This window comes from Larimichthys crocea, chromosome XXI (genome assembly GCF_000972845.2).
Source record: "Larimichthys crocea isolate SSNF chromosome XXI, L_crocea_2.0, whole genome shotgun sequence".
NCBI classification, from domain to species: domain Eukaryota; kingdom Metazoa; phylum Chordata; class Actinopteri; family Sciaenidae; genus Larimichthys; species Larimichthys crocea.
In genome coordinates this window covers 13822092-13939738 of record NC_040031.1, presented here as the reverse complement: position 1 = coordinate 13939738, position 117647 = coordinate 13822092, and the positions used below count along the sequence as shown (strand labels likewise).

General features: G+C 40.0%; 3 protein-coding genes across 7 annotated transcripts; 2 read left to right on the top strand and 1 right to left on the bottom strand.

The window, feature by feature from the left end:
- The first annotated feature begins 22324 nt into the window (after positions 1-22324).
- On the top strand, positions 22325-92173 carry LOC104940679 (cGMP-inhibited 3',5'-cyclic phosphodiesterase A). 4 transcript variants are annotated; one of them, XM_019275519.2, is made up of 15 exons: positions 22325-22870; positions 23341-23939; positions 59189-59239; positions 68741-69001; positions 71128-71285; positions 78778-78851; positions 79627-79778; positions 79903-80040; positions 80370-80481; positions 80750-80863; positions 81438-81637; positions 82138-82341; positions 83328-83489; positions 87036-87309; positions 87846-92173. In XM_019275519.2, exons 1-15 carry the CDS (start codon positions 22849-22851, stop codon positions 88157-88159), a joined length of 2835 nt encoding a protein of 944 aa, XP_019131064.2. In that variant the 5' UTR covers positions 22325-22848; the 3' UTR covers positions 88160-92173. The 4 variants fall into 4 exon arrangements, with proteins under 4 accessions (XP_019131064.2, XP_019131062.2, XP_010755632.3 ...); XM_019275517.2 differs by having other exon boundaries at positions 22325-23939; positions 79630-79778; XM_010757330.3 differs by having other exon boundaries at positions 22325-23939.
- A 3627-nt stretch (positions 92174-95800) lies between these two features.
- On the top strand, positions 95801-111147 carry LOC104940680 (solute carrier organic anion transporter family member 1C1). Of its 2 annotated transcripts, XM_019275514.2 has the most exons (15): positions 95801-96048; positions 99476-99645; positions 101742-101883; positions 102811-102943; positions 103126-103247; positions 103422-103568; positions 103993-104091; positions 104790-105038; positions 105764-105928; positions 107604-107799; positions 108055-108220; positions 108490-108674; positions 109216-109280; positions 109495-109612; positions 110677-111147. In XM_019275514.2, the coding sequence occupies exons 2-15, from the start codon at positions 99550-99552 to the stop codon at positions 110900-110902; spliced, it is 2109 nt and encodes a 702-aa protein (XP_019131059.1). In that variant the 5' UTR covers positions 95801-96048; positions 99476-99549; the 3' UTR covers positions 110903-111147. The 2 variants fall into 2 exon arrangements, with proteins under 2 accessions (XP_019131059.1, XP_019131060.1); XM_019275515.2 differs by lacking the exons at positions 95801-96048; positions 99476-99645; positions 101742-101883 and having other exon boundaries at positions 102817-102943; positions 103103-103247.
- Positions 111148-112825: 1678 nt separating this feature from the next.
- LOC104940621 (B-cell receptor-associated protein 29) lies at positions 112826-115259 on the bottom strand. Its single transcript, XM_010757271.3, has 8 exons — positions 115007-115259; positions 114556-114660; positions 114236-114336; positions 113981-114128; positions 113669-113804; positions 113409-113505; positions 113198-113298; positions 112826-113068 (listed from the first exon to the last, which is right to left on the bottom strand). The coding sequence occupies exons 2-8, from the start codon at positions 114645-114647 to the stop codon at positions 113033-113035; spliced, it is 711 nt and encodes a 236-aa protein (XP_010755573.2). The 5' UTR covers positions 114648-114660; positions 115007-115259; the 3' UTR covers positions 112826-113032.
- Positions 115260-117647: the final 2388 nt, after the last annotated feature.

Sequence of the window (117647 nt, the reverse complement as noted above, 5' to 3'; positions counted from 1 at the left end):
AATTATACATGATTACTGCAGTCAATCCATCCAATAAAAGCTGTCCAGTTCACTTCAGAAAACCAAACTATGATGTCCTGACAACAAACCATTATTCTGTGTTGTGTAGCTGGGGAGGATTCACTGGGATGACTGAAGAAAGATGATTATATATGAATTGTTTCAAAGGGTTTGTATGTACTGTAAAAAAAAAGTGCCCGTGCTTACACCTGTTGTTCTATGTCTTGGGAATTATTTGGCCTTTTGAAAAAAAAGTGCTTTTACTTTGTTTATTACTAGATTGACACCGTACAATAGTGATTCAAACTACTGTTTAACTGGTCCATGAACTTCTGATGAGCTAAGGATTCAGTACACTGACTTAAATGTTTAGATCACAGTTAAGTGTTTGTATCTCTTCCAATTGGCAACACAGGCATGGAGAAAAGCTTGCCAACATAGAGCGAATTGCAATGAATTGTATGAATTGTACAAATGGGGATAATGGTCTATACTTTTGGACAAACTCGCGTGTGTACGCTCAAACCTCTACAGCTGCATAATTGGGTCTGGCACTGAAATCCGATGTGTGCCTAGTGAAATTTGAAACATCGGTCTGTGGCAATCCTAACAGTTAATGATTGACTGTTGATGACTCGTTGGTCTGTGAAAGCCCCATCCAAATTGTACAATGGCAAAACAAAGATATCACGCACAGCCTTTCACAATTTCTTCTTCAAGAGCAGGCTTTTTTCCTGCACATTGCTGTAGATGTTCATTTGTCAACAGCTCCCACTACAGTGTCAGAGACTGATGATAACACATGAGTAAGTGCATACTAATTGAGGACATTGCACACTCAGCCACCAAGGAAATGGCACACAGATGGCCACATTGGAAATTTGTAAGTAGGAGGTCCCAGATGCTGGTAGACAATCTGACAAGCACTTTGTTTGAAGAATACTGATGCTTTATCAGGCACATCTACTTCATTTAGTTTGGTCGCCAAAACGTCAACTGCTCAAGGCCTGAAAAATGACTTTACTGTGCAGGTGCAAACAAAGGTTAAGTGATCAGTGTAATTCCATTGATCCAAGTTAACAAGTTAACAATTAACATCATTGTCCATTTTCAGTATAACTGTACCATTATCCATTATACAGCATTTGGTTACAGCTTTGGATTATGACCAGAATATAAATCTAATGATATATATAGTGTAGATACCACTGGTCTAGGCATCAACAATTTTAGGTACAAATTGATATACTATTCTATAATCAGAATTAGTTAGTTGTAAGTAGTAGATATGTATCAGTTAAGACTCCCAACAACTTAGTGAACTTCATCCACAGTTGAGAATATTATAACATGTGGTAGAAAGCTTCAGAAAAAGCCAGTAAGTAGACTTTAAGTTAAGCGTTCTTTTTGGTCTGTCTGTCTAATGGAGGTTTGAGTAATTTGAAAACATTGACGTGAAAATCGAGATATCACAGAAAGCTTTATCTTTACCTACATTACTAATTGAAATTGTACACTTTCATGGGCTGCCCCTCAGGTTATCCAATGATCAGGTAGATAATCTCCTCGTGTTGTCAGCACGACAGAGGAAGGCCAAACCCTGAGGTGGCTGTGATAGATTACTGTGGTGCCCTCTGTACTGTTTGTCAGACCTCTTCCTTTTTACTGCCTGCATCTATCAGACTCACAGTAAATACTGAAGATAAAAGCATATAGTGCAGGCCCCACATAAAAACAGCCACTCAGCTGATTTATTAGGTTGTCCTCCACCAAAGATCTGTGATTCTCAAGGCCACAGTGCAATGACTTCCCCGCAACATGTATCCAGCATTGTATCCTCTGAGAGCTCTATCCACTGTGCCTCCTGGCAGTAATTGTCACCTCCTTAATGGCTCTGTTTTTCGGCTTTGATACATTTTGTCATGTTGGTGAAACGTGGAGCCACCTGGACATAGTGTCCTTTAGTCGGCTGACTGATGTCGCACTAAAGGCCAGCCTGTGGCACATGTTGCCTCACATTTTGCCGTGACACAGATGATGGTTATGCTGCTGCTTTTTTATTCATGCTTTGAAATTCAGAGGGTTTTCTCGATTTAATAGGAGACGAGGAAACACATCTCCTATGACCTGCCCGTGGTCAATCTGAAGCCGACACGACGATGGTTGTTTAAAATGTGTTGCCTGCAGTTCTTCTCTCTATTTGATTGACATTTAGTGATAGCAGAGGCTGATGGAAAGGGTCTGTTTGCTTACGGCGGTGCAGAAGGAGGCTGGGGAGCCGGTAGAAAGAGAGGGGAAAAAGATAGACAGAGATATAGAGAGAAAATGTGAGGGCAAAGCATCCTGAACTGCGATAACCTTAAGTCCTCCACTGATGACACATGCTCCCATCTCTGACGGGGTTGATTATGGTGACAGCAGCCTTTGCTCATCTCAGTCTGGCCTCTGCATCACATTCCTACGATGAAGACACTAAAAAAGGAAAAACAGTCTTTGTTGTTTGCTTTGGGAGAAATGTCTCTGTGTATCTCTGCCTTTACTGTCACTCGCTATTTAAGAGATATCAATAATATAATTTAATATTATTTTTTAAAAACAACTTTAAAAGGTTGAATCCTTTGTTTTTCAGGCCTGAATTATACATACACAGAAACAGTGTTGATTTGTTTTTCAAATTATTTTCTGATTGTCATCATTGACCGGAGATAACTTTACCAGGCTGTTGATAGGGAGTCTGAAAAGAAGTGCTCTGTGGACTCGCTGTGAGTTTTACTGCACTGCAGTGAACTACGATGACCTGCTGTCATCACATTTTTACTGACATTTTTCACTTATCTGATTTGATGAATTCCTATCATCTGAATTATTTGGTGTAGTGTTAACTATCCACTGTGACCAGGCATGTACTATTGATCTATTATAGATGTTGACGTGCAAGTTGTCCTTGTCTGGGGCCACATATTTAATACCAAGTTAATGAATGGCTACAAATAGAGATTTTGTTGAATGAAACTGTAGATAAAAAAAAAGATGAAATGTAATATTCTGCCACATGCATCGATAACAAGGGCTCGGACGTCAGTTTTCTGCAAACATCTCAATGTGTTCTCCAGCAATTGCAACAATTGACTCCAATCGCAAAACTTGAACGTTCTGTTTATGCGCTTGTGTTCCCTATTACTGTGAATATTTGTACTGCATGTCTGATGTTTTTTATTCAGCCATTATTCTTACTCAACCAGGATTGTCTCCTGACATTGAAATCCTGGGCCAAAATGGCCGCACAGCGTGTTACACAAACCAACGTACACAGAGAGAAGAAAAGTAAGAAAAGACTGAAAAACAAGACATGGCAAGACTTTAATGGGGTCATGCATATATACTGCATACATTAACGTGTGTGTGTGCATGTGACTGTTTGTGCATGCATGCATGCATGTCTCAGTCTCGAGTGATTCCCCACAGCCACCGGCATTTTTTTTTTTTTACACATTGCATCACGTTGTCTTATTTCATCTCTTACATGAGATCATAAAGGAAACATAGTTAGCCAGGCTTCTACATTTAGTGGAATATCATTCTTGCATGCATTTTTTTTTTTCATCTCGTTGCCGCTCTCCTTCAGGACATTTAACATATATGCTTTCAGCTGCAGCAGACACAGAGCCAGTATATGATTAGAATCTTCCAGCCTGACCACAACCACCACTGCCGTCACCACCGCTGCCACAGTCCCTCTAAGAAATAGATCACCTCCAAATATTGTGTTATGTAACCTTTAAACAACTGCAGATTTCTCCCTCTGCTTCTTTCTTGAGAGACACGGGACCACAAGCGTGCTTGGAGGCCAGATGCAGATGATGGTCTGTCAGTTTGCGGACCCATGGTCAGGCCATCATGATGACATTAACACTCCAAGAATGTCTGTAGCACTCACTCTCAACCATCTTTCCACCCTCAGCCCGAGCAGTGTAGGCTAATTCTCCCCTGCAGAATGTGGATGGTTATGAAGGATTGCTTGTACAGTATGTTTGTTAAACCGCAGTGCTCGCTCTTTAGGTAAGCCCTTCTTTTCTTTGTGGTCTCTGAAACTCCTCAAATTCTTCATATAGTATGATATATGGTATAGATTACATAAACTGGTAAAGTGAGTGATAGAAGCATGAAATTAAAACTTTTTTTTTTTTAATTGAATTCTTTTCAATCAATTTTGTATCCTGGTGTAAACATCCACTGAGTTATGGGTGATGTGGTGGCAACAGCAAACTATCAGCCAGTTTTGGACCGTTCCAGCATTACCATACAGCATCAGGGAGTGTAAGTGAGGACAGATGAAAGGAGATTTTTCATGCATCACAGAAATCCCAGTGGATCTGCTCATGACATGCACAAGAGCTTCAGATATTTTCAGGGGGGTCAAGCTGACTTCCATTGGCTCAGTCACACCACCTGATTCCACTCTCTCCTCCTCCTCCTCCTCTCTTTCTCTCGCTGACCTTTTTTTTTTTGTGATAGCAGCCCTGATACGATGAGGGTTTCATGAAAGAAATATTTAGACAGATCACAAGCTTGAGCCCGTGCTTTGAAGCCCACGATGGTGGTGTTGACAGCAGCTACTGCAGCGCCTAATTAGGCTGCAGAGACTACACCTCTGTGAGGGTTTCTCTGATGCAACTTTGGAAGGAACCTGGCTAATGCCACCACGCAGTAACACTGTACAGATAAAGCCCACAAAAATAACTGATCAGTGTTTTACAATCAGATGTCACTTACATCTCCAGCACAGATTTACATTCAGGATTTTTTATTGCTGAACGCTTTGGAGAATAGCCGGGAGAAGTTGTTAAGTTGTTAGTACACTGATCTGAGATTTGAGGTTAGCAGGGGGGGGTGCAGGAACTGGGCTTGGCGTATCCCTCATGTTTGATGTACAGCCTGCTGAACATAAATCTTGGCTGTGAAGTTCCGTCTTGATAAAATATCTGAGGCAGGAAAGTGGAATGGCTGTTGCCTGTAAAGCCAGCTTCCTGTATGCAGCCTCGCTCTGCTGTGCTTGTATGAATTAAACATGGACAAGGGCCATTATAAATGACAGGGTCAGAACAGCCAAATAGGGATGTTGGAAAAACAATGCGACCAACAGAATCTATCATCGCCGCCAGCTCAGTGAAACTTTGTCAAGTAAGGCCAAGTCAGCAACTATAAGACTACAGCTCCAGTGAACACTCCTAATATTGAAGTGAACAGAGCCTCAGTCAAACGAGGATGACAGCAGAAGAGTGCAGTGATCTCATTTGAATACTGCGGTATTGCTGTTGGTTTGTTGGGAATGATAATCTCATAGACATTTCTTATTACCCTTTTATTAATTCATACATGCACAAAAAATTACCGTAGCACAACATCCCTGACAGGCTATTTGTCATCTGCTGTGAAACTTCTAGGTCACCTACATCTTTGCGGTTAGATATAAACACGAGTGTCAGACTTTAATCTTTCTCATATTTACAGTTAATCTAAATATTTTTAGATTCTGATGATGGTTCGTCACTATTTTCTGATATTTTATAGTCAAAACGATCAATTAATTAATTGACAAAAGAATGAAAGATTAATGGATGACTAATTTCCCAGCACCAAAGGTCACCTCTTCAGATGTATTGTGTTGTCTGACAGTCCACAATATAAATATATTATATTTTCCAACATAGTAACAGAAATATTTACATTGAAGAAGCTAGAACTAGTCATTTAAAAAAAAAAAGTATTTATTTAATTGCATTTTGGCTTTAAAAATTACTGATTACTTTTACTGAGTAATCATTTCAAGCAATGATACGCTTATTTTATTTTATTTAATATAGAGTTGAATTGATCAGTTAATTAATTATTTTACCATGGCATCTAGGACATTGTCATTTTTTGGGAAACACCTAACAAAAGTGTTAAGTATCAATAATGAACCAATTAAAATATGAATTCATTTCTGCCCTAATTTACTTTATCTACACATGGCCTCTTATTGTTTAGGTAAATCCCAGCTTATGTCCACTGTGTTTCTACTATGTTCTGTCGCACACTGAGGCACTCCTCTTTCCATAAAAAATTAATTGCACTCGAGAATTTAATGGATTTTCAAACAAAGCCACACTGGTATTTCCTGACATCACTGACTTGCCACAAGCAAGACATCGCTTAGATCCAGGCACTTTGTTTCTTGTTGTTTGTCTCAGCAGTGGAGGGAAGAAAAATTATGGAAAAGTGTCTTGCATTGTGATCAAAAAGACAAGTTATGATTGTTGAATCCTCTGTATTAATCACCACCGATGAGTCATTGTCAACACTTGTGTCATCGTCACAGCAGCCTTAAATGCACCGTTGCACTTAAATGTACTTTTCTCTCTGGGCATTGCTTTGTCACATTGGTCCAGTCTCTCTGCTGCTGATGGGGATGACACCACGTGCCAAGACTGTGGCAGCTCAATCCAGATCTCTCAAACTTGGACTCCCTGTTTGCGTCATATGCCTGAGCTTTGTTATCTGGACCAGGAACAGACACATTGATGAAGTGGACCTTGAAGAACAGTGGACGATGACCAAAACACATCTGTCTCTCTCGTCGTGAAAATAAACCAAAGAAGTGTATAATTAACACAGAGACCAGGGTGATCCTTACCGAGCGGTAAACACTGTTGGTTTTGTTTAATTCTGAGACATTAACAAATTACAATAAAGAGAAAAAAATCCTTTTATATACCAAATCCCTTACCACTAGTGTTATGTTTTTCATACATGGATAACCAAGTTAAATCGATTTGATGGTTGATAGATGTACATGATCCTGGATTTTTTCAGGTCTCTGAAATTGGCTCAAGCTCTGTCCAAGGATTTTGTTAGCGCAAGAAGACCGTAACCTGCAAAAGTATACACTGATTCAAAGTTAAATGGATCGAGCATTTTCATGTTTACTCCATCTGTGAACTTACCGATGGAGCTTTGCTGCAGTAATTACGGCTTTTAGAGAAGAAAATGTGGACACAGTTGATCCAAGAACAACAAATCGATTCTCCACTTGTGATGAAAGACCAAATTAATCAGGTGATGATTAGCAAGATATTTTAGACCTGTACTGTCATAATAGTCTGGTTGTTACGGAATATACAAAGAATGAGGTCTGATTGTTTTGTTTTGGGACTCGTCATAAAGTAGCTTCACAATAATAAATATTTATTTGGAGAGAGAAGCATAACCCAAATTTTAGAGACTACATCCCATATATGCATACATATAGGCAGTTCTTCGGGGGTCAAAGGTCAGAGTCAGCCATGGTGGAGTTTCTCAGAAGTGGTTACTGGGACAGAGCGGGCAGTATAAAGCTCTGACCGTGTTTAGCTGAGCGGATGTGTGAATATTATCCTTTTTCAAATCATAATCCACTAACAACAAAGATGCTCTTTGGAAACTGCCTTTCATCTCTTGACATTATCTTCTCCACTCTCAACACTGAGCCTTTTCCCAGCCATCACATCCAGTCCCCTTACAAAAATCTCTAAAAACCATCTAATTCTACATTGCTAACCAAACAGATTCCTTTGTTGATTACTGCACAGACACACAGGCCAGCTGGAAAGTTTCCCTTTTATATCTGGCCCTGAAAACAGAGGAGCAGACAGAAGAAACATTGGTGGGGTAACAGGGTGGCAGGGTAGCCTAGTGTTCGGAGATACCCTCCCAAAACTGAACGGTCAGGGATATGTTTTGCACTCCCACCATGCAGGACCACCTACAGCAGTAAAACACTGTAGGCAGATAGAAGAGATTCGAATAGATGATTCAAACCACGATTTTCTGTTTTCTGCTGTTTTACATGTGTATCACAGTGTGGGTGTCCTGCATCGTAGAGACAGACTGTATTTCTCACATTCCTCCATGTCAAATAGACTATCGTCTAGTGTGGTCTGAAAGGTAAACAGGACCCAGGGGGGTCTGGGAGCTCCAGTCTGTATTCACTCCTCAGTGTCAGAGTCAAGTGTTGGCTAATGGAGCCTGTCAAAATCCCTGTAGCCTAAAACCACCTGCCTTGAGAGGCCTTGTGTGTGGATGTCAACTCACTATAGTAATACCCACGATCCCTGCAGCTAGACTCAATACTGCGCTGTCACACTTGATTTATACACTAAGCGGAGAGGAATAAATGCTACAATTAATCTTAATTAAGCCTTGGTAATCCCGACAGAACTCTATTAGCTGTGACTTGTGTGACCTCTAAATTGAAAATGCCTCTGTGTTGACTCGGTCAATACAGGGACGTAATTTAGATTTGAGATTGCAACTATGTGATAGTATTTTCATTATTTTTTTAATATATATTTAATATCCTGTTATTGTTTATCATTATTATTGAGTGCTTAGGTGCCTAGGTAGACGGGTACTAACTAACTATAACTGTAACAGATCAAAATGCATCCCATCTCATCATGTGTACATACAAATAAACACATACACACCATACCCGTGTATAAGGCAAGAAAAGATTGATATAGATTGATCATTGATATCACTTTATAATCACTATAAACTATGTAATGGGCCATGAAGTATTACAATTCAAAATAAACTACAAAACATGTCATTTACATTGAAAGTGGTTTACATCATTAGCATTATAACATTGTTACAATTAATTTTGTTTGGACTAGTCGATTAGTTGATCTAGTCTTTTTTTCAGCAATTCAAAAATGTCAGAAAGGAATTGTTTGTGACTTCTTCTAAATTTAACCGTTTAGTGTTTTCTGTAGTGATTTATCAGAGTAAAGAGAATATCTTTCAATTTTGGACTGTTTGGTAGACAAAACAAGCAATTTGAAGACAGTCAGTCACAGTTAGTCAGTTAGTTGCAGCCATAGTTCTGTTACTGATCAGCAGGATTCACCGTGGCTCACTTATGTCGGGGGGTGAACAAGCAACGTAACTCAACCAAGCACACACAAGCACATTAATCGATTAATCCTTTCGTTGCCTGAGCAAATTCCCCTCGCCGAGTCAAATACTGTCACTGCTACAATATGTGGGTCAGTGAGAGGAATTTGTTGCTACAGTGTGACGGTTAAGATTTAGAAACCCAACAAGTAGGTCACTAACAACAAGAGCTCAGCATATTATTATTATAACATCAACGATTCTGAGGTGTTTGTTATGACGACGTGGTATTCACTGGGGAGTTATCACTCAAAAAAGCATACAAGATAGAATCACGAAACCTACGCACTTATGAAATGTAAGCTTACAAACAATCTGAACAAAACACAGAGGAAAAATGACTGGCGTTGTTTTCCTTTGTGTTCTATTATTTACTAATATTTACAATGTCTACCCAAGATCAAGAATCAATTTTCATGCTCAGAAACTGTTTATTTTAGAAATGTGGATTTATCCAACATTACCCCAGTATATGTCAGTGTCTTTACTTTGTATATATTTTATGACTTTTTCTGTGAGCATTAACCCATAAAGAAAGCCAGCTACTTCCCACCTCAAGATATGTACCCATGGCTCCTTGTGTTCACACATGCAGTGTTCATTCATGCTGCATACACACTGCTGGTCGGTTGACTGAACCTGGCTCTCTCAGCTTGCGTTACCAGCAGCTGTTATGTGAGCTGGAGAATGTCGGCGAGTGCAGCTCAAAAAGTCTTTTATTTGTAGCTGCAGAGTTTGCCGTTCTCTATAAAAGTTAACTATGTTTTTCTTTTATCTATCCTGCATTAAAGGTGTATGGAGTTGCACTTGTTTTTCGGTTACAGAAAAGTATACATGTTTTATTTTCAGTGTGCTTACAGCAAAAGCAGTCTTTCCTACATCTCTTCTTCAGCATCAGCTGATTGTTGCAGCGAGTTAAGTATGGACCACAGTTCCAAAAATGAGATATAAGATGGCAATTTTTTTCCCCGACATGTTCTTTTTAGATAAATAAATACTAGTAGATGTTATGTCTCTCAGTCAACCAACATGATCATATAAAATGCAGTGGTGGTGAGTTGTTATTATCTCCAGTAGTGAACCTGAGAGCGAATAGTATAACGGACCTTATGGCCTAAGTGTGGACACAGCATCATGCTTATAGAATGACGTCTTTGTTATTCCTCTATGAAATTTAAACTTCTCGTCAACCCAGGCTGTATTTTGAGGCCAACTTGATATTTATTTTTTTTGTCTTGGGCTTTTATTACTATATCTCTAATTGTACTGTATACTCCACAGTATATTGTACATACAGTGTGACATTTGGTGGTTTCAGAGGTCAAAGGTGAGAGTTAGCCATATTGTAGTGGCTCTGAAGCAGTAAGAGCGGCAGAGACATATAAGAATGACTGTATTTTATATCTGTGGATGTGGAGAAATGCATGAATGTTGTTTCATTTCCATTAATTGTGCTTTTACGGAGGTTAACAGAAAAGGAGCACAGTATTGATTAGTTATCATCTGTATTAGGATGAGGGTCCTTCTGTAACATCCCTCTTTGAGGAGATATTTCATGCAGGCTTTAAATTTACAAACCGCACACTGTATTGACTAAAACTAGAAAAAGGGAACAGGCACTGTTTGATTTCTACTGTACTTAGTGTGTCTTAATTGCAAACAAATGGGGAATAAACACTGCTTCATTTTCAACATTATCCTAGGACCAGTTGTGATGCAATATTAGCCTTGACCACCTCTTGCACAGAAGCAATCTTACAGTTTTCCAAATAATGCTACAAGTAGTTATGAGTTAGTTAGTTATAGTAGTAAGTTATAGTTATATAATGACGCCATATTTGAGACAGAAGATGCATGCTTTAATGGTACCTTTGAACAGACTACTGATGTTGAGACCTTCCACACAGTTTAATGCACATTGAGCTACATTTGATGTAGTCTTTGAAAATGAAAACAACGCTGCCGACATGATCAGGATAACAGTTGCTGTTACCCACAGGCACATCTTTTGAGCTGACCATCTTCGCAGTGTCTTTGTAGTTTGTAGTGGATAGCATAAATGTTGGCACAAGGCAGCCTAAGCTTTCTAGGGTTGGCCAAGCTTGTCAGAGTGTGTTCTTAGCCGAGACTACTGCAGCACTCTCCAGGTGTGCCTGCATGTGCCGTCTGACCCCTACACCTCATTCAATCTAGTCTTTAATCTGCTCAAGTTCTTTCCACACTACACCGCCCCTCAATGCCCTGCACCGGCTGCTGGTGCTGCCTGGCTGCTCAAATCCAAACGATGCGATGGTACTTGCCTACCGTGCTGCGAATGGCTCAGGCTTACCCTACATCCAGGATGTCAAAGCATACACCCCCAATATGCTCTGCTACTGCCAACCAGCTTCATACTCCCACATCACGAAGAGGGCCCAGCTACTACTACTCAACACATAGCTGTCTGCTGTCCTGGCTCTGCAATGGTGAAACAAGCTCCTTATTGCAGAAACTACACATTTTGCATCATAGGCTGAAAACTCACCGGCTCAGACTTTGGCCCATAAAAAAACAAATCAAAATTAAAAACTACCCTTTTCCCATATTGTTTCTAAATGTAACACTTGAAAACGTCTGATGTACTTAGGTGTTTCTTGCAATTGTGATACACATGTATTGGTAGCTGTCAGTGGTGTATTGAGGGAAAGAGTTGGTGTTTAGGATTGGTAAGCCCTTAGCATGCTGTCAAAGCCATATGGGCGCTTGTCTGTTGAATCCTCATTAATTAAGGCTGCTGTATGTGGTGTTATTAAAAAATCTTGGATGAAAATTTTGGCATTATTGTAAGTCTCATTACTCTAATTTTCATACTGCTCACTGACTTAGTTGTAGTTCTCATGATTGGACAAATCTTTTCTCTCTGTGTTAAATTGAATGTATTGCTGAGTATATTTTCCAATGCACTGCTAAATCAAACATGCACACTGAAGAGCTGGAACATGATTTCTTCAGCTTCAGCTGCGCGTAGAAACAAATATAAAATGCTCTCATACACATCAAGCACACTCAGCCATAGTTACATGTTCATACATCTATCCACGGGCATACGTTATCTTCACAGACTTAATCTTTGGATTCCTGAGTGGTTAGTTAGTCTGTAGACTTATCTGGCCACCGAGGCCAATATCAGAGTGCATGCATATAGCAAGGAGCACTTTCCTCATGCACCAGAGTAATAACAAGCTGTGCAGGATTTTCTTGCCCAGCACAGATTAGATCAGAGCCAGAGCCTGATGGTTTGGTCTGCATGAGAGCTCCAAGGCTTTGGCTTTTACCACTTGGACTACATGGAGGCCCTCTCCCCTAGGGAACAGTCCGGTTAAGGCAAGGCAGAGTAGAGTGCTGCAGGGAAAGTCCAAGTCCAACACACAGAGGTCTGAGCACCAGGAAGTACAGACAGGAAATGACCTGGGTCTTTGGAAGTCATTAAACCTTTAATCTGATACCACAGGGAAGGACACACTTCAGCAGCTCCCATTGCCTCTCCTGTGGAAATTTTGTTCCGTCTTTCCAGAAGTTTTTGGTTTTAAAATGTTTCTCTTTTTTTTTTAGATTGAATTAGTTTGATTTTCTGATGACATCTTACCAGAAATTTAAGCCAACAACAGAGAAATCATAATAAGAATTTAGATGAGGTAGAAATTTTAAAAATAACTCACAGTTAGTCCTATTAAAAACCATATATATATATATTCCATTTCTTTATCTTTTTCTTATTATTATTATTACTATTATTTTAATATCTTGCTTTGTGTGAGAGAAATGTTATGTATACTTTTGAAGACTATGTGACACAACCCCCAAGAACATTGAACTGGTAGGATAGTGAGAGGAACAGTACAGTGCACAAGTCTGGCAAAAGGGGGTGTTTAAATTTTTAAATATATGCCATTTTAGCATTTCAATTATTGAACGCTCCCAGTGAGGCGTGAATAACTTGTCCATGCAGACCCAGAGAAATGCTTCAGTGCCATATATTCTGTGAAATTTTGGTCTGTACTCCATATAGTTACAGTTTTCTATGAGAGGAAAAAGAGACTGTCATAGGTTTGTAGTTTTACAGGAGAGTCAACAAAATGTTTTGTCAACAAGGAAACAAATTCATAGAGAGGATGACCTTGACTTAAAACTTAATGACTTATTCATCAGGCTTCCTGTAGTTGAGTGAACACCATTGTAAATCTATCTGTGCTGATACAAAAGCATGCCAGCACAGATTACAGAAGACAGAGATTCAAACTAAATACCTACCGACTGCGGTGAAGAGTACACCATTTTTAAAGTGCAAAGTTAGAACCTTTCCTTGTTCACGTTTTACTTCAAATTTGCTGCTAACTTTATTACTGTGCTTCAGGTTGAGTGCAACTCAGACCACAACCAAAACATGCGTACCCCTCATTCTCAATCATTATTTCAATAACATGTATCTCTGCTGGCTTTGCCTTTAAAGGGTAACAGGGATCTGTTGGTACAGAGAGTCTGTGTATGCACCAGGCTCTTATAAACACTCCTGACACAGGGTAATGTTTAGTGTATCCTGGGGCACACATGCCTTCTGTAAATTGTACCAAATCACTTTTGCTCTAAACAGTTATCATCCAGGCATATGGAAAGACAAATATTACAGCTTTGATTCAAGAAATTAATTTTTTTTTTTTTGTAATTTTATGCCTAAAATTATAGCAATGAAATCTAGGGTTTTGTGGTAAATTAAACACACGTCTTCTCTGCGTGCCAACTCTGAGTCTCTGTTTAAACAACGTCAATCAGAGAAATCCCTATTACCAACAAAGCACTGCATTTATAGATTAATCCAGTCAAATGCTTTTCCTGAGCTGTTGCTAACTGACAGTATTATATTTGTGTAAATTTCCATGGCGATCTAGTAAACATATTTAGGCTCTGAGCACTGAGAGAAAATGACTCGACATGAACATGAGAACAAATGTAGGGAGACGTAGGGAGGAGAAAGTGCTTCGACAAACAAGAATAGTGCTTGCATTGTCACCGCCATCAGTTTGACATTGTATCCAAAATGTCTTAAATATCTCCCTTTTCCTGGGCAGCACCTTGTGGCTTTTGGGACTAGTAATGCTTAGACTGCAGGAAATATGTATATAGGAGAAGTACATTTTCAAAAGAAGCAAACTTGGCTGTTTTACTCGTGGAGAAAATATGAACTAAAAATACAAGGGTGATTCACAAATTCGGAGAGGTACTGGGTCTATCTCTTTCTACGGCACATCTTTTTTACTGCAGGATTAAGACTTTAACTTATCAATGACATGATAGATATAACTGTTTGGAGACTATAATAGGGTGCTATGGAGTAAGGAGAATTTAATTCCTTTGTCGGGATGTGAATCATTAAAGCCTTTTAAAGTCTGCTGTGTTGAAACCTATAGCATATAGCACAAATTGTACTCAGCTGAGGCTCATGAGCGGCAAGGATCATGTACGATTTTTCCCTGATGTTTACAACCTTCAGGCTTAACCAAATGACAACTGTAAGCTGTTAGAGAGGTTTCTCATTTTTGTCAGTTTACTTAAGACAGCTTTTCCTCCATTAAATGACGTCAAACAGCCACTGGAAGACTAAATAGGGTTTTTTAAAGCCTGTTGCCGTCTACACAACTGTCCTCACACTGTTCTTAATGGGAGATTTTCAGTCCCTCCTCCTCAGCTGATGAAGGGAGAGAGTGAAGGGGCGTGGATGCTTTTTATTCTCAATTTAAGAGGCAAAAATGTTGCCTTAAAAGTCTCTGTTTTGGATATCAACCGTGTAGGTGTTTCCCATAAAATGTTATTGATAGAAGAGAGAGTGGACGAGAGGAGAGAGTGAGAGTTTGTAAATGGAGGCCTCAATCTGCCTGCTTCCTCTTGAGGGGCCACACACTTTATGGATCACTTCCTCCTCTCCTCTGGTCCAAGAACAGTCTGACGTACGTTCGGCGCCATGCTCTGTGATGGCAACCAGGATAAACGGTACAAACAGCGGGGGATACATGGCAGCTTAAAAGCCTCTGTCCCAAATAAAAGTTACAAAAAAACAGAAACAGGCAGAGAGGCTGTCAGAATCTAGAGATGAAGACCAGCCATGTGAGATGCGAGCTGATTGGACAGACTTAGGATGAGGCTGAGTCTGTTGCTGCTGTTTCTCGGGGACAGGAAGTCTGCTGTTGTGCCCTGTCTTCTTTCTGTCTCTACGTCTGTTTGGGTGGCAGTTTGCCCGTCTGCTGTCTTTGCCTGTGTGCTCTTTTGAGAGCCAACCCTTCATAGGTCAGCCAACATTAAGCTGAAATTGAATCTCATTCTCTCCTTTTCATCGCAGAGCTAAATCGTGTTTTACAGTAAATCACCTGACAAGTGATTCAGAAAAACTGACTTTTATGAAGGTCTGCTGAAGTTTGTAGGATTTGGCCTCAGGAGAGGAAAGTTGACTTGCATGCTTCACTGAAAGCCCATAGCTGTTGGCTGATTCTGAGTGGTACCCTAAATTGTTCCGTAGCTTTTCATCCTTGGTGATTGTTTGTGTCTGGCATTTAAAAGACCAATAGCATGTACTTCAGATTCCTCTATGTATGAAGTCCTCCCTAAGAAGCCAGACACATTCTCCAATAGCATATTTACACCCCAGGAGAATAAAGTGGTCTGCCAGCCTGCAATGTCACTAAATTATTACATGCAGCTTGGAATCTGACTTTTTCTCCTCTGATAGAAATTCTGATACCTAAACTCGGGGTCAGTATAGAGTACCGTCTCCAGTAAATCTGTAAAAATCACTGCCCAGAATTCATTGGGCTCATCTGTATGAGGCTTTGATGTCAAAAGAAAACGCTTATCTAGAAATGGAAATGTTTACGACATGCATTTTAACATGAAAGACTTTAACCTTTAATAATTGATGGTTTGGCCAGTTGGGGGCAGCAGAAATAAGCTGTGAACACAACGTTGACATATTGTCAGCTCTTAAAGCCTCATTGTGGAGTTGGTGTTGTGCCAGAACCGGAGCTGGGTAAGCGGGCAATATAATCAGGCTCAATAGCCTCTATGGACATAACAACGGATGTGAAGAGGATGTTGATGGAGGAAGCTAAGAAGAGAAAAGTGTAAATCGAGAGAGAGTAAATCTGGAACTGACTTTTAGCTGCTGGGGAGATTGCATTGATGGCAATTTCACGCTGTTTCGCTATGACACTAACATAACGTTAATTGCAATTTGAGTGTTGTATTGTCTGCAGTGGAAAAATATATCATGAAAAGTACCTGCCACCGAAACAGAGTCAAATCAAGTTTAGCTAAACTGTACCATGCAGTGGAAACACGGCTTATGTTCACAGCTAGTCGCTAACTTTCTCTGGCTGACATTTGGTGCTGAGCAGGTAGTTTACAGTTTTCCCTGAAAACAGCTCCCTGATGAGAACGGTAAGAGTGAACCAAGGCAGTAAAGTTGTCATGTTCACTTTAACAATATTACTCTAGATGGTTTATGAGGTTGTTTTTTTTTGTCCAACCAAATGCCCACCAAAAATTAACCCTCAAAACAAACATAGCTCATCTATTGTTTTTTCCCCACACACTGCTAATTATTTTCTCTAATTTTCCATGCAATGCTTCAAAACAACCTCTTGATCACTAGTGCAGCTATGGCTGAATGAATTAAAGTGATAACAAAAAACTGATTTTTACACAAGAAAAACTGTGGCTCTGTGACATATGCACAATACCCAGCCATCATGACTTTTACTGCTATGTGTCCATCCCAAATGGATTGAGAATATTGGAACAAAAATGGTCTTAGATAATCTACCACTCATACTTTGTTGCTACAAAGCTAAATCCTGGGCCTCCAAAATGTCAAGCGCTCAAACGCTGAAAAAACAAGCTGGCTTTTAGCTTGACAGTCATGCATTTTTGACTTCATCCAGCTGGCTCGGAAAGAGTTTCATCAGCACGAGTGTCATGGGATTTTGTCATCCCATAAAGGTCCTTGTGATCTTTCAGTTGCACACTTTCTCCCAACAGTGATGATTCCTTTAGAGGGTTGTTCCAGGTAATTACTTATTTAAACATACAGAACAAGGCTGAAGTATGTTGCAGTCAATAAGAATCTGTTTGATTGTTGTTTGTGATTATGCTTTTGGAAAAGGTTGTCCATTACCCTCATCCTTTTTCCCGACTGGAAAGTTGCCGTGAAGCACTTTACCCATGACCCCCTGTTTCCTTGACAAGTGAATAGAGCCTAAGGATCTGTTTCTGGGCCTGAGCTCCCAACAGCATTCCTCATGTTTAGGAAAACATGTAAACTGACGTCGAAAAAATAAAAGTGAGCAGTCAGCTCCCTTGGCCTTTCTCGCCTGGCCCAGATGCCCATATGAAAGCTGACTTTTGTGTGCTGGACAACTCTCATACAAGGTGGACGGCCGGTGTTTTTCCTGGCATGTCTTGAACAAACACAGACCAATTACACTAGGCTGCCTGGTGTGTCAAGCCGTGATCTACAGTTTTATTTTGCATTATTTGAGAAGGCTTAGGTAGTAGATCTCTACTTCGCAAAACAAGAGATATATAATAGACGTTCCTGAAGTTTCCCTGGGTTAGCATAAATCCCAGGCTCAAGCAGATATCTAGTGTCTAAGACAAGCAGCACGTCCCTCGCCAGCTAACTGCCACATGGTCTGAGCGAGCTGCGGTGGCAGAGCAGCTTTGAAAACTTTGATCTGAAATATTCAAAACTCATACATGCAACTTTCCTAACTCCCCTGAATATATATGCAATACAATGTGTGGCTCCTTTCCCACTCAAACCTTGGAATTGCATTATTCATCTGAGGCAGTGTTTCAACTTTCTCTCTTTCTCTGCCCGCAGTGCTCCCACACACACCAGTGAATTAAGTACCCGTCTTCTAATTCAATCCCAATATTCATCCCCATCGTTCTCTCAGCCCTACTTATGTGCACATGTAAGTAAGTGCATGGCAGAACCACCCTGCACATCTGTGAGTGTTATGTTATGATAATATTGTAGTATAATTATTAAAGCATTCATGTGTAAGCAGCATTTTACAGTTCTGATCTTGTTAACTGTTGGGTAGTTTAATCTATAATTATGCATCATATTTTATGACATCATGTTTTTTTAAATGTAAAATCTTGACATACAAAATAAAGTAGTTACTATAGGTGTCAAATAAATGTAGATTAATATTTATCTTTGCAATGTACAGGTGTAGAAGTAAGCAGTCAGTTTGACCTTTATGATACTAACTATCAACTGTATGATGAAGATTTCTCCTGAAGCAGTTTTGTGCACATTTTATTGATTTGTTTAGTAGTCCAGTCATGTTTTATATGAATACATTTTTCATGGGGAGTCATGAAAATCTTTCATCGGATCAGTTTACAGATCTAAATCTGCCAAACGTTTCCTACCATTAAAACAAGTCATTAAGAAACTGAATATCAAAACTTAAACAGGAGTAGGTCTTGTACAAACTTTTTTTTTTTTGCTAACTCCCTACCCCCCGTCTGTGTTAGATTGCATGTGCATGTACTGTATATAGACCTTTGTTTTGGTGTGACATTTCATAACCCTTCTTTAAGAAACAGCATGTTACAGTCTGCCATGTCTGGAGAGTCAGCAGTGTTATTTACCAACAAGCAGGGAAGGTGAAGGTGGCAGACAGAGGCAAACTGTTGTGAACTGTAAGCAGCTGATTGTCATTGTTATCGATGAATTAATCTGCAGGTCATTTTCTCTATTAATCAAATGAAATCATCTTAACTTCAGATTTAGGTTGGTCTTGTTTTGACACACAGTCAGTGATGTAAGACAATGAAAAACAAAGCTGAGATCATCAAATGTTTGCAGAGGTTGCTTGAAAATTGACTTATCGACTTGTCAGCCATCAATTAATCGCTTAATCATTGCCGCTCTAGATCTTATTATTTTTATTTTTTTTAAGATTTTTTTTGGCCTTTTCAAGCTTCATTTATTTTCGATAGAGACAGCTGAGGAGTGACAGGAATGTGGGGAGAGAGAGACGGGGAATGACATGCGGGAAAGAGGCACAGAGCTAAACGACACCCTTAGGATCTTATATTTTTGTATTTGTCATTAAGCCAGGTGGAATGACGGCTTGCATTCGCAGTAGTAGCTTTGTCCCATCATCTTTGGCTTAAGTATTTTATGTATATACATAGATACACACATATTTGTATATACAGTGTAAAAATATGTTGTGTGGCCCTTTTTTGTGCTAATGAATCCCTGGGATGTACATGATTTAAATTGGAACACTTTGGCAGATATTGATATTATTATTGACTCGGCTGTTGGCTCTGATTGTGTAACACTAGATAGCACTGACTAATTACAGTTTGGGTGATGACGTCGGGTCAGAGCCTTTTTTCTAAAGAGAAAGGAAGCTCGCCGGTTGTCCTGCCCAGAAGGCCCCTGTTCGCTGAGCACTCGTGTAACAGTATATATACACACACATGCAGATAAATGACTGTTAGAAAGTGTGTGCACGTGCATGTCTGTGTATATGATGGCAGTGTGTGTGTGTCTGTGTTTGTGTGTGTGTGTGTGGAGATGGGTGTCCACAGCACCTCGGTGGAAACTTGGCCCTGAGCCGACCGTTGCCCATGAGGGCTGGTAAACACGCTGTGATGAATCTCACTCTGCACACAAGTGCCAAACACAATGTAAACTTGTTTCCATCACTCCATTCAGCCTCGTGCTCTGCTTTTTTCCTCCTGTTCGACCTTTGAACAACTCCTTTCAACTATGAAACAGGCTGTAGCTTATGTATAATGTATAGAATAAAGTCTATAATGTATAGATGATCTAACATTTAATAGCTCAATCGGCCTTTTTGTGTCTCAAGACAAATCTTTTATGAATAAAAGACAACTGCTCTTGATGTTTAGTTATATTTAAGATTATTGAAAACTATTTACAACTATATTTGCCAGAAGATGTAAATCATGTGTGAGGTAAGTCATCAAAAGTGGTTCATGGGTACACAACTCTGCAGGAAACCAGCCTTTCACACTTCCCGAGTGTGCATCAGATCAATCAGCTGCAGCACCAGAGGCCAGCGTGGGTCTGAGCGGGGTCACATCAGATGACTGCCTTCCCTCCATGCAACATCCAAACCAGATGTCTGATTAATTGCTCCTCATAAAAGGATTCCTCTTTTACAATGGACCGTGGCATTGCCAAATAGGGTAAGACGGTTACGTGTTCAGTCCTTCGGTCGTTAAAATTCTTACGGGTAATTCAGAATGGCCTCTAGACGTTCGTAGAGACATTTGTAGGAAATTTTCACAAAACTTGTCCCGAGATGCTCGGTGTTTGGTGGCTGCTGAGGACAGTCGTAATTCATCTCCATCTGCCACAAACTACGTCTGAACCAGAAGTGATGCTTTTTATTGGGGAAATACGCAGGTTATGATGAGTTTCATTCTTCCTGGCTATTGATGGTTTGCAGGGAAACAAGGACAGCTGTTGGCTTTCATATTCGGTAACAAGGGTGTTGTTCCAGATATTTCACAACTGACATAACTGTAGAAGACTAGTTTTTTTTTTTTCCCCTGGTTTTACAGCCTATAGCAAGATCTGCGTTATTTTATATCACGTTACCACACACAGAAGCATTTATTTTGGACAACCATTTGCCTTTTATTTGATGTATTCGCCTATGAATCATAAAACTGAGCCAACAGCATCACAGTCTGAGTGCACCCATGGTATCCTGCGACTAAGACGAATGGCTGTTATATCCCTGTTTTCTCACTGACTTCAACTTCTCTTTCCTTTGTCTTGCTCTTATCTTCTGTTTATAAAGAGGGAATGTTTCTGTTCCTGTCTCCTATGAAATAAACCAGTCAGATGAAGCAATCAAAGAAAAGTTACTCATGGGCCCTGATGTGGTGAAAAACAAAGATGTTGTCGCAAAGATCTGCTCACACTTGGAGCCAGCAGCTGTCCTGTGTGATACACTGCATTGAAAGGGCTGTCTGGCACTCAGTGAGCATGTGCTGAGAGGTGATGGACAGGACCTGGCCTCCTCCTGCTTCTATCACTCCCTGTTAGTGCTTCTTCTTCTCCCGTACTTCCCACTAATCACAACTGACAAGGGATACACAGGACTCTGTCTACACCAGTGGATAGAAGGAGCTGTGCTGACCTGTCTCAGTCTGGGGGAATGACACGGATAAAGGATTGAGGAGGGAGAAAAAGAACATCAGCATCCCAGTCCAGCCAAATACGCTGCTTCTCTGTTTTGAAGGCTGTAGGATTTCCATAAATTAATGAAGGACCTGTAAAAACAAGACCATGGCATGACAGATCACGCTCTGTCTTCATTTAGATGCTGTGAGAAGGCCAGATGTTGAAAAGCTTCAGGGTTAAATATACAGTATGAAACAGGGAGTGTGTGTGTGTGTGAGAGAGAGAGAGAGAGAGAGAAAAGAGTTACAGAGTCGAGAAAGAGTCAGAGGCTGACGACATACACAGTATGTACGTCAGCTTCTTTGTGCATCAGCAAACATGAGTTAGAGCAAATGTGCTTGCTTGGCTGTAGAGGTCTATATATGCGAGAGGGTGCGATCCCATGAGAGCATTATGGGCATCTGAGGGAACACACGTGTGCCTCCTGAACTGTGAACACAAGTACTTATGCACATGGGAAGATCTGCATGCTGAAACATTGATGGAAACGCAACACATCATCAGTGACACTTAAAGTGTGATGAATATTTCAGTGACCTGGTGGAGCGGGCACATTGGGAGTCAAGCTGGAGGGCAACCACGAAACTATTCTGGGAATTTCACTGCAAAACAGTTTGCATACAGAGCTTCAATTTCTCCTCCATTCGTCAGCATCCAGACACTAAACATGAATTCATGTCAGGGCAGTTTAAAAGCCCCCAGGTTGGTTCTGTAACCTTGCATAAATATTAGACCAAGCCGCAAATCAAACTGCAGCCATTGAGATAAAACATGGCCTGAAATGTTTGCTCTCAAATACACCATATTTATTTCATTCACAGAGGAGCTCAAGAGGAAAATATAGGCCAACCCCATTTTATACAAAAATAGATTTTTGCTGAAGTTTAAATAAAAAATAAAAACATTAGAATAAATATATTTTATATAAAAAAAGGTAAAATTTTAAAAAAGACATGAAATAAATTTCAAGTTAAAGTCAGATCTAGTGAGGACAACGCCTGCTGGGCTGGCTGAGGAAAGATTTGAGGGTTTCTCTGCTGCTGCAATATCTTGTTCCCTGTGTAGAGTCGGAACTCGGGGGTGTGAATGAGCTGAGACTCACGGCTGGTTGGAGAGCTGGTGACAAAACACTCTGGATTTGCCCCTCAAAACGCCGAGCAAGGACCGGACGGACACTCACTCAAACTGCTTAAATTCCTCAGCAGCGTTTATCCTCGAAAGTAACTGGGGAGCCTCTACCATTTCAAGAGAGAGACCTGGAAGTGGCCAAACAATGGACACAGAGAGCGTGTTTTAACCGCTGAATGTTCACGGAACGGGACTGATGTTTTGCAAAGACTACTGCTGCTGCTGCACGGGCCGGGCCGTGGAGCCACAAAGCGAGGAGAAGGACAAGAGAAGTCAAAGAGACAGCGCTCAACAAAGGAGGGCAAAGCAGGACGCGTGTGTGTGTGCAGAGAAGCAGTGCCCTAGATCAGTATAACATCTGAGTTACTCTGTCATTCAGACTCCTTTCATGCTGTCTCAGGCAGCAGTTTCTCAACCCGCACCTGGAAAAACAAAGAGAATGTGTTCAGTGGCAGCACATCTCCATGCGTAAATGGAGACGCATCGGTGCGTATTCGCTGTACTTTTTCATAATGCGTACAATAAATTATGTTTGTTTTGTCACTAACTCATGCCCTGTCCCATGACCACACCGGTATAGATGCATTATAGACTTCCTCATACTTCATATCTGCCATGAGTGATGGCGATGCCTGCAGAATCTGACAGTACCGGTGCGCAAAGCAGCACTCATGAAAAAAGCTACAGCGCACAGGATCGCAATGGTTATGTGAAAACATGTGTCATCCCACTGTGCCGTGACCGAGATTACGAGTCGTGGGTGAGGCTAATGTTCACAAAAATATGGAGTTCCCAGAGACTCCGGAGTGCAGTGTGTGCGGGGTCGCTTTCTGTTTTTCTCGCTCTGTTGGTCAAATGTGCAGACTGGAAAGCTGAAGGCAGCAGCAGCAGCAGCAGCAGCAGCAGCGCTGACAACACACTCTCGCATTCATCGTCTCCCCTTCACTTCGTTTCAGGCTGCGCGGCGGAGCTGTTGCAAACTTGCTGGAGTGTGGTTTCGCCATTGTTCACCCTCGTATGTGCCTTCTTTTGGGTCGGTGTCTACTTGATCCGCTGCGGGGTTCTAATCCAGACCGCCCTCTCCCTCCTAACCTTGTGCCACCTGGGCGAAACAGCGGCGTGGTCTCTCCTAGATGGGACAGATGATCAGCTGTTTTCATTCACGACAGCAGCCGTGGTCGTGCTCATCTGCGTGGCCACCGGCGCACTCATGGTAGCACGGCTGAATCAGGGCATATCTGTGATCCTTTTCATCAGCATTGTCAGGACTATCTCACTCTTCTCGCTGCACAAAGTACGGGCCACTTGGAGACCGTACGTAGCGTACCTGGTTGGAGTGCTGGGCATCCTGCTGGCGAGGTATGCTGACAAGCTCCTTCCCAACGAAGGGAGACACAAGGAGGGCTGCACCCCCGTGACTGGAGCCAGGGAAGAGATCCCTGTATTTAAAAGGCGCAGGAGGTCCAGTTCTGTGATAGCCTCAGACATGGCACACAGTCAGTCCAACAGTAAGTCACATCGCCGGACCTCTCTGCCATGCATCCAGAGGGACCAGGTAAGAAGTTTGTGTCCCTTTCAACTTTATATTTTTGGCTTGTTTTCTTCTCCCAATGACTAGGTTTGTGTTTGAGAGAGAAAGGAGGGAGCAATGATATGGTAATGAAATGAGGAATGATGGCTGTTTATGAATGTGATTTGAATTTTTAGTATTATTTTACTATTATCATGGCTATTAAGAACATCATATAATACTGAGAGAGCTAAAAAAACACAACAAACAAACATGTATGCAGCGTGACACACAACAACAACAAAATAACAACCCAGTCTTGTTAGTATTATTGTTATTATTATTATTATTATTATTATTATTATTATTATTATTATTATTATTAATGATATTATTATTTTATTCTAAATATTATGTAATATCCACATTATTTGCAGTGTGGATACTGCAGTTTGTTTGGGTGTTCTTTGATCTTATTGCTGTGATTGGAGTCTTATATACTGCAGAGACACTTGCATCCAAACATAGACTTATAACTAATTACAATAATTTTCCTCTACTTTACCTTCACAGTAACATATTTATATAATGCCTCTTTTTTTTCAAATAAAAACTAATATGTTAACTTCCACTAAAATCATCGATGAAGCCAAAAGATTTCACATTTTTCTCTGAAAACATTACACCTGTCAACAAAGGCGATGATTTAATTTCTGCAGACATGTACAGTATAGATGCAACTTTTCTGTCATTTGAAGAAAAAGAAACAAAAAGCCAAATTTGGTATTTAGTGTCCCAAAGGGATGCTATTTTAAAAACATCTTTTATGTGCTGGTGAGAAAGGGAAGCTGAGGATACGATATCAGTGATTCATCTCATACGTAATTATTTATGTCAAACATTTTCCTTGGATGCTCTCTGAACCACTGATGCAAAACTGACAAATACATTTTTATCTTTCTGTCCTGGACTTTTAATACCAGACTTCTCATCACTTATCAATGCATGCTGTCCTTAAATCCCAGGAATGTAGCAGCTTTGGCTTTAAAACCTCTTCTGGGGGGGGCAGCAATCATTCAAGCATACTCATATCAGCTCCTCAACCCTCCTTATGGAAAATCAATGAGCATGCTGAGAATGTCAATGGGAAACAAACTTTTGGAGTGATCAAAGCTCTCGTTGTGACCTGTGAGTGCGGTTAGGTTGAGAGATGAGAGGCTGCACTGTTGGCTCCACCACTTGAAAGATGCCCTAAGCTCTCAGGGCTAGTTAGCGTTGTAGTGTGCTTGTTTGTTTTCCTTCGTGGTCATACACACACACACACACATACACCAACACACACTCATACACGTACACAAATCAGATATGAAAGGCTCTTAGATATTTTACAGTTTACACTTTATTCTTATTTAAGCTTGACGCAGCTGAAGCCTATCCAAGTGTCAGTCATTATTAATTTGATAAGCAGAATTTGGTTCGCTGCAGAAATGTGAGTGAGGATGTGTCTTTGTTTTTGAATGAGTGATGAGCTGGAAAATGGCTGGCTCTATAGTTTACATCATAACTAGAAACAAGCATGTGCACAGATGGCAAATTATTTTACACTTTGGTGTATTTTAAAGAGCAATGCTGCAAATTTGGAAAGACAAATGTCTTTTTTCACTCCGAATATTTATGTACATATCCAAGGAAACCTTTAGTATATTTTGTTGTTCATATCTTGGTCTATCATGCTGTTGTTCCATTAGATAATGAAGTGATAATACATTAAAAACAAGAATGAAACTGTTGTAGGTGAAAAAAAAACCCAACACATTAACAACACATAAGAGTGAACAAAGGCGTCCAGCTGCAATAAATGAACTTCTATTCAGAGACACCAAATGTGTAAAAAAAAAACAAAAAAAAAAAACAAACAAAGAGGATGAAAACCATTACATTTCCAATCAGACTCCATTACTTTAAGAGATTCAAGATGGAGTTACTTAGAGAACAATAAAAAACAGCCCCAAAATCAAGACATTAGTCGTAAACAACTCTCACTGATGCAGCTGCAGCAATTAACACGTTTTTGTCTGCTTTAGATTATATTTTTTTCTCTATCTCACAGAAATGTCCCAATAAAAGCTGAGCAGGATGGAACTACCAGACAAAATGCAAGAGATGATCTCTATTACATGTTTTTGTTGTAGGACAGGGGGGAAACAAAAGACATCAGCACTCAGACTGTCTTGATAGTAAAGTGAAAGTTAAGAATATAATAGATTTTCGGACGTTTTTTCTGATTGTTCTACCGTTCACTCTCATCTCTGGCGGTGGTGCTAAGCAGTTGACCAGCCATGGCCTGTCTGTAATTGAGACACACATGGCGTACATATGCTGTCTTAACCGTGTCTTGTCTGTGTGGTCTTTAATGTGTAAACAAGCCCATGCTAGTCATCACCTCACTCACACGGGGCTCTGGCCTCCCTAAGGGGGGTCAGACGCACGTATGGGGGCCACAATGCAACCACCACATGGTGACGGAAACAGTGGAGATGCCAGACAGCGTTAAGTGTCTAACTGACTCTGCCTGGGGGATAAAATGTAGGCTAACTGCGTGGCTGTAATTTTTACAGCTTCTCAGTTAGATGACCCAAAGAGGCTGAATGATGTTTTAGCAGTCCGGCCCCTTTTGTGTGTTCTGTGTTCAGCAGAGTTATGATGTTTTAAAGAACGCCTTGACAAGGAGTAGATCTGCACTTTGTTGACGTGACGATGTTTGCATTAGTGCTGTGCGTCTGAAGTGTTTGAAGGATTGCGTGAGGTTGGATGAAGGGCCACAGATGATACTTAACATTGTTTTTCTCAGGAAGCTTCTCCCACAGACCTTAGAGTCTTATATACTGTAAAGGCCCTTCAGGTTGACGGTCACTGCGCAGAAAGTGTTTATTCATAAAATAAATAGAGCAAAGAGTAATCCCTCTGTCTCTTCTTCCTCACAAACATTAAAAGCTGCCATGTTGCCCTCCGCCACTCTGCCAAAGCCACGCTCCGAGGCAGTGCGTCAGTCTGCGCAACTGTACTTTTAATAAACAGCCATTCTCCCTCCTTTTTGATCACAAACTGGCTGCCAGCATCTATCAGCTCACTAAGTAGGTGCATTCAGCAACGCTGGGGTCGTTCTTCCCATCATCAGGGTAATAAAAGAAAGTCATTATCAGCTGATCTGATAGTGGTTAGCAGGGGCCTCCGCGGGATAGTTCTTCTTCTTGGGGTAATACAAAATGACAGGCCAGTCTCTGGGTTTGAGCCGTGGATATTGAACTGAAGGAAGAGGTGTGGACTTGTGGATGTGGATCGCTTTTCACAGTGTGCAAGGAAATTTGAGTCCAAGGCTATCCTGCTGCAGACATCAGCACTGTCATAGAACTTTCCCTCCTCTCAAAGCACAGGAAAGCAGCCTGTCACGTTGCCAGCACACAGTTGAATGTTTTGCATCTACCTGAGCTGCAGATTTTCAGATTCCCTTCAGGAGGCGTTGGAAGCCACTCCCTTTTCTGTCAGTAACTCCAGCCCTCCTCACAGCGCTCTGCTCTCTGTCCTCTCACTGACACCAACACAAATATTATCCCAACCAGAGGAGGAAATTCTTTCTTAACTTGGATGATAAAGATATTCTTGAAATCTATGGTAATGACTTCCTGTGGAATGGGATCCGAACATAATTACTGTTGCTGTTGTAAATGTTTCCTGATACTCTATTTTTGCTGCACCGTCCATAATTGAATTGTGTTTTGGATGGAGGAGGTTGTTGATAGCCTGTAGGGCAGTGATTTACCACTGAGCCACAGTGCACTCTCATCCCAACAAGCTTGTTTGTATTCTAAACACATAGCCTCGTGAGATGTGATGCTTCTTTACTTTTTTTTTTTTTTTCGCACTGGACCAGCCGCTGCATTGGAAACGCTCTCATTGAAAGCCTCTTCTTGCATTTGGAAAGGAAGCTGATATCAGCATGGGGTTTTGTGTCTTATGATTGGGTGATCCACTTCACACTTTCAATCCCCATTCAGCCTCAGTGTATTAGCTGCACTGTGCATGTGTGAGGAGGCAAGGAGTGGAGGAATTGGGGTAGGAATGAAAGTAGGTCATTCGAGGTTTTGTTTAGTCGCCAGGCAAAACAGCAGGCTTACTCTTACCCCCCTGAACAGTGGAAGAGTCTTGCGTTTGACTGATGCAGTGTAGCAACTTTAAGCGTGTTTGTGCTCCAGATTTGTATGTGTTACCTCTGCCATGTTGGCTACCCAGCGTGAAGCCACATTACACTGGGTTTTGGTCTGTGGCGGCATAAACAAGAGCTTCTTGGCCACATTTTTTTGTCTCACCAAACAGACATGTTCTGGACAAAGTGCTGAGATGGCCAGCTCCCAGCGGAAGGAGAATTTGGGTTCACTACAACCTGGGTTTTATTTTTATAGTTTTGGCAATCATTTTATTTGTTATGATTACATTATACATTAAGATTTGGTGAAATAGTAAGACAGTTATAGAGGTTGTAAACAAACCAACAGTATGTAAACCATGTTAGGTTAGAATTAAAAAGTGAGCACTCCTGAACTGCTGGTAACAATTCCTCATTGCATAGGAAAACCAAGAAGTCATCTGCAAACTGTGATGAATGCTGGCAATGCACATTCACCTTTGTTTTCTCTTCCCAAGTACTTTTTTTATGTATTTTAACCAGCTATTATTACACAAAAGGTCGAAAAGGCGAAAAGTTAGGACGATTCAGACTGACAGGGGCCCTGAAAAAATAATAGTTTATTTTTTTTATTAACATATTATTTATTAAATGTAATAGAATATTTAATTTATACATAAACACATATTTTATATGTATGCAGAATGTTTCCTGCATGTCCACATAGTGTTATATTATCACAGCTCAGTGTCAGTAGATATTGTACAGTTAGTATCGGACTATAAGAGAGTTGAAGCCTTCACAGGTAGAGGTGTGGTTACGGAAACTTCACATGGAAAAGGTTAATAAATCAAAATGTCAGCACTCACAAATATCATGTCTCTTTAACACACAGCAGTGTGTAACGCACACTGTTCTCCTGCTCTTTTCCCTTTCTCTCCTTCACTCTTTACTATCAGTCACTCCTATACTTGTCTTCTCCCTAATCTACAACAGAGCAACATAGAGATAATATTGTCATCTCATGGTAATCTAATATAACAAGTTACACCTTTACTAACAACAGTGACATATAAAACAGTGACTCAGGGCATCAGCTAATCAGATGGTCTGCATTTCTAACAACTAAAGTCATTGGTTACCCACACAGCACTGTCTGGTGCCAACCGGACACACACACACATTAACCATTGACTAATTATTAATTAATTAATTATTTTAACAGGTCCCTATGCCTACAGGAAAATGGAAAGTCTTCCACCTCCCCCTCTTCCAAAACAGACAGATACACACACGATGTCATCACCTGGTAATCTCATGCTAGTGTGAACGTTAAAGCTTCACTAATGACAGATATGAAAACATAATGTTAACGTTCACTGACTTTTAGAACGTTACGTAAGGTCTTCAGTTCAGATAAACAATCGTACTTACTTTAACGTTACATCACTTCACACACACACACAAAATAAACAATTTATCGCGGTCTTCTCTGGAGATGCGTTAAATGGCTACCGTAATAACTGGTGTTTGAGTCTGCACGCATTTTCCCCCCATTCAGTGTCAAAATCAGGGACATTTTCGGGGACAGCTTTGACCGGGAACAGGTCTCCCAAAACGGGGACTGGTCAAACTATGTTATACCCCTAAATCTCAGGCTACAGTTACTTAGCTTAGTCCAGCATACTGCCTAAAAAACAGGGGATAACAGCTAGCTCACCCTTGAATTAAATGCAAAAAGTCTGCCCAATATAACAACATATAATGTGTTAAATAATACGATTTAGAAGTGGGAAGATTTCTTTTTTTCACCTGTGTACAGACCTAAGCTAGCTGTTGCAAACTATTTTGATAATCGATTCATTGTTTTGAGTCATTTTATGGACCAAATAATTAACTGAGAAAATGATCAGCAATAAACAATAATCATTAGTTGCAGCCTTAGCAATTATATCATAAGCAAATTAGAATATTTCCCTAAAAGGAAGCACTGTTTAAACCTGTATTATCTACTCGCTGTATTACATGCTGTGTTCTCAGCATTTAACTGGGTGACAAAAGTGTTATTGTTACAGATAGCAAAGATACTGAAAGAGAAGTTGTAATGACGTGGAGTTAGCCTTTAAACTCTACATTACATGGTCACCCATCTGTGTCCAATTCTTTCATTACCTTCATTCACAGCAACAAGAGTAGCTCATATCCTGGTTCTTGCCCTGTGTCTCTGATCACCTAAGCCAACCAAACCAGAGGTCCAGGACTAAGCTGGGCACCCCTCTTCCATCCACCCGCTGGCATGACCACGATCTGGCTCCTTACTGATTACCATGGAAATTATGGAAGGACGTCTGTGTGAGCGTGTGTGTGTGTATGTGTGTGTGTGTGTGTGTGTTGCCAACAGCTTGATGGCTGCCAGCTGCTGCAGGCTGAGAGGTTGAATCCGCTCAGAGAAACACAGAGGGCCTCAAACCACAGACACAACCCAACGCAGCTGGAACTGCTAGACAGGCGCAGGCCTCCAGTCCTGACACACAACACACATATTAACACCTCAGGATCCTAATAACTGCTTCACATTTGAATAGAATACTAGAATCTGAAGTGAATTATGGACTTTTTTCGTGTGTGTTGAAGGCTAGATTACACACTGTTCTTTCTTCTTCTGCTGTCTGTTCTAGACTAAGGTAATTATGTCACTCAAGTTTTTTGTGTTACCATAAGAGACCGACTATTTCAGTGATGGAGGTGAACAGAATGTTCCTGGCAGAAATGTGTGTATGCGTACGGCACGTGGGGGTGTGTGTGCTTGTGCATGAGTGTGTGAGGCAAAGATAGAGAGAGAGAGGAGAGTGCGTCTTTTGAAGAACTGGATGCACTTGCATATGCGCATATGTTATGTGTATGCGCGAATAGAGCTGGGCTTTGTTTTTTTAATGCTATAACCAGTGTGATACCTGAGTTTCTTTACTGTTACCTTCACATAACGATAACAATCACAGTTTTATCAAATATTACAACATTTAAAAACGAGTATTAGTAATCAGCACGATGGTAGGGATTGCTCAAATGACCCAAACGCACATAGAAAGCTTCAAGTAGAGCTTATTCAAGCTTCAAATATGCTTGTTGTGATTTTTTTTTTTTTTCTGGTGGGGACGTTTCCAAACCGGGACCATCTTCTGGCTGCTGTCTGGCTAACATCACGAAAAATTACTGCCGGGAACTGAGCAGCACCAGAGGATGTACTGTACAATTCATTTCTGGCAAGTTGCTAGTTTACCAAAGTAAACTGAATCGCTGTATACTTAAACAGGTACATCTTGAACTCTCAGGTGATTTCCGCGCTGTGGGAAAAGGCGGTAGAGTAGAGTGTGGGAGAAACAGCCTTCCAAGAACAGCATTTTCAAGGTCAAACATCTGGTAATTTCTGTGCTCAGTTATAACCATCTCACTCCACCGTGGTGTCACCTTTAAGCAGCCACACAAGAGGTTGGTTAAAAATCAAATACAGTCTAAAATGTATAAAATCAGGATTTAAATCAGGAAACGGCTGATCTGTCTGAAAGAAGTTTTCGATACTCTGTTATGGGAATCTACTGAACTCTTTAGTCATAAATTGATAAAAATATATTATTAAAATCAGAAATTTCTGATCAAAGAATTACCAAAAAGAACTGAAGTTCGATCCAGAGCTTTATGTGCAAAACAAGCACTTGTGTGTATGATGCTGAAGCAATGTTTTCGCTCTTTAAAAGATGGGCAGGTTAATAGGTGCCAGCACATATCCGGTACGACATCACTTTGGGGAACTGAACACAACACGTTTGGCTTTCATCTCTATTTATCCTGCTGAAGGGCCTTTTCAATCACACGAGGAGCCCACCTTTAAGACAGTGATCCCTTACATGAGGGGACATTCCTGTGCTTGCCCCAGCACTAAATGAACTGGAATGTGCAGGTTGAGCAGACCCTGAAGGACAGGCCTGTGGGCTCATTCACCAAGCCCTCCCCTTTCCCGGCCCTCCCCTCCCCGCACACCCTGACCTGAGCCAACACCACCATCCTGGGCTGTCACCAGGTGTGCAGCTGGCCTCTACCGAATGAATAGACACTCTCACATCGCCTCGGGAAGTGTGTGCTCGAGTGCGTATGTGTGCATGTTTGTGAGAGGGAGGGGAAAGCTGAGGGAGGGGGAGGCAGAGAGAGGGAGGAGAGTAGTCTTAGACGTAAATAGCTGCAGTCAGTAGAATGTGTGAAAAACAAATGGAAGAAACAACTGTTAATTTCCCCTCTCAGAGTGTGCACAAGCACATTTGAAAAAGTGGTGTCCCAAAAATTGATCTCATGGCCTCTGATTGGTGTCCAGGTTCAGAAGGAAGTGCAGCTAATCCCCCAGGTCCAGTCTGGGCATTGTGTCTCCACTAGAAACAGACCAGGCCACTGTCGCTGCCGCTGCTGCCATGATCCATTTAACAAGCAGGAACATTTTGAACCCCTCTGACTGAGGCCGTCCAATAAATCCAAACATGGTCAGCTATTAATTGATTATATATTTCAGGAGCATGACAAGGCTGTTTTCACTGATGGATAGTTGTATTTAGTAATCAGCTGCTTGGCTACAATTGGACAGGCTGTTGCATATATTTTATTTGATTCAAATTGTTCATGTGGTATACATTTTCTTCTCAACATTATAACCTCTCCATTTCACCACAGGTCTGTTGCACATTATTTCCAAAATACCAGTGGTAGAAGAAGCACTCAGGTCCTAAAAGTAAAAGTATTAAACTTTAAGTTTTATCAAGCTTACATGTTTTATTAGCATATTGTACTTTCTGTGTAAAAAATAACAGTACATATAATATTATATAACCAGGATTTAAATTTTATATATTGTATCTCATTTTTACAACTTATTACATGCTGTAAGGTAATTCATAACATTATATTTTATTAAGTGATCTTATGTTTTGCATAAAATCTTGATCTGAAAAGTAACTAATGGCTATCAACTAAATGTGGTGGAGTAAAAAGTCAAATATTTCCCTCTGTCAGTGGGCTGCATGTCTGTCTAGCTCGATGGCATGGTACAAGGAAATGTGTTATTGTAACCTCTGCCTGGTGAGCCCTCCCCGTCCGTCCAGCCCGCTGCCTCACTGGCTCGCCATGAGCCTGTCTGTCCCTGCAGCCAACAAGGCTTCTGCTGTTCCCTGCTCAATGCTATGTTTTACCTCTCTAAATATGTTAGAGAAAAAAAAAAATCTGTCTGTACATCTGTCTGTCAGTCAGGTTATTTCACCCCTTGCAGGGGCGAGAGTCTTAGGGTTTGGGTTAAGGGCTGTTTTTGCACAGTCACTTTCAATTAGTCAGATATTAAAAGCGCAATGTATAGCTGTAGTGCAGAGCTGAATTTGCATGATGGTATACAGTGTTTGTATGATTAAGATTTTTATGGACACACTGTATACGAACAAATACCGGTGTTGGAATGCTGGTTAAGATGCTCAGTTTAACAGTGTGGAGCCGTTTATGCACCACTTTGGTCACATTTCTGAGTCCACTCTGCAAACAGAAACTGCTAATGGTCAGCTCAAGGAAATGATTTATTTGTATTAATTAAAAATAGCAGTAAATGGGGTAAGATGTCAAAAATTAAAAAGCTGTGATAGGATCTGTGATTCTAGTGTTTCCTCTTTGCCTTCATTTCTTTTCACTATTCCTTGTAGAAAGAGGTGTGTTCGTGCGTGCGTGTGGAAAGTGGAAAGTGTCTGGAAGTTTGTGCATTATCTATTATTAATGTGGGACATGAGAATAAGTTTACAGGAACTTTTTTTTTTTGCTTTCAATGTGCTAAGCGCAATAAATATTTAATTTTATTTTTAAAGCAAATGTCGTCTTAAGTAAGCATTCACTCGTTAGGTACATGGTGAGGACAAGACATCCACAGGGCCCGGAGTTATTCCCACACTTTTAAGAGTTTAACTACACACTATATTATTCAGTTTGAAAGTGTAAGTCTCAGCCCAGTTGTTAGAGAATTGGTGAGACGAAGGCAGGAGCTAAAGCTTTTCCTCAGTCCGTTTTTCCCAAATCCCTGCTCAGGCTCTTAGATCCCCCCCCCCAAGTACATCTTTTCTATATACTGTAACCACATGCTAATAGACACACACACTCATACACACCTACACACAGTGCAGCCGACTGGCTAGGTAAGGTCTTATTGATTTGTTGCTGCTATGCTCCACATTGCCTGGAGACACTAAACGATGTCAGGGCTGACGTGTTCCTGTGTATGTGACATCCATTTATACTCAGCCACAATTGATGGCTATGAACAGCAGGCTCTTCTGTGCATGTGTGTGTGTGTGTGTGTGTGTGTGTGTGTGTGTGTGCGTGCGTGTGGTCAGACAAGTCCTGTGTCGTGGAGATAGTGGGCTGTCGGTTCCATGCACCCCTTCCTGCCTAAGATAGCCAAGCTCACCAGCTAATTGCTTTATGGAGCACAAGCCAACCCGGATCCATGGACTCCATGGTTCAGGTCACGTCTTTGCCTGGAAAACAAGAAGTGAGAAAAGACATGCCATGACAACATGTGAGCCGTGTTGATAAGACGCATGGCATTGTTTCAGAAAACTTCAAATGAATCCGTGGCTACGGGCCTTCGTCCACCCAGATAACATAGCCACATGCTCTGTGTGAAGAGAGGGTGAAAATTGTGATTGAGGTTAAAATAGGCGTACTGAGCCTTTATTTTAATGGTTATGTGCTTTGGCCTGCCTCAGGTTTCTCTCTCCACAAACTCTTTCTCTCCATAATGTTTTCCATTAGCTGCTGTTCCATTCATACTCACTGATCCTGCGTCTCCTGCAGGACTGGACAGCTTAAATGAAATCTCTATACCTACTGTAGCAGATACCTAACCTCTTTCCTTCTCTCTTCTCTCAGTCGGTTTTTTATTTTTCTCTGATCTGTCCTCTCCGTTGACAGTGGAAAGAGTTTAGTCTCAGGTCTTCAGGCTCAAGGCAGTTTAGCAGCCTCACATCCTGGATCGCAATGATTGCTCTGGGAGCACATTGCAGATTTGCTCTTTTATAGAGCAGTGCTACTGACATTGTCCTCTCTGTAATTCTGCACCTTTCTTTTAACTCTCTCTCTGTCTCTGTCTCTCTCTCTCTCTTATGGGTCTTTTTCTCCGAGAAAATGTGAATGAATGTGTGTTGACCTTTTTTTTTATGATCAATAATCAACCCTTCACCTTGTGTCTATAGCTGTCATGGTCAGACCCGCTTCAGTGTTTAAGATTTAAGAATTGTGAGAGGTTTGGCAGGTGATTCATCAAGGCTTTGGAGAGAGTTTCCATTATAAGGACGGGGAATGGCATGTGGTGGTTTTGGCAAAGCTCCACAAACTGGAGAGGCAGAAGGACTTTTGACGTCATCGGGAAACGTGACCCACTTCTCAAGAGGCAAGGAGCCTTGGGCTGGTTGAGCAGATGTTGCACAGATGAGCCTGCAAGCATGCATGCACACACACACACACACACACACACACACACACACGTGCACCCTACCCCTTATGCACACTTTCTACTCTGCCTTTATTTTCCATTAAAATACCCACAGTAAAAGAATGAATGGCATAGGAACTTTAGCCGGGTCTCATTTAGGTTTGCGGTTGTGCACAGGCGTGAACCGATGTGGTCGTCAGATTGTGCGCTTGCAAAAGAGATACAGCATGACAAAAGGGACGGTATATTAGTGGGTCATTTGGGTCATATCTGGTTGTTGTTTTTTTCTAAAAAAGATCTGAGTAGGATAGAAAGGAACCTGAAGAAGCTTCTACAGTATGCCTTTCAGCTGCGTTGTCCCTGTTACATAAGGTGGGAGACAAGGTGATGTTAGGCCTATGACTAGTTTAGTCCTCCGCTGGCTCCATCCAGCCAGGGGCAATCTCCTCGTCTCTGCCGTCACTCCCCTGCTTTCAGACGTTACATAAAGCCTTTCATTCTGGTCTGTGAGTTAGTTAGACATGTTACAGTGCAATAGGCTCTCTTTATCTCTCTGCACCTTTTATTGAAACTGTAAAGTTGCCTGTTGTTGTGCTTGTTCCAAGAGACTGGGTAGATCAGCTCCAGGCTGATTCCTACTGGAGAACCACAATATGCAAACCAAATGATGTTTCTATTGCTACTTTTATTTCCTTCATTTTATAATCAACATTTTTAACTAATAAGGAAACCCATCTAAGTGAGATTAGTCACTTGTAGTTATGAAAACCACATAGAATTATCATTGGATTTGTTGTAGGACGCTTCAGTTCCCCTCACAGAGCATTTTAGCATTGTTGTGTTGGTTTTACGGCTCACTACTTTACTGTTCTGGTTTACTCTCATAGTGTTGTTTTCAGCCATCGCAGGCAGCTGTTTCTCAGCGGAACAGCCTTCAAGAACGCATTGTTTGCTACCTGCTCAGTACCAAACAGCAGACAGACAAATTGATTCACTGATGAACATAAGGGAGCATTAAGCAGCTACAGAGACAATGATTTCCCTTTGAAGAGGTGATGGAGACCAAAACAGAGCTTAAAGGATAGTGAATATATTTAATAAAAGTTTGGCACATCGATTTAAATAGTGAGAACATATCAGGGTTGTATTTTAAGATTGTTTCTGCTGCCTCAAGTGGCCGAAACATCATTTTTTCCGATTTCTTTCCTCCTCTTCTTCTTCTTTTTTTTTTGCCAGTTCATTGGTTTTTCATGTGCCACCATGTGAATCTGAACTCAGTCTCCCGTGGGAGATGATAATGTTTCATCTAATCTGATTTGATCCCCTAAACTTGATACACACATCACGATTTGTGGTGTAACCAATCCTCTACATACAGTAATTTGTGGTAATGAGGGGGAAAAAACTCAGGCATTTCACAAATTTCAGTTGATTAAAGCAAATCATGGATACAGTATGTTCACGATGCTCGCAGCCATCCACTATTGGAGAAAGTCCAGCCTACAACCTGAGAGATCATGTGATTTGTATATAACATTACAGCTCTATGTCTATGTCTATGTAAACAAATTTCATCTCATTGATTTTCATTTTTTTCTTGAATCGTTCTTTGCGATCATTGTGGACACTTTTGATACATGTTTTTGGATTTCATCTGTGTTGCATAGAAGTTTCTTCATAACCATAACAGGGTCAGAGCATTTCTCGATTTCAAAAAATTGCATTGCTGCACTACCTGCCAAGCCGCAGCTGGCAGTCACTTCCAAATTTCAAAGAGAAATCTGCCAAATATCTCAGATCTATGGTAAAGGGAAACATCAGTACCTATTGATTTCAATTATAACCATGGCTGTGTGCTATATTATGTTGATATTGTTCCGTTTTTAATCTAGCTCTTGTTTTGGCAGCCGTGTCCTCTTCATTTGTTATGTTTTTCCCTGGGGACAAGTCAGAGGCTACATCATTTCAGGCAGATGTTTGGTCAGAGATGTTTGTTTCTGTGTTCAGAACAATGTCCAGAAAACAAAATGGTCATCATGCCAGGTGTCTTGAGGATGTATACTTGAGGGACATCGAGCTGAGAGCAGACCCGATAAGATTATTCCTACTTCTTTTCACATGTGCCGATATTGTTGCTTGATGGCAACACACTTCATAAAAACACACTTGTACATGCATGCCCACACCTGTGTAAAGGGGGGGCTAGGTTCCTGTGATGTTGCCATAGATGTAATAAGCACTCATTCATTTCCATGTTGGCAGAATGTTAAGATTGATTCAGGGGCCGGCAGATGAAAAGGTCAGTGGGCTTGTTTTGAGTGAGTGTAAGATTTCCATCATCACTCTGCACGCTCTACCAAGCCCAGTCCAAACTACACAAACAGTGTCTCTGAAGCCCTTGACAAGCCTCGATTCTGCCATTAAGTCAATAATCTGCCCTCACTTCTCTCCTCCTCCTCCTCCTCCCCTCACAACTGACCCGCTGTTAGTTTACGTACTTCCCTTTTTACTTACCCTCAACAACGCTTGTCCAAACAGCAGCATAACTTTCACCCTCATGTGTTTCCCTTTCTCCCGCCACTGCCATTTTCCACAATTCTTCCACTTTTTCTCCCCCTCCCCACTTCTCACCCAGCACCTTTCATTGTTTCCAGACAGTGGTGAAACATATTGTGGGAAATGTGTGGAACGTTAGAGTCTGTTTGCATGGAGAAAGACAGGGACACACACACACACACACACACACCCTCACACCCACACAAGAGGAATTGTTCCAGGAAAGTGGCATCTGTGCAGCCCATTAGACAGGGATTCAGTGGACCTGTGCGGGCCTTTTACATATGGTGGTCAGCTGCTGGAAAGGAACTGGAACCAGGGGTCACATTTGAGAGAAAACATTAGGGGAGATGATGCATGTTGGAGACACACACACACACACACACACTTCAAAGTCCTGTCGTGCCCTTCACCGCTGCCCCAGTAGCGTTGCTCTGGCCAAGTCATTCATATCTGCAGGGCCTGGCTGCAGGTTGCACACAGTTAACGTGAGCTGCCAAAAAAAAAATTTAAAAAAATTTAAATCCTACACGTTCACACATTTGGAGCCTCCAAAAATTCTAACACTCATCTCTTCCTGGGTCTCTCCTTAGATCATAAGCCCTGAAAAAAATTGACATTTGTTCTCAGGAATTCATGAGTAAAAGGAGCTGGGAAAGAAAATGAACTCTGAGAGGCCTCTCATCAGTAGCAACACAGTTATTATTGCAGGAAAAGTCCACTGTACTCTAATGATTGCTAAATGTCTCCCTGGAGGTCTACGTCCTTGACTTTAGTGAGAAAAGAGGAGACAGTAAGGAGGAAAGGAGTGGGAGAGTGAAGTAAAGTAAGGAGAAGTCAGCTGTGATTCATTAGTGTATTTGTGTTGCTAGGTCTGAGTTGACTGGACCACGTATGGACCCAGTCCAGATGGGGCTGGGATACTTCCTACTGGGCCAACTGTTCTACCCTCACATCTTTGAACTTTTCTCAGTCTCAGAGACATTCCTGTTAAATGTGTAATGGCTAAAACATGTTGGTATTGCTCTGAATTTTTTTATCATTCATGTTGATTTTGAATTTTTCAAAGGTTGAGAAACAATAAAAGGAAACTTGAGTAAGTACTTCAAGAATCATTGTAAAAATCAATTTATAAGTACTTATTGTATAGAAATGTTGTACTTTAGCTGCCTAAATTATTTTTAAGGGTTTTCTTAAATGTTTGATCAGGAGGTAGAGTAGGTCGTCCATTAATGATCCATGGATTCTCTTGGCCACATGTCAACTGTTCTTGAGTAAGTAAAGTTTATTATTATTATTAATATGTTATACTTGTTAAAGCATTTAATTTTGTTAAAAATTATAATTAATCTTAATTGTATTGCATTTAATTGAGTTGTATTCTATTCTCCTAACATATAGAGCCCCACAAAAATCAGGCAAGTCCTCGTCTGAGGTTTTATTTTCTGTAAGACATCATATATATTTTATATATATTTTATTTTACATATTAATATGTAATTTTTGATTTACTGCACAAACAGCTGGTGAATATAAGGATGCTTTTTTATCTCTCTGGCTTAGTATTTTCTTAGGCGATCAAGTAAGGAGTTAGCCTTTATATACAGTATTTAGCTGAGCCTATGTTTGGTTCTTCCGTTGGTTAATCATGATCGTAATATTATTACTAAAATATTATTACTAAAACATCATGTACATCATATAAACTCTGTTGAGTGGTAGCTGAGTACAATCTTGGTTGACCTATAGCAAGCAATTATATCACACTTTTTTTAAAACATTTTTTATGGATTATTGTTAAGAAGAAAAAGGACAAACAACATTTGCAACATTAACATTTGACATTTGGTTTATAAAGTTAACTTGGTGGTTGCTCAAGCACCTTAAATGATTTTACTGCGATGGAATTGGAGTAGATTACTCATTTAACTTAATGGGCTATGTTTATAAACGCAGTTTAAGGCAATGTGATTATATGCAATGTGATTACACTTTTCAGAAGTTAGTCAGTAATAAATTACATTTGGAAAGTAACTCAATCACCCTGTTTCTGATCATGTTCGGAGAGCCTCCCACATTTTATAAAGTTGCCCATTGCCAGGTAATGTTGTTAGAGAGAAGTTTTAAACAAAAGTGTTCCTTCTGGGTGGTATGCTGTTAGTCACAGTGATATTACGAGACACACGACCCTCTGCGAAGATCCTGCTCACGTTGTTTGAATATGTGTTGTGTCAGAGCACCTGGTCAGGGCCTCAGGCAGCGGATGTGGCTGCACATGCTGCGTGAATACGGGACTCATTAAGTTCACTGGGCTGCCAGGTGGAGTGTAGCTTGTTTCAGCGCACACACACACACACACACACACACACACACACACACACGGTGCACACGCACACACACTGTGTTGCATGAATGTATACATGTGTGCTTGCTAATAGGTGCACAAATAAGACACGTTCACACACTTTGCAGGGACGGACAGACGGAAGGAGGGAGCTTGTAACCCTCTAATCGGATCAACTAAGATATGGTATCACTGTAACCAAATTAGTGATGGTGCAGAGTATAGTATATCAGGTTTTGGCCAGAGCTCAGTCACATTTGTAGCAGAGAAGTGACATGGAGCACTTGTCCCAAATGCAATAACTGAACTTGCGTCATGCACATTAAGGACAGTTGAAAATACAGATACTGTAGAGGATGATAGACTGACTCAAACATGTAACTTCATGTACGAACAGAGAGAGAGACAGATGCTTCTGACTGGAGCTGCTGAAGTTTCAGTCTTTTGATCAGTGCTAATCTGTCCCACTCACACTTTTCAAGAAAAAGACAATCAAGAGTGTCATTACAAAGAGAGCTATCAGTTTGCAGTGTTTGATGTGTACACTTGTACACAGCTGGAATAGTATTGACGTTTTGGCAAGATGTTTGCACATAATAATAGCTCATTATTTTTATCTCATAGTTAAAAATGAGCACGTTTATCTGTTTACTGTGAATACTGTATCTAAAAAAAAACATTTTTTATTCATTTAGAGGAAATGTGGTGAAGAATTAACAGCTTATTTTATAACAACAAAAGTCTGAGTTGAAGGTTGCCACATTAACATGAGAATAAATAGCAATACATACCAAAAAAAAATCATGTTTATAAACTACAAAACACTATTAATGAGCCAATTGTAGGTTGTTGACCATATTGAATCCCAGGACACAAGGTAAAAATAATACACACATCCACATCCCACGGCATGATGCTCATTCCAGAAGTCTTCAAAAACAAAATAAGTTTTAAATCCCATCCATAAAATCCTCTTCTTCCTTCATATGAATACTTTTGAAGTCACAGCTGTTCTCCAGCAGCTCCAGCCTTTTACATACCAAATATCACACAAGCTCTTTCTGTAACCGTCCCGTCGCATCTGAATGAACCTGTCGCGGAGCATTTACATGAGGAAGACTTATGTCTGCGTGACAAAAACAAAAGTCAGCACAATAACAAAGAGATCAAGTTACTTATTTCATGTCAGGAAAGTTCTTTATGTAGCCTAACATTTATCAAGATGCTGTACATGTGCAGCTGCTTCATTTGTTTTCATTTTGTGCACTGTGTATCAGAAAACAGAATTTTTCTTGACACCAGAGATAAACAGTAGACATTTTGGGTGAAAACACAGTAAATATGATTACAGCTGAAACCACTGGAACTTCTCAGCTTTTTGAGTTCTGGTCACTCTCGCCGTCTGTCTGGGCACACCTAATGGTCTTTTGTGGTGGGAATGCTTACGGCCCCAATAATGGACTCTGGATCACATGTTTGTCTCGGCATACTCTTCTCTGATAGGCTCGTGGTTCTTAATTACCAGAGTGACTGTTTATCCACACTGTTTGCCTGGATCCTTATCAGCCCTAACAGTGTTTTAACTCCCAGCGGAGAATGTGTGGGAGATGGCGAGAGGAAGTGTGCGTGTGTTTGTGTGTGTGTGTGTGTGTGTGTCGTGACGCACAACAGTGTACATGTCAGTGTGCATGTTTGATGTACTTTGTCAGACATGGGTCAGAGTGTGTGGGATGCAGAACACGCAGATTCTGCCAGCGATATTCTGGTTGTGGTTGTGCTGATGAGGTAGTGTTTGCGCTCCTCGTTGCCGGGACGGAGAGTCACACTTGTGGTCTGCAGTCATCGAGGGGACACTTGTGTTGAGGTTTTTGCGCTGACTACTAGTGTTTAGGTTATTGCCTCATTCCTCAGCTCCACGGTTATCAAGCCAACATTGAAATTGCACGTTTCGCATTCCAAATCAGAAGCCCTTGTAAAATTGTAACGTTTTTTTTCCTGCGTCTGGATTGTAAAAATGTCCACACAGTGTATCATCAGTCTGCTTTTATTTAAGGTGGAGCTCCTAGAATGAGTAGGTACTTTTTGTGCGGATACAAGTGTGTTTCTATATGCTTTTGTGTGGACGTGTGTGTGTGTGTGTGTGTTTGAGCGTGCGTGCATATGCAAGCATGTGAGTGTAACATGAGCTCTGGCCATCTCCCTGTGTGTGAGTAATGGTCCCTGTTTTATTGGTCCGCTCCTCAACAGACTCTATGAGTAATCACATAATGCCTGCCCTGACGTCAGAGCTGTTTCCATGGTAACACAGTGCTCCCCACTCTGGGGAGGTGCGTTCATTTTTTTTTTTTTCTTTCCCCCACATCTTGTCCTATGTGCACTCAAAGCTCCGGCTCCGGATGGAGACATTACTTCTCGGGTTAAAATCACCTCCCCCTAATCTATAGTTTCACAACGTGCTCACATTTTTACCTTTTTTTTTTCTTTTATCCCCATCTTTCTGTGTCTCGCTCTGAGCCTCTTCCTCTCTTACTTCACTGTCCCTATTTTAGTCATCCTCCGTCTCTTCTTGCCTCCCAGCTCTGTCTCTTTCATGATTAGCCCCCATTTTACTCGCTGTCCTCTCCCTTCCCCTCTCTCCTTTCTTCTCTTCTCCAAACTCTGTAATGCCCGACAAACCACCTCTCCTATTTCCACGCCAGATGTATTCATTTTTCTCCCTGCCTTTCATGCACTGTTGAATTCCACTGAACGGCCGACCCCTCTCATTTCTACAGGCTCTTCCTCTTTACAGTTTTGCCTTTTCCTTTCTCTTGCCTCGCTCTTGTGTGAGGACAGGCTCAGATGAAAAAGAAACATACTCGCTTGTGTGTCCATGCTGGCGTAAGATTAATACAGCTCCAGCGATCCCAAGGGTGCCAGAGGACAATAAAGCAAGTTCAGGTTTAGGTGTATTGTGAAAAATTATCACTTATCTAATTTTATGGTTGACGGACTGCACAGATACTATTTTTAATTTGCTGATAATGAGTTCTACATTTAGTTAGATACATTTTGGTGGAATGGTACATGTGTACATGTGTACTTCATAATGCAGAAAAAGCTTTGTAATCAGACTACTGTAGAGTCTGACTTTTTCCAAGGCTGAAAACCATCAAAATGTCAATAATGAGGCCAGCCTCAATCTCTAGCTAGTAGGGGCCGGTTTGTCTGGCTAGCCAAACACTCACACAGTGAAGCCGTTAATGGCTCTGTGTTATGTCTGTTGTCATTGCTCAGAGAGTCTGGGGCTGAAAGCTTTACACTGCCCATTTCCAACCCATTTCCTTCCCCTATTGTAAGTGGTGTATAACTGCTGAGGAAAGGGGCATTGCTGTCCCCCAAACCAGCAGTGATCTACAGCTGCCTCTCCGTCATATGGATGCTCGTCACTCATCCCGTCAGGACTGTGATTGGTGACTAACAGTGAGGACTGACTGGTTGTCTGGGTGATGTGTTTGGGTCGGGAGCAGGACCACTGTAATAGACTCTGTGTCTCTTGCTAATCAACAGGGCTCCGTTTGCACAGGCGTCCGTCTTCATTTTCCAATCAATTAGACCCCAGTGGAAAACAGGCTATCCAACACAGGTGCATGTGCACCGTGTGTGTGTGTGTGTGTGTGTGAAGTTTCTCTGTGGATGTGTGGTTGTGTGTGAGAAAGGAAAAAGAGGCAGACAGAGGAAACATGAGGGCTAGTCCATGAGCGTGTGTGATTCTGTGCGGTTTGCCAAAAAGGCAGCCGTACCAGATGACGGCCCGTGAAAAAAATGCCGCCTTACAGCACAATTTTGAGTCACGGCTGGGTTTCTGGATGACTTGGCCTTGACTTGTTTCTGAAGCCCAGGGACAAACAGAACCATGCCCATTAGTGCATTGTTGCATGTGACTGGAGTTTTGACCTGAGCTCCTAGGAGCACTATCGAACCATAACCCAATGAGCCACAGTTGCTCGAGGCCAACACAGGTCCCCTGGTTGCCTGCAGTTTCGCATTGGCACTGCCAACCCAGCAGAGGGATCAAATCCAGTCAAGGATGGATCAGGCATTTTGAAGTGGGGTTGTATGAGCGACTGTTACCTACAGTAGACGGTTGACAGGGATCTTCACACAGGAACAGAGCTTAGTTAATGTTGTCTTAGCGTCAAATAATTGTCTTTTTACAGACAAATATAGTAAGAGGGTGAGATTGATCCTATAGTAAAAATAAAAAATAAAAACTCTCAGCAGGAAAGCAAAAACCTCTCTCCCTAAATACTGAACTATTCCTTTAAGCAAATCCCTCTCATCAACAATGCAGTCAAGTAACAGCCCATCACTGTTAATCTACCAGTTGGTATCATTGTGTATAAAAGATTGGAATGAAATGTGACACATGGAAAATGCACTGTTCTACTAAAACAATCTCCCTTCGACCTGACAGGCGTCATTTAGCCGTTGGTTCCCGACTTCTGACAGCTCATTATTGTTGCCGTGATTAGCTCTGTAATGTTCTAATCATTGACAGTGAATGCTTTGGATGTGGATGCAGGTCTGTCTGCAGTTTCTTCCTCCCTTTCTTGTTTTCGGGGGTTTTCCACAGAGTGACAGTTGTAGTTATGGCCAGATCTGTGAGCTCCCGCTCTCAACCCCTCCTCTTTATCTCCGCTGGTTGTCTGCACCAGATCCATTTGGTTTAGGCTGGTGCAGCCGTACTAATCAGGTTATATGGGGAGAACTCATTTGTTTTGGGGTCTGTTTTCCATTAAATTAATGCACACATGCAGATCATAAACATGCAGATTTTTCAGATGGAAAAAAAAATAACCGTTTGCCCAATTTTCCACAGTTTTTTCACTTGAGGGTGGCCATTTTGTATTTACAAGTCCCACACAGTACAGCCTTATCAGCCGTGCAGTTGAAGCTGTTTATGGCTTAGTTTTATGATACCTCTCTTCTAGTCTACCTTCCTAATTAATTGAACTATTTCCCGTTATACTGGATTATCCTTTCCAATTGGGCATTTTTCAAGCCAGCATTGTGAAAACAATCCTGATGGTCGTCATTTATTCAGAGTTGCAGCAGACGTTATTTGTTTCTGCTTTTCCATGGTCTACGGAAAGTGCAATTACAGCAATTACAGATGAGAAGTCACACTAGCCTCGGGCTACAGACCTACTTTGTCGGACATATACAGTATGTGAACCTCTGCTGAACACAATCTTAAAACCTGGATTAATCTTTTTTTTTTTTATTGTTTGATGAATTATCCTGTCATCATTACTGATTGGTCAATTAAGTGGATAACAAATGAGGATTTGGACAGTGTAATGACTGAGTGAGGTTAAACACAGCCTCCATCACACTCTCCATCATGTTTTCTCTGGTAGCAAGATGATGTCTTCTTTTCTGTGGTGTCTTCGGACCACATGGTGGGGAGCAGAATTTGAGAGTCAAAGGTTTCAGGCTAATTGTTTCCTCAGCTGTGCTGCAGAGTGGACTATTTAGGATAGACTAGAATTTATTTAGAAACCCCTTTAGAGCTATGTTGTTGTAAACTTTTTCTGTTTTGAGAATCTGTGGTTTTTAAGCAACAGAATGTAAAGTATGAAGGGTGTGACTTTTTATGATACCCATGCATTATAATGCATTATGATGCATTTTAAACATACTTATAACGTGTTTTACTATGATACCCATGTATGATTATAGTTGGAAAAATTCAGAATGCTTTAGATCATTAATCATAACTCATTATGATGTCCATGTACTGTATATAAGGCATTGTAAGCACACTTAGAAATGCATTACACTGTGCTTACAGTATAAGTGCACTGCACTCATAAGTACTATTCATACTCAGTACTTCATGATGACACACAACGGCAAGGATCATAATGCATTATAAAGTAGTACGTGTGATCCAAAAAAGATGTCAGTGAGTGAAATTCTAAACTATTTTAATATTTAACCATTAGAAATGTTTTATGGTTTATGTGTTACGATTATTGTGATAAAATATTAGGAATATTTCTGAGTGCTTATAGTTATAACTATACATAAGCATATTATAACGGAAGTATGTATGTATACAATGCATTATAGTAATCATAATAAGTGTTGCCGTATGAAGCCATGTGACTGTCCTGTGTTCATGTTTTTGATCAAATATATCATTCACATACATATTCACATATCAAAGAAATTGCCATTGTAGGTAACTAATTTGTAATCTCATTTACATGTGGGAGGAAGTGTAATTGCTGCCCACACACTTCATTTTAGTACTGGATGAAAGTTCATTTTAGTACTGGATGAAACCCGTATAGGGAGATGGTTCAGTATGGGTTTGATGGGTTTGAAGATTTTGCTCAATATGTTCAGAATCAACATTTTGAAACATTTTCCTCATTAGGTTGATGAAGTTAGTATATAAGTTGTATATAAATGTGATTTTTAGGAGACAGGGTTGATTCGAGGACATGATGCTAACTTCATGTCATATTGTATTGATTACTACATGCCTGACATGTGTCAACTAAACTATTCACATTAGGCCCACATTGAGCAATGGATGTTTTTGACAACAGCATAGCGAGAAATATTGTAGTCCAAAAGCAACCAGGAATCTGTTCTGTACTTCTGTCCTTTTATTCCACCACACAGTGATTCATAAATTATACTGTACGTTATCATACACACTATATACTGCCGGATTCTCATTACCAGTGTTGTCCTCTGTATTACAAGCGAGAAACTTACACTAATTTAACAATAAGCTGTCGACACGTCAAGCACAAGCACCACCACCAAACATACTGTAGTTTAAAGCTGAAGCATTCATGCATACTTATGCAGTGAGTTGTTTGTTCCCTGTATCCATCTCTTGACAGCAGTTTTGCAATTATTTATGGATTCCATGTTTTAAGTGGAACAGGAGGACTATTTCAGGCGATAGCTGTTCATAACACACAACTGCTTATAAAAACAGATGGCAAACACAAAGTAGTGCTTATTTATTTTATCAGTAAAAGATAAATGTAGCAAACACAGGCCCAGTGAATGATTGCTGCTTTTATAATGTGTGATCTCTGCTCCTTGTGTTCCGCAGCATCTGAGACAGTATTGGTGAGAACTAAGACTGATGAATGTGTGGAATGTAAGCTGACGTCACTGGATGTACCGTGGCTTCAGTCACATGGCTAGGTAAACACAAGTAGCCGTTTTGGCGTGATGTGTGAGTATTCGTGGGTGGCACCAGTGGCTCTGATCAAGCAGATCCAGAAGGTTCAAGAGAGTTTCGGTCCATGTTGTTGAGTGTGAAAAAAAGAAACAAATGCTTTGTGTATTTTTACTAGGATTCCTTCCATGTTTGAACAACAGACTAGTTTTTAACTGTGTTTTTCTAGCTTGTGGTTGGCTTTCATGCCCTTCAGAGCCTGAGCACACATGCATACATGAACACCATAACATCTGTATGCTCACACAGACACATGAAAACAGAGCACATGTATGATGCACTGTACGTTTACTGTACATCTATACATGGATAACCTCAGAGACATAGAGTGTAAACACAAGGACCAGCTCTCCTACAAACTGTTATGTGCTGTAACAAACAAACACAATTGCTTACACCAATTACAGAATGTAACTAGAAGTACATTTACTCGATTATTTCCATATTATGCTACTTTATACTTTTTCCTCAACATTTCATATGGAAATATTGTACTTTTTACTCCACTACATTTACTTACAGACACTTACAGTTATGAGGTACTTTGAAGATAAATATTCAGGATTTCACACCAAAAAATATAATGAGATTACAAATTAAGATGCAAAACCAAGTGCAATATTCGAAAACTGTTTACACATTGTCAAGTTCCTCATAGGTTTTGGCTCAACTCCTGTCCAGACTTGAAAATGGCCTGGATCATTTTTAAAAGGACACATGGGACAACTCAATCTTCTTTTTCTATTTTCTTTTAATTTTCAGTCCTCTTTTCCAAACATTTGTTTAATTATTGGACAGATCTCAGGTAGACAGAAAAATTAAAAGAAACAAAGCTGCATTAGTAATAACCCATGTAACTGACAGGGGGGGTTGTGTATAATACTGAATACGTTTACTTGTGATACTTTCCGAAAATAGCCCTTAAAACAACGGATCAGCGGCGGTGGGATAGTGTTGCTTCAAGTGCGATGTGAAAAAAGGTCCAGGAAGTCTAGTTTGAGTAGCAGATCAGTGAATGTTAAGGCTTCTTAGATGCCAAAACACTGCACAGTGTTTGAGACAGGATTTTCACATGAATATTGGACTTGGTGGCCGGAAGTATGGCTCCAAACATGGCATCCTAATGCTAATGTTTGAAGTAAAGAAACACAATACCTCTTCCACTGCTTTACACACATATAAAGCGTATATCGACTCGTACATTTACAGTTTGACATAAATATGTCCCTGCTGTGGGCCTGTGAACAATCATTCTGGGTGGTCCGGTCACAGTGCTGTTGTCACTTTTCAGTAGAGCTCTACTAAAACCATACATCATGATATACCTTTGCCAAAGGCAAAAGTGCTGCATGACACAGTGACAACATATTATTACAGCAATATCTTTGGTTATTATCACATCATATATCATTTAGCAAGCAGAACGGAGAGCTTCAAGATAGTATATAGTGTGTAGTGCTTGCTAAGCCTCAGTGAGCCCCAGCAAGGGTGTGATTGAAGAAGATGGCTTTCTGTCACTCATAGAACTGGCAGCCTATATCCCCAGAGGACAAACCAGCATCTCCCATATCTTATCCCCCTGTTTTCTTTGCTCTAAGCCAGGTTTCCAGGATGGCTATCAGCACGATGGCCCATTCTTAATGGCTCTGTGCTTTGGCTCATAGAGAGAAGCCCAACGGAGTGTGTCATGGAAGGCCATCTCTTGTTCCCCTGAACCTTCATGGTCCCTGCAGACCCCTGCATTCCTTCTACATGGGGGAACTAGAGCCCTCTGTGAATTTCACTGACAAAGCAAGCGCTTTACAAGCTAATGGTGGAAAACCTGCCCATGGGGCTGACCTGAGCCTCTCCTCGGGGAACAGACTCTGTAATGCAAATCCTTCCACCTGCAAAAAGAGGAAGCAGAGATTTATACCCCCACGCAGGTACACATGCAGTTTATTAGAGGCTGGCATTCACACACTTTCATGCTGACTGATGCACTCAAAGCATGTGTGTTTGAGTGCATCAGTCAGTACATAGGTGCTGTCATGACTGTACGTTTATGTTTCTACATCAGTGATTTATAAAAGATGTAGGGATGTGATTTAAAGGCATATGCTTGAGCAGGCAGCCGTTGTCTGTTTGTTTACTGGAGTCCTGTGGGAATCTTGATGGGATTGTAAATGTTCTACATGCAGCTGAAATGTTCTGGGAGATGTGTGTGTGTGGTCCTCTTTCTGATGAGCACAAACAAAACACAGAACGCAGACCTTGCTGAGTCAGGGCTGTGTATAAAATATTAAATAATGTATGCACTGAGCTCAACGTGCACACACAAAGTTCCATGCTGCTTTCATAACATTGCTTTTGATTTGCACTCTGTGTTCTCAGATTCTTATTACTTATTCACTAAATTATAGCGTAAGCGAGATACTAAAGCTAGAACAGTGTAATGTCAAAAAGTAGATTTCCGGGTTATTAGTCAGCCAAAATTGACATGATTCAGTTTAGTGTGTTTTGTTCCGTTCACATGTCAAAGTCAGGTCCAAACTGTTTTGCTGTTTAACTGTTCATTAACTTTGAAAACCCCTTTTGACGTAGACTGCCTCCTCCAAAAGAAATATTGCCTCCTGTCCCAGTCAGACTTATGGCTTCATAAAAACATTTTACAGTGGAACTGTAACACCCAGCCCTGTTGTCTGAGACCTGCAGTGTGCACTAAACTAGCACAAATCTATCCATTTTTCATTGCTTAAATAAGTCCTGTGGGCAGGCAAATAGGGAAAAAAGTGGTTTAACCCTTTTTTTTTATCAGCCTACACTTCTAATCGTCTGGCCTTTCATAATTTAATTCATAAACGCTACAGAAAGTCTTCAAGAAGACACATAAATCAATATTGCCATTTCCATTTTGTGATGAAAGCTCAGCTGAAAAATACCCAAGTAGTTAAAGCAGGCTGAATCCCAAAGTTGATGGATGATGGGGAAATGCGCTCTTTATCGCAACGCTGTCCATCTTATTTGATGAACATGAGCCAGGCTAATAACACACGAAAAGCACGTAGGAGAGAATTAGTTGCACTTTCGATGGTCAATTAACAAGCAATTAACAAGCAGGCGCGATCACCTTCGGGCAATCCTATCGACCAGCAGAATGAGTGACAGCAGCAGCTTAATTTCAGCATTTCAGAGGAAGCTTGCTCGGATTTATGAAATAATTTGCAGTGTCATAGCCTATTTACTCTGACACAACTCTTCGAAACAAGTGTGCTGCGGCCATATAGTAGTGGCTATTGTTGACACACTGTACACCGTTTAAATCAACTGTGAATTCAACTACACAAAGCCCACTGGCACCTTGCAGACTGAACAGAGCAGAGGCTTGTAAAACAAACAAACAAGTGAGTGCTGTGTTCCCTTCTCAGCTCTCCAGGCCCCAGCAGTAATCCTGACTGGACCATTATACACTAATGGCGTTGGCATGCTGTTTTGAGACTGGCTGCCAGGTCTACCCAGCTAGATCCCCTCTTTTTCACCCAGCTGAATGTGCTGGAGCTGGGAACCTAACTGCTTGTGGAGGAGTGGACCAGTGCTCTTAAGCAAAGCAAGACGGCGCATACATAAGTAATATGACTAAGGAAACATGGATGAGGCTTTAAAGATATTTTTGTAATATCCATATGGGCTTTCATGAAGAGATTATCACTTTGTCTGTGACACATCTCATGCAGCTGTGTTTGACAGTTTTTGAGGTCAGAATATGGGGTACTCCCATTGAGGTTTTCTCTGGGTCACAGCATCCTTGCAGCCTTGTGCTTTCAGCCTGGGAGACTGACAGATCTATCTCTGGAAGAGACTCATACACTGGGTTTCTTCTAGGATCAGGCTAAGTCTCTCCCAGGAAACGTGAAGACAATAAATCTCATTAGTCACACTCCAGAAAGTAGAAGAGTCTGAGTAACGTGTGAAGAGTAGGGGACGGTTAAACAGAAGCTGGTGTGTATAATATATCATGGGATCATATTTTTAAAGCACATGCAAATGTGGTGGTTTTGTTCATTAAGTGTGTGTGTGTGTGTGTGTGTGTGTGTGTGTGTGTGCGTGTGTGTTTGCTTTGCAAGCATGAGACAGAGAATGTGAGAGGCTGTGGATGCCAAACAGCTTTTAGGTGTGCGCGCGCTAATCTCCGCATACACACAAGTGTGTTCCTCATTCCCTGTGCACGGCCCCCTCCGCTTTGGCAGCCCACCTCAATAGTTCCCTTCCCTCCAGCAATGACGCAAATGACCCACGATGACTGACCCCCACGGTAAAAACCTGTAAAACATTAGCCAGCATGAATAGGAATGACTCTCCATACTCTCCCCTCAGCAGGCAGGCAGGCAGGCAGGGAAGGATTTATGGGTGTCCTCACAGCAGACGGCTGCCGTGCTCGGGGTGATTGTGGCAGAGGAGAAGGTGCGGCAAGGTTTTCGGAGTCACAGGGACAAAGAGCCAGACAGTTTGGGTCAGAAATTTGTGTCTGCCTGGACCCGAGCCTTTCCACACTCTATTCCTGCATTTTTACTGTATACAGAACACACCCCTATTAATTTTTAGCACTTTAATATCTATTTTCCTTTTGCCTTCTTGCATTACTGTCGCCATGTGTCCAATTAAATTCAGGACAGTTTATGAAAGTATTTTCCAAGGAGTGTGATAGTTTATTCAATAAAAATGCAAGTGGAACATATACAGAATGAGAAAATACATTATGGAGAGAACGACTTTTAGACTTTTCTCATTTACGTCTATTATATCTGTTTTTGTGAAAAAACTAAAGAACTATTTGTACGTGTCTGTGATGTTTCAAATTTACATAGCTGCCATATGCTAAATTTAATATTAAATCTTTAAGGCTGACAGCTTTAATCAAAGTCTGTACACTTCAAAATAAGAAATAAATTAAGGTAGACCAGAAGGTTCAATTATGAAAACTTCCTGCACTCGAAGCTTTGGAAGCAATTAATGGAGTTCAAATTTAAAATGCATGTGTAAGTATTATATGACGTTAGTTTCTCCAGCTGTGCAATGTTCCCATTATCCGAGAAGGGAGACCTATAAATATACATTGTCATGATTCTTTAAAAAAAACTGTCATAAAACAAGAATGACAGTTTGCCTAACAGGGTCCCAAGAGAAAACAGAAAGCTACATATATGACACTAATCATGAGAATATCTCCACCTGGGGGTGCAAAACAAGAATGCACCTCATTTTCAAAGCCTTAAAGAGCAGTATAGAGTTTAGTGTGGCTCTGACACCCATCCAAATGAGTACAAGAATCTTTGATCGATGCCTTGATGGCCACTGTCGTTTCTGAAACTGTCATATAGAGAGTCTTAGTAGAATCTGACCTACTTTCTTTGTAGTTGGCTGAAATGAAATTGAGTTCAGGGATGCCTGAGTCAAGCACCGCAGACGTCAGAATATCTTTGACAGAGAGCAGTGATAAAAGAACAAAGGAGACGTAAGAAAATATTCCTCAAGGCAGTGGGTGTGAATCTGAGTGCATGTGTGTGCGTGCACTTACGTCAGTAGGCATATTTGTGAATTCATGACTTTGCAGACCTGACTGTAAGTGAGAGGAAGGTGAGTTTAATTGGTGCATAAAACCCTTGGGTCAAGCTGATCGGAAATCCTGCAGACTGATCTCCCGGCCTTTCAACACTGCCTTAATCAACCCGACCATACTGTAAAATCAGCAATCTCTCTTTTTCTCCTACCCTCTTCTCTATCCAGTAAATCTCTAGTCGGCACTTCTTGGTAACCGTGTCCTCAATGGACACTGAGGTTGTGTCCCAGTAAATTCAGTGCACTAACAAGCTAACACAGCTACTGAAGATCTGAGTCGACACACATCAACTTCACTCATATGAAGCCAGTAATGAGGGACAGAATAGGACGCAGGAGGCAGAGAAAGAAGAATGAATGCTCAATCATGAATGAGTTATTAAGAAACACTGCTAGCAGTTAAATTTCACTGAGCTATATTAGGACGAGGCAGTTTCCGGTTCCCTTTCCAGACAGATTTAGAAAAGTGCTCTGTAGTGAGAGTTGATGACACTGAGTTGAGCTCATTATGAGGTTTTAGGTTGATCAGATAGTGAAAGTTGAGCTACACAATGGGTGCTCCTGCTGCTGCTGCTGCTACTGCTGCTCTTGCTCCCACCACTTCACACCCACAGGGAAGTGGTTCTCAACTGGTTATTGGCGGGAGCAAGTCAAACAACAAGCATATTCCAGTAGTTTGTTTGTGCTTTGACACCATGGTGTTTACCCAGCACCTCAGAGGCACGGCAGCTTGCTGTGGGCTGTGGCTCAGAGCCATGGTGGTGGACAGGGCATGGCTGCATACTGGCATCCACACTCCTGCCCTCTTAACACTCTGGGTGAGAGGAAGGCTGGGAGTTTACTTGGCTGGCAATATTTTGAGTCATGAAAGTGCAGCTCATTTGCAGAGGACAGCAGGCATATTTTGGCTTTCTTTGCATTTCTGTATTTTCATATGATACACATATGATTATCCATTCCATTATTTACCTTAATGCCCTATAAAGGTTTCTATTCAAACTGGAGCTGGACAGGAAAAGACAGGACTTACAGTAAGACGTTTGTATGGAGATAAATCTGTAAACCTCTCACATTGTAAAAGCATTTCCATCTTAGATTCTGTATCTTCGTCTTGGTAGTCTTGTGAATGTTAATTGCTGGTGTTTTGTTTCAGCAACAAACCTATGTGCAATTCCCTGGAAGTATCCTTCTGCCGCAGCTTAGCGATTTAACACCACCTGATGTAACAAAAAGAGGGAATCGTGTGCTAAAGAGTGTAACATTTGGAAAACACTCACTCTGTTTGGCTAACTCAGATTCAAATTCACTTTGAGTAAAAGTATTTCTAACTTACTTCTTGTGGTATCTAGCTTTGGTTTCATTTGTCCCAGTCTTAGATATTTGGCTCCAACCCAACACAATGAATGTGAATGGAATTTTGTTTTTGATACTCCCAGTATTAAAAGTGTCATTTTAAAATTCAACAGCAACATCTCTTTCCAGGAACAACGTCTCAGTGACTCTGTGAATGTTCTACAGACCTCACCGTGCACAGGCTTCATAGGTAGAAAATAGTGCCAAAGAAAACTGTTGACAATGAGGTTTGTGGGTTATCCACAAACAAAATGTTCCTGGAAAGACACATTGCTGTTGACGTTCTCGAATGTAATTCTCTAGTGCTGTGAGCACCACAAACGAAATTCCATTCATGTCCACGGTATTGGGGTGGACAGATGTCTCAAATCATGGACGAGTTAAACCAAAACTACACTGTAAAAAAGAATGGTCAAATGACTGGCAGGAGCAGCTTGCGAGTTTTTGCAAAGAAACCCTAAATTCTTACGATCAAACACTTTCAATGAAGTGGACCATAATTTTATACAATTTATTTAAAAAAAACAACCAAAAACTACCATAACTAATTAGAGTTTTTTTTCTACATTTCATTAAAATGAAGCTTGTTTTTTGTTTTTGTTTTTTGTAGTGTATCTGCATGAATAGAAAGCAGCTAACTCAGTGAGTTCACCACCATGACAGCATGTGCTGCAATTGAGAACACATGAAAACTATTTAGCAACTAGAAAAATGAATGGGAAAATGCTTCAGACTACCAGCCTGTACCACTTGACCAAAGCCACTGAAAGAAAGATACAAAGAGATCAGATCTTACATTCACAATACATTATTCGTGTTAAAGACGGTAACATCCAGTTTGAAGTCAGTTTATAAATACAGTTCTCTTGTTTGTTGCTTGAGAGTATCACTCTGCATCATGAAAGTACAGTAAATCTCCAGAATGTCTTCACAATGGAGCCAGAGTCCCATAAAAATGCCTCAGACCTTATTGAGTGTGTCATGTTACTCTGGTAGCTGTAGCATTGGGATTGAAAGACATACTTCCACTTTCAAAGACACAAAGCTTTTTTTTTTTTCTCCCAAGGACTGGTTTCACTCTTATAAATCACGAGTATTGCTATAAGTGATGGGAAGCCACTGCTAGACCTGGCTTATTCTGAGTTATGGGGTAGCATAATGAATCTTGCAAAGGGTGAAACAAAGGGCATAACTTCTACAAAGTTGTTATTTTTCCCAGTAGGTGCACTCGAGCTTTAGGACAAAAACAAATCCATTTGGAAGTTTTACTGCTTCGGCTGTGTTATGCTGCCTGGATGGTGTCCATAAAAAACCTGGAGATATCTAAGAAATCATTCATGTGTGGTTTTACCTCTTCAGACATAATATTGGCAGTGGACTGTCACATGTTTTAAGTATAATCTTAGACCGCTCTCTTCTATCCTCTTGAAAGAAAACAAGGTAATAAAGACTTGTCTTTATCAGTACTGTTTTGTAAAGGCTTATCTGGCTTGATGTAAAGCCTCTTCGTATTGTCACATTTCTTCTTCTTTTTCCAGTCCTTTATACAAAGTTCATCTTCTGTGAGGTTGACATTTTTCGTCTGTGAAAAATAGATGATGTTTGTGTTACAGTAATTCCTTGTTTATTCAAACACTAGCAGTCTGAAGTTTGAAAGCACTAACACCAACATATTTTGTTTACTGGTTTTCCAGCTCTGGTAAAAAAAAACTAAAAACATTTGAACACAGTGGCACCAGACTGCACCCACTGTTTGGTTTAGTAAGTAAGTAGCACACCATCCACATGTATTTGTTGATCAAATTGTTTGAGCCAGTCTCAGAGGAAATGAACTCCTCTGTGGCCTGTAAAGTCACTCTGTGCGAGGGGCGATCTGCGGCGCTCAAATTTTAGGCTCAGCTTTGATTTTGTGTGGGTTTTTTGTTTTTGCACATCAAAGGGTGCATGTAGACTTCTGTGTAGTCTGAGTCTGTCTCTCTGAGCATGGAGATGAAAGGTTGGGTTACATAAGACTGTAAGACTGAAAGGCTGTTTATGTGTGTGTGCGCCTGGAGAGCCTAACTGATACTAGGACCTTCTAATGGAGCAGGACTCCTCCATGGAGGAGCTGCTGCCAGATCCTATACTGTAAAAGCAGAACCCTGTCGTCGGAGCAGTAAAGAATAAGACAAACAGCTCACTGGCTGGCTGATACTATCATTTACAGTAATTTACATGTCATACGCGAGCCTTTTACACAGCTGATTGCTTGTTGACTTTCCATCTAGTATGGTTATTTTAATGCATGAGAAGAGTCAGGCGCGCTTGATGGAGCTTTAAAGTGGCTCACAGATATTATCGTGCTGATGATCGAACAATCTAGGCTCCTCATAGCTGCAGTCCACGGCCTAGAAAATGAAGGATGAGCGAGTGAAGATGTTTGTTGAGAAAGGGCAAATCCCTCATGCTTTTTCTTTTTTTTTTTTCAAACCTCTTAAATGTCAAACCGTGGAAAAGTGGTTTGAATTTAATGAATGGGTGTACATCATGTTGTGTGATTGTTATGATGGCGACCATGTTTGCTGACTGTCAGGGTCACAATGTTCTGCGGAGCAGTACCTATTGTTGACTAAAGAATTGGATGTACAATAACTATCCCACAAAGTAGCCAACAGACCAGATCTTGTGTCTTGCCTATGTCAAAGGCACGTTTGATGACCAAAATGTAAACAGAGTCATCATCAAAATTTTAAAACGCAGGATTTAAACCTGCTGTGACTCCTGTCTCGTGTCTTTAAAGACCTCGAAAAAACATTTTCTCATTCGGCTTCTTACTGAGAGCGACGGGATGTGAAGGCATTTAACTCTCCGCCAAAGTTGGGACAATTTTGGAAGAGATTTCTGTTTGTCTGTTTTTTGACCAGGAAAAGGGGCTTTCAGAATTTTGCAATATTTTAGCAACATTTGAATCAAAATGTAGTGACAGCTGAGGGGTTGTTTGTTTGGTAATGGTCGACCACTGTCAATCAAATGTGATCAAAGCTTGAAGATGCCGCTTGAGTGTTCACGTCATGCGCACAGTGCATGGCACAAACTATGGTCAGAGCCACACACACACACTGAAACAGCGTAGGAGCAGGAAGAGGCGAAGAGTGAGAGTGAGAAGGACCTGTAACCATACAGGTGAAATCAGTTTTCAGTTAAAGAAAAGTTAAAATGTTTGTTTATGATGTCAATTATAGTTCTTATATAGAGAGATATCTATTACAAACTTCCCACAAACTTCCACTTTGAATTGTTGTTTATTGAGTAAATATTTATTGTTTTATTGACAAATGGTGTAACATTATTATAAGGAGTTTGAATACAGGGACTATAACCAGAAAGGGTCTTAATGAAAGTATTCATATTCTATTCATATTTGACACTGCGCTTATAACTATCGATTATTTTCTTGATTAAGTGATTCATGACTTAAGCTATTAAATCACAAAGAGATGTATTCTCCCTGGGCATTATCTTTTAAGACAAGTATAAATAATCACATCTGTTGATGATGAAATGATTACTCGATTATCAACACAAACTAATTTTCCGTTCACCTCCATTGAATTGGAAAAGGTGGAAAAACACAGAGCCAGATTTTGTAAAAACCTCAGCACATAAAACTCAAACTATCTGCATGGTTAGTCACCATGAGAGGCACAGTAAGTGAGAAAACTGTGTAAACATTGAGAAACATTCTTCATTCGTATTTGTTTAGAACTAAGCAGCACTGCTGAAAAACACTCTCACAGAACAGCACTGCTGAACAGACAGCGACCCAAAAAAACCAACTGTTTTCTCAGTGTTCTCGCTCACAGCATGACACAACTGAATGACCTCCACTGACACAGTAAATTACACCTGAATTATCAGTTTGGCTCTTATACTGAGACCCTTGACTCAGTGTGTGTAGCAGCAATTTGTCACAGCAACATGCTGGGCTTCTCAGTTCTGGGCCAGAAAGCCCGAACAGAGGCGGGGGAGCCGAGGGTGTCTAATGTTAACTTGGCTCTACTGCAGCATATTCACCCAAAATCAGTGACAGAGCTGCACTGATGCATTTGGTGACTCCCAAGAAAGTGGAAAACAGGTTTACGAGGCCTGTGGGAGGACACAGTGGCTGGTAATTAGACAGCGTAAAACTCCTCAGCCTTCACCAGCCCCTTAGGCAGTGAATGGGAGCTAAAGTAAACCAAACCTGAGTGTGAAATTGCATTAGACGTCTGTGCTTAATGGATAGTGAAAAAAAATAGACAAAACCCATTTTTGCATTTATGAGCGTTTCCATTCCCCCCCCACACACACTTCCTCGACTCTTTGCATCACGGCTCAGACTGCTCCTCCTCTTTTCCGTTGCGGCGCAGTATATCTACATAACGGTGTCGCCTTTTATGAGAAGTTTGTAGGACGCTAACAGAAACAGGATGTGCAGGACTGTGGTTTGAACATGTCTCTGTCTCTGTTTTTTTTTTTCTTACAGATGCTCCCCCGCTCAGACTGGGACCACAAAAGAGGCTCCCGAGGATCGCAGGTTAGCACTGTCAACAGAAAAGAAAAGACACACCAGTAATAACAATAATGATAAGCAGCTGACAGTAAAAACACACAAACGCAGAAACTAGCTCCCTGATCTCTGTTCCTCGCCTACACACACCTTATAAATGACGCAAATAGCAGAAATCCTACCACTAACAGGCCTGTTCACCCACTCATTTTAGCTGTGGTTAAACAGCATGTCCAGAGGTGTCACTTCCACCAGAGTCCTTGTTGTACTCTGTTAGTCTAAAGGACGCGGGTCTGTGATTTGGCTGCAAGGCTCTGCGCAAGCCATTAAAGGCCAGGGAATTGAAACTTAGAGGGACTCGGCAGAGAGGTCGCAGCTTGTAGAGGGCAGACACACACAGCCATATCCTTGAGATTACCTTTCACGTCTTTTCGTAAGAGGGTGGTTATGTTTTGGGAATTGATGTATTGAGCTGCAGCAGAGTCATGGGGCAGGGCTCAGGAGTACATAAAGAACAAACAATGCCCTTGGCGTTGGCATGGCCATATACAGTATGTGTGTGTTCTGTACAGCATGTTCTCCTATCAGGAGGATATCCTTTAGAAATGAATAGACAATGCGTCTGTGCTGACGCTTGAAAAGTTGCGGTTGGGAGGAAATTGGGGGATTTTACATGGATAGCGATCATAACTGCAATGCAGGATTGGGCTTGAAACCAAGTTACACACTATATAATTTCCCGGAGGTACAAAGTGTCATATAGGTGTACATCTGTTCCCAAAATCAGCTTTACGGTATTATACAGTATTTTCCCCTCAAAGCAGAGAAATTTTCAAATAGTATGTTACCCTTTTGAAATATTGTCCAGTGCTCATATCAATTTGTTATGTGGGGTTAGTAGGCAAGCATATATTTTTTGATTGATGCATTCCCTAAGCTGCCATTTAGACTTTAGTGGTAAGTTCAGTCTTTTTTTTTGTTTGGATTGGTGCTACGTGTTCGTCAGTGGAATCATGTAATAGTCCAGGGACTGACAAGACATGTAAGAAGTCGAGGCTTATGTTGGCATCCTTCTCCATCTCGTGGCTGTTTTCCCTTGGCTCTGCTCTCTTGGACCATGTTGTTGATCAGAAAGGCTGTAGTTCTTCACTATGGTGCGCATGGCACCTCGTTGAGTGTGTAAATCACACACTCCATTCTTTAGCCGGTGACCATGCCGCTTGATTGATCTCTTCTGTGTCGTATTGGCCAACATGCACACATTAGCAAGCTCATTTTCCAAACCGCGTCTTTTTTTTTTTCTTTCTTTCTTTTTTCTTCTCGTCCAAAGCTTGCGGTGGATGTTTTAGCTTAGGAATTGACAGTGAAGTTATGTATGGAAAGAGTTATTTAAATATTTGTATTCAACTTGAAAACACATTGGTTTTGGAACATTACCCGGGGAGATTATCGGAGAAAAGAGTGTTTGTAGGCCCAGATCTTGTGACTGTTATTCTAAATTACAGAAAGGCTGGAAGAGTGGTCTGTGAGGCAGACAAGCCATGACATTACAGTCATGTTGAAGATTTCTCAAAATCACTGTGAGCACTTCAAACACTTAAGATCAGCGTTTCTTAAACTGCGGGTTTGGGAGTTGAAAAAGGTCACTGCCCTTTTTCTGGTTGGTCCCATCATGACAGTATTTTCTCATTAAATTGGATCCTGTGGCAAGACTAAATTTAAGGCTGAAAGAGACTGAAAACACACGCTTTTGACTGTCCCCTGCCTGGGAAATAATTGGATCTGCCACAAATGATACTGCGGTATTAGCAATTTTCAGGCTCCTACTTTTTTTTCGACGTGCAAAACAGTAAAACACCTCTGAGTTGGTGCCATTTCTCCGAGAGAAGCTGAGAGATAGGATGACATTTTAACTTGGTTTTATTTATAGTACGACTGTTCAGTTGGTGAGACTTTTAAAAACTCGTGACTGTGCCCGCTGCAGTACTGATGATGGATATATGTTTAACCACTTGTATCATGTGGTAAATCCTCGCTCACTCATCGCCCCGCATAAGCCATCTGTTTTATCTCATGCATCCCTTTTGTTTGCTCTGTCCTTCATGCCAGCATTTCTTGCCTCTGCCTCTACCAGTCTGTCCATGTGTCTGCGTCTCTATCTGTGTTTTTTTAATCTTAGTTGGCTCCTTTGCTGGAATCAAACACCCTGAAATATGTCGAAGGAAAAACAAGCCTCTCCTTGGCGATGAGATGGCTGTATGTTAGGGGTCAATTGGCTCGACCTTTCCCAGTAAATCTTTAATGAGGCAGTTATTCTTTTTTGTTTTGTTTTGATCTCCCCCCCACGTCCCCCAAGACACCAACTTTTAATAAAATATGTAATAGCGTGTAATTGTATCCTGGCTGCAGCCGAGGACCTGGCTCAGCACGGCTTCGGTCTGAGCTGACGGAGGGTTTGTGAGGGGAGTTGGGTCGCGGTGGGGGTGAGAGTTGGTTGGGAAGTGCTGCTGGGCGTAGTTTTGGCTATAGGAGCTGAGGCAGGGAGCGAGGACTGTCTCGGTGGAGTTTTGTGTTACTGTTCTGCTGTGATTCACACTGTATCACTGCTCTGTTATTTTAAGTAGAGAACATCGCCATCTCCCAGGATTTTCTTGTAATCAGATGTAATCAGGGCCATTACACTAACTACACTGCCACTATAAGAGAAAACTGAGCTGTAATGATTTTTCGAGAGTTCTGTGTAAATGAAATCAACCTAAGAAAAAATAATGGACACTTAAGTTTTCTTGAACATATTCCTCAGCTTCTCGCTCAGCACATTCCTGCATTTCTAAGAGTGTGAGCACAAAAAAGCAGCACAGTGTTTATTATAGTGTTTATTAAGAGCATCAAATACCTTTCTTTCTCCCATAGGCCCCTGAGGCATTTGTCCGATCTCCGGCTCTCCTGTGGGATACATTATATTCTCACCATTGCACAATTTTAAGAAGCCCACATATTGATGCTGTTTTACCCGAGGCTTAGAGCAGTATGTGTTTAGATGAGGGAGCCAAGGGGTTAAAAGTGCATGAAGTGGACCGTCTAAGAAATGGCAAAAATGTGACCTTTCTGTCTGTGTATCCCATTAATAATCATCATTAGACAGAAGGATCAGCGTTTTGTTTGTTGCATCAAATGCACTTCATCTGTCTTCTGCACGGTTATTGTGGACACAGCAGGAATACCAACAATCATGTTTCCATTGCTTAGTGTTGTTGCAACGGTCGATGGTGTCGTTTGTAATAAATTATGTTTCACATGCAAAACATTTTGTGCAAATACGTATCTGAATCAGATTTAGAATCACTTTTATTGGCCAGATGTGCTCACACATGTTCACTTTGCTTTCAGTGCACATGCACAGATATAGACGTAGATGCAGCTCAAAACAAGAAACTCAACAAACATAAACATTAAACTACTACGTGCAGATGTAATATTTGAATGTGTAGATCTGTATGTATGTAAAAAACACTAAAATTTGTGGACAGAATAGGACAATAGTGCAAGGGTGCTAAAATAAATTTGGTGTATGTAGCAGGTTGGTGGATATGACATTATATACAATAGCCTGTGTAGATTGCGTATATGTGGTAATATTTTCATGATTAAAGAACAAAAACTGGATTCAAACAATGAGAATAAATCATTTACAGGTATAGTGGATGTTTGGCACAGAGATTATTCCTAACACAGTACAGTGTTAACTGTTTAAGGCCTGTTAATATATTAAATACTGTATATATAATATCATATAAAATATTGTGGATACATGTATGCACACCAGCATTAAGGTGATTTCAGTTATTCATTGATTATTTTAAATCAACTTTTCTAGTCAAATCTTCATTGATCTGGTACAATATCCAGATTAACAACACTAAGAAATATATGTAAATAATATTTGGGTCATTTTTTGGTGCACATAACTGAAACCAAAGCTGCACACACATCTGAGTAGAGTCTTGAGTGCAGAGACGCTGTGTGGACAAACAGCTTTTCACTCTTCAGGAGTGATTGCTGGTTTGTTTTGACTGGCCCTTGGTTTGGTTTACATGAGCTGTTGCGTGGGTGTTAATCTATGGCATGTCTATTGACGTACTGTTCCAAACTGCGTTCACACAGGCAATTAAGACCATTGATCATGTACACCGTTGTTAGTCATACTAAAATGTCATAACAGAATGTTCAAGCATGGTTTGGTATATGACTTGGCTGGTTGAGTAGTCATAAAAACTGTTTATTGATGCTGGTAGTCATTTTTATCAAATGTAGGATGTCAACAAAAGTTGGGGCTTGTGATCAAATATCACAGATTTGTGGTAATTTCCTAACCAGAGGTGCTGGCACAAGGGCCGGATTAAGAACATCAGCGGGTGTGTCAAGTGCTGGCATCAGGAACTTTCCTGCCTTTTAAAAGCAGCGTGTCTCCTGCCAGTTAAATGCAAAAGTTTGGCCAGCCACAAAAATACCAAATGGCTGCAAGCAGGAAAACATCCACATGCTCTTCTTGGATAACTTCTTGGATAACACACGGTCACTACAGTTATTCTGCAATGGAACAAAAGTTGGCAGTAAAAGTAGTAAAGAATGGAATCCTATAAATGAGGTATAAATGACTGTTAAGAGCACCAATTCACAGGCTCAAGTGCAATAAAGAGTGTTGTATTTATTTAAAGCAATATTTCACATTTTTGGAAATACCCCAGTTTATTTTCTTGCCGAGAATTAGACAAGAAGATCAATACTACTATCATGTATACAAGATAAACATGAATCTAGAGAGAGTTCTACAGTTTGCTTTTATAGCATGTGGTGGCTTCATATTTACTGTAAAGAGTGGCATCAATCTTATGATCTAACTCTTGGCAGAAAGCAAATGTGTTTTTTCCCAAAATGTCAAACTATACTTTTAACACCCTCATAGTGTTGCTGGGTCAGGACAGTAGGCCATAGTTTGTCACTGTCCAAAAAACAAACATGAAAGTTTGAAACAATAGTAGAAATAAACTCACAGTCATCCAAAATTAAGTGTAACCTCAATACGCTAGTGAGCAACAATTTGCCAGTGAATTAATTCACAGAATATAGCAGAAATTGAATATTCATTGATTTGTTTTCATTAGTATATAATCACCTGAAAATACAAGTCTAGAATGAGCCTTTTATATCTACAGATATAGAGTCCACCATGTTTCTACAGAAGTCCAGACAAACACTGGCACTTGATAAGGCCTTTCGCATTATTTGTAGAGTGATATAGGGTGGCGCGAGGGGGTTGCAATTTATGACGACACTGCTAAATGCCAATAGATTTTACACATTTATCCTCTAATCTGACCAGATGAGAGGTTCTCTGTTTTCATGTGTTATGTGCGTATGTTGCCTTTAAAAAGAAGTATTGATCCATCTCACTTGGAAACCGAGAAATGATGAATCATTTTCATACCAAGGAAGCCGTTGTTTCAGTGATCAAAGAGGAAACTTTTTCTTTTTGCTCTATGATTTAAAGCAGTTACTCCCATATATCTCCTTCATACAACTCTCCAAGGTGCTGGATCCCTGACTCACCCTGAAGGGTGTATTTCTCAGAAAAATCTCTGCAGAGAGGAGTGTGAGCCAGTGGCAGACGGTTGTTGACAGTTCCCAGATGTGAATGTGTGTTGTTACTATGAATGTGGTGTAGGGCAGCAGTAAAAAAGAGCATGTTTGCTAAGGGAACCATTAAGAAATAAGTCATTAAACACATAAAAAGCCTGACTGGAAGGTTAAAATACATTGATTTTAATCACAGCGTTTTAATGGAATTTACAAACACTGCAGATGTGTCCAAGGCAAGAACATACGCCATGGTACTTTCAGAAAAATATTGAGAATTTTAAGACAATCCATCATAACATCTGTCCAATAGCTTTTTTCTATGATACACAGTGTTTTTTCCCAGGCAGGGGTCACTGTGTGGGGCTCGTATGAGAGCTGTCCTCTCAGAAAGTGAAACAGAGGTGGTCATAGCTGATGAATGAAACTGATCATCTAACCTGACAGGAAATGCTTATATAACGTTATGATATTATGTAACTTACTCACAATTTGATCTGGTACAGGATGTCCACTGATGATTCTTAAGTTTTAGGTTGCAGATTGTTGGAAGATTAAGAAATTCAGGACGTATTGTCTAGCCAAGACACAACTTTTAAGGAATATATAAAAGTTTGAGCCAGGGATGATCTGGACTTTACATTCTTGATCTTTCCTCGCAGTCAGCTTCATTTAATAGCTCAAAACTCCATGATTCATAAGCATTCTGTAGAGAGGCTCAGGGAGAGGATTTTTTATTTTTTTTAAGGTGGATATATTTTAACAGCACATTATTTTTAAAGATAAGGCTTGTGTATCGTAGCAGACAGGTATTGCCATTTTTTCAGGTCAGTAAGAATAGTACAAATTCAGTGGAAGCAAGATCTCCACTGTGTCCCATAGCTTATGTCTCAAATGCTACCTATACACCTGGAGCTTTTCTCCACACTTTATTTTTCATGTCAGGTTTTGGGCATTAAGTGGCTTGCTCCCAGCGCAAAATCACACTCAACACATTTATCATTCTCTCCCCTTTTTATGGCCACTTGGGTCCAATTTTGCTCATCCTCCTTGAAAATGTGTGTTCATCTGGATGCACACGTGTGTCTCTATGTTGCATGTTCAGAACTCATATTTGTTTATGTGTCAGTGTCACCGTATGTTTGTTTGTTTTTGTATATGTTACTTATGTTTTTGTTCGACTTTTAAGTTGGCTGTGGTATGAGGGCTAGACGTAAAGTTTGCGTGTGCGTACATGCATGTTTGCAGATGCTGAGAGCAGCCAGATGTTCTCCAGCAACGATATTCGTCTTAATCCCCCTCTTTAGCAAACTCTTAAATCAGCCTGTAAATGAGCTGAGAGACAGGTGTTTACATCTTATCCCCACGGCATGTATTAGAGGAGGCTATAGGAAGGAGAGAGGAGTGAGGAGACGAAGAAAAGAAGATGTAGGGGAGATGAAGCATGAAAGGAGTACAATAGTCGTCTGTCCAGAAATGTTCCATCAGCCGTCCCAGAGGACATCCCCTTGTCTGTAAAAGAGATTAGCTTGGTCCCCAGTGCTGGTCATGTGACAGATTTATCAATAAATGTGTGTTATCATGAAGGAATGCCCTAACACCCCGTGAACACACGTCTTTTGTATTTTTGCAGACCAATAGGAAAATTGTATAAACACAGCAACTTATCTGATATGACTAGGAAAATAAAATGCGAAACCTCCACTGTTCCCACAAGTGGAGACTTATGAAAGGTGCTCACACATGTGTTGTTCAGGTCAACCTCTTGCCACTTAGCCAGTGTAAACAGAATAATTCTGGGTGCCTGGCAGCTGGTGTCAAAGTGAATGGGACATTGGGGAAGAAAAATCTGATAACATTCTTTGGGGAAAAAGGGAACTCATGAGCTTATTAGATAAATTTGCTGGCAGCCAAGACTGACCTGTGTTTAGTTGTGGTTGTTCAACTGCTCTAGGCACAGCAATTAAGAGTGGGTTGTGAACTTTTCACTTTAGTCTGCAAAAACAAGGCCGGCTCACACTACGCTGGTGCCTTCAAAGCTGTGGGGCAGTCGGTCAGAAACAGACTTCGGCTGTTGCCTGTCTTAGGGGTCAGAGTGAGGAAATCAAAGGTCAGATTTAAGCTGAGGCATCACTAATGTGTCTGTTCATTAAGTGTCCATTATTCCACAGCTGCACAATGTTGTTCTGATGTCTAAAAGACTGCAAGTATGTCAACTCCTACTACTGTAAAGTACCACTCCCTGCTCCTCTTCATTTTTATTTTTATTTTCTCAGAGCTAAAAGGAGCCATATAAGGTATATAATAAAGCCTTTGATGTGTGAATGGATCTAAGTGTGCGTGTGTGCGCCTGCATCTGGTGTAATACCACAGCTGAAATACACTTTCCAAAGCTTGGCAGAATCTCAGTCCGACACTGTGATTGAATATGTCTGCTATAATAGTGGTCCAAAATCAATTGTCTATTGTTTTCTTATTTTCATATTGTTGTGTTTGGGTATTGTTTGTTGGGTATCATTTGTTTTATTTTGTGCCATGTTGTTGTTTCCCTGAACTAAGTGCACTTTCGAAACATGATTTGGTTATGGCCGTGTGCATTGCCATTGTTCTCATATAACAATATAATACATTCTCTATTAAGATAGAACAAAGCTACTGCCGAAATATTTCTGCAGGACAATTGGCCACATAATTTTTGCATGCAGACTGAGGTAGTTATCAAATCAGCTTTTGTTGTGATGTAAGTGAAGAAGGAATAGTGGTGACAGAAGTATTCAGATCCATTACAAGTACAGTCCCACATTAAATCTTATGTAAAGACATGTATGCTAGAATGATCAGCAAAAGTTAAATATAGAAGTATCAAAAGTAAAATTACATCAGTGTCACATTGTTATGTACCATACCGTTCCATTATTATTCCTGATGCATTGTAGTGCAATAAACATTTAAAGGGTGACTTAATACCAGACAGAAGTGACCTCTGTTGCATCTGTAACCACCTGTAACTGCATCTACCAATGACGCACACAAGGTTAGAAGTTAAGACACTTGAGATCAGCAAAAACAAGATTTTGATTTTCTTAAGTTGCTTTTTAATGTTTAATGTCTTTAATCTTTAATGTCAGTTAACCTGATGTAAACTACTTTTTTTAAACCCAGTGGAGAGATAGGACATAGAAAGCAGCATCGAAACACTTACATTAATCTTTTTTTTTTTTTTGGCTACTTGGGGGCACTACACTGACATATTACCATATTTATAAAGTTATTATTACCAACATGTTAGCAAAAAGTTGCCGTTGTAAAGGTTGTGTGTCCAAATGAACGCCTATAAGTAACTAAACCTAAATCCTTTTTGCTCGGTTTTGTTCTCCACCAAATTCCGAGAAAAACATTGGGCTTTTTAGCTGCTAAATGTTTCACCATGCTCTCCAATCAGACGCTAACCTTTTCTGTCTGTGGTTTGGTGGTGGTTGCGTACAGCAGGTCTGTTAGAGCTATCAGCTGTGTGCTGCTGCTGCTGCTGAAAGCAGTGAGCCTGAACCGAAACAATAAAGACAAAAAATAACCTAAAGATGCCAAAATGACACATAGAGGTGAGAGAAACTGGAGTCAGGTGATGATTCTCTGTGGGATTGTCCACCACTGAGAAAGTCAAAACTGTTTATCTTCAGACTAAAACATAAACTGCTGTATAACTTCGGCATAGTTTGACTTTCAACCACATTATGTCCTCACATGGGAGCTGCTGACGTAGTTTACACACCTGCTCTTCACACCTGCCACCAAGAAGCTGCAAACAGCCAGACCCAGCCAATAATTAGTATTAACTCACATTTGCCACAGCAGCGATGATGTTTATTTCTCATTTTTCTGTCTCCCCCATAGTCATCAGGCACCACTGTCATGGTGGACATAGCAGTCATGGGAGAAGCCCACGGACTAATCACAGACCTGCTGGCTGACCCCTCTCTACCCCCCAACATCTGCACCTCACTGCGTGCAGTCAGCAACCTGCTAACCACCCAGCTCACCTTCCAGCCGCTGCACCGGCCACGCCCTGCTCCCCTGCTTAACCCCAGCGATGCCTACAACCTCTCCGACTCAGAGGACGGACCTGAGAAAGGAGAGAAGATATCCATCCACAAGGTAAGGAAATGAAAGATGACCGAGTGTCATTATTTACACTTTCCTGGAAAGATATGCAGTACTAGGAAGTCTAGATAAGAGTGAGGATATTTCACCCAAATATCAAAAGTTAGAATTGTTAATCAAATATAGTCATGGGCCAGACAAATACAGTTTTGTTTTGGAAATGGCTGAAAATAATCCCTAGATGGAAATGCAGTCCAGTTTATTACGACCAAATGATTTATATACCGCACAGCGCTCCACACACATGTTAATCTTTCAGCCCATATTTCAGCTAATGAGTGCTTCCTGCTCTCAGAGCTTTTAGCATCAAATGAAGGAGAGTATTTTCATAGAGTTGAGCGAAGAAAAATAGAGCTCGGAGCACTGTTCTCCCTTTCATAGCCACAGCTGTGTCAACATGACAGATGTGCAGAGCCAGACAGTGTGTATGTGTGTATCTGAACTGAGTAGAGGAGAGGAAACATGAAGGTGAACGCACCTCTCAAAAGGTAACAGAGAGGGATGAGTATGTATGAACAAAACTGGACCCCCAACACGATTATGAATCCAATTATTTATCTGAGGATACTTAGCGTGGAAGTTGGTGTGTGGTCGATGGCTGTGATGCCATAAAGCCAATCGCTTGGCTGACAGGTGCAATTTTACATCGCGAACTTTGTAAAAGTCGCTAAGACAAACTGTGCCTGTTGAGTGGTCAGTGAAGCTGCAATCATTAGGACCGTGCTCCCCAAAGACACCGTTCCCAACTCAACCTGCATGATAGCAGGAGGTGTAGAGGTGGCTAGTGCAGTAGTGGAAAGCCCTGCGCTTGATTTTCTGGCTCCTGGCTATAAGTTTGATGTCCATTGTGATGAATACTGATCCCTTTCAAGCACTTTTCCAAAACTCTTACTGTGAAAAGAAAACACAGTGCCTTAGAACCGCATACTGTACAAAAATGTAAGAAAAACACGACAAAACACACAATCTGATCTCACTTTTTTTCTCATGTGAGGATGGCCTGGTTTTGCCATGCTGTGTTTCTGCTTTCATTGTGTGTCTGCAGGGCAAGAATGGAACTGTGGTCGAGAATTACATAGATAGTTTCATATGCAGTTACACTTATATTTATGCTATTTTAGTATGCACTATAAAAAACTGAGTGCAGTTGTATGTGCAGAAATGTGTCATATAGTTTGCACATACCCTTTTAAATTCACAATTCTTAAATTTGCAACTGAAATCAGCGCATGTGTTTTTCATGAGCTTAAATTAACATTACTGTAAATTCTCCAAAGTGAATTGAAGTCAGAAAAAATGTCACCTAAACATGTGTACGAGTGCGTGTGCGTACACTCACTATATGACACCTTGCTGTGAATGGGTTCATTCAGGATTCTGAGGCGAGCTTTACTAGGTCACCCTGCAGAAAACTGAGAGAGAGAGAGAGTGTGTGTGTGAGAGAGAGAAAGAGAAAGAGCCTGCCATGTTTAGTGCTGCTGTGCCAAGCTGCTGCATGGCACCGAACAGATGGAGGCATCAGAAGGGCAGAGACCACTGGGAATTCCAGAGAAAGAGCAAAGAAGAGACAGATGAAGTAAGCGGCTGAGAGAACGAGACAAAGGAAAATTGAAATAGAGAATGAGAAGCAGAGAGGCGGAATATCTAGGATCACATGTATATACAGTATGTATGTCAATACTGGCAATGTATCTAAGAATGAACCACGAGGGGAATCTATGGCACAGATCCTTGCCAATATCTTTCAGTGTTGACTGCAGTGTTGATTCTTTTTGGTTCCAATGAAAAAAAAAAAAGAAAGTGCTTCCAATCATGAAAAATGCTTCAGGTTATATCACCTGCATCATTTGTCTCAACTTGGGCAGATTCAGGAAAAACAACTGTCTCATCTAGATGATCTATTTGACAGCAGACAAAGCAAATAAGCGTGAACTTTATCTTACAAGTGGGAGTACTTTTAAAGCTTTTATCTAAATGCAAACACAATTGCTGCCTTGTTTCTTTATTATTCCTGCTGTTAGTTATGGATGAGGCTTTTATTCATTTATAAAACAGTGATGAGAAAGGTTTTCCAGTCGTCTTAACTGTGTGTATGTGTGTGTGTGTGTGTGTGTGTGTAGCGTCTGAGGCGGAGTCTCCACCCTGGTCTTCTGAGGAGGATCTCTTCCACATGGACCACGACCACCTCCGCCACAGGCCTGCCTACCATCGAGCCTGGGCCTGTCCGACGAGACCGCAGCGCCAGCATCAAACCCTACCATGAAACACTCACATGCAGGTACCTGAGCTACTGACTAATGTGTGCCTGATGTGTCATTATTTTTGTTTTATCCTCTCCCAACATACGCCTCTATTATTCTCAGGAACCTTTACTTACCTTTGCTCAAGTTGTTGATTTTGCAAATACAGTCCATTTATTCTTTTTCTTTGGCTTGACTTATTCTTTTTTCCTTCCCTGAATGGAGTTATTTGGAAAAAGGTTTACTATGTTTGAAGCAAAGCCACAGATTTTTATGTTCCTATATATTAATTGTAACATCCTACTATGCAGCATTTAGGTATAGACAGCGGAGGTACAAATGCTTTTAGGAGGACTCCTACAGTGGCCACCACTGTATTACACGTCACTCTATTGAGGTTTACTCCCAGCAGTGTGGCTACCAAGAGTTATACCAAAGAGTGATAGTGTGAGTGAACAGTAATGGCGCAGCAGTTCAGAAAAGGATGTGTGTGCAGTGGGAGCCAGAATGGAATAATGCCCTGCAGGCGAACACATTAACCTGAATAACTAAGATACACATCAACTCTCAGCACATTAGAGCTGAAGATAGCACGAGACTCACAGAAGTGTCACGGTTCAGATGTAGATCTGCATGTGTGTGATATACTGTAATAGACAATGTGTTATTTGAAGCGTTTGAAAGTTTTTGGGGAGAAAAGTGCCGTGGGACAGACAAGGTTGCAGGTTGTATGTGAGTGCTGAGTGTTTGCATGAATTCATCTGTTTGTGCCTGGATGCACTGAGAAAATCTGGCCTGATAGTGTTCAAACAGGACTAACATGGATACAGCAAACCGGTTTAAAAAAAGCACAACAAATGACTTGTTTCTATTGTCTTTTGTTTTGCTAGTGAATCAATCGGTGCATTAAATCTAGAAAAAACATAGGATCTTAATTTATTAGAGTAGGCATGATTACTAAGTTAAATATTTCTGCATAATTTACTGTGATCAGTGCAGAGATTGCATTCCTTACAATTACTTTGTGATTACTGTGACGTTATGTTTGGATGATCTTAAAACAGCTCAGGGGAAATAAGGTTTTTTATTAATTTCAAAGGAGTAGAAAATGGGGATTCAGCTAGAAATCTTTCAGCTGTGCGTGTTGCATGGGCTTGATTATGAATTATCGTGCATACAGTGCTTTTATGATGTGGGTGCACAAGGAGCACTAGACTGCATGCGCTCCCTGTCCTTAAAATATTAACTGCGCCTCAACAAGAAAGGGTCTCTTCGTGTTTCATCTGCTTAATTCAGCTTCTCTCCCATCGAGTTTGTGTCACGGGAACGAAAGTCTTCTGATGGATGCCAGCGTGTCTTAAAATACAGACTCTTCTGGGTGTCTCAGTCTCTGCAAACAGGCATCAGAGATGCTCGCGGTGTGCCAAACAAGGGGAGTTAGTACATAGTGTAGGTTTGTGTGTGTGTTGTTGTTCAAAGTTTTTGTTTTACGTTGCATAAGAACATTTGTCTGATCTCTAAACTGACGCTAGAGTTTAATTATTAATGTGTAATAGAACTTCAGAGAGCCATATCTGATGTCTGACTCAAAGATACGCTGAAAAAAACAGCCTGCATGGATTCAAACAATAACTTCAACTGGTGACAAGCTCTGTGTCTTTTTTGTCTTCGCTGGCGTTTGTTTGGAAGTGTATGTGCAGACATTCAGAACAACAATAGATGTATCTTGTTTCTCCCATTTTTAATACACGAGGATTCGGGTACAACCTCAATGTCTTTGAACCCCCTTAAAGACAGCATCTCAGGAGCTTAGTTTTCACTACAAGCTTTATGTCGGCAACTTGAGATCTGAATCTAATCAAACAAACTCCTTTTGCAAAGCGCCTGAAACTTGTTAACAATTGTTAAAACCAGGTATTGTAGATGTAAAATGAGGCATGACTCTGTAACTGCATGGCCTATTTCCCACCTCAGAATAATTTAGAAACTTATTTTCGGTAGACAGCTTGGGACAAATTCGATGTTTCCAGATGAATTGCTAAAAGAAAACGCAAAGACCAATCACAGGGCAGCAAGTGTTACGTTTGTCCAATCAGGTGTACACAGGGTTTATGTTAAAGACTGTAAGAGACACAGTGCAGTTGGTCTAGCTGGTACATATTCTCACGTACAGCTTACTTGAACTGATGTCTGTCTCAAGTTAATTCATCTGTGTTGTTGCCAGTAAAAGAAGCCAGCCAACTTTTAGCTGTGTATTGTGAAGTGTTTTTTTTGCTGTGAGGAGATTTGTTTCATGCAGCTATTAATTGATTATGGCTGTACTGTAAAACTGTTCCCGTAAAAACATGTGGCTCCTGCCTTGCAAAGTAATTGTTTGGGCCAAGCTGCCTGGAGAAGCATGCGAACCAATCAGTCAGACATTGCCTACAACTTGTAGTAGATATACCTTCGGTGTTTGCTCAGTTTATGGCCATTATAATGCCTGTGTGGTTTTAGATTCAAGTATTCCTACCACAAATACACACATTTGAGGCCAAAAGTATGTGGACTCCTCTGTCACCTGACTTTTTTGTACTTTTAGTCTGATTTTGTTTTGTTTTTAAGGTTTGGCCTATTTGTTTCAATTACGGGAAATCCTAATTTTACAGCACACAGTGATTTTTTTTATTTTTTTTATTTTTTTTAGACCACAGTTTGGTTCCAACTTTGTGGCAACAGTTTGAGGAAGGCCATTTCCTGTTTCAGTATGACAGTGCCCTGGTGCACAAACAAAGCCTGGAAAGGAATTGTTTTCAGAGAGGGGTTCTGGGTTTCCCTGCTGCTGCTGCTGCTGCTGCTGCTGCTGCTGCTGCTGCTGCTGCTGCTGCTGCTGCTGCTGCTGCTGCTGCTGCTGCTGCTGCTGAGACTTTAACCCCGTCAAACACTGTTTGGATGAATTTGAATGCCTAACCTCATTAATGCTCTTGTGGCTGGATGGGACAAAATCCCAGGAACCAGGTTCCAACATCTTGTGGAGAGACTGGTGGCAGCTACAGTAGCAGATTAACGTTCATTACTTTTGTCATGTTAAGGTGTTTAAGTAATTTAGTTTGAGTTTCCGTGTACTTTTGGTATATATATATCATCTGAGCTGAATTTTGTTCTTCACGACTGATGTGGGCTAAGTTTTCTGTAGCTTTGTTCATAGAAGAGTTTTCTACACACATAATGTATCAGTGGACAACATAACTGTTACGTTGTGTATCTGCTAGATGATTGAAAAATAATAATAAGAAATTGTTTAAATTTCTAAAAAGAAGAAAGTAAGAGTAAAAATAAGAAAATAAGAAAAAAAAATCTAATCCAATGTGAGATGAAAATATAAAACAAGCAAACTCCAGTATAAATAACATAATACACATACATACAATACACAAGATATTTGCATAAAATGCTTCAAACTGAAGCATGACTCACTAAAAACACTGAAAATGAATGACTTATCTCTATAGTTGTCCTGGTCGATCGAATATTAGGTAGTTAGTGAAAGTTGTGACAAGTAGATTTAATCATATTTATCATACAAAAAGCTCTAAAATTCTTACTTACTGACCTTTATATTAAACTTACATATTGTTAAATTATATACAAAACTGACAAAAACATCCAACAAATGATGACAGTACATCCAACCTGTAGTTTTAAAAGATTTTGTTTACCACACTGAGTTAGCAACATTGCAAAAATATATATAAATATATTGTTTTGTTTTGTATCTTGAGCCCTCTGAAGAACTGTGTGGGCTGCATCTGTCAGTGGCTTGTTTGGGTCTGTTTGCACAATGACAGTATGACACTTGAACAAGTTCTGTAAATGTAAGCATACTGAGCAGCTTCTGTACACAAAGCCCTGTTGCCTGGTCTTAAAGCTCAGCCCGGCCCAGCAGCAAGCCCCAGCTATGGCCACTTATGGTGGTGTGAGTATAAACAAACACCTGGGCCTCTCCCCAGTCACCAGAACCCTACAATTAACGCACAAACACATGCTTAGACACACTGTCACAGCTGCTTCTTCTGGCAGGGGTTTTACAGACACAATCTGAGAGTACAGAAAGTCCCTGGGTTTTTCGTTTGCTGCAGCTGAGCGGGCTCTCCTCTGACTTTATTTAAATTTTGTTTTAGGCATCTGGCTCTTATCCATCTTATCCAGTGTCGACCTGAAAGACTCCCAAACAGGGCCCTCGCCTACTGACAACTGCTTGCTCTTGTAGGGATCCAACCTGTGATGGTTTCTTAGCGGTGGGCAACCTGCCAACACATCATCTCTCAAGTGGGCTTTAATACAACAATCACAAGTTCTGGGAATAGAAGGGAGTGTTTTTGTAATGAATCTACTGTAACCTGTAAGATGTACAGTAACATATACAGTAGGTTTATTTACAGATCAGTCAAAACAGCAGTAATTATTCCAGATATGTAATGAGACCTCTCAGAAAAGCAGAAATGGTTGGAGAGGAGGGAAGGAGAAAGAACAAATGGAGGGGAGGTTGGGCTAAAATGAACACATGGCTTCAATTGCCTTCCCTCTGCTCCATCATCAAATCTGTACAATCTTAATTAGGACATTAGGCTTCTTTTTTTTCTCCCTCCTTTTTCCATCATGTCAGCTTTCAGTGACGTACAGTGTTAAGAAGGAATAACACCAACTTCAAAGCTACAATATCTGCTTTTTATCGGACATGCCTAGTAAAAAAAAAAGAAAAAAGAGGGCGATTGAATACCTTCCATTTCCCTTAGCCCCGGCCACTGTGCTGTTATCTTCTTCACGTCATCTGGCTCAAGAGTAGGTAGATTACTGGAAGCAGAAATAATGGCTGCTGTGTTTATCGTGGCTTGGACACTGTCCGTTTGGGCTCCGAACCAAAGGTAATCTGTCAACCCGCTGTGAGTGGTAGAGTTTAAAATCGGGCAGAGGCCAGTCAAAGCTTATTGCATAGATCGAAACATTAAGATAAGCAACATGGGAGGGGGAGAGGCAGCAGAAAAAATCTGACAGTGTTGCAATTTATACAGTATTTCCTATTGCAGGATAATTAACCTGATTAAGATTTATAACAATGCCAAGGTGCTTTTCTGTGAGTGTGAGAGAACAGGAGTCATTTTCTGCTTCAGAGAAACACTCCCAATTGACTGTTGACAATTTACTTTGGTTGTATTTAAATTTGTGAAAATGAAGTGTAAAGCAAGAAACCAATTTTGACCTCTGACCTTTGTGTGATCGTGTATGGTCTTGTAAAAACACTACCCTGTCAAATTAAAAGAATTACGTTTGTGTACTATAAATCTACTAAAAAGGAATTTGACAACCAGATTACACCACATCTTACACACTGTACTTTTAAGATAGATTGGCCAAAAAAAGAGCCACTTTAGACCTGTGAAATTGCCTTTTCCCACAGTTTCTCGACACTCTATGAAACAAATAATTTGTTGATTAATTGAGAAAATTATCAGATACATTGGTAATGAAAATAATCATTATTTTAAGCTCTAAATGCATCTGCAAAACGTTTAATGAGAGTGTATAGAGCGGCCCGCTTGAAAGAAATACGGTATCCACTTGTTGCAGCTGCTATGTTTGGATAGTTGTGTTTAGACAAAGGCACTTAGACAAAGAAAATTTGTGGTTTCGGTTCAATATAAAAACTGCGTACTAACTTGAAGAGACAAGACAAGACATGTTTATTTTTTCAATATTTAACCAAAACCATAACTGTTTTTGTTTGCCTAAATCTAATCATAAATCCAGGATGTTTCCTTGACTGGACAAATATATTTGCAGGCAGCAGTTTTTTCTCAAAAGTTTGAGGCAAAATTATTAGTATATAAACTTCATTTGTGATGACAGGTCAGAAATAAAAACAGACAGGAAAATATTTTGTCCGTGCTCGGGGTATATCTTCAATGGGACAGTTAAATTACTGTAACTACAGCGCTAACTACTGTAACTACACTTAAGAGCTTTTTTTGTGATAAAAGCAGAGTCACTTAATACGTGACTGACAGATTCCTTGAGTGAAAATGGCCGGCCTTCTTATTTACATTCTGTGCTGAAGGCTCAATGTCAGTAGCCGAGGCTATTCTGCTGCATTAGCAAAATAGGAAGAGTGTCTGCCAGTTCTTCAACTTTCATTAAAAGTAAACCTTTTAAGCCAAGCGCTGCTGCCTGCCCAGACCCCCCTGACAATAATGTACTAACTGTTCGCCCGCCAAACTATCAAACTATTTTATATTCCACACCTGCTAGGCATTACACACAGTGGTCCAACCTGGCCATGCAAACACAACAGAACTGCCTTTGTTGGGGCCTCAGGACCATTAGGCAGGGTGGGTACAGCTCAAAAGTGTTCAAGAAACAATTTATCAGAAGGAGATAGACACACTACAGGTCTTTGTGCTCCCTGTGACACCATGCTCTAACGGCAGGCATTTCCTGCCCTGAGAAGGCAGGTTTTACAACATTTAGGGAGAGGTATTTTAATTGGAACCACCTACAGCCTGACAGAGGCCTCAGTGGAGAAACATGGAAAAGCTCTTGCGAGCAGCTCGGGAGACTCCCCATGGTGTCACACAGCTAGCCAGCACGGGCCGACTCAAGGCTCTTTCGGTTAAAGAAAATATCTGCTGTTTGATTTATAAACCAGTCAATAAATGTGAACTTTTTCATCTGTCTCTAAGATTGTGGCTAGCACTAAGCCGTCTCTAACGCTGACACCGATTTGTCATAAAAGCTCAAAGAGGGTGGGGCTCAGTCTCTAATGAGTCATTTATAACAGTGCCTGCTTTGAATTTGTTTTGTTATTTATCCTCATTGCATTGTGTTAATGTGTGCGTCCATTAAGTTCATTAATGAGTATTTTTCTTCAAGCATCTGTACAACGTCTGTTTCATGTGGGGACAGCACAGTAGGAATCCCATTAAGGATTTTTTCTTGACAACTTCTGCCGACTGGTTAGACATCAAAGACAGATGCAGCAAATGGCATTATTCCATTTGCTTTTTGCTTTTTTGCTTTTTTACAAACAAACAAACACACACATATGCTATTCTGTCTCCTGGCGTTTAGCGTTTGCTGTTGATTTTGGGGTCCGGACTACTTTTTAACAATCTGTTAGACCAAACTGAATACGCAGAATTCACAGCATTATGATAAACACCACATTTTCTCACAAGAGCAATTAGAATTTAGTTTTATCCTTTAAAAACTACAAAACATATCAGCTGTTTTAATATACATTTAGATGTAAATGTCTAAGCAACAGATACATTCGACTCTGATGACATTTTTCAAGTCTCTAGCATTGGTGTTGAACGTTTTCTCCTTTAAAAATCACTGAAATTGATTGATTCCGACATATGGTCTGACATATATGCAGTACTAGCACCAGCTGCAAATATCACAGCATTACAACAAGGAATGTCATATGGCACTGAATGAAACGCCTCCTTTTTATGCACTTTACCTCTAACCTGTGAAACCTCTTGTCTACAGCTGTGGGAGACCATACATCAAACTGATCCATGGGGAGGGCTCAATAGACAAGGGAGACAGGATACCCCGGTCAGGTATGCTCCCAGTCTTCTTTCTCTCTGTCATTACCAACACTACCTCCAGGCAGCGTGGAATGAGTGTTTGTGGGCATATGCACAATATCACAGTGTTTCTCTCTCCCTCTGAGACCGTGCATTACATCCTGCTGATATATGAGCCAAATATATACAGCAGACAAGAAAACTTCATAACTGAGTAACTGCATCAAACCTCAAACAAACCCATAACTTTCAGATGTTGTGCTGGTGTTACAAGAAATATGTAAACTGATATTTCTAATGTGTCCTGCATTTTCCTTCTTTCTTTAGTCCTCGATGCATAACTGGACTAATCACTGATCAATTACTGTTTGCCTCTCCTGTTTGTTGTTGTTGTATTAATTGAGTTTTATATTGCCTCTGCCGTATATATATATATACAGCTTAATGATTATGGTCACTTATAGTCACAGGGCAAGAAATTCACAATTTCTTATGATACAAACTCAGACATCCGTATAAAACATTGCTTTCACCAGACACATGCACATATTTTGAGTAAGGGGCGTGGCAGCAATCACTGAGATGCATCAGTGTTAATGAACAACAGCACTCACCATCTCTGAGTGCTTTCATTCTGACAATTGCAGAAAATTGCTGACAACAACAAACTGGGATTAGGGGATATGCCAGAGAAGTAAATTCCCAGTACACCTAATGATATGCACCATCTAGAGGAAGATTAATGGTGGATTTTGTTTTTTTTCTCAGGCCACAGTGTGAAACCTCTTTGTTTTTTCTCTTTTAATAGCAGAGGACCAAGTGGTTGTGTCATCAGACTATGACAGCACACATGAAGCCAATCACAGTGATAGCAGTGATGTAGCACATACAGAGGGGGACACAGAGGAAGGAAAAAACCCTGCCCAGAATGTCATCCTTCACCCACTAATACCTCCTGAGGTAAGGCGAGGCAGAACGAATGCTGGTATAACTCTGGTATTGAACACACAACATCATCATATTGGAATATACATTATTTACGTGATATCTACTGACCACTTGTCATTGCGTATCACTTGTACAGGACAAACCAATTCTGGCTCCAGAGCCGTTACTAATGGAGGACTTAGAGCCTTTGATGAGTCAGCTAAACAATTGGAACTTCCCCATCTTCAGCTTGATGGAGAAGACCAATGGGAAATGTGGACGGATCCTCAGTCAGGTGAGCAAATCCAAGAGCAACGATGATTAAACTCTGAGGTCACCCAGAGTATCAGTAAAACAGTGATTATTTGGATGATATCTTGTGTGTCGTTTGCACAATAAATAGGATCTAGACACATTGTCAGCAATAAATGCAATAAAACAAAACTGTTGCAATATTTGCATTCATCAGTGAATGCAATTGTATCGTTTGATCTACAATAACAAGGTCTTAGTATTTATTGATTACAGTTTTAAGTTTGCTAAATGATCGTACCTTTCTTCTGTACTGTGTTGATTATTCAGGCCTGGTGATGGTCACAGACAACTTGATTTTTTGTGTTTCAGGTCTCCTACAGGCTCTTTGAAGACACTGGCTTGTTTGAGACCTTCAAGATCCCTGTAAAAGAATTCATGAACTACTTCCATGCCCTTGAGAATGGTTACAGAGACATACCATGTAAGCTTGAATAAGTCTCTCTCCTTGTGTTTTTAATTTTGCTTCAGTTCACCTAAAACTAATATTTGCAGCTGTAAAAATGAACTCAGCCACTAGAGGGAAATATCCTACTGTTTTGTTGTTGTTTTTTTCAGTGTCAGTCATATACAGTACTGTATCACTGTATGCAGCCTTTATTTGGTTACAAGTAACATAAGTGGACCAACAGTGCACCCTGGTGGAGAAGGTTACACACACTGAATACGCTTGTTTTCTTTTCCTGACCCAGATCACAACAGGGTCCACGCCACAGATGTGCTTCATGCAGTCTGGTACCTCACCACGCAGGCTGTGCCTGGTCTGCCCAGCCTCATTACTGACCACAGCTCGGCTAGTGACTCAGGTGTGTCCATTAGTACACACAGACATACATTTGCATGTCCTGATGGGGGTGCTGGTGTGTATGTGAATCCATTAATGTAACTTCCATATGTTGCCACATGAGCAAAAACCTGTTCTGTTTGACATTTTTCTAACTTTTCTGAAGCCATTTACAACCAGAGGGACTGTCTATATTCACATTTCACATTATATTTCCATCTGCTCGCAGCTTTACTGTGAACCATCTCATTAATGTCAGAGCATCAAACCTGCGGTGTGTGTGTGTTCCTATCCTACTCACAGTTTGTCTTATCTTACTCAGGCTTTTGGCGCTTGCATTTATGTACCAAACACTATTTGAAGTCTAGAAGAGCATGAAATTGCAGGCAGATTAGAGTTCCCTCTCACCCATATTTCCATAACCTCATTTGTATGCCTTACTAGGGCCATCCCTTTGATCCACATATAAGTGGATTTGAATGTTCAAGTGTGTGTTTGCCTCTGAGTGTGTAGAGGCATGTGCACATAAAAGTACAGTAGAGTATGTGCGTTAGTGTAAATTCTGCCAACCTGCTCACTTTGTTTCCTGTGGCTAGACTCCGACAGTGGAATAACACACAGTCATATGGGCTTCCTGGTTTCAAAGACCTACACTGTGTCCGAAGATGGTTATGGCTGCCTGTCAGGCCTCATACCTGCTCTGGAGCTCATGGCCCTTTATGTGGCTGCCGCAATGCACGACTACGATCACCCCGGGCGGACCAATGCTTTCCTCGTGGCTACCAGCGCCCCACAGGTACTCGTGCTACTCAGCCTATAGTAGAGAACAGTATCTGGTTAGGATCAAAGTAAGTAGAAGTTCATTTGGTTGATTTACTGTAACGCACTCCGTTTGTGATCATTTGGTCGGCTATTTTCTTCCACTTTATCTGTTTGACTGCAATGCTTATCATCAGTCTTCGGCAGTGTATTCAGACAATCACCAGTTACAGTAACTCCTCAGTGCTTGTTCTGTTCTGTCTCAATGTATACTGTATTTTCTGTTTGGACATAAATATTAATTTGTCATGATATTGATAGATCACTAGATCACAGTGTAATGTAGTACAGTGACTGTGAATCTAATTTTCTTGTCAATACTTTAAAAACACTATGTGGTTTTCCCATTTTTAATTTCTTGATTTAGCAACATTTGAATCATCTCCGCTCTCACTTTTTATTTTTTTATGTGCAGGATTCATATGTGGGTATTCTTGTACTTGTTTATGTAAATGCAATGTGTCTATGTGTTTGCAGGCAGTGCTCTACAATGATCGATCCGTCCTGGAAAACCACCACGCTGCCTCAGCCTGGAACCTCTTCATGTCTCGGCCAGAGTTCAACTTCCTCGTCAACCTGGACCACGTGGAGTTCAAGCGTTTCCGTTTCCTGGTCATTGAAGCCATTCTGGCCACTGATCTGAAGAAGCACTTTGACTTTCTTGCAGAGTTTAATGCCAAGGTAGACCTTAAAACATAATCGTCTGACATTACATGTTAAAGATATATGTATTTTTGATCTAAAGAGGTCATGAATATGGTGATTAGTGAAGTGAAAAGTTCATGTTTGAGTGCTACTTTTATTTTGTTGTCTTTGGAAACTAGATGGAATAATGACTTGTCTGGTATCAATATTATTTTTTAGGAGTCAGGTGTATTCTGTAGAGGAGCTTGCCTCATACGTTCATACCTCAGCTGTTTTAATATTTAAAAGAGAAAAGCCTTTACTGAGAAGGAAATATCCAGTGGTTTTCGAGGAACAGGTCTGTTTATGCAGAACATTGCACCACTTGCATGTTCAGCTCAAGTGAACAATACAAAGCTATTCAAGAACTTTGAGTGCAGACACAATGTTGGCTCTGGATTTTAAGTTTTTAGGAATATTAGTACAGTGGTGGTGCTGGGTTACCACGGCTTGTATGCTAGTGTTGAGCTGGCTTGGCAGCTATGTCTCTCAAGGCAGTGTGCCCTGCTTTTACCTTCCTGGAAACAGATGAGCTTTCTGGGAGGTACCAATCCAGTTTTGCACTTGATCTCTTCAGCTTCCCGAGTTATTAGATTAGATTGATGACTCGGGAGTCAGTGGTCCTCCTTCTCCATGATCTGAAGCTCGTTAAGCAAAATTAGAAATGACGAATTCAAATGAATTCATCTTTCAGTGTTGAGATTCATTCGCGCTTAATGCGTTTGAGTGCTGTCACACCATAGAAATAAGTTGATAATCAAAAATCTCACAAAGTCTGTTTACGTACCTCATAATACAGTCCTCATTCAACAGTGCATCCCCCTCCCTGATTAATAAACCCACTAAACATTAATATGAATACACAATCTTTGAACGGCAGATCAATGGCATTGCATTTACATAATATCTACATACCACACGCCACGTCTGCCAACATGTTTGAATGTGTTAAATGTCAACATGTCTGTTTGTCAATCCCCTAGGTGGGTGATGATCCATCCACAGGTATTGATTGGACTAATGAGAACGACAGGTTGCTGGTCTGCCAGATGTGCATTAAACTGGCTGACATCAATGGGCCTCTGAAGTGCAAAGACCTGCATCTGCAGTGGACAGAGGGCATTGTCAACGAGTTCTATGAACAGGTGTGTGAACCGTCTCTGATGGGAACTTAGACCTCTTTTGTATTTGCTAAACTAAAGATCAATGTGCTGTCATGTTTACATGCAGGGGGATCACAAAAACACCTGCACAATATAATACTGTAGTACTGTAGTAGGTTTTTTATAGCCATCATTTTATAATTTTTGTATTATTTTATATATTCATATAACATATTTTAATTCTTCTTTCAGTTATCCTCATCATTGAAACTACAGAAAAAGAATTTAATAATAAATATAAATTAAAAAAACAACAACAACAATATAACTAAATAATTCAAAAGTTTCTTTACCTATGTTGTTCCCCTAATAATTGATGCTCCTCTGGCCAAATATCATTGCTGATCTATGACCTATTTAATTCTCGAATCTTTTAGGTTCAGTAAAAACAGAAACAGTGCAAGAAAAATGTGAAAGGTGGATTTGCATGTTTGTATTGCTCTACTTGTGATGAATGTCTTAGACGTAATGCACTGACTAACTGCAAACTCTTATCTTGAAGAATAAGTCTGATGGTATTTCAGATATTTCTTGCTGTCCATGAATCTCCTGTTAAAAGTTTTTTTGGAATTGATCCTGCATACATCATTCTGGTTGTTTTACATATTATTCATTAATACTCACCAGCCCACCAAAAGAGTCGCCAACAAATTTAGTTTACTCCTGTCTGGCTCACATTTGTTAAAAACTACAGTAGCCGGCTATTTTAACACAGCACAACAAACATGCCTTATCTTTATATAACCATAATCACAACACCAACAATTCAATTAAAAAGCTCTAAAGCCTGGGGTGTCGTTTAGCTCAGTTGGTAGAGCATGTCATTCCCTGTCTCTCTCTCCCCACATTCCTGTCACTCTTCAGCTGTCTCCATTGAAAATAAAACTTGAAAAGGTCAAAAATATAGATCTAAAATAAAAATAATAATAAAAAAAGCTGAACCTCTGATTTAAAAGTTAATGAGAACAAGCTAGAATGTCCAAATGCAATGCAAAATATCTAAAAATCAATCTGTGACACACACAGGTAGAAAAACATGTTTTTGCTGCTTGAATTTCTCACAGTATTTTTTCTCAGAGTAAAATAAAGTAGAGCAGCAGAACAAAATGACTCCTGGTAGCATGCTGTGTGTTTCAGACAAAATCATTTTATTTTGTCTCAAAACCCAGAGAAACAAGTAGAGAATCTAAAATACAGTCCTTCCCTCTCTGCATTGTTTTCTCCACAGAGAGTCTAGACTTCAATCCTGATTTATTTTTCTCCCTTTAATGCCAGTGTTTCTGACATATTGAAATACTAAGGGGAGTGCTCCCTCTGAGAGCTGTTATTATGTGTGGAGCTGTCATGGCTCCATGACAAGATTTAGATATCTGTTCAGTTATGTATTCTTCTTTTATATTATATATTTACATTGTATTTATCTACAAGCCAAGGGAACAGTAGAGGCAGTAAACACATCTTATAGTATAAAAATGGGTTGATGAGTCACATGTATGCCTTATGTGTTTAGCTTTAATAAAATCGTGTGTAATAGTTATAATATTGCAATTCAGCTTTCAACAGTTCTGCCATGAATGCTAATGTTCAATTTCTGTTGAACTGGACAGAAATGTATAAATTAAATGTTGTGTGTTATTAATGTAATAGGACTCCATTATATCGAGAAGTGTTTTGTCGTGGTGTTTTGCATGAGATATCTATAATAGAGTGGCCACTGTGTGTACAGTGCTGCTGAAACAAACATAATCTAGTCGGGCCTTCAGCCTCTGTGACCTTTGTTACAGTATGTCCCCTTGGCACTGTATGGCTGCTAATCTCTGCTAATTGCCTCTGGGTCAAATTCAGACACTCATGCACCCTGTTACTTCAGCTTGGTGACGCAAACCACCTTGTTACAAGCCACTCTGTGGTCTATGAGGGGAGATACAGAGCACGGGAGGCTCGTAGGAGAAATGCTCTTCAGTTCAGTTGTGCTGCTGGATGTGGTGACGCAAGCAGGGTGCCCAGGCAACTGTCATTTCAGGTGGAGCATCAACCTCTGATTACACTGACGGCGTTGAGAAACCAACAACCTTGAAAAAAGCAGAAAAGCAATACAACTATTCTTGTATACAGAACATGTTCAGGCATGCATACACACTGTCACACATAGACAAACACTCTGTCATGGATCACAAGAAAACATGTTGACAGAGCGTGAAGGATAGGATTTATTCACCATACTGAGACGCCTTCTGAAATTGATTATGATAAACCAGGATCTGGGTGTCTTCAGTCGGTATCTATCAACACTAGATAAATCTCTGGGCTTACATGTCTTGTATTTATTTGCCTAGTTTGGTTGGAATATATCTGCCCACTGTATTCATAACGCTGTTGCTTCTTATCACAAAGACATGAGATACTGATTTAGGAAAACAAACCTTACAATGCATCTGTAGTTTCACCCATTCATGTCATTCACCTGTGAAGAAATTCCATCAAGTTGCAGATCCCTGTGAGATCCCATCTTTTGATGACTCTCTTTGTGCTTTGCATTAGCAGCAGGCAGAGCTGCAGGAACAAAAGTGCTGTACAGAGTATGGGATGATGCTTGGGGTCAGTTACCAGGACAACCAGGAAACCTTGCTATAGTTGTGTATTCACATCCATGTGGATGTCATCGACAGCACAGATGCTGCAACATTTCCACTATCAAGCTACATTATTTAGGTGTGACTTTTAAATATTAGATACACTTGCTTCAAATACAACCAATGGTATATTATTGGTAACACTTCACTTAATGGTTCCCATAATTCTTTTATAATGATTTCCCATAAAAGAGCTGATACGTAATCATTCATTTCTAGGAAGGTTCCTGGAAAGTACTGTAATTATGTACTAAATATAGGGAAAATTGAGTTCTGTTGATAATAATATCCAGCTGAGTCTATTGAGTAGATTTTTATTGTTATGAGTCAGTGCACAGGCGGTCTATTGAACATGCAAAAATGTTTGTCTACAGGCAAGTATACAAGCAATATTTACAGAGAGGATAAAGCAAAGAATGGAAGACTATAATAATAAATAAATGATGAATAAATGTTTGGGTAATAATTATTCTTGAGCTCAGTTGGGCCAGTTCCTTCAGGGAAATTAGCAACAGCTTATAATCTCAACACAACTTATTAAAATCAGTGTAATTCAAATTCATCATTTCTTTTGAAACACATAGCACATTTTGGAAAATAACTGCTGAAAACATGTAGTCAGGTGTCTTTTTCAGCACTGAGGCCATACATAACACAACCCCTCCTATAACACTATGATGATATAAAAGCCTGAAGCATCTGTGCTTCTTTTTTAATGTAATTTTGCTAGCTAGCTATGCCTTCGTCATGAATATGTACTGCTCTCAAAAGAGGCTTTTTTTCTTCGGTTGTGCCAGAATAATGTGTGGGTTGAAATATGAATCATGCCATGTCTTCCATGGCATTCGTTCAGCTGGTGCTAATTTTGCACTAATGTGGGTCATGCTTTATGTAGGGCGATGAGGAGTCCAGCCTGGGCCTCCCCATCAGTCCCTTTATGGACCGAGCGGCACCACAGTTGGCCAAACTCCAGGAATCTTTTATCACACACATCGTGGGACCGCTGTGCAACTCCTACGACTCAGCCTGCCTCATACCTGGACGATGGGTGGAACCCAACCCAGAAGCAGACGAGCCGGAGATCATGGAGAATGAGGAGGAGGAGGAGGAGGAGGAGGAGGAGGAGGATACTGCAGAGGAAGACACATCCACCAGCTCAGAAGCATCACGTAAGAACTGTCTAAAACAAAGCTACAAATCTGAAAATGGTAGTAAGCAGAAATATGTATGCCTGGAAAACCTGGCCAACCTGGAATTATTTGTTATTGCCATTTATTTTCATTGTATGGATTTGGTAATATACTGTAGGACATTTGCAATTTTAATAAGAGCATTAAACAGTGATTTCTCCTCTTGAATGATGAGTTTTGAACATTTCGTAGCTTGGATTACAAATCCGAATATATAGAAAGTCAAAGGGAAGTGCTGTTTCTACTGAGACTCAAGACCAACCTGACTGTAATACTACACATATTGTAGAGTGTATTTATAATTTATATAACATAGCCATCCCCCCCTAGCTTTAATATTTATATCAAATAAAAATGAAATAAATGTTGGAGGAAGGAATCTCTTGAGATTCCTTATCCTAACACAGATAATGGCAACATAATGGTATCGTGCAAAGGATCTAGGAAATGTAAAGCAATACCAGTCATTAGTGATGAGTTCACATTTCTAATCAAATTCTTTCTCCTTTTTCCAGAGAAAGGAGCTCCCAAGAAGAGGAGGAAAGTTTTCTGCCACATCACCCAGCACCTGCTGGAGAACCACGAGATGTGGAAGAAGGTGATCGCAGAGGAGGCCCAGAAACAGGGTCAAGGAGCAGAGTCTGTCCATTTAAACAATGTAGCTGAGCCAATCCTGGCTATTCATGAGGAGGAAGAGGAGCCAGGCAGCAGAGAGGAGCTAGTAGAAGGAGAGGATCCAGAGGAGAGCGTGGAGGAACCAGAGTGGCCAGTGTCTCCGCAAGAAGACTCTAAACCTCCAGAGGAACTAGCGGAGGGAGACCCACAGTGAACAAGCCCATGGGAAATATGGAGTTGGTCAGGACAAGGACGTGAAGAAGTATTTCTTGTTTTCTTATCCTATCAACTGACTTGACGTTTTTTGCCAGCACATCACTTAGACACAACACTGTAGATGTTTGGGAAATGTGTGCCTATACATAAAAAAGAAAAAAAAAAACAGGGTGGGGAAATTTGTGCTTTACATATTTTATCTGAATATCTGGTTTCACCAAACATTTAAAGGAGCTTTCCATATTGCAATACAGGATTATTTGTGTACTTTGGGATACAGACTCTTTTGCTACTGTCAAGAGAAGAGGAAGACTGGTTGCACAGACCTCAAATCAATGTGGTAACACGGGACTGCAGAAATTTGCTGCCAATTTATACATAATTATTTTCTGAATGCAATTATATATAGACATCACAGTTACTTGTACTTGTGTTTCAATTTGAGCAGTTTTTGAGGTCTCTAAAGGGAGTAAATCAAATGAGGAACATTGGCGTATCTTTCTTCCTTTCTATGTCTGCCTACGAAATCTAATAATTTTTCATTTTGTGTCTTACATTTGTTGCCAAACTAAGTACTTTACACCATTTTGTGTAGCTATATGAGTTTAAGGAAGGAGACTTGAGGCTCCTCACTCTCTGTATGTGTGTGTGTGTGTTTGTGTGTGTGTGTCTGCGTGTTTAAATTAGTGCACTTCAATGCACAATTCGTCTGCAGAGCACATAGATATATTCAGCAGATTACCTGTTAGTGTTTCTCTCTGGTCTCCAGTCCCAATTCAAATATAGTGGACATTAAAGGGTTCAGTGGCCCAAGTGTTGTAGTCCTGAGGCCTGCACTTACATAGTACACAGTACAGCATGTACTAACACTACCAAAGTGTTAGGAAAAAAGGAAAAATCAGGTAACCATGCATTCATAAAACATGATAAAGAACCAGAACCTGTTAAACAAAAATCTCCCAGGTAAATAAAATGTATAACCCGACAAAGTTCTTTGAAAACATCGCATACGTACACAAACCAATACAGTGTCCTTTGTCTTTTCTATCAATTTTTGACTATGTACTTAGGCTCAGTGTGCTGTATTATACTCTATACTTACTGTTCCTCAATATGTAAAAACCCGTGAATGATGCTGACCTTTAACCCTCAGGAAAACCTCGACTGTAGAAATTCAAAGTATACATCTGTATCACCTGTGAGGACAGTAAGTTAGAAAAATATGCAGGGATAGCAAGCTAATTTAGAATATGCTTAGAACAAGACTGCAGTTTATGTCACACACACACACACCAAGCTTTCCTGCTTTCTCTAACATCTTTGCGGATAAAAACACAGTGAATCCATGTGAATTTTTCTCCCGGCACCTCAGGGAGACATTCATTCACTCAGAGTTGAGGGCAGATGGGACTCCAGAGTGCACTGGTTCTTCTGCGAAGTGAAAGTCCAATCTGATAAATCACATCTGTTACTGTGATGACACACAGGGAAATTATTCATACTAGGGACGTTTATTTTTCTTCATATAAGAAATATGTAGCTTGAAATCTGGCAAAAGACTGAGCTATGATCAACATAAACATCAGTGACCTGAAAATATTCTCAGTGGTGGTTGCAAGTATGTGCTAACTGTAGCTGTTTGATCCCAGTAGAAAATATTGTTCTTTATTTAATGAAGCTGATATGCAGTGGATAATCTTGCAAAAGTTACATTTTCAATCATGACCAACAGAAAGAACGACAAATGTTCTGTCACTCCTACTTAAAAAGTTTGTGTACCATGACATTTTCATGGTGGGAAATAACTCCATTAGTAGCACAACGTGATTATAATCAGACATGATATACTTATAACACACACCTTTAGGTCACTGCTTCACAATAACTGTGAAACGTGATTACTATGATTCAAAACATGCTTTATTAATGGAATTTACACTATTATCATGTTACATATTACTATGTTAAAGGTCAGCCCCTACTTTCGTCTGAGAAAAAGCCATGAGGTAAACCAATTACTGTTTATATCCAACTCCACACTAGCTTGAGTAGAATAATGTCTCTGATGAATAAGTCAAGTGCTCTACACAGAGTTGGCGGCTCAACTTTCTGTCACATGTGAGTGCAGTGAGGTAACATGCAATGAATTATCCACTACTAATCTTGTCGAGTTCTCATGACCTACATGCCTACATGTATCTCTTATAAACTGGTACAGTATCTCATCTCGTGCTGTACCCCTACGCCATTCCATAATCTAATTTTGGTTTTTAAAACTGAACAGCACACATGTCAGCATGCAGGCAGGACATGATAAAGTGATTACATTGTTAGATACAGGTTTTGAACATCATGTCCTTCCATTAATGTGCTCTATTACTACACAATGTTCCTAGCTGGGGTGAATAGCACACAACAGCCATAATGGTTTGTTTACTGCTGACTACAGTGGGAGAGGAGGATCTATTGCAGCTCAGTTGAGGATAATTGTTGACCTACTGATTAGAACAGCATTAGACAGAGAATTATTTCCCACAAACCCTATATGTGACCAAACTTGTTAGGAGTCACTGAATCAGAACATTTTTTTTTTCTTCCTGGACCTCTAATGACCACGTGTGGCCTCATTCATTGTGTCTCGAGCACAACATGCCTGCTGTTTTCTGTGTGTTGCCTGAAGTTCATCCTTAATGAAATGTAATCATCATTACAGACACAATGGAGACATTTTTTTCAGCTTTTGATGGCGTTATATAGGCAGGTTATTCAGTGCAACCCAGACTTCTGTCATTAAAGTGGTCCAGAATAATAAAAAAAAACACGTTTTATTTCTATGATCCATTGGGATGATGTAACCTCTACAGTATTTCAAGCTTCTAACTCAAAGTCTCCAAAGCCACTGCTTTGTGAATGTATAAATACAGTATACAGTGTGTGTGTGTGTGTGTGTGTGTGTGTGTGTGTGTGTGTGTGTGTGTGTGTTTGAGAGAGAGAGAGAGCAAAAGAGTGTGTTTGTGTCTATTTGAATTCTTCCATTGGCCTCTCTAATGTGACTCTGTCCTGTATTTGACTAGCTTTTACTGTTCAGTAGAGGGGGGTGCTACTTTTACTCGCATGTAGAGGTGGTGAAATACTGAAGGGTAAAGTGATGCAGTAAGTCATTCTTCAATTCTCCTCAGACGAAATTGTTATTCACAGAAGGTCCTATACCATATTTCTCCTTGCGCTTCCTGTTTGATCTGCCGACTACTTAGGCTGCAGATCAGACATCCTCACTGGCAACAGCAGCAAAGCATTCATCACACAACATCTCTCATCTTTAGAGCTGATGCGATTCTGTCCACTGTGTTAGTTGGTTGGTGTTCTCATTTTCTTTAGAGTGGACTATGTGTATGCATTTTGCCCCCCGTCCATCAGTCAACAGTATATCAGTTTTGATCGTGTATTTTTCACATCTTAATTGATTTTGTTTGTCATACTTATTCACACATGTAGCATAATTGTAATCATGGGAACCAAACAAGCTTTACAATTATGTAAAAAAAAAAAATAATTATAATAATAATAATAATGAGATGAGTATTTTTATATAGTTGACACATTATTAAATAATTGCTTTCTTCTCACTAGTACCTTGCACTTACCACATGTACTAATACTTACACAAGGAAGAATATGTCCAAATACACAGTATTTGTGAAAGTAAAATAATTAATTTTCTTGCAGGTTGATGCTCCATTTTGTACAATATACATATATGCTGTACAGTAAAGAAATTTTAAAACTACAAAAACTCTTTTAGATATACATTATTTATTTTTACCATTTTGTAATTTAGACACTATACTGTAGCTTCAATATTGCCAGACTTACTGGAAGTGCCTATATTGGTATTATGTATCATACAGTGAATATATTTGAAGATCATTAGAAGTTGTCACAAACTGAACCATGTGGATGTTGTAATGTGAATACATTGAATTACAAGAATATAATTTCTGTGGTATCCCTGTGTCTGTGTTGTGCTTCTTCTTTTAAAAAAAAATCTACATTCTTATATTAAAATTATTATTTAAACATGATGACAAAATGTACTGACATGTTCTAGGTGCTGTGCTTCATCACGATTATGTCTGTGCTTTGTGCTTGACTAAAAAGAGTTTAAGTCTTGAATCTAGATATCTATTTCCTCATCATTTTAAAGTGTTATTCAAGTGCAATTCTCAAATATTTGGCTGTGTTGTTTGGGTTAGAAGCAGCCAACAGATACTTCACAACTCCCTCTCCCAAACACAGATGGAGTATGTCTCTCCATGTTATATTAAAGTTATGAAAATGATAATATGTTATGTTTACAATTGTAGGGATTTATTGAATCAAATGAGTCGAATGTGAATAATTCCCTCTTTAGAGTGAAGCTAACGGAAGCATACACACATCCAGCCAGTTGTAGGAGATACGAGTGGTAAGCATGTGGAGAAAGACTCTTTTCAAAAATGTAATAATTATAGATGCATATACTGAAGATAAGCATGATTATTTAGTGTATAATTACATCATATTTTATTAAATCTCTTTAAGGTGGATTAGCAGTATATAGTTTATAGTCTGCCCTGATTATGATGATGATGATTTTTTTTTTTTTTTGTGGAGATAGTTTCCAACCTTGCTGTGATTTATCATGACATTTCCTGGAGAAAACATATCACTCCACAAGTAGGAGGCATTGATAAAACACTGCAGAAGTCGTTAAACATGAATGAACAGTTTTTAAAAAGCTTTTTTTTTTTAGGGCTGCTGGTGTCAGCTTTCTGCGGATGTCTTCATTTTGAGGGCATCCAAACTGCTTTAATGTCAACACTTCACATGCTGCATTCTCGTAACAGATCATATTTTACAACAAGACAGTGTGTGTGTGAGAGAGCACACGTTCTTTTTCTGTTTATGGTCTTGATATATTGTTGGACAGGAGTTGATACCTTCACTCAGTTTTAAAAAAAAACTAACTAAAAATAGGAACACCGTTCATGAGAATGCTGTATTACATTCCATTAAAGGTTTATTTGCCAATTTCAGTTTCTCATACATTCACCCCACTTGAGTGTCTTCTTAGAGATTTATTCACGGCCCTCGCTATTTAATGCATTGCTACAAGGTTGGAGCAATATCTGTTTCTGCACACACGCTAAGGCAAAACATCTGATAGCCTTGGCATAAATGTACTGCACTGCCAAGAACCTTCAGAGGGCTGCTTATCCCTACTGTATGTTGTGCTTTGATATTCAGTTATTGTTTTAAAGATGGTAAAGGGTAATTTCATGAAACATTTGAGAAAAGAGAAACAAACAGCCCAACCAAATGACACCAACATAGCTTTGTTGTTTGTTTCACCTATATTATTGTGTTTGCCATAATCGTTTCCCTGATCACGTGTGCTCATCAGTGGTTGAAGAAGTATTTAGATATTTTATTACCAGAGTAAAAGTAACAATTACAAAGTAAAAATACAAAATGTACTAAAGTATCAACAGTAAAAGTACTTAGCAGTTAGCAGTTGAATCCCTGTGGTGTTATATTGTATAATAACTCATCAAGCTACTGTACTCTGGACACCTTGGACAAGTTGCCATCTCATTACATGCCAGTACCTTGGAAAATAAGTCAAAAATAATTATAATGTTCAGCAAAAGAATATTTTATATTGTGTATTTTCAGAACTCACCACCAAATAAGTGGTGAGTTCTGACACGTGATGGCCAGAAGGGTTTTGCTTATAATTGCTTCTCAGAAAAAGTGATTTAACTGGTTAGATGAGAGGCGCAGAATGGGGTTAAGAGATAATGGCTTCAGGCTTAAAGTACAGCTAATAGTGGGTTAACGTTACCTGATATACTGCATGGGTAACCTTTTAGTATTTCAGTTAATATAATGCTGCACAACCAAGACAAATAGATATAGCCAGTCACAAAAAAACATGCAGGGACTCAAGTCTGTTGATCAGTTTTGAATTTCTATTTGTGCACAACATTTAGAGGAAACCTGGTTGCTAACCAGATGTTGTCCGTCAACAGCAAGGGAACACCTACAGCTGTACATCTGTTCTCACAATGGAGCTCTTCAGTTACTTAAAAACAAAAAGTAAGTTATAACTTTTTTTTATACTTACATATCAATTACTCACTAAGGAGCAACTTGAGATAGGAGTTACATATAGTACTTACCTTTAACCTTTTAAACTTGTGTCCTTATTTATGCACTCAGTCTTACTTTGTGCTGCACCCACACAACAGAGGATGAATAAAATTCTCTCTTATCTTACAAGCCAGATATGGCTGTGTGACATTTATCACAATATAGTCTATATAATTATACAATATATCATTCTAGATTGAAACTAAAGAGACATAAACATTTTATTATCATTATTCCCCACTCCTATCACTATATAGTTTCACTACACTGTAATTTCAGCTCAGATCTTATTATGCAATACTAGAATCTAAGCACAAAGCATTGAAGTGCCACTCCTACCTGACTGCAGCTGCAAGAACAGGAAATGCAATAAAACAAATCAGAAGAAGAAATTAATATAGAGCATTTTAGCACCATAGTCAATTCTGTATCTGACTTTGAGTGCTTACCTTAATAGATTATATTAACCTACCCCTGAAGCCATAGAGATGGGTGTGGACATGTTCATAACAAGTGTGTCTGCCGTGTATAGAGCAGTTATCCCCATAGCAACAGAGAAACTTGAGAAATGAGGTCTGACCACCTGGTGTGTCAGTAAGCTCAACAGGGGAAATATGACCTTATCTAAAGATGCATTTTCATCCGGCAGCTGAGCATTAAAGGTGCATTGGTACCCTCTTGTTTTAGGCTTTTTAAAATGTCTTTGGCAGTGAGTTGAGGAAAATTTTGAATTCCATATTTCAAATGTTTTGTTTTGTTTTTTACATTTTAACAGCACCAACAGTCCAAAGTTAGAGTCATGATGAGCTTCAGACTGTAATACACCTTGTTATGTACCAACTCCATTCCATTATTTTCCGGGGTAAAGACAAATTCAGTTCACTTTATCGTGAAACATGATTCAATCTGATTTGCGAGCCTGTTTTCCTGGTGACACGTCTCTTTTTAATGAAGCTGGACGCAGTTACATGATATTGATTCAGTCAAAGAGCATCTGCATTATTTAGAATGACTGACTTGCTCACATAGATCATGATGCAAGACAGTTATCCTTTTGATTTCATAGTGACTGAATAGTTTAAAGGCCCATGTATACTCCACTTAACTGTTAAAAGTAAAGATAAACATGAAGTGAAGCACATTTTCTCAAGGATTATATATGTGTCCTTGTGTGCGTGTGTAATCTGCATGATATGATTTAGCACATTTGTAATTACATGAGCCATCTTCATCAGCTGTGAACATTACATACAGCAGGAGGAGAATAATTTGCACGTTTGAACAAAATGATGGGGAAAGCAGCACACAGAAATGGATGTCATGCTGCAACATGCTGCAGGTCCAGTATATTAATTAACCACTGGTGTTGTGTTCACTGACACACTGCAGACACGTCTCGCAGCTCGTTAGAGCTCAGTGGAAAAGCTGGGATGTGGTGTGGGTGAAGTAGTTTTAGCAGCTTTTTGGCGCATCACGTGTGCTTCAGTGTGAACACGGTGCTCTGTATCCACCCCGCCGCTCTCATTGAAACACTCTGTTCTCCGCTGTATGAGGAGGTGATCAGTGTGAGTGGGTGACTTGAAGGGGAAGAGGGTCGTTTCATTTGTGAAACAAACGGGATTCTTTTTGCCTCACTGTTTATTTCGACATAAGAAGTTAAAGACGCCGTGAAGGGAAGCTGAAGCTTCGAGTTGGGTAAGTATCATGATGTTCTTTTTATTTTATTTTTTTGATTAAGCCTCCCAGTCATTGAAAAATTATATTTTTTATATTATATTTCATTGACATGTCATTTGTCTAAGGCTTGCATTATTGAATTGAAGCGATGTGATTTCAATATTGCAGCGATAGAAGAAAAAATACTGTGGTCAACTCCGCATCGACAAACATTTAAACCGGTGCAGTGCACACGATGTCCGTGGACACAGCAGGGGATTTACAGAATTCTGAGAAAGATCATCTGGTTCTCGATATGCATGATTAATTAACCCGAGTGCAAATAACATGACTGTAATTCAGCAGAGATAACGTGATTGCTGCTATGTTTATTATAGGCAGAAATAAAAGTGTTAACTTCACTGCGTCGATATATATATATATATAGATATAGATATATATATATATATATATATAGGTGTGTGTGTGCGTGTGTATTTAAGAGTTAGTTTGACATGAATCTCAAGTCTTAATCGGTTTGTTTCAAAGAGTTTAACACCCCCCCACCAAAAAAGGTTGATTTGTTGTTATGCATATGTCATTCTCTGCAGCAGCCAAACACTTGTAGATTAATGTCAAGAATCCTGATCAGGAAGCCAGCCACTGCCTTTAAATTGGACAATAAATCACTTTTAATACAGCAGGCTATATATAATGTGCAGAGGGCGCTGTGTCAGTTTATCACCAAAACATTTGAAGGCCATGTCCAAGAGTGCATCATGTGAAGAAACGGGGAGGATAAGCTGTAGCTTATCTGTATGCATTTTATTCCACTCCAACATGAAAAAAAAAAAAAAAACCTGATTTATGCTTCACCTGCAGGAAACTCACTCCTGTATGACTGGGCAGTCTTGCCTGAATCCAATGGTGAGCCTGGAGAGAAAGAAGACAGGGTAGTTGTCTATATTTGCCTATAGGGAATGAAGCCTATTACCAGCCTCTCTGAAGCAAAGCAGACAAAAGCTTCATGCTTCAAGTCTGATGTAATATCTGAAGTTGTCGTGGGACACATTTAAATGAAAGTACAGCTCTTGCATCTTATTGTTACACCATGATATAATGGGATGAATGGCTCCTCTTCATATGCCCATATCTAATTGGCCTACCAATTAGAGATGGGCATATGAGAGATGAGTGAGCTTCTTTTATGCATGTAAGAGTAACACTCTTACTGTTTACATTCTCACTGTGCCAGTTCCACTGGGTGTCTTTATTAAGGTTAGATGAGCGTGAAAGCTACAGCTCCATTTCTTTCTCTTGTTTTTGCAGAGTTCAAAGCTGTGTGTGGTTTGGTGCATGGAGGAGGGATCCATAGGGAGTTGTCATGTCACTGAATTAACAGTCTGGCTTTTCTGTGTCACTGCTGTGCTCCTTCTTATATCGCTTTCTCTCTCATCGTGTCATCATTCACAAACACCAGACTAAACAGAGTTAATGCAAATATCATCTTTTGGTTTTACTCTCGTCTGAAGTTAGCTGGTTGACTCCAGATTTCTCATGAAACCGAATAAACTATAGTCTAATCATGCCACTGTAATCATAGTAAATACTTACTTTACTTTGTTTTTCTGTCACTCATCAGAGTTCATTTTCACCATCTCTAAAGAGCTCTTAGTATCATCACTGAAGAGATTATTTTATATAACTAATAGACTAATAGATAATTAGAACATTTATAATGTTCAGAATGATATGGTGCCTGGTATTAGACCGGAAGTAAAGGAAAATATTCTTGTGGCTTTTTCAGGTTGTTGAAGGATGATCATGACTTTTTCCTGCATGTTAAAGATACTGCATGTGCATTTACCCCAGCATTTCTAAAAAAAATATTTTCCAGAATAGTTCAGACACGATTGTGTTTTGTTTTTCTATAAGCTCTCTATTATACATCTAGTTTTTACTGCCATCATATTTTCACTGCAGTCTGCTTGTTCTGCTGTTTTTTTTCTTTCGCTGTGCGTTTCATATCGCTAAGACTCAGTTATAAGCACATTTACTGAGCTACATATTGTGCTTGTTAAACCCGTATAGCTTATTAAGTGTGTTTGAGGCTTTTTTCTATTTCCCAATATGTTCTTGAGTGTAATGTGTGCTGTTGATGGAGGCATACATAACTGACCTATATGTTAAATTTGGTGTGAATACGGTCAATAGTCATTATTTATATGTATACGTGAAATTGTCACTTGCAATCATGTCACAGATGATTAAGAAAATGTTATGTTTTGCTCTTCTGCTTGGCCTTGCATTAAATGATATTTACATCCTATTTTAAAAGCTACAGCTGTCAGTTGTGTTTACTAGGTTTGAATAAGGTGAGATTTGTGATGTGACTCATTCATTTATTAATTAATTTCTTTAGCCATTTATCACCAGGGTTACAGGGTCTTTTCTTCTTGTGGGAAAACGAATATTTCAAGTATTTAAAGGAATTTTTAAATGTCACGCTTACTGTAAACAAAGCTGATAACCAAAGCTAAGACACAATAAACACACAGATTTATACATACTGAAATTGTCAGTGGATTTATATAGGTCAGTATAGTATAGTATCAGAGCACCAGTGTTTCACATGTTACATTTCTGCATAATCGTTTTAGGCCTTTCAGAAAATCTCAGATTTAGAAAATGCTGGAAGACTGTCCAGAGTCTCTTTTCTTTTCTTTTCTTTTTTCACTACTGTGGTTCAAACCCTATTCATTAGCACAGGTTGTCATGTTTAATGACATTTTGGGAGGTTTGTTGCCTTTGTCATCTTTATATTGGTGAAAAGCAAGATTAAGAGCAAACTTTAGTTTCTTGCAAAACATGGAGAAAATTTCCAACTGCTGCAAAAAAATGTCTTTATTTACAACAAAGGTATTATGCCAGCTGCTAGTACAGCGACCGATCAACTGAGTTTTGTTCAAAGGTTTGACATTGTGCAAACCCACAAGGCTTATTGGATGCTGTGTGCAGACTCTGCACTGTTGTTGGCCAGTAAAGTAAATGCATCCATTCATGATTGTATAATGTGTTTAACTTAAGATACAGTGTGCAAATACAGTGTGATATAGCAGGAGTTGATGGAAGGCAACTTGATGGAGCTAGGATAAATAGATTTATCAGTTGTTCCATTGTTTTAAGCTCATACAGCTTCTACGTTGGTTGACCTTATTTCAGTCTGGGGAACATACTATTCCTAACACGTAGGCTTATAATGAGATTCTATTGACTCTGTAGGTATGCATGTAAATGTGAATGTGTGTCAGACTTGATGATGAACTGGCAACCTTTTCAGGAAGTATCCCACCTCACGCCCAAAGGATAAGCCATTACGAAAAATGATGACTGTCTATATGAGTACAATAATTGTTATTGAGCAAATGACTTTGACACATTTCTAAACTTGAATTTCTTCCAACAGGTGTGAGTGAGGACAGTCATAATAAACCATTTAAAGAGAAACCACAGCTCAGGCAAAGTACAGTAAAGGCTGCCATGAAGAAGATGGACAACACAGCCACAGGCAGCTGGACTCCAGACAACAACCCTACCTCCTCCACAATGAAGAACTCCTGCCATCCCAATCTGAAGGTACTGTACTTTGTGGGAAAACAATGAAAAAATAAACACATAGGCACAGTTACACAAGCCAAGGTGGAGATTATGTACCAACCAAAACACTATATAGCAGAGAGCGGCTATAAGAGTGAGGGCCCACATGTCTGTCATTTACAAAGTCACTTAACTGGCCTAGAGGAGAAACCGTTTTAGAGTAAATAAAACACTGTATAGCAGAGAATGGTTATAAGAACATGTTTAAAATGTTTCAGCCTGAGGGCCCATACTGTATGTCTGTCGTTTACAAAGTCACCTAACTGGCTTAGAGGAGAAACAGTATCAGAGGATCACTCCAATGATTGGGATCAAGTGTATGTCAGAAAGATGGCATCTAATTGATGTCAGAGGTACATTAGAGCTTAGTGTAAAATGTGTATTCCGTGTATGTCAATCCATAGCTGCAGGCACCTATGCTGTACTGCAATTTCTTCAGGTAATTTAAAAAGCTTTTTTTTACAGCTGACTAGTCGAATAAAACCACTTTAGCTGTCTTCTATGTATGTTGATGTAAATGCATAAATGTTTGAACACCCACTGAAAGTTCCAGTTGAGCGTGCTGCATGTTTCTCGCTAATTGAAGACGATGCAAGGTGTTGACTGCAGCAGATCTCAGCGCCCTTTGGTCCTTTGGATATTAGGTCGCTGTGAAAAATTCCTAAGACAAAGTTTGTGCTTCAGTAAAAGAGGTTAGAGGGTCTGTGCCTCTTTATTGGATTGTGACGCATACTGGACAATAATTTAAAAAGCTGCTTAGTGAAATACTTGGTCAACAATAAGCAACAATGTTAAGGAATTCCAGTCATGCTGCCTTTTTTCCCCCTGTGTGTTTTCCTTCTGTGTGTGATAATCCTACAATGAACCTCAGTGTGGTTCTTTTGATACAACATTCACATGTTAATATAGAGAAAGGGTTATTGTTTGCATGGAGCTCACGCGTGTTGCTGATATTCAGAACAGGGTTTTGCATATTTGTTTAGGATTGTTATGTTAGTCTACATACTGTGCATGTGTTCTACATGTAAACAGTGACAACACAAACTAATGCAAGTATAGATTTTGGATGGATGAATGCATATTGAGTATTAAGAGATATACAGTATTAATCAGCTTCAGACCACCCAGGCAGTTGCCATACAGTAGCTCCACCGCTCTCTCTTGACTCCACTGTTGGAGCCCATTCAGTGGGAAACATGTAACAAAATGCAAAATGTGAGCTGTATTCATTTTGAGATTTTAGATAACCAACATGGATGTATCCTTAATGTTAATTGTCTGACATTGGAGGGTCATCAGCTGATTAAGCACGCCTGGCCCTTGGGTTTTAAAAGCTGGTCCTTGTGTTCACTCAGTCTTTCCCTTTCTACAGCCTGGCATCCTCCCCGCAACAATGTCTTTTGCTTGTCCTATGATTTGGGTTCATTTTAGTTTCAATAAATTACTCTTGCTTTAAGTAAATGTCACATTTGCTCTTGCCAATTTGTGACAATAATAATAATAATACAATTATTGTCAAAAGTGATATGTGAATTCCTATTTGCTTTCTAGACATTGGACTAACTTGGATAACTGAATTTGTGAAATGTGTGTGTGTGTGTGTGTGTGTGTGTGTGTGTGTCTGTATTGGTCAGGGGGTGCATGGGGCTCCTCTAAGCTCAGGCTATTTTCATCCCTAAGGCTGTGGTTACCTCTCACCTGTTTCCAATTACTCTGCATGTCGGCCAGTCTGTCAGCTCATGGTGCAGTGGATGTGTCTATGTCCTCTCAAACTTTGCCACTAATCCTCCCTTTGTTACTGACTGTCAGTGTCCACATGTAGCTTAGCAAAAGGAGGACACTAAACAATACGTTCATTTCCTTTTACAAAGGTGTATCTGCACTGCAAGTCATACATACATATCTGAATTGTACTATGACTAATTTTAGTAGTATGATAAAAAATAATATTACAGGTTGATATATTCTTTTTGTACATTGTAGTACAACAAGTACATTGAGTGCATCATTGAGGAGAAGCACTTCAGGGCCTCTTTGTTTGACACAGTGTTCTGTCTCTCTCTGTATCTCTGTAGATGTTCCTCGCAGCCTTGTCCTTTGCCTACTTTGCCAAAGCTTTATCTGGCAGCTACATGAAAAGCACAATTACACAGCTAGAGAGGCGATTTGACATCCCCAGTTATCTGATTGGAATCATAGATGGGAGCTTTGAAATAGGTGAGTTTCTCACTTCCATTTTGTCCATGTGTCTATGTACTGGCTGGGAACTAAAGTACATACCTTTAAACAATTAGATGCTAAAGCAATAAGCCAAGAATATGTCCTCAGCATGTCAGCTGGCTCAACACTATAGAATATATGCATCCCCTTTGAGCATTGAATAGTTACTGGTCGCATACCTAATTGACTTTTAATGAGCAGATAATCCTTTGAAGCTACAGCACATAGACTTGGAATCAAGGGATTTTATAAACGTTTGTGCAGTCACACAACAGACTGGGGAAATTGAATGAATAATATGTAATATTGCGAGCGTGTGCCTCATAAATATACAGTTCTCTGGTAGGGGATGTTGATAGTGTAAATGATATACTAGCAGTGGAGTCAGGAGACATATCTGACCTTTTTTAAAAACACAGTTTGCATATAAAGAAATATTAAAGAGATGTAGTCTAGTCAATGCAGTTTTTCAAAATGAACATTGAGTGACAGCTTAACAAAGCAGTGTCTTAACGAGGGAAACACATTTTATGAAAAAGCTATGCGCTGTTTACTAAAGCTTTCTTGAATAAAGCAAAGTTTCTGTATGCCAAGGCTGTCTGAATGAATAAAGACTAGCTTCCTCTGTGTGTATATCTCTTGAAGGTTGTGATCCTACTGCCTGTCAGTCTAATTAATAAAATGCAGTAAACTACGTGAACACCTCACAGACATGATGTGTTTCCAGTGACAACTGGATCAGAAGCAGTACAAGAGGTTACATTTGTCAGATTTAGATGAGTGATTCTGATTTTTAAAAAATACTTGATATTCTGAAGCTGTTAGATGGATGTAATACAGCCTTTGTAGAAGACACCAACTAAAAACAGCAGGTCTTGTATTTAACGCTTTGCAACCTCCTTTTCTGATCATCTCACTCTGTAGGGAATTTGTTGGTGATTGCCTTTGTAAGCTATTTTGGAGCCAAACTCCACCGTCCCAAGATCATAGCAGTCGGATGTATATTGATGTCTTTCGGGACTTTCTTGATTGCGATGCCTCACTTCATCATTGGCCGGTAGGCAAATGTCATATCTGTATACGTCTTTCATTTAAGTCTTCAACACAATATAGAGACAGCATTTGTTGCACTTTGAACATGTACTATCTGTATTTGTGCTCCACATTGTGAGTATCTAACGATACCTGATGCTTTCTCCCTTCCCTTGTTTAACAGTCACATTGGTATTTTGTACGCAGCTATAAGATCGAAACATCAGTTAGAGCTACAGTGAATTCAACCAACAACCTCTCTCCATGTCCAGAAAGCTCACCTGAGTCCACCAGGACAGGTGACAGACCCTCTATACTGCTCTCTAGAGGTAAGATGAGGAGTAGAATCCATTTATACATAGCTCATTTCTATCTGTGGTGAAAATGTAGGAATAGATAGATAGACATGCATGGATTAAGGAGTCATCATTACGTTACGTTACTTTTTAGGATTTGAATTTTAAATCATTATCTAATTTTTCTGATTTCATTTGGAACTGTAGGCTGTGAGCGGGAGTCCAGTGTTTCGATGTGGATCTATGTGTTTCTCGGCAACGTCCTGCGTGGGATCGGAGAGACTCCAGTACAGCCTCTGGGAATCTCTTATATTGATGATTATGCACAATCCGAAAATGCTGCCTTTTATATTGGTAATGTACTCACTGTTTATGCTTTGCACAATACCAAAAGTCTACTTAATTATCATTGTAATTAAGTCAGGAGGTGGATTTCTATAAATTTGTATAGTTGACTAAAATGGTTTTATATACAACTGAAAAACAAAGTAGTGATACAGTGGTGGCTGAAATGAGTAGACTGTATGTATCAGCAGGTATATAGGATGTTCTAAGGATTAATTGAGAGTAGGTGGATCTCACCTTCTAACTACATGTTAAAAATAGTCAGTAAATTGACTGCATTATATAATGGAATGTGTCACAGTGCAAAATACCAAATGAAGATAAATCTCAAAAATGAACCTGTTGCACCCCAACATACAGTAGGCTGTAATGTTTGTTTGCTGATGTATGTTAGTAGATGATGAATGTTACCTTTCTTTGTCATATATTCTAGGATGTGTCCAAACCATAGCAGTTATTGGTCCTGTCTTTGGGTACCTGCTGGGCTCGCTGTGTGCCAAGATCTACGTTGACATTGGCTATGTGGACATGGGTGAATACACTGTCATCTAACTGATCTGACTTAAAGGGAATGTTTTGGTATTTTGTAAGTGCACAGAAGCAGAGCTATGAACTCAATTTTAGTGTACACTGTATTAAGAATATTTTCACCACATTACCTTGCTGTCAGACAGCCTTTTTTTCTTTGGCACTGACTGTAAAACTTCTGCCTATTCTTACCTATATTCAGAACAACCCTGTTGTAAGATCGGATGGGAATGAGAGTTCACATTTCTAAAGGTTTCAAAGATGGCACCTTGTAATTCTGACTACTACTACTTCACACAACCCCACTTCAAAATACCCAGACTATCTCTTTAAATGACAGTATTGTGGTTGCTAAATTGTTGTTATGGATTATCATTGTACAGTACATGACATTGTTAAAGGTGCGTAAGACATATATATAACACATACCAGTAAGTAATGAATTAGGGCAGGGTAAATCCTGTGATGCAGTATAATCTGACTGGGAAACACTTTGAAGCTGTTGTAAACCTTTCTCTGTAACAAGTCAGGAGACATCAACTCATGTTGCCTTTGAACTTAACTGCCCTACATTGTGTGTCAAGCGTATTTAAAGCATTGACTCTCTCTATATATTGCGCTTGTGTTGCCCTAGAAATGAATATAACCAAGTGTAAAATTGCATCTACATGCTGTGCTGATAGGGTTCTTATCTCTACGCAGAGACGGTGACTATTACCCCTGGTGATGCCCGTTGGGTGGGGGCGTGGTGGCTGGGCTACCTCATTGCTGGTACTATCACCCTCATGTCTGCTGTTCCGTTCTGGTTCCTGCCTAAATCGCTGCCTATGCCTGTGGATAAACACGATACCAGCTGCACTCCAGAGCAAACCAGGTTTATCAAAGATTCCCCAACAATGGAGCACAAGTTCAGACCTGAAGAGCCAGCTAATTTACATCAGATGACCAAAGGTATGATTATAGTCACACCAAGTGGTATTTAGTATTGGCATTATAATTTGTAGAGAGTCAGTGGAATCTTTAGGGATGTTATATATTCTACTGCTAACTTTCTCTCGCAGCTGATTTTTTGAAGAGCTTCATTTCTTTTCACGAATTGATCTAAGTCTGTGAATTGTAAAAACATTACAAAGGTGTATCTGCACTGCAAGTCATACATCCATGTTTTGTTTTAGTTACTAAATTTGTCTTTCCCCTTTTCAGTCCAGCTGTTTGAATTTGTTTTGAATTTTGAATTTGTAAAAATGAAGGAAACTAGTTATATATTTGAATTATACGATCACTAATTCTAGTTGTAATATGATAAAAAAATAATATTACAGGTCGATGTATTCTTTTGTACATTGTAGTACACACAGTACATTATTGAGGAGAAGCACTTCAGGGCCACAATGTTCTGTCTCTTTCCGTATCTCTCTAGATGTTCCTTGCAGCCTTGTCCTTTGCCAAAGCTTTATCTGACAGCTACTACTGTAACTTTCTCTAACAGACCTTTATTGACCCACAGTATTCTTACAATTCTCTCACAAGTGCAAGCTGATTTTTTGAAAAAACGTTATTTATCTTATGAATTTGAACTGTCTAAATCTGTGAATTATAAAAATGTTACACAAGCATGATGTGTTTAAAGTGGCAAAGCCTACATTTATGTGCCATTCATAAACTTCCCCATGCAGAATTTGTGCCCACAGTGAAGAGTCTCCTTGGAAATCCTGTGTACATCATCTACTTATGCGTAACCATCATTCAGTTCAACTCTCTCATCGGGATGGTTACCTACAAACCCAAATATATTGAGCAACACTATGGCCAGTCAGCATCAAAAGCCAATTTTCTTATGGGTAAGCAGAGTATTTCCATAATTCATAATGTTTACCTTGTTTGGATGAATTTTGCCTGGTCATTCGATTCAAAAGCTGTTTTGCCTCACTGAAAGGAAATTTTTTAAGGGTGCAAAGTGATGTGAGCTGGACGGTCATCATAAGTGTTTCATGAGCCAGCTTTTGATGAATATTTTATGTTCCAACTCCCACATCCGTCTACAGTAAACACTGCAGCTTCAAACGACAATCAGGTTTATGGCAATCATTGGTCATTCTCAAATGACAAACATTGATTTAAAGAAAACACACATATAATGAGAGCAATTATTAAATCATCCTGATGGAATTGGAGACAGCGTAATAGCATAGCTGTTTTCATCCACATAAATGAATGATCGATGAGGATGTTGGATGATGCATTCCATATCCTCTCAGCCATCAAAATTCATTTTCATTTTTCACGACATGACTTCAGTTCACTTTACATGAAATATGAATGAGAGAGTTCTGACTTTGATCGCTTTTAGGGAGCGATGTTGCCAGAGATGTTCACGAGTCATTTTTCTGCAAGTCCAAGTCAAGACCCAGTATCTAAGGAATTCAAAGCATGCACTGTATTACCGTTAATCTATTAGAATATTCAGTACTGTATCAGAAATGATAAATACACAATGAAAGCTTTCCTTTTCCTTTAAAGTTAATTATTTGGCCTTGTCACATGAACATAGAGCTCTAGTATAAACCAAGTACTACCAAAAAAAAAAAGATTTAGAGTAGATGTTACTCAAGGCAATCAATACTCAATAATAACTAACTTATTGTAAGATTACACAGTTCACATCCCTCATCCCTCTAACCTCCTATAATAAATGTGCAACCTGCCTTAATAAATTAATGTTAACAAGTTCTTTCTCTCAGTTTAATGTTAGCCAGACCATTTCTTATCTTAAGTATGGCAAAGCCAGCAAGTGTGGCAACATGACACTCACACATCTTTGTAAAATATTCAGCAAACACCAATCCAATCAAGTTAACCTCCCTAAGCTACAAAGCTAACGTCAGCTGATGCAGAGATAAACATGCGTGGTAATTGTCCAGGTTCATTAATATGGGTGTGTATTCAGGTGCGATTTTAGACGTTTAAAGTGGTCAATGCAGCATCCTTTAATTAAATACCGCAGAGTGATTACTGATTATTTTGTTTGGGGCTTATGTGAAGTAATTACAGCCAAAGGTTATTACAAATGGCACAGCAGCTGCAGGTGTGATCACCGTCTGTGGCCATGTACACTAGATGCCTAATTATGTATGATAATAACTGAGGAGATGACATTCAACTCATCAAATATTTCCATAATGTTAATGTGCTTGAGTCCCAGATCCCAAAGGTAGAATCTCAAATCACTGTTTGTGTTACTTAAAGGACCAATGTGCAGGATTTAGTGACATCTAGCAGTGTAGTTGTGGATTGCAACCTCTTTAACTCGCCGTCTCATTCCAAGCGTGAAATGGAAAGAGTAATTATACATAAATAAAAAATGTAAATAAATCTCACACAGTGAGATCTTACAAGTGTGACTCAAGCCTAAGTTGAAGACTCTAGTACCCGTCTCTGGATATTGCTGCCTGTTCATGTTGTTTCCTACCTGTACCTGTACCTTAAAAAATCCATTATATTCTCCTGTTTGACTAGGCATGATCAACATCCCGGCTGTGGCCCTGGGGATGTTCTCTGGAGGGGTTGTCATGAAGAAGTACAAGCTAGGTATCATGGGAGCAGCCAAATTTGCCTTTGGGACCTCTCTGTTGGGCTACTTCCTGTCAATCTTTTTCTTAGCCATGGGCTGTGAGAACTCCAAGGTGGCAGGCATCACAGTTTCATATACCGGGTATGTGATGTCTGAATACATTTCCCTCTGTCTTGAGGAATAGGTAATATTCACAAGACGGAGCTAGGTTTGGATTTGAGAATTCTCTAGTTAATTAGTACAGCTAACACACATACCACGTTTCTTTATGTGGTGTGTTGCTTTGTCTCTATAGTCATATTCCATGAACGCACGGTTGTGGCTTCTCAATTCAATCAATATTTCAGCGTGAGCTGTCAATAATATATGCATTTTTTTTTATGTTGTTACATGCAGAGTGGAAGGCTTGTCTTATAAGGAACCGTCTCTCTTCTCTGACTGCAATTCGGGTTGCTTGTGCTCAATAAGGGAGTGGGATCCAGTGTGTGGAGAGAACGGGATCACCTATGTGTCACCGTGCTTGGCTGGATGTGCCTCCTCCACTGGATCTGGCAGAAATACGGTCAGACACACATCACTGACTTCATGACACACTCATATTTCTCAGTCTAACAGATGACTAACAAACATAAACCTAAAAAGAATAAAACAACAATATTTGGGCTTAATTGCTGTGTTTCATTCATATATGCAATAGTTTTTACTGCTCCCCAATACCAGATGCCTTCAGAGTAACACAGACATTTCCGTTGTATTTTCATTTACTTACAGGCAAAGTGTTTCCTGCTGTGCTCATATATTATCGATGAACCTTGTTTTCTTCTTTGTCAGGTGTTTGACAATTGCAGGTGTATAGCACTCGCTTCTACCCAACCAGGCAACCTGACGGCCACTCTGGGCCAGTGTCCACACAGAGACAACTGTGACAAAATATTTCCTTACTTCCTGGCTTTGTCCGTCCTCAGTTCCTTCATCATCTCTCTTGGGGGAACACCTGGCTTCATGCTGCTTGTCAGGTCAATCATAACCTATTTGTAGACTATTATTTGTCTTTCTTTGACAGATTACACTTTCTGGTGCTATCAAAGAATTTGATCACTTGCATATGATGCGGTGTCAGTGGAGCTATTTCATAAATAACTGAAACTAATACTTTTGTAGCTTGAAACATCTCATCAGTGTAATGTTCATGCACTTCCAGTACAAAAATTGTAAATAATTGTCCTTCTTTGAGTTTTCAAAGGTCTCATTAGTGTATAATCAGCTAAAAATAAGATTAAAATGAGCCCTCTGTATCTACAGAGAGAGCGGGTCCTTTTCCATGGAGTCAGTTTTCATTTTTCTACAGTAGCCCTGAGCAGACATAACAAACATTGATCTTTATATGGACTTTTGCTCTTAATGTGAATTTTGCAGCCAGACTTTTTCCTACATGCTTAGAGGCAGAGGGTGAGGCGGTGAGGAGAGTATTCATTTGGTTGCAATCTGCAACTTCACTGTTAGGTGGCACTAAATCCTACGCACTGGACCTTTAATACCTTGGTTTTGTTTCTATAGGTGCATAAAACCTGAGCTGAAATCCCTTGCTCTTGGAATTCACACGCTGGCCACTCGCACCCTTGGTGAGAACCATCTTTGGTATTCTGTACATTACTACAGTATCTACTTAGAGTGAATGTCAGGTGCACAGAAATGTCATAAGAGCTGTCTCCTATATGTTAGAGCAAGCAGAAGTAACGAAATAATGTGTGTGGAAACAAATCATTACTTGAAGGTTATCGTTAAATATTTCTAAAATGTGAAACATGCTATGTGTTATTTTAAATTGGACAACAGCTGGAATACCTGCCCCTATATACTTTGGAGCCATAATCGACACAACATGTCTCAAATGGGGATACAAGACGTGTGGAGGAAGAGGAGCCTGCAGAATATATAACACCTCAGCTTACAGGTAATTGGATCTGTAGGGCTTTTATTATAGAACTCTATATGTGATATTCACTAAGCCTGCTGTGTCCAGTCATGCTTATCAAATGTTGCTGTTTTGAGATTCTAACCACTAGTGCTACAAATACTGTATGTAGTATGCAATCATGTTAGGTTTTTAGCCTCACCCTATAACTGCAGAGATTTTTATGAATTCTTTAAATCTTTTAATGAGATGTTGTAGAAATCCCTAAATTTCTTGCAACTGTGTGTTGAGAAACATTAAGAAACACTAACAACAAACGTTGAGAATCATTCACTCATCCACATACTGTTGGATTTGCCCACACAGTTTTTCACAAAGTAGTAGACCTTACCTCAGCCTTGCTTGTAAAAGACTGAGTCTTTCGGGGATGTCCCTTCAATCATGATACAATAACATGTTACCAATCAACCTATTAAATGCTCCAAACGTGTTTGTTGAGTATTCAACAACTTTCCCAGTCTGTGGTGGCTGCCCCTGTCTAAACTTGGAACATGCTGCAGGTCTATTGACAAAAAACAATTAAATGTTAGTGTTCGAACATTGTCATTTTCAACATCAAAAATATTTATCCTTCTTGTTTACTATAGGTTGCAAAAGATTTGCAAATCATTGCATTCAGTTTTTATTTTTATTTTACTTAGAGTCCCAATATTTTTGGAATCTGCGCTTCCCTTCTGCCCCAGATTAGACCATTTTGGTGATACTAGTACTAGTCTGCAGTATTGTTACTTTAGAATAATAGTAGTGCTAAATACAAATTATCATTAGAGGTAGTACGGGTGTAGGATTAGTAGTACAGAAAGTAAAAAGTGTCTTTGTCACAATAATGGGTTTAATGTTAATATTTCAGCAAAAAACATCAATACGAAGCAAATTAAAATCCACTAGTGTATTTTTTTATTGTTATGGGCAGCGACATTCATAGAACTACAAGACTTCATGAATGTTGGAGACTTGAATTATGTCTTACCCTCAGGGACATGTAGCTTGACATTTTCTTTCAGTTCATTTACTAACAGACAGTTGCTTTCTTCTTTTTGCAGGATCGTGTACCTGGGTCTGACATTGGGCTTGAGGACAGTCTCCTTCTTCCTTTGTATTTCAGGCTTCGCACTACTTAAAAGACACATTAAGAGAGAAGAGAAATATGCTCTGACCAATGGGAGTGCAGAGCTGGAGTCGCTAAGGAAAGAGGAGAACAACTCCATACACTGTGAGCAGTTTATACTGGCCTCGGACTGCAATCCTGACAGAGAGACTTGCTTGTGAGCCTCAGCAGCGACCTCATCTCTTCTGACTTAACTCTGCGGAGCACCTCAGATGTATAGAGGAACACACACTGTGGACACTTTTCATAGCACACAGAGTATATATTTGTACAGGATTTGTGTAGCTGTAAGATACCTGAAATACAAGTCATTTTAGATATGCTGGAATGTAAAATTGTATGTAATTGTGTTTTTCAGGAATGGAAGACTTTTTGTAGAAAAAAAAGAATGTAATTGTGCTGTATTTTCTATGTTGGTCTTGTTTTTTTTATGATTAAACTTGATAAAAACACATTTTTGGAGTCAACATATTTAAAATGCCTGAGTAAGGTGCATCGTGTAAGTCATGTGTTACTGGCTTTGCTTTCAGTTCAGAAGAGATATGTACGTTAAACAGGTCTGTAGAATAAACTACACTGAGCCAGTGAAAGCATTTCAACCTGTGAACAAAGGGCAACGAGCCGATCAAAGCTAATGGCAACACAGGAACATCAGCCCACTTCCACTTCCTGTCTGGAAAGTATTGCTTCAATAAGATTACTATTGCATTAAGCTTTGTGGCTTCGGCAGTCTATTTCTAAGGTTGCCTGAATGATCAAACTCAACTTTTGATTTAACATTAATGAGAAGTTTAAACATTTCCATGATGCTGTTAATAAGGGCCATGTGATTTTCTGCTATAAATTTCATAAATTTGGGGGGTGCAGCATTGGAAGGAAGGAAGGAAGGAAAACAACGACAAAAGGAAGGAAGGAAGGAACGAAGGAAGGAAAAAACGACGAAGGAAGGAAGGAAGGAAGGAAAAAAGAAGGAAGGAAGGAAGGAAAAAACGACGAAGGAAGGAAGGAAGGAAAACATCGATGAAAGGAAGGAAGGAAGGAAAACATTGATGAAAGGAAGGAAGGAAGGAAGGAAGGAAGGAAGGAAGGAAGGAAGGATGGAAAACAACGACGAAGGAAGGAAGGAAGGAAAACCTCGATGAAAGGAAGGAAGGAAGGAAGGAAGGATGGAAAACAACGACAAAAGGAAGGAAGGAAGGAAGGAAGGAAGGATGGAAAACAACGACAAAAGGAAGGAAGGAAGGAAGGAAGGAAGGAAAAAAACGACGCTTGTTGTATTAATACTGAATTTACTGAGCAGTGTTAGTAATAATGTATGGGGGCGACGGGGCCAGAGTCAGGCACACTCAACATTTCTTTAGAAATGTTCTAGTTAATAATAGGACACTGTTTAGTCTTACATGTACTGTATATTGTATATACAATGAGGCTCGTTACAAAAGCTACCACACCGACATCGGCACCTCATTATAAAGCTCACTGCATTGTGTTTTCAACCTGTAATCCTATTCTGCGTCAATGTGGCACCAGAGACTTTTCACAGACTCCACGATTGATCTCAGCATGACAATGAGGAACATGCTACGTGGGGGTTGCTGTTATTCACATTTCCTTCCTCATATACCGACCAAACCATCAACAAAATTACAAACTGTCAAGAAAGATCATTGACATTATTTGCAAGAATTTAAAAATAATAAAACAGCTTAAGCCTAGTTTAAAGATTTGTAATGAATCCAAACAAATGTGACATGCCTGTGTGAAATGTACTGGTGGGTGCCAAATCAGTATATTATAATTCATGACTGCCATAAAAAATGCAAAAAAAGGTATGCATTAGTCATCATGTTCTTACAGTAGGGCACCATTGGGTTGCTCTGATATATAAATCTTTGAGTAAACCAGTGCACAATCTCTAGAGCAACAATAAGTTTAGCATAATGGCATATGTATTATGTATATGTATTTATAGGGTGTTGTCAGGTATAAATCATTATTAAATGATAGTTTTAGCAATAATCATGAGACAACATTTAAATTTAACATGCAAAAACACAAACGACACATATTAAGTTCATGATAAAGTAACTTTAGTAAGAATTCAGCATTCAACATAAATAAAAAACAAAAACAAGCTTCAGTTCAAACATTAAAGAGGAAAATAAAGTTGTAAAAGCTAATACAGACATGGCCTCTGATGGCCTACTGCATAAAGTACAGTGTAGTGTAATGAGAAGAAAAGTTATCCATGGAACAAACACCTGACAACGTGTGTCGCGGTTTTTCTGTGGTTACTGATCTTTTTTGTCTGCAGCACTCTGGAGATTCTGTGGATCGAGTAAAGGTAAAAACAGAAAACCAAATCACTCACAGGATTCATAGGGTTAATATGCAGTTACTATATTATGATATTTAAAGTACATCTCTGTGTGTGTGTGTTTATGTACGTGGCTTACCTGGAGTTGATGGTGTTCCGTCAATAATCTGTCATACTCTTGTGCCAGGCCTTTAGCCTGCCTCCTCATGGCCTCCACTTCAGCATGAGACTTGCGCAGAGCTGCACACACAAACATCTGTAAATTTTCTATATAGCTTCATTCATAATACCACGGGTGCTGTATTATAAAGGTATGACTCTCCTGTGTAAAGGAAGTGAATATTAATCACCCTCCTCAGCAGCCTTCACTTGATTTGCCAGCTTCTCAACTTCCAGCTTCAGTTGCTGGTTTTTTGCTGACGTGGATTTTTCCTCATCCAGGAGAGCCTGAGCACAAAGGATTCTCCTTAATTACCAACAGCAGACTAGAGAGCATATACAAAATACAAATCACAGAAACAATACTAAAGGAACTTTGGAAAATGCAAAATTCTGTTTTACGGAGGAGACACAGGCTTTGAGACTACATGACAAAAGATTTTAGTCTCACTTGTTTTAGCATCAGGTTGTCGTCCTGGTGCTGCTTAGCTGCTTTGACAGCATTGTCCATCTGCGCTTCAAGACCTGCACTGTTCTCCAAGGTGACAGCAACCTGATTTAGCAAGGTGACAACTCGACGCATGATACTGCGATGAGTTCACAGGAGAGGAAAAAAAGGTGAAGAGATCCGGAAGCAAAAAGGAAAAGCCAGGACAAGACAAGACAGGAGCCCAGAAAGTCGAGTATGAAAGTGGAGAGTTGTGTGGAAAGGTTAAGTAAGGTCCCATTATTTTTAATAAATGTGGAAAGAAATGACACTAACAGCCAGAGGAAGATAGAGAAGCCAGATATGTAGAGGTTCCTCTGCGCTCTGAACAGCTTCATGTGGACATGGTCGTACACATTTGGGTTCACCTTGGCATCCTGCATGGACTCAGGACCTGAGTACTTGTTCACCTCACGGACAGCATCTGAGCATGGGCAGGAGGACAAAAACATGACTTATGCTGATGTTGACAACATGTTATTAGTCTACTCAATATTATTTAATGTCTGTCACTCACAACAGATTGCTTACCACAGAAAAGAACAATAAGAACCATGATCATGGTAAAGAAGCATTTGTTCCAATATGGAGATAACCAGTTCCATATACTCAAGTTGAATACAGAACGCCATCTACAAAGTTGTTTAAGAAGGACACTGTGAGTGTAACATAAAGTAGATCAACTCAGAAAGAACATGGATGCACTCTGCTGGTGATTTCTGTGAACTACATTTGTCAAATGTGTTATTTATAATCAAACTCTTGAACAGGACATCTTTTTCCAATTGATTCATAAAATGGACAGGATGAATTTTGATTATGTTTTGGATTTGTGTCATAAATTGCAGTACCTCTTTGCTGATATGAAGGGTATACACAAGATGAGGTTGACTGCTATTTCTGCATAGAGGAAGAAAGCCACAGCCGTCCACTGCAGAGTCATTGTGACTGATGTCCTGAAGAGAAAACAGGTTTAATCAGCTCAAAGTGGCAGAAGAAATAAGTTAATATCCAAAACATACTCCTATATTTTCCTTAACTTTTTGCCTACTAAGCTATATACATGATATACTATTGTACTCAGCTGCTCTTTCATATTATACAGTGACTAAGCACACACACTGTAGGCCTACATATAACAGGCAATCTGCAGCAGGCATTCATAGCCCATTTTCTATTTATAGGTTTTTACCTCTAAGTCTATTCTTACTTTTCAGCATTAGTATTGTCAACTGTTGTTCTTATTTTTGTTTACAGAGGTGGTTAATCTATTCCGAGTGATAAATCGAGTTGTTGGCTTACCAGACAAAGTTGTTCGATCAGAGGAATGGGAAAGTCCAGACAAGGCCTCACATGCGCTCACACACACACACACACATTCACAACAGCTGCTGGTGAGCATCTGAGGAGCCACAGTCCTAAATAAAACTCTGCTGCTGGTCAGTTGACATCACTGGACAGCCCCTTTGGATTTGTTAAAGATTACAACCTGACTCACCAAACGGAGAAAAAAGCTTTGCTTTCTATTGGATGAGTTTAAGATTTGTCTGTTGCTTCTCCTGGGCCTTTTTTTTTCCAGTGCTGTGTGAGAGTGTGTGAGCAGGTTTGCTGGTGTCTTCTCACATTTCATGTCACAGTATAAAAATAGTCATGTCAGGAGGAACATCCAGACTCTTTATTTACACTATAAAAAATAAATAAAGAAGCAGATTTAATACTTTTAATATCCCCTTTGTGTATGTTGACTTTTCTGGCACAAGGGAAACCAAACAAATGTCCACAAGGGGGCGGTGTTATCTAACACTATAATATAGCTTTTCCACAGGAGCAGGATGTAGGAAGTCCTTTCTATTTTGCAGTTATTGCAGTAAATCCAATCCAAATATTCCCTGTGTGTCAAGGAGATAGAGACAGCCAACAGTGTGGATAAAGGGCTCTGTTTACACACCATATAAATAGTCACTGAAATAGCAGATACAGGCTCTTTCCAAAAAAAAAAAAAAACGTATCCATTACCAAGACTGAAAAAGATTGCTTTTTTGTGTCTTTATGTGCCTCATACAAAGGAACACAAAGAGATTGCTCATAAACACTTAAATTGCACAAGTATTGCACATCAACAACAGAGACTAAGGGAATTGAGCGTAGTCTTCAGTACACACTTCCTTTTGAATAATGACTTTCTCTGACCGAATTCAGCTCCAAGGACTATTCTGTGTATTCTGCCCTCTCCACTGTATTCAGCTGTATTCACACAGGCTTCCTCTGTGAAAGCGACTGATAGCTGCTATCCTCTTTGACTGCATGTCTCAGGAGTGCTGAGGAGCAAAAATGTTTACAGCTGCACCCTGTGATAGCTTTTTGAGAGTGGGCAAATTACTGTAGCAGAACTGAATACGCTTTGATTGCTCTCTTCTCCTCACCATCTCAGAGGTCGCAGCTCCGGAGACTGAAGAGTCATTACAGCAAAATGTCTGCAATAAGCAGATGGTCAGGCTATGGTGATAGTGAGCTTGGTGGAGTGCTGCAACCTGAGAACTCCATCCATTTTATTTATCATCTGTCTATATATATTTCTGTGATGACAGGAACAGGTGCCAATGTGACAATGCATATAAATCCTTAATCCTAAGCATTGTATGAGATTGTTTCCATACACTTTTGTTTTTTTATTTTGATCCAAAGAAGCGCAAACTCTTGTTTGAGTCACATCAAATGCACAGAAACAGCAGGCTAACCAGAGGCGTTCACATGGACTTTAGGTTCCAGTTCCTCTGTGATCTCAAAGCATTCCTTCCAACTGAAGAAATATAGGTGCAGTTGAGTATTTTGGTTGTAACATGAGGTATACACCCAGCTGTTTGTGCCCAGAATACCTCCACAAAGAGGCTCCCATGCACTTGAGATTTTCATGTACATCAAAGTTTCTCATCCTCTCCCTGAGGGGTAGCGTGGATGCTGCAAATGAAACTAATTTTGGCTGCTGTAACCATGTTCTCATCATTTCAGTCACAACCTAAACTTGTGACCACATCTAAAGGTTGCAGCATAGGTCGACTTATGAATTGAGAACTGTGCCTTCAGGATCAGGTGCTTTTTTTTTTCTCTATAATGGCCCTTCAGGGCTATGTTACTCTTGTATGAACAACTGAAGTCAACATGTCCACGTGGGACCACATGAGTTAGTGCCGTCATGAGCTTTGTACTGGTCCCATATGTGTCTGCCACATGTTGATCACTAATAGTGTCAAGAATGGACTGGTTTGTGATTACTTATCTTGCAATGGAATTCACAGAGCTGCACTGCATACTATAGGTTGAGACTTGGGGCCACTGACCAGTATACAGTAAACACCGTCCTTGACACCAATGCGGATTGAAGAGTCACAATGGCCGACAAAATCCAGGGCACTGACTCCTCCAACTCCTCTATCATTACCAAGAACATGTCAGCCTCCCCTCTTGAGACATGTAGTCCATGGCCTTGCCAAGAGCTTTTTCTACTGTAACTTTTTCAGGCATGTTGATATCTAGGCTAACTAGCCAGAAGGCTTCCATCTTCAGCCTGGTGGTTTACTGGGATCCAGGACCGTTCATGGTTTTCCAGCAAAGACTCAAAGTATTGTCAAAGTATTCAACAATGCTAAACCTCATCTATAGCCTCTACTAAGTCTGGATACTCCAAACCACATTTTTGTGGATTTGAGGCTACCACTCGATACCACTCTAGCGCCGGGGGCTTGTGAATATTTCTTTACCAGGCCTACTCATACTCTATACACCTACAACGAGGCCCAGTGCCATTAATGTAGGCTGAGGATTCCTAGCCTTGCAGCAGCTCTGTTTCAAATCAAGTCTTTTCAAGTCAAATCAAGCTTTATCTACAACCTGAAATCACAAATTTGCTTCAAATATTCATCTGCACAGCATACACTCTCTATCC

Excerpts from the sequence above, each read along its gene's own strand:
- LOC104940679 (XM_010757330.3), top strand. The coding sequence starts at position 23,007 with ATGGCGATGCCTGCAGAATCTGACAGTACCGGTGCGCAAAGCAGCACT. Across the intron at positions 69,002-71,127 it reads AGAAGATATCCATCCACAAG|CGTCTGAGGCGGAGTCTCCA; the intron begins GTAAGGAAATGA and ends GTGTGTGTGTAG. Across the intron at positions 80,041-80,369 it reads GTGGACGGATCCTCAGTCAG|GTCTCCTACAGGCTCTTTGA; the intron begins GTGAGCAAATCC and ends TTTGTGTTTCAG.
- LOC104940680 (XM_019275514.2), top strand. The coding sequence starts at position 99,550 with ATGAAGAAGATGGACAACACAGCCACAGGCAGCTGGACTCCAGACAAC. Across the intron at positions 103,248-103,421 it reads CTCTATACTGCTCTCTAGAG|GCTGTGAGCGGGAGTCCAGT; the intron begins GTAAGATGAGGA and ends TTGGAACTGTAG. Across the intron at positions 109,613-110,676 it reads TATAACACCTCAGCTTACAG|GATCGTGTACCTGGGTCTGA; the intron begins GTAATTGGATCT and ends TTCTTTTTGCAG.
- LOC104940621 (XM_010757271.3), bottom strand. The coding sequence starts at position 114,647 with ATGACTCTGCAGTGGACGGCTGTGGCTTTCTTCCTCTATGCAGAAATA. Across the intron at positions 114,129-114,235 it reads TCTTATTGTTCTTTTCTGTG|ATGCTGTCCGTGAGGTGAAC; the intron begins GTAAGCAATCTG and ends GCCCATGCTCAG. Across the intron at positions 113,506-113,668 it reads ACAACCTGATGCTAAAACAA|GCTCTCCTGGATGAGGAAAA; the intron begins GTGAGACTAAAA and ends CTTTGTGCTCAG.